The sequence below is a fragment of the Triticum aestivum genome, chromosome 2B (assembly GCF_018294505.1).
Source record: "Triticum aestivum cultivar Chinese Spring chromosome 2B, IWGSC CS RefSeq v2.1, whole genome shotgun sequence".
Classification (NCBI taxonomy): domain Eukaryota; kingdom Viridiplantae; phylum Streptophyta; class Magnoliopsida; order Poales; family Poaceae; genus Triticum; species Triticum aestivum.
Window position 1 is genome coordinate 299789917 of NC_057798.1, and position 144179 is coordinate 299934095.

A 144179-nucleotide genomic window follows, 5' to 3' on the forward strand; every position below is an offset into this window, starting at 1 on the left:
ATCAATTCGCTTCCGACGGCCACTACCCCTCAACACGTGGATGACACGGAGGTGTTGTCCCGAAGGCTCCCAGAGCGGGGGGAGGTGACTCTGGAGACGCCCCGAGGTGGGGTCCTTGACGTCGGACACGGGGCGTTCAAGATCCCCGCGGATCGTGTCGACGAGAGACAAGGCCAACCGGGCTCTCAGGCGAACACAATTCTGGAACCTTCGATGGTTCCAGACTCAGGCGGGCGACCCCTTGTTAGGGAGGGCGAGCTGTCTATGTCACGGAGTTCCGTTGCGCATGAGGCGCCGAACTGTCTGCTGGAAGCGCTTCGCGACGCTTCCATGGATGAAGAGCACCGTACTCTTATGAGTACGGTGATTCGGAAGGTTTCGTCCGCCAAAAGCGGACTAACCGAAGCTTGCACCAGCCTCCTAACAGGCTTTGAGGTAAGTAATAAATATATGCAAAATTACCACCCGGTAGGTAGTAGCCCCTGATACTCTGTTTGGTGTTCAGAAAGAAAAGTCAAACGGAGGGTCAATTATAATCCACAGGAGTCTAATGAGAAGTATTGTTGTGAATAAGCAGGCTATGCTGCTTGCTGCTGCTGCCCGTACTGCCGAGGTTGACGAACTGAAACGGGACCTGGAGCAGGCGCAGGGAGAGCTCGACCTCACGAAGAGGCAGCTCGAAGAGAACAAGGGTAAGTGATTCCCTCTCTTATGCATTTGAGGATACTCAAAATTGGTGAGCCTAACACCTAAGTGTCGTAACTGTGTAACAGTGGCCACCGCCGAAGTGGCATCCCTGAAGAAGGCATTGTCCAAGGCCGAAGACAAGGCGGCCTCAGAATGTAAGGAGCGCGAAAAGCAAAGTGCTAGGGTGGGTGAGGTACAACAAGAGCTCCGGGACCTCGGCAAGAAGTGCGAGTCTGCGGAGCATGAGCTGAAGGTGAAAGAGCCAAGCTTGTGAAGGCCCTTGTAAATTTGAAAGACGCCAAGGCCGAAGCCTGGAAATCACAACAGGAGATCCAAGAGGCCAAAAAGATAGCAGCAGGTAAGAAGTTCTTTATGCAAAGCAAACATGTGGAGGAGGCATTTCTTTTACTTACTAGAATTCGGAGCTCTCCAGGGGCATTTGCAGATCTGCCACGCAGCGTATCAGACGCTGCGGAGTTCTACCGTGCCCAAGAAGGGAGCTCAACGGAGAAGCTGTTCTGGTCCTAGTATGATGGGGCCGAACATCCGATGCCTCTGAGCGAGCAACTGAAGCAGTTGGTCGAACTCCACAGGGCGGCCGAGCTGGCTATGAAGGGCTTCATAGTCCGGATGTGGCCGGGTGAGCTCCTTCCCAGTAGCTACTTTGGCCTGATCAAGCGGATGGTGGATGCCCGTCCGCAGCTTGAGGTGATCAAGCGATCCGTTTGCATCGAAGGTGCCCGCCGGGCCTTTGCCCGCGTCAGGGTGCATTGGGGCAAGCTGGATGCGGAGAAGCTGGTCAAGGTCGGGCTGCCGGAGGGCAAGGTGCATTGCCATCCCGAGATGTACTATGATGGCGTGATGAAGGGTGCTCGTCTCGTCGCCGATGAGTGTACCAAGGACGCCATTTTAGAGTGAATTCACTTCTGTTATGTTTGTAATATAAAGACGAAGTTACTTGCGCTATGTAGCGCTTTTGTTATTTAAAATATTACCTTATGTGCGGCTGTTTATAAAATGCTGAAAGTAGGCCAGTCGTCGGCTTCCTCCCCCACGTAACTAGTACTAGGGTGTTCCTGGAAAACCCGGACACTCTTTATCCAAACTAGCAGAATGGACCGCTTGATGCATGGGCTAGAATTTATAAAATGTAAGAATGAAAACATAATATTTAATTTGTCTAAAGATAAATTTGAATCAAATTTTATGACATTTAGAATTTGCGAGGCCATCATCCTCGGTGTCTTAAAAATGTGATGACATCTTTAACATCAATCAGTATGCTATTACAAATTACGGTAATGAGAAACATATTATTTCGGGGAAAAAATTATCAATAAGATTTTGGTTATCTAAGGGGCCATCTCATATTCCTGCCTCCTTTTGGGCGTGAGTACTTTGTTGAAATTTTGCTTTTGGCCATGACAATGGAAAATCTTCATATGAATGCACCACAAAATTTTATTCCTCTAAATTAAAATGAGATTCTAAACACCTAAGCAACCTGTACAACCTAAATTTTGAACATGTATTATTTTCTTACTTTAATTCAAATTGAAAATGAAAAAAAATTACATATACATGTTCCATGTTTGGCAAAGAAAAGCAACATATCTGATGTGCATGGACTCTCCATGTGCCAAGCATTGCAACATGGTGGCCAATTCTCCCTTGGAGCCAAGTGACATTCGAAGGTTACCCATGGAAGAACGATATTTTTATATGGATGAAAATACGTGCTGACATGAACTATGCCTTTACGGCTTTGATAGATGGAAGCCACTTGGACCCAATGCTCATTTGAAGTTTAAATCTTTGCTCTAGTTTTCAGACCAATGCATCAACAACCTGAAATATATAACATCAAATTTGCTATTCTCAAAGCAGTCATGCAGGAGCATCTTCTATAATATTTATGAACGTAAAATCATAGTAATTTTACCGATCCAGGTTAAGAAAGAAGAGCTGTGTGCCAGGGTACAACATGTGTGTTCAGATAGAACAATTACTCAGAATAACATACCCATAAGAAACATAAAATTAATAAATAGAACACTCTTTATGTGGAACATCATAAATTACTTAGCTAATGTTCTTAAATACTGGATTGTGCATATTATGTTTGACATGGAGACATGGCACAAATCTAAACAAAAAGAAGGCGTGGGAAAAAACAATAATAACTCACCTGGAAAATTCATATTGAAAGGTTAGAGAAATATGTGATTTAGCTACTTTGAACTCGACTAAGCTGGATACGTGGTTTTAGTGGATTTACCTTTTGCCAACTTGGCTGTGAGCTAAACTTATTGATGAAGAACAAAGAAATAATCCATGGTGAGGTAAGAAGAACTCCCTGTGTTGCACTATACAAATTTGGACTTAACAATGGAAACTAAAAGCTTTTCTAATTACAAAAAATTATGTGATCATTAGCAAGTATGAGGCACCTTGATGCCGACAACTCCTAATTACGACTAAACATCAAAGAACACATGACTAACTCTCAAGACATCAAGAGAGGAGGTGAGGTCCGAGTGAAATTCAATCAAAAGGAGCAATTCCCTGAGTTGCGCTAGAAATTTGTAGTGCCACAGCCCAAGTACACCTTATGCAAACCTACATGCAAAATCGAAAACATGCAATCTAGAGAGAATATTGCTAAGCAATAATTCAAACATACTTTGAGCTAAAAAAAACATCAAACTCACCGCACAGATACATATTTATACTATGCGGGTTTCAAATCACTTACCTTTTGCCGACCTATCTTAGCGAAATTCTCCTGTGAGGAACAGAGTTGAGAGTAAATCTAATAAATAGACAAAAAAATAGTCCTTGTAAGACTATCTTGCACACTTGCCTGGTTGTAGTAGTATAATTTGCAAATTTTGTTGATGACTCTTGAAAGGTTACCAATATTTTCACCCAAAGGGGCTGAGACGTCCATAAAAATTGATAAAGAATAAATAATACTTCTAAAAATATCTCACAAAGTTAAACACTTGTAGTTGTATACATCACCCTGTTCTTGATGACCCTTGAAAGCTTACCATTTTTTTTCACCGGAAGAATGTATCCTTATCTTTTCCCAATATTCCCGCTCTGTCATGTTGATGACTTAAGCAATGCAAATATTGGAACACCACTGAATACAGTGTAGTAGAAATTGCACATGTGTTGCTGACCTTGGAATGCTTACCAGTCTTCTAACCCACATGATGTAACCATATTGGTGGCAAAAACCCTTATTTAGGCACATTGGTGACTTAAGTAATATGCAATCATAGGTAAACCAGGGACCCTATAGAAATGAAATTCACGTAATAAAGATGAGGTATTTGTAAGATGATTATTTGGACTTAACAATGGGAACTAAAAATCTTCTGCAATTACAAAAAAGTATGTGATCATTAGCAACTTTGAGGGCAGCTTGATGCCGACCACTCGTAATGACGACTAAGCATCAAAGAACACATTACTAACTCTCAAGACATCAAGAGAGAAGGTGAGGTCCGATTGAAATTCAATCAAAAGGAGCAATTCCCTGAGTTGCGCTAGAAATTTGTAGCGCGACAGCCTAAGTACACCTTATGCAAACCAGCATGCAAAATCAAAAACATGCAATCTGGAGAGAATATTGCTAAGCAATAATTTGAACATAGTTTGAGCTGAAAAAACATCAAACTCACCACACAGATGCATATTTATACCATGCGGGGTTTCAAATCATTTACATTTTGCGAACCTATCTTAGTGAAATTCTCCGGTGATGAAGAACAGAGTTTAGAGTCTAATAAAATAGACAAAAAAGTACTTGTAACAATATCGTGTACACTTACATGGTTGTAGTAGTATAATTTGCAAATTTTGTTGATGACTCTTGAAAGCTTGGCAATATTTCGACCTAGAGGAGCTGAGACACCCATAAAAATCAACAAAGAATAAATAATACTTCTAAGAATATCACACAAAGTTAAACGCTTGTAGTAGTATACATCACACTGTTCTTGATGACACTTGAAAGCTCAGCATTTTTTTCACCCGAGGAATGTATGGTTATCTTTTCCCAATACTCCTGCTCTGTCATGTTGAGGACTTAAGCAATGCTAATATTGAAAAAGGGAAATCACTGAAATAAGATTCAAACAATCCCAAAGATGGACAATCTGTAAGAAGAAGAATTAGCGAACTGAGGGCGAAATGGTGCCGATCAGCCATAATAAATAAGTAATCATCAGAGAACACACAACTAACTACCAAATTGCTAGTACCACCCAGTTTTCTGTGGTACGCAAGCCCACATGCAAACTGTAAAACATCAGTCTGGATAGAGTCATTATGACGGTAGGTGCACATTACACGGTGGATACATGAGTATAAAAATACTTATAATTGTACTTCAGATAAATACTTATAATTATACTTAAGATAATTGTGTATGCATGCAGCTCCATGTAGACGTTTTTGCCTCCTACTCCACTATGATCCTTGACCCTGAACGCAGCGGCCCACATCTAACTATCCCCATATAGCTTCTTATCAGTCGGGGCACCATGAGAAGTATATGAGTAAAAGTAATGAGAATGAGTTCATCAGTTTTCATATCTGTCAAATGTAAGGTTATACACAATACTTTTTCGTAATTTAATTCACTTCACATCCATGCATAACCTGGCAAACAGAGTAGTTGTCTGACTGATTTACAATTCATGTGTAGCGAGTGCACAAAGAAGCAGCAGATTTTATAGAAAGATCTTTAAATCGTCTATCAGCTCTGCATAAAAACCGCAGGTTAGTGGAAAACAAAAAGTTGGAGCTAGATTGCAGATTCTAGCTCCCGTACGTACGGCTCAATGCTATGACAAGAAAAAATTTATATGTGAAATCGCAGCTCAGTACTTGACACCCAGAGAGGCTAAAATCAAGATGGTTGAATTCACTTTCACTGATGTGGTAATTTAGAAGATCTGATTGTCCACTGGTTATCACTGCCTCAACTTCACTTATGAACAAAACATCAGTACTGATAATTACGTAGAAACATGCATGATAATTGGGAAGAGTATACATAATGAAATAAGTTGAAATCCGTGGTTTCAATGAAAACAATGAGATCTGATACATTTGGCTGAGTAATGAGTTCAAAAGTACAGGCCATTAGAAGTACTGCACTGATAATAAATAGTATGATCATTTGAGCAACCAAAGAACATGTAACATTTATTCAGTCCTAGTCGAACCTCATATGTTGCCTGAATATGCAGATGTGCAGCGACCATTCCTCAAGCAGAAGCGGGAACCTAAACATGGAAAAACACTTGGTTGAGAAATGTTGGACTAACCAAGACATGAGCATGAAAAGTTGGGGAACAATGCATTCTTTTATAAAAGAGTTGACACTCGCTAGCTTCCTTACAAAAAAACTAAAATGCGAACAGAACAAAAAGAATAGAAAAACTGTATCAAACGCATGCACTAATCAACATAATTAGGCGGGCCTTAAGAAAATGTAATCAAGTGTAAACTTTGCCAGATCAAAACTAATATAAACCCAGGTACGTCAAGCACCTGTTGATATCCAATCGATTGTCATGCACGTGCATGCGCTGGTTCCATGCAATACGTGTGTGTGATCATCCAGCCTAAGACTAATCGATCTGGCCAGCTATATGTATTAGCACATCTAACCATAATACATCAACATACCTTAGCTTCTTGTCTGCACATTCTCGACACAAAATAAGCGCCGCTATCGAACCTATGGCAACATGTGTGCATTCTCCGTCCGGCGAGAATCCATCGGCTAGCTGTAGCTAGCTAGCCTACATATGATTTGTTCTACCTAGGTAAGCTCCGCAGGAATTGATCTAGCAACCTGCTTAAAACCAATCAATCTAGCAGCCTGGTCTCCATATAATTGATCTAGGAGTCTGCTCTCCATAGAATCGATCTAGCATCCTGCTCCAAAGCAACCGATGTAGCAGCCGGCCTTCTTCCAAAGACCTAGCGAATCTCCATAGGAATCGATGTAGCAGTCTGCCCTAGGGTAGGTGCAGTCAGAGTTAGAAGCTAGGGCGTGGTCAGACCTAGGGTAGGTGAGTCCTGCATGGATCAATTAGATGGACATCATATTGCCATAGGCGTAGTACGGGAGGACTAAAACATAGTTGAGGAATAGACCATGGAACCGGAGGCAAGACTGGCAGCGGCGGTCTACAGAACCATGGGGACGTCGCCGATGTGAGGTCTCGAGGATTGGGGACACGGCGGACATGTATTTTCTTTGAAGGTTTTTTTTGTAGAGACGGTCGCTGTTTTTTTAGGTGGGCACGCACGGGGGGAAGGACACGTACGGGAGGGAAGGAGCGAAGGATAGATGCATGTTTCATTTTTTTCACTTCATTCATGATGAGGAAGGTTTTTATGTAATGGCAATGGTGGGTAATTTTCTTTCACTTAAATCGGATGGCTACTAATCTTTTATGTGTTAAATAGATGGTTGGATGTTTCTAGTTTTTATGGGATTTTCCATCTAAATTCTCTTTTTTTGGTTAACCCGTCAATTGCTTTTTATATATAAATAGATGCTTGGTCCCTTAAGGAGGTGTCCGGTGCAGCGAACAAGGCAATCGGACTATGCGGCTTTGTAACTTTCACTTAGCCATAGAAGTCTACAATTTTAAATTTCGGCGAAGCCCCTAGAATCCGGAAGGCCGAATCAGGGTGCTATACACGCCTAGATCGGACGAAGCCGATTTATCGCCTAAAGCGGAAAATCTTTAAGGATTTTAAGACCTCTCGAACAGCGACCAGCTCTCGCCACATCATGCCGGTCAGTTTTCGGCTTTCTCTACTGAGGTGCTCGTCCGGAAGAACCGGGACACAATCGCAGTAGTTCTCCCTGCGCTACCTTAGCTGATATAACGGAACGTAAGACACCAAAACAAGGGAGCCGGGCTATCCCAACTGTGCACCCAAGACATGATTCGGAGCTGATGCATATAGTGCTATAAGTTCGGGGTGCCGCACTATTGATAGTGTTTGGACTTTATTTGCCATATTAAGGGGCGCCATGAGAAGCCCCTGGCAAACTGGCCGTACCGAGGTGTACGGATGCAATACTCAATAAACATCTATAAGAGAAGAAAATGCTGAAATAAGGATAATAAGCTGACGCTATATATAATCTCCCATTGACGAAAATTACGTTTAAGCGTATGTTTACAATGGATGAATTAAGCAGAGAGAAAAATAGGACTATTTGACATGTCCTATCTAGGGGCAGGCTGTGTACAGATAGATAAAGCAGGTATAATGATCGTGAATAGATTCCACCTGGGTATTTCCTTCTGTGCACACCGTCTGTTGCCTCCTTGGATGTCTTTCCCATATGAGTCCGGCAATTCGGCTCTTTTGAGGATGCCGCACTAACGCGGTGTCCTGAAATGTAAGAGGAAAAGAGTATGAAGGTATTTGGCGGTTACCCGCACTATTGATTGAGTCGTTGATGCGCCTCCGCCTATGCCCATAGTATCTTGAGTGCGTAATTGTGTGCGCGTGGCACGAATGCTGCTTTAAAGGGGCTTGAGCGGAGGCCGGGCTGCTAATCACACTCTTGATGATCCTGTTGCGGGGTGCTCCGGACTCGCTTGACTGTGCTTGAAGTTGTCGCCGGATTGGTTTGTCGGAGTAGGCCGCATTGTACTTCTGCCGCGAGGGCTGCCGTATGCTCTTCTGTTCAAAGGGAGCGGTCCATATTTCCATTGATAGTGATGACCCCGCGCGGTCCTGGCATCTTGAGCTTGAGGTATGCGTAATGTGGTACCGCATTGAATCTAGCGAATGCGGTTCGTCCGAGCAGTGCGTGGTAACCACTACAGAAAGGGACGATATCAAAGATTAACTCTTCGCTCCGGAAGTTATCCGGGGATCCGAAGACCACTTCCAACGTTATAGAGCCCATACAGCGAGCCTCTACTCTGGGAATTACACCTTTAAAGGTAGTTTTGGTGGGCTTGATCCTTGAAGGGTCAATGCCCATCTTGCGCACTATGTCCTGATAAAGCAGGTTCAGGCTACTGCCGCCGTTCATAAGGACACGCGTGAGGTGGAATCCGTCGATGATTGGGTCTAAGACCAATGCGGCTGAGCCGCCATGACGGATGCTAGTAGGATGATCCCTACGATCAAAGGTCATCGGACAAGCTGACCATGGGTTGAATTTGGGGGCGACTGGGTCCATCGCATAGACATCCCGTAGTGCTCGCTTCCGTTCCCGCTTGGGGATGTGAGTGGCGTAGATCATATTGACCGTTTTCACCTGGGGGGGGAATTTCTTTTGTCCCCCTGTATTCGGACACCGGGGCTCCCCATCATTGTCGCTGTGCAGCCCCTTGTCCTTGTTTTCGGCGTTTATCTTGCCGGCCTATTTGAATACCCAGCAGTCTCTACTGGTGTGGTTGGCTGGCTTGTCCGGGGTGCCATGAATTTGGCACGAGCGCTCTAGTATGCGGTTCAGGCTGGACGGTCCCTGATTATTTCTTTTGAACGACTTTTTCCGCTGACTGGACTTAGATCCGCTGAATCCGGCGTTGACTGCCGTGTCTTCAGTGCTGTCGCTGTTGTTCCATCTCTTATGCCTGTTACGCAGTGGCTTTCCATTAGCATCGCGGCCGTCCGAAGTACTGAAATGTGGCGTGGTGCCGCTGCGAGCCAGCCAGCTATCCTCACCCGCACAAAAGCCGGTCATTAGGGTTGTGAGAGCTGCCATAGACTTGGGTTTTTCCTGGCTGAGGTGTCGAGCGAGCCACTCGTCACGGATATTATGCTTGAAAGCCGCCAGGGCTTCGGCGTCCGGACAGTCGACTATTTGGTTCTTTTTAGTAAGGAACCGAGTCTAGAATTTCCGGGCTGACTCTCCGGGCTGTTGAGTAATGTGGCTCAGGTCATCGGCATCTGGCGGTCGCACATATGTGCCCTGGAAGTTATCGAGGAATGCGTCTTCCAGGTTTTCCCAACTACCAATGGAATTTCCTAGCAGGCTGTTTAACCAGTGCCGGGCTGGTCCTTTGAGCTTAAGGGGGAGATACTTAATGGCGTGCAGATCATCTCCGTGGGCCATGGGAATGTGGATAAGGAAATCTTCGATCCATACTGCGGGGTCTGTTGTGCCATCGTATGATTCGATGTTTACGGGTTTGAACCCTTCTGGGAATTCATGATCCATAACTTCGTCAGTGAAGCAGAGGGGGTGTGCGGTGCCTCTGTGCCGGGCTATGTGGCTACGCAGGTCGGATTGGTCTTGGTTGCTGTGTTTGGCCCGGCCGGACTTGTTGATGATGTATCCGGCGCGACGGTCATCATCGCACCCTGGGGCGCGCCCCCGCGATCCGTAGACCGATCTTGGCTATTCTGCTTTGTTTTCCAGAATATCTTGCAGGTCTTGCCTGTTGCCCTGGGCCGTAGTGTATCGGCATGGGGGTGCGGGCTGGTATCCGGGCTGATATCCCGTTTTATCCCGGCCACGGGGTGGTCGGTCAGCCATTTGGCGTTCGAGTCCATATTCCTCGGCTGCCAGGACTTCAGTCCATCTATCTGTGAGCAGATGTTGATCAGCTTGGAGTTGCTGCTGCTTCTTCTTGAGGCTCCGCGCAGTGGCTATAAGCCTACTCTTGAAGCGCTCCTACTCTATGGGATCCTCAGGCACGCCAAATTCATTGTCGCCGAGGCTAATCTCGTCTTCGGAGGGGGCATGTAGTTTTCCTCCTCCGGATAAGCGTCCGTCGCTTGTTCTTCTGGGCTGACCTGCTCATCTTCCTGTTCGACCTGCTCGAAGGCAGGCTGGTCAGGGTCATATTCTTCTTCGGCACCATCCGGCTTATTTTCGTCTCCGGGGCCGGTATTGCTGTGGCGGGGCTTGGAGCGGCGTCGACGACGCCCATGCTTTGCTTTTCTTCCGAGGGGTTATCCTTTGTTGCCTCATCAACATTGGTTTCCTTCGGAGTGTCCACCATATATATATCGTATGAAGAGGTGGCCGTCCACCGCCCTGTGAGCGGTGGCTCCTGTAATTCTCCTACATCATCGTCCATATTGTCGATGTCTTCGGAGTCGAAGTCAAGCACGTCGGTTAGATCATCGATCGTGGCAATGAAGTGGGTGGTGGGTGGGCAATGAATTCCAATGTCGTCTGCTTCCCACTCAAGCCGGAGATAGTTCGGCCCAGAGTCTCCTGACAAAGAGAGAGACTTCAATAAGTTCAGCATGTCGCCAAAGGGAGAGTGCTGAAAGACGTCCGCCGCCGTGAACTCCATCACCGGAGCCCAACCCGGTTCGGCGGGCTCAGGGACGCGCGGATTGGAACCTACAACCGAATATGAATCCGGGGGTACGGAGTCACAGGCTCCCTCAGAAAGTGAGGCCTGTGTTCGGCTCCATCGCCGATGACGGTACGGCCTGCGGGGCGGGGTCTAGCCCTCCGTCCTTAGGCAACGCAACCTGCCCCGATTTTAGATCCAGGGCTTCTGCCGGGGTGATATCCCGAGCATCGTATGACAGCAGGTCTAAGTCGTGCTCATCGTGATTGTTCGGCGATTCTGGTGCTGGCCCGAATCCGTCGAAGATCAAGTCTCCGCGAATATCCGCTGTGTAGTTCAAGTTTCCGAACCTGACCTGGTGGCCGGGGGCATAGCTATCGATCTGCTCCAGGTGGCCAAGCGAATTGGCCCGTAGCATGAAGCCGCCGAACACGAAGATCTGTCCGGGGAGGAAAGTTTCGCCCTGGACAGCATCGTTGGTGATGATTGAAGGAGCCATCAAGCCTGATAGCAATGGCACAGAGGAACTCTCAATGAAAGCACCAATGTCGGTGTCAAAACCGGCAGATCTCGGGTAGGGGGTCCCGATCTGTGTGTCAAGGCTGATGGTAACAGGAAGCAAGGGACACAGATGTTTACCCAGGTTCGGGCCCTATCGATGGAGGTAAACCCTACTTCCTGCTTGATTAATATTGATGATATGGGTAGTACAAGAGTAGATCTACCACGAGATCGTAGAGGCTAAACCCTAAGAGCGAGCCTATGATGGTATAATTGTAAATGTGATCGGCCTTCTAAGGACCAACCTCTCCGGTTTATATAGACACCGGAGAGGGCTAGGGTTTACATGGAGTTGGTTACAAGAAAGGAAACACAATATCCAAATCACCAAGCTTGCCTTCCACGCAAAGGAGAGTACCATCCGGACACGGACCAAAGTCTTGAGTCTTGTATCTTCACGCTTAAATAGTCCAGACGTTGTACACAGTCCGGCTGTCCAGATACCCCCTAACCCAGGACTCCCTCAGCGACGATGCGACTAACGGTGATGCGAGCGGCGACAAGGAGGAACATGGCATCTGGGATGGACGGGACGAGACGGATCCGGTCCCTGGACCATGGATCTGACCGGAGACAGGAGAGGGAGACGCGGTCATGGACCTACAAGCGGCGGTGCCATGGTTCCCTGTGACAGAAACAGGACGATGGGGGGTGGTCTGGGAGAGCTTCAGCAAAGAAGAGAGTGGCGAAGGGAGCATGGGTGGCGAGGACAGCCTGCTGGTGACGCCTGGTCTTGGGTCGCCGGCAGCGGTCTGTCTGACGAGATGGACGGGAGAAGGAGCGCATCAGGCGGCTCAGCAGCGCGGCTGACTTTGGGCGCAGGGAAGGAGCACCTGGACCAGGCTGTGAGGGCCTGCTCCTGTCATCGCACAGACGAAGGTGAGTGCGATCGGCCAGGAGGTGGGGAGGAGGACGAGCATGAGGTGCTCAGGAGCTTGGGCTTGGGAGCGCCGGTCGATGGGCAGCTCGGCTGCGAGTAGATCCAGGGGAGCGGGTCCTACAAGAGCTTGAGGGTGAGGGCGGAGCTCGGGGATTTGGGAACCGCGGAAATCACGAGAGGTGGTCGTAGGCGGGAGAGGATCTAGATCGGGTGCGGGCTCTGGTTGGTGATGCTGAAAACGAGGGAGGGAGAGAAGCTGGCTGCGGGCTTGGATCCCGAGGGAGAGGCATGGTGGCGGCCGAAGGGAATGGTGGATGGGACATACTAGGATCTAGGGTTAGGCGGTATATATAGCAAGGATTTTGGTTAGGGGCTAATTTGGTCCATCCGATCATAATCGGACGACTCAGAAAAAATAGGCTAGGGAGTCCAATGAAGAAACCGAAGATATTTTTGGGATGTTTGGGGATGATCTGGACCCAACGATGTCGACTGAGCTGTCCGGGTTCGGGGAAGTATCGTACACGCATGAGGATGTGAAGGAGGGGGTCCATGACTATGCAGAGAGATAAGGCGGTCAAACAAGAGGGGAACGAGAACCCAGTTGGTCTGAGAAAGGTCAATGGAGACAAACGGTCTGAGAACATGCCACGGAGCCAATAAGAGAAGCGGCAACTACTAATGGCTACGAGTTTTATGAAAACATGAAGATGAAATGCGGATGATGCGATGATGAAATGCAACAAGCTAAAATAAATCACACGGCGAAACTCGAAATAGCTGGAAGTCTTCTGGAGCGTCGGTCTCGGGGCGTCACACTCCCCCAGGATCAAGAGAAAGTGTTGGTTAGCTTCTTGCGTGCCAACAAGGATCTGTTCGTATGGGATCCCAAGGACCTGGTCGGGGTTCCAAGGAGAATAATTGATTATCACCTAAAGGTATGCCCAAACATGCACCCGGTGATGCAGAAGGCCCGTCGAAGGTCCACCGCGAAGCAGGCGTTCATTGTCCAAGAAACCCGCAAGATGCAGGTTGCTAGAGTCAACCGAGAGGTATTGTACCCGGAATGGATGGCTAACCCAGTCGTGGTCCCTAAGAAAGGACGGAAGGAGCGCATGTGTGTCAACTTCACCAACCTCAACATGGCTTGTCCTCAGGATCCCTCCCCGCTGCCATGCATCGACCAGATCGTCGCCTCCACCGCCGAGTGCGACCTGTTGTGCTTTTTGTACACTTTCTCGGGCTACCACCAGATCAAGATGGTCATGCAAGATGTGGAGAAGACGGTGTTCCTGACCCCCTGCAGGGTGTAATGCTACACCTACATGCCTTTTGGGCTGCGCAATGCAGGGGCTAGCTTGCAGCGGCTGATGCACATCGCCCTGGGCCGGCAGCTTGGGACAAATGCTGAGGCCTATTTTGAAGACATAGTGTTGAAGTCTCGGGAGGCGGAGACACTGATTAAGGATTTGTAGGAAGCGTTTGCCATCGTGCGCAAGGTGGACCTGCGGCTCAATCCCGAGAAGTGCATATTCGGGATTACCTCTGGCAAGTTGCTGGGTTTCCTAGTGTCGCACAGAGGAACCGATGCCAATCCGGAGAAGGTTAAGGCAATAGAATACATGAGACCTCCGCAGACGCTCAAGGAGATGCAGAAGCTAGCGGGCTACGTGACCTCACTAGGGCGCTTCATCTCCAAGATGGGGGAACGCGCCCTCCCATTCTTCAAGCTGATGAAAAAGAAGGGGCCGTTCGAGTGGACCCCTGAGGCTGATGTGGCCTTTCAAGACCTCAAGAGATACCTTACTAGCCCGCCGGTGATGGTGGCACTGCGCCCTCTTGATCCCATGGTGCTCTACTTGGCCGCCACCCCTCACCCCGCCAGTGTTGCTCTGGTGGCTCTAAGAGAGGAGCGCAGGATCAAGGACCCTTAACAGGGCGCTCGGCCACCAAGCAAAGCGCAGCAGCCTCAGGACGGTGCTCCTGAGGCCTCAGCTGACTCTACAACCAACATTCCTCCCGAGGCTAAAACCAACCCCTCGGCCAGGGGGGCTCCTGAGGCTGACACTCGCGAGGCCGCACGTGGCGCGGCAGGAGATGGGACCCCCGAAGGCCCGCATCCTCAAGAAACACGAGACCTCACCAACACCTCTTCCCTCGTCGAGCACCCGGTCTACTTCGTCAGCACAGTACTACGGGAGGCACGGGCATGCTACCCCATGCCCCAAAAGCTCTTACTTCTGCTCCTCGCCGCCTCCCGAAAGCCGCGCCACTACTTCCAAGGCCACCCCATCAAGGTCGTCTCGGCCTACCCACTGGAGAGGGTGCTCCGGAGCCCTAATGTCGCCGGGCGGGTTGCAGAGTGGAACATCGAGCTCCAGGTGTTCCAGCTCGAGTTTAGCACCACCAGGGTCATCAAGGGCGCGGCCCTTGTAGATTTCGTGGCAGAATGGACTGACGTCCTTGACCACGGGATAAGCGAGGATCTCTCCCTCTTGCCTGGAGACGAGGCGCTAGACGGGTGGATCATGTACTGCGACAGTGTGTTCTCATGACAAGGCGCAGGGGCTGGGGCCGTCCTCATCTCACCCGGCAAGGACAAACTCTACTATGTTGTACAAGTCTGTTTTCAGTGGGGCAAAAAGATCTCCAACAACATCACAGAGTACAAAGGCTTGCTCACCGGCCTCAGGGCCGCGGCAGTGCTGGGGGTGAAGCGTCTCACAATCAAGGGCGATTCCCCTCTGTTCATCAATTTCTCCAACAAATACTACAGACCCAAGGACGAGCACATGGAGGCATACCTAGAAGAGGTGCGCAAAATGGAGAAACGATTCCTGGGCTTGGAACTACAACACGTGCCGCGAGGAACGAACCTGGAGGTGGAGGACATCGCCAAGAGAGCATCTCGGAGGCTACCTCAGGAGCCAGGGGTGTTTGAGGAACGACTTTTTAAGCCATCGGTAGCTCCCCCCACCACAACACCAGCACCATCTCAGGAGGACCTACCCCAAGCACCAGCAACCAGCGCCCCAGGGTGTGGCCCAACCTCAGGGGCCCACCTGATCCTCGCGCTCGAGCCTCTGGAGGGATGTTGGACCAAGGAGTTCAAGACGTACCTACTTCAAGGGACCCTGTAGGAGAAGGATGAGGATGCCGAGCGCGTGGCTGATCAGGCCACCACGTACTTCATCCCAGACGGTGAGTTGTACCGCAAGAGGCCCAATGACATTTCTTTATGATGCATCCCCAGGGAGCAGGGGCTTGAGCTGCTGGCAGGCATACATGGTGGGGACTGCGGCCACCACTCTTCATCATGCACCCTCGTGGGCAAGGCATTCCGTAGTGGGTTCTATTGGCCCACTATGCTCAACGACGCCACTGAGATGGTACACTCGTATGAAGCATGTCAGTTCCACGCCAAGCAAATCCACCAGCCTGCGCAAGACCTCCAAACTATCCCGCTGACATGGCCGTTCGCGGTCTGGGGGTTGGACATCTTGGGGCCGTTTCCCCGAGCGCCAGGGGGCTACCGCTACCTTTACATCGCTATCGACAAGTTCACCAAGTGGGTGGAGGTAGAACCCATACACACCATCCCGGCTGGATCAGCCATCAAGTTCATCAAAGGCCTCGTAAGCCGGTTTGGGGTCCCTAACTGCATCATCACCGACAACGGATCGTAGTTCCCTAGCAACCTTTTCAAAACATACTGTGCTAACCTTGGAACACAGATATGCTACACCTTAGTGGCACACTCTAGGAGCAACGGCCAAGCCGAGCGGTCATCCCACCTGCTCCTTGTGCTCGAGCCTCAGGAGGGGTGCTGGAGTGAGGAGTTCAAGGCGTACATGCTTCAAGGGACCTTGCTAGAGAAGGAGGAGGATGCCGAGCACGTGGCTCGTCAAACGACCGCGTACTGCATCCAGGACAATGATTTATATCGCAAAAGGCGCAATGACATTTCGTTGCTATGCATCTCTAGGGAGCAGGGACTGGAGCTTCTAGCGGACATACATGGTGGGGACTGCAGGCATCATTCCTCATCACGCACTCTGGTGGGAAAGGCATTCTGCAGCGGCTTCTACTGTTCCACTACGCTCAACGACGCCATAAAGTTGGTGCATTCTTACGAAGCATGTCAGTTCCATGCCAAGCAAATTCTCCAGCCTGCGCAGGGCCGCCAGACAATCCCGCTCACATGGCCGTTCGCGGTCTGGAGGCTGGACATCTTTGGGCCGTTCCCTCGAGCGCCAGGGGGCTACCGATACCTCTATGTTACCATCGACAAATTCACCAAATGGGCGGAGGTAGAAGCTGTTTGTGCCATCCCAGCTAGATTAGCCATAAAGTTCACCAAGGACATCGTGAGCCGGTTTGGGGTTCGTAACCGCATCATCACCGACAACGGCTCACAATTCACTGGCAACCTTTTCAAAACATACTGTGCTAACCTTGGAACGCAGATAAGCTATGCCTTAGTGGCACACTCCAGGAGCAACAGCCAAGCCGAGCGGGCCAATGCCGAAGTCCTGAGGGGCCTCAAGACAAGAACCTTCAAGAATAAGCTCAAGTCCTACGGCTGGGGCTGTCTCGACGAGCTACAGTCCGTGCTCTGGTTCATCCGCACCACCGTGACCAAGCCAATGGGAGAGACGCCATTCTTCCTCGTCTTCAGAGTTGAAGCGGTTCTCCCACATGAGATCAAGCATCGCTCCACGCGGGTCCTGGCTTTCGACGAGGCATGTAAGGATGCCACGCGGGGGATGGATCTCGTGCTAGGGAAGGAATGCCGCCGTCAAGCCTCGCTCCGAGCGAGAAGGTACCAGCAGGCGCTGTGGCGATACCACTGCCGCAACGTCCGCTCCAGGATGTTGGAGGTGGGCAACCTCGTCCTAAGGCGGGTGCTCTCCAGGGAGGGGCTGCACAAGCTCTCTCCCATGTGGGAGGGCTCGTTTAGGATTGCCCGTGTCTCCAGCCCTGGCACCGCGCGCCTGGAGACATAGGACAGGGTCCCCATCTAGAACACCTGGAACATCCAGCACCTCCAGAAGTCCTACCCATGAAGCAAGGATCCAACCTATGAAGGTCTCCTCTCGTGACACTCTCAATTAATAATGAGTGGGGCTGTACATGCCTCGAAGTCTCTTGAGGGTCGCCCTAGGGCTTCATGGGGGCTCCCTCCCATGTCCTAGTGGCAGCACTTAGCTCCGCACTGGTGAGAAGACTAGACTAGGTGCAGGACGCGGCTGTTCATTTGCTTTTCGAAGTTGCTTGCAATCTTTTAGTAGTCTTTAATGGAGTTGGTGCTTTTGGGCTTTGGTTTGCCAAGTAGGATTTTTCTCCTCTCATTTCCTTCGTTCTTAGCCTAGGCCAGGAAGGTGTGGCAGTTACCTGTCGCTCTTCCTCACGCGCCTCACGCGTGGGGGCTAGGCAGGTGTGTGCGCATGGGCCCGCCCTCGCACGAGCACACCTCGCCGAACCCCATTGCCCTAGTGCTTCGGCTTTATCCTTGCGAGGAGCCCTTGATCAAGCTCACGGCCACCAGCACCCCCTCATGTCCGTGCCCTCGGGCAGCATGACGCGGTGCATCAAACCACAGCTAACCTATGACAAGAGGCTCACGCAAAGAGGAACGAGGTGCTAGACAACCTTTCTTTTTCTCTAAACAGCCCTGCAGCGGATCTACAACACCTCCCGAGGCCTCAAGCGCCTCCCGAGCCACCAGGAATGGGGGGCTCACCAGACGCCAAGGGCTTCGCCCTTGTGAGGTGGGAAGCCACCGCAAACACGCCAAGCTAAGTTATCCTACCCTTACCTACCCAGAGTACAGACATCATGGCACAACATTAAGATAATAAGCATTGCATAAAAGGGCATAATTGCCATAGTTCATTACACACCCCTACGGGGCACCCTACTTTTTTTCGAATTGCATAAGGAAGGAAAGGTTAAACAGAAGTGGCCCAAAGGCGTGCGGATCTAGCGCCAACGCTGCATCCTCAACCAGCACCTCAAGGTGCCCCCGGTGCTCCACCAGTTCACCTGCAAGTAGCCCGAGGCCACGACAGGTCTCGAGTCCAAGTTCGGTGGCCCCGAGCTCAGGTCGCGCTTCCCTCCAGCTTCACCGGGGCATGGCGGCGAGATGACCCACTGCCACCCTCGATCTCAGCTCGACAGTGTGGAGGCTGGTCGTAGCCACCGCTGCTCGATCTCTCATCCAAGGAAGAGCTGCTGCTGCGGGAGGAGGAGTGGATGTCGCCAAGGCCAAGTTCACCCTCGTCGCCGGCGCGACCACCGTCAAGGCCGAGCTCGTCGTCGCTGTCGTCTTCTGGGCAGCACCCCACGCGGCGGCCCTCCTCCCTGAACACCCTCACAAAAAGGGTCGCCAGGCCGTCGTACTTGAAGTGGAGGGTGCACCTCCCGCTCAGGCCTCGTGCGCAGGCGAATCTGCCAGCCACGGGTCATGACCATGCTGCCTGTGGCGGCGACCTTAGTCCCCACCCATGAGGCCCTGCTGCAGCAGCCGTCAGCCTGCAGCGAAAGGCCGTCGAGCCCTGAGGATGGCAGTTCGCCGGAGAAGAAGCGCGAAAGCCGGAGTGAGGTGCCGGTAGGCCTCTCTGACCACACCACAAACTTGGGGAGCACGTCCAGTGAGGAGAAGAGCGGTCGAGGAGGGTGCGCAACCACGGTGTGCCTCCCTTCATCATGAGGCTGCCTCGGGACCGGTGGCCCTCGCCATGAGAAGAAGTACCACCACAGGCGCCAAGGAGGACACCGGCCCTTGGAGATGCATGCCCGTGCCCCCTGGAGGCCACCACCGGGGTCGCAGCATGCTTGTGGGGCCAGCCGCGGCCTCGCTTGGGTGGTGGAGAAGCTGGCCCACCATGGGGTCCTTTCCCTTCTCAGCAGTCGAGAACCGCCGCGGCGGTGCCATGGATGCTACAGCAAGATGGAGAAGGAGAAGGGGTGAGCGGCGAGAAGACGAAGGAAGAGATGAGCGAGAGGGGCTCTGCCCCCCCTCATTTATAGCCCAAGGGAGGCCAACCACTAGCCTCCACGACCTCGTGTAATGATGATCTTCTGCATGCAGCATCGACCCGTCAAGTTGAACTGTTGCCGAGGCAGCATGGGGAAGTGGAGACGCCCACGTCCCATCAATCGCCACGCGTCGTTCAAGGCCGCTGGCGGTTATGGCCCGTGGCACTCTGCTCTTGCCCCTTGGCTTCGCCCAGAAGCCAAGTCCGAGCACGCCTTGGGCCCATTGCATGGCTCCATCGATGGCCTGGTATGGCCCAGCTTTGGCATCAACAACTCAAGACCCTTGCGAGGGGCCAAGCCTCACGAGGCGGACGACACCAAGACCTCCAAGGGCATCGGCCTCCCCAGGCTGGCTCCCGAGGAGCGGAGACTTCTGTGCAAGTTGCACCTCACGAGGCTCAGCTGACATGAGCCATGACGACCAAGGCCAGGCGGGCACCAGCGGGCGCAGAGTACCAGTTTCCTCTTTGGTGTAAGGGAAGCAAGCAACGCCGAGTCCCGAGGAATCAGTCAAAGGTTTCCATTCTAGTGCAACAAGATAGGGACCGCCAGGACGGCAGGACGGAGGTCATTGCCGAGCCCACCACAGCGTCACAACCAGAGGCTTTTCAGGCGAAGACCACTCTAGTCAGTATAGGGTGTACTTCTTGCCCCCCTACAAATCTGGTCGTTGTGGGATCCCTTCCTGCCAACATTTGGGAAAAGGACCAAGGCCACTATAAATAGGACTTAGCCACCACTATAGAGGGGGGACGGATCATATCGATTCTCACTCGACCACCTCACCAGCTCTCTCGAGCTCAAGAACACCTCACCTCCTGAGGCTATTCATCCAATGTACTAGTTCATCCTCGGCCCCTCAAGGCAATCCACCACAAGGCTGGAGTGGGGTATTACACCGCAAGGTGGCCCTAACCAGGATAAACTTTTGTGTCTCTCTCTCCCTTCGAGATCGACGCGCTAGGCTGTGAGGATCGCGAGTAGGCAGGCTGGGAAGGTTGAGATCTCTGCACGCACCCCAGAGTTCGAACCCTTCAAGGGTTTGCAGAACCCGAAATCCGACTGCTAGCACGCGGCTAACCAGATGGTCGCGGATGGGCTACGCCCAAGATGGGGCCGCCACCGCTGTGAATACGGTTACTAGTACGAGGGGGTCCTGGTTGGGAGGCGGCGGGTTGGGTCCGTCCGCTCTTGGTGGTGGCGATGAAGTACTTTGGCCGACTGTAGCAGCCCCCGGGCTGCCTGCTGAAGCTTTTGGCCCAGTGCTGGTGCTGCAGCCCCCGGGCAGCCTGGTGAAGTCCCTGCTGTCGGTGTCAAAACTGGCGGATCTCGGGTAGGGGGTCCCGAACTGTGCGTCTAAGGCTAATGGTAACATGAGGTGGGGGACACGATGTTTACCCAGGTTCGGGCCCTCTCTATGGAGGTAATACCCTACTTCTTGCTTGATTGATCTTGATGATATGAGTATTGCAAGAGTTGATCTACCACAAGATCATAGAGGCTAAACCCTAGAAGCTAGCCTATGATTATGATTGTTGTTGTCCTACGGACTAAACCCTCTGGTTTATATAGACACCGGAGGGGGCTAGGGTTACACAGAGTCGGTTATAGAGAAGGGAATCTACATATCTGAATTGCCAAGCTTGCCTTCCACGCAAAGGATAGTCCCACCCTGACACGGGGCGAAGTCTTCAATCTTGTATCTTCATAGTCCATCAGTCTGGCATAAGCATATAGTCTGGCTGTCCGAGGACCCCCTAATCTAGGACTCCCTCAGTAGCCCCTGAACCAGGCTTCAATGACGATGAGTCCGGCGCGCAGATTGTCTTCGGCATTGCAAGGCGGGTTCCTTCTCCAAATACTCCAAAGTACATCTTGAACACAAGAATCGTGTCTGGCTCTGCAAAACAAATTCCGAATACCACCGTAGAGAGTACAATCTTCCACGAGTCTAATCTACTGACAACTTTTCCATAGCGTGACATCACACCGTGGCCTGGTCATTATTCGAACCGTTTTCTCAACCTGCGACTACACATATTGCGAGGCGGTTTTATTGGCACGTCTTGTCGAAGCAAAGATCGTGTCCCATTATCACGGGATTCTCATTAATACGGGTGCGGGTAACCCAACCGCGCCATTAGCACGACGCTTGGGGAATAAGCGAGTTTCTAGGGCAAGTGGGGGAGGCGCATGATTTCTGCTGCCTTTATAAAGAAACAAGGATTCCCCTTTTTCACCCCACGCCTTCTTCTTCTTCCGCCTATTCTGTTTCGCTCGAGCTCCAACGCCCAATCATTCGCCTTCCCCGCCCACAAAGGCATTCCGAAAATGTCCGTATCCGGAGCTGGAGGCAAGTGGATGGCCTCTATCGTCTAGGAGAAGGATATTAAGAAACTTCAGGAGTCCGGGTATCTAGCCAATAAAATCGGCCACCATCTTCCGACGGCGGGACAGATCGTCCCTACTCTAGAACCCCACGAGAGGGTTTTATTCCTCCCTCAATTTGTCCGCGGGCTAGGGTTTCCCCTCCACTCATTCATTTGCGGCCTTATGTATTACTATGGGGTCAATTTTCATGATCTATCCCCCAATTCCTTCCTCAACATGTCGACATTCATCGTCGTGTGCGAGGCCTTCCTCCACATCTATCCACACTTCGGATTATGGCTGATGATTTTCAATGTGAAGCCCAAGGTGGTGAACGGCGAGCATGCCGAGTGCGGAGGAGCCATGATGAGCAAGATTTCCAATGTCACATGGCCGTCAGGTACCTTCAATGATTCCGTCAAAGGGTGGCAACAACAATGGTTCTATGTCACTGAGCCACGCGGCACAAAATGGGACGCGGCTCCCGAATTCCGATCAAGAGCTCCATGGCGGCTTACGTCCTGGCTCAAGAAGGGCCTGAACTGGCCTTCGCCAGACGAGCTGGCGGTGCTCCAGGCACGTATCAAGGGTATGGAAGACAAGAACATCAAACTTGTCGACGTTGTCCAGGTGATGTTAGTTCGCCGGACTCTTCCTTGTCAACGTAGGGCTTGCAATTTATGGGAATTCGACCTGGCCAAGCACTAGACCCTACTAGGGTTCTTCGACTCATCGCACGAAGACATCTGGAAGGTGCTCTTTAAGTTCGACAAATCGTGGCCGGACTCAGCCGAGGACCGCGGGTACCAATTGTCTTTCGATAAGTCTTTGTATGTTGGAAAATCATATGCTTTATCTGCATACTCCAAGGGAAACACTTAATGTATTTTCCAACAACTCTCCTAGGGCTGGACGAAGAAGGTAGAGAAGATCTACTGCCCGGCCCCGCTACGAGAAGAACAAGCTGGCCCGCTTCTGACAAAGATGCTGGTCCCGATGCCTTACAAGGTGTTGAAGAAGAAGGCCAGGAAAGAGGCCAAAGAGACCAAGGGCAGCCTTCATCGCCAGGGTACTTTGGACATAGTGTCCGAAGACCTCGAGGCCCGCTCTTCCTCTAAAAGAGAATGAGGAAGAGGAGGAAAGCCGACCCCCCCCCCCCAGCGAGGGGGAGAAAGAAAAGGACGACCTCCACACACTTGGAGGCCGAATCGCCTAAGAAGGGAAAAACCCCCTTTCTGGATGAATCCACCACCACCACCGACAACAGCCAGTGTGGGATCCCAGGGTCCAGCCCCTGGTTAAATCGTGAGTATATAAAACCCGGACACATTTGTATATCTAGACTCACTATTGTATAGCGTTAACGCATTGAGTCACGCCTTTTTTGCAGTCCGGCAAGGTCCCACGCCGAGCAATCCACTACTAGGAAAACCCTTATCAGTAGCGCTGGTTATTTGGCTATTAGTAGAGCGGGTAGGTGCGCTACTGCTACGACGCTACAACTATTTTTTAGCAGTAGCGCTTGTTTGAACCAGCGCTACTGCTATCTGTATCTAGCAGTAGCGCGCCTCTGCCCATTGCTACTGCTAATGCTAGTAGCATGGCCCAACAAACAAACGCTACTGATAAGCAGCGCTACTACTACTCCAATACCCCACGCTACTGCTAGTATTTTCTTTTTTTATGTTGCTGTATTCATATTTTGACATGTTTTATACAGTTACAACATACACATACACTGGAACTATATGAAAAAGGAATGTTTCATCATCATCATCGAAGTGGTACAACATAGTCTGATCATATCAACATAGTCTCAAGACAAATGATGTCGATCTCAACATCATCTCGAAATAGCGATACAAGTTATAATGATGACCTGTATCTTACATTGTCACCGTAGGCACATGTTTCATCATCTACCTAAACTAAGACATACACAATAAGAGCGATCATGATGATCAAAAGCGATATTATGTAGTAGTTTTTGTAGCGGCGCTGGTTCCGAATCCCCTGGTTTGCTATGAATCTCAAGTAACTAGCTTCGGCTTCCGCTTTGCTATCAAACCCTTTCTGGCTTCCGCCAGAGAAGCCAGAGACTTGGGCCTGACACTATGGCCACTCATCATACACACCCGGAACATGCCCTACATAAACGGCATACCACTTCCTCGCCATCGTTGATCTATATACCTGTCAGAGGTGCGCATATATATACCATGAAGCGAATTCAACAAAATAGTTATGAAATAGAAGCAACATATATAGTAAACATAGTTAACAAATTTTATCGTACCGAAAGTAATTAACTAGAGCGCGGCACCATACATCTAATAGTTTCGTCGTACTGACAGATTCGAAGTTTCGTCGTACAGAAAGTAACAAGTAACTAAACAGACACATAGTTTTTAAGAAGTGCACTCTTCCCATCTGTCCATATCTGGGAGGACAAACCCAAGCTTAGTGAAAGGCGTCATGTCCTGACGCTGTAGGGCAATGCGGGTTTGGACGTCAGCTTGCAATATTGGGCCGGCGTAAAACATCCCATTCTCTTCGAGGACATCTTTGATGATGATGGATGCAGTTTCCTGTTGGATCCGATAGAAATCATTTCGAAGTCGATGATCCGGCACGGCTCCAAAGGCTTCGGCCCATCTCTGGATATGGGTATCGGATGAAGATTTCATGCAAAGTGATTGCGCATCCCTTATGTACTCCATCATTAGATGGATGACGTAGAATCCATAATTCTCACTTCTTGCCGGTTGCTGGATGCAACAGAAGTCAGTCTTGTGGGTGAAACAAAGCCCGGCCTTATTTGTTTTTTTGTGTTGGATGTAGCCACCCCGCATGCTGAAGCCCAGCATAGCTCTGTCCAGAAGATACTTTATGTGTGTGTAATCTTTCTTCTGTATGTTCTTCGATGGGTCCAAATATAGAGTGCAGGAGTAATGCGGGTAAAGAACAATGAGAATGGCACGACACCCCCCGCTGCGCAAAATACACGATCAAGTTTAGCCTCCATGCGTGCAAAGTAACTATTGAAATGCACGAAAGGATGTATGTGTTATAGTGCTATCCGCGGATGCCTTACCTGGGATGATAAGGTAGGAGAATAGTTTATTTGTCATTATTGCTGACAAAGAATTCTTCGATGTACTGACTCGCATATTGACGGTTGGCGTCGTTGACTGACAAGAAGCCCTCATGCATGTAGTATGGGTCCGCGACCGCAAGACCGGTGAATTGCTCTCTCCTGACGATGTAGTTCATGTGCAGCGCATATAGGCAGACGAACGTAAAATCGAGTGTCCTCATTTGAAACATATGGAAGATGTAATCAAAACTCAGGAAGAAGAGGTCCATGGGGCATGTGTGGACATACATCTTGCAACTACTCGGCACATGAACCGTATAAAGTGGGTATCCTGGATCATCCGAGGCGAGGAGGCTTATCTCTGTCGAAAGCACATGGTCATGGAGTCTCTTGAGATCCCCTTCTATGGCAGCTAGTGCATTCGCCAGTACCATTGGCTCTCCTGCGACATGGATTAATGGCGCATGTTTCATCGGTACATGGTCAACCTTGGTCGAAGGCTGCTGGCTGCTAGAACCAACATTGCCAGCTTTATTGGATTTTCTTGCCGCCGGTCTCTTCCTCTGCTTCTTCTTGGTGGGCTGAGGTGCTGGTGGGTCTGTCAGACCCTCCCTGAGCACCACCCCTAGTGTTGCCGGGCTCAGCATTGGACGACTCTGGCTAAGTAGTTGAGCTTGGGTGGAGCCGGCATCTGGAGGCGTGTCCTGCGAGGATTGCATGAACAAAGACTTCTTGCACTCCCGAGGACGTTCCGGCTCTGGTACATGCATCTCATATTCATATGGTTGACTCATTATTACTTCGTTGTCAAAGGAAGTATTGAAATACTGGTTAGGGTCATCGTCGGCATCCTCCATGTCATGATCCCATTCCTCTTCCATGGGGCAAATGGCATCATCTGCCGGCGGAACGGTTGGCCCTCCTTCCTCATGTCTCTCGATCTCAGCAAGCAGCACAGACGATGGTTGTACTTGTTTAGGTGGTGTTGTGGTCATACCTTCATGAGGTCCCGTTGGTGTGCTCCCGGCCACCTCGACACGAAGAAGATTTTTTGGCCATAGGATCGGCCAATTTTTGCATTGGCCAAGCTGCATGGGGGTCTCGTCATCCTCTCCATCGGTTTGTATCGGACAAGGGAGACCCTCGTAGCCCGCTTTTACACTCGCCACTGAGACCCTTAAGGCGTTATCAGGCATCTGCCGGCGGTGAAACAATCGATCCTTAGGCTTCACTATAGTACCCTTCCCCACATCCACTAACCCGCCCTTCGTGTTGTAAAGGAGGGTGCACGGAGTGGAATCGGCCTACAAAGACATATACGTGCGGCGTTAGAGATCCAAAAAGAAAAGCAACTGAATATTAATTAATTAGTTGAGTTGATGAAGGTGCGAGAATGCGTATTCACCGTGAGGGCGTCGAGCTCAGGCAATGTCGACAACCCGACATTCAAGCCAGAGACGGAGCTAGGGCTGCTGTGAGAGCTGGGCGCAGGAGCAGGTGCTGGAGGAGGTGGGGGTGCGGTTGCCATACTAGGTACGGGTATGCGTGCAATGTTCATTGAGTTGCTCCCGGTGAAGCTGGGCATGGGAAATTCACTTAGTGGCGCATTTGGATTTTGTTGCACCCATGTGACCACTGTTGGAATCAAGGTTGTAAAGGCATCCACGAAATCAGATCTACAGGCAGCGATTATCTCATCTTTGGTCTCAACTTTTGCTTTCTCCATCGCCCGCGCCACCTTCTCGTCGATAGTCACTTGACTGAACTTCTTTCTCTGTCTTTTGGCCTCGGGGTCCTCGCTATAATAGTACTTCCAAGTGGCCCCATCCCCGGCGCCATGCACACGTCCATATTGCGGCCACTGGCCGGGCGGGTGTCCCATCATTATGTTCATGGCCCAGCTGAAAGGAGTGTCCCACTTGTACTTTACCGACGACTGAGTTGACTGAGTCGACGAGTCGCTCTCGGCCACGCAAGCTTGTGTTGCTCTCTCTGCAAAATGGACCGTGAATCATTTATGAATGCGACTAGAATGTAGTAGACTTAGTTCATCAGAACCTAATATGTAAGGTGGTAAAAGGATAATTACCAGTATTCTCATGAATTTCCTAGTCGGCCCTTTGATGAAAAAAAAATCTTTTTCTTGGGATCCCACGAGAATCGGGCCCTGATGAAGTCGTGCTCCTGTTGGTCGGTGAACTCAGCCAATGGGTCTGGGATCCCCTGACGTTCATGTTCTGCATCCTCCTTAGCCCACACGGGCCTCTTTCCCGTGTAACCACGAGTTCCAAGGCGGTGGTTCCCCATGTTCTTTGCCTGCAGCTGCTTGCCTCTCTCCGACCTGGCCTTGGCAGCTTCTTCATTGCAAGTCTCCTTGAACTTTTCAAAGTCCTCTATCATAATCTTCGGATTGTCTGCAACAATCTCGGCGTAGGTTTCATGGTCTACTTGAATCGCCTTTTTCACCCTAGTTTTCCAAGCGCTCAATGCATTGCTGAACTTCCCTAGGGCTTCGTTGTTGATTTTTTTCATGGCATGATCATCCCATGGGTCGACTTCGTCATTACGACCGGGGAATAGGAATCTTGCGTGCAACCTAGTTAGAAGCAGCTTCTTCAACTGATCATTCTTCCGTATTTTTGTGGTGTTGATGTTAGCGGTATCCCATAGGATGCATGCTAGTTGGGTGTCGTAACACGCTGCCACTTCTCGCAGCTCTATTGGCTCGAACTCGCCAGGGTGCACCGCCGTGACCACCAGTCTTCCGGTGCCGAGCTCATTTCAGCGTCGTGTCCCCTTTTCCTTCTTTCCCTCACTGGCTTGGGAGGTCCCACCTTCCGTTCTATAGTTAGGAACATCATCAGCGCCAGTCTCAGTGCCGGTGTCGTTGGTGGCATTAGTGTCGGCGCCGGCGCCACCACCATCGTCATCCGTCGGACACCCAGCTTCCTGTCTCTCTTGATCCGCCAAAAAATTGAGGTAGGCGTGTGCTCGACCTAATTGGGAGTGAGAACCTCCGGCCTCATTGGTGTTGGTCATGTTTCCTAGGGTTCAATGTCGTAGTCGTTTAATTATCGAGCTTTATATTATAAAGTGAATAATGACAAAAAAGTGACCTTTGTTTTGCCAGAAATGGCATTTCATTCCCGTCGCGACAAATCTCAAGCACTCGATATGTCCAACTTTCTAGCACAAGTCATGCCAAAATTCACAGAAAATTTCGGCATGACCTTTGCTAGAAAGTGCACATATAGAGCACCTGAAATTTGCCGGAATGGAAATGAATCAACATTTCCGGCAAAACATAGGTACTCGCAATCGGGAAATGAATCCACAACCAAATTTATCACTGTCGTGGTAGCAACAGAGCAGTCATAATCAAAGCAGCATGATCATCCACACTTGTCTTTGGCCAATCTAGGTACCACACAGCCACTAGTTATGTCACTGTCATGGACAATGCAAGTAAACTTCAAGTCATATTCAAACCTAGACTAAGGAGTCAGAGTCACTTGAACTGTACAAATCTACAAATATAACACTAATGTACTTCCTTTGTGGCTTAATGAGCAGACCTAGCAGAGACCTAGCTGGCTACAGTTAGCTTCGACCCATCTGATGAGTGAGTGATTAAGCCCCACACCTAGAGCAGAGCACTAATTAAAATGTGATGATAAGGCAGTCAGTGCAAGAAGTTAACTAGTGATGCTACTATAGAATTTCTTAAGAGGATTTAACAGTAGCATTCCTTAAGAGGATTTAACAATAGCATTTCTTAATTATGAGGAACATAGCAAGTGTAATGAAGCAAGTGTAGAAGATGCAATATGTACGGAAGATGCAATATTGATGATGATGGCATCTAGATTTTGAGGTAGCGGGGGGTGGGAGAGGGATGCACCTTGCTGCCAGAGGAGCCAAGCACATTGCATCCGGCGTCCTTCTCCTCCTTGCCGAGCACCTTGCTTCCGGAGGAGCCAAACCTGCTGCAGAGAACACGTACGACCGGTAAGAGATAGAGGGAGAGAGAGAGAGAGAGAGGGAGGGGCGCCGGCTGGTGGACGGCCTGGTCGGGGGAGGGGTGCCGGCCGGTGGAGGAGAGAACTCGGGGGAGAGGGGCGGCACGGGGGAAGGGGTCGGGCCAGCGGGTGGACCTATGGGGATGGGGCGGCAAGGGGGGAGGGAGTGTCGGGGCGTCGCGCGTCAACGGCGGCGAGGACGGGCGCGGTGTTAGGGTCTGGTGCAGCATCGGCGGCGGGGGAGGGGCGACACAGAGAAAGGGGATCGATCGGATCGAGGGAGAGTGAGACAGAGGAAAGAGATGGGTGCAGTGGCTCTGTATACGCAACTTAGCTATAGCGCGTTTTGGCAAAACGCGCTATAGCTAACTTAGCTATAGCGCTGCTCTAGCAAAAACGCGCTACTGCTAACTTTTTCTTTTTTTTTCTTTTTTTATTTTTTCTTTTTCTTTTTCTTAGCTATAGCGCTGCCCTAGCAACAACGCGCTACTGCTAACTTTTTCTTCTTCTTTTTTATTTTTCTTTTTCTTAGCTATAGCGCTGTCCTAGCGAACACGCGCTACTACTAACTTTTTATTTTTACTTTTTTCTTTTTCTTTTTCTTTTTCATATTCCATGAACTTCCTTCTTTTTTATTTTATTTTTATTTCTCTTTTTACTTTTATTATTCTTTTCCTTTTTCATTATTCTTTTTCTTTTTCTTTTTATTTTTCTTGTCCTTTTTCATATTCCACAAACTCAGGGGTTTAATTTGGTCTGTTGTTTGAGCAATACCACTGTTACCCTCTGGATAATAATTAGTATAATATATATCTTACATCATTTGACCGCTATTGGTGGTATACAAAATAGCTAGACACACACAAACTTTGGGATTAGTTTGTCAGCTTGGGCGACGACGACGCTTCAGACTGATCTTCTTCCCTCTTTTGTTCGTTGTCGAATAATTGAGCCCATGGTCGTGACTTTTCCTTCTCCAGGGATTACGATCTTTCGTAGGTAATGTAGTCTTCATTCTTCTTTTGACATATGTTTCGTCGTCATCAACATCATCTTCCCTCATCGGATCACCGTACTGGTCATAGTCTTCCTCGTTGGTGACTCCATCCATTCCGGCGATGCTCCTTTTGCTTCTCCTCACGACAACACGGCTGGGATTGATCGGATCAGTTATGAAGAAACATTGTGTCACGTGTCTTGCGTGTACCCATGGCTCATTTTTGGCGATGGAATTGACGGTACCGCTATCATCGGAGTTGGGTATACACATGGTAGTGAAATGTCGGTTTTCTCAGTGTACATTTTTAGCCCATCTGACACGGAACATCGTCGCGTTATGCAATCTAGAGTAGTTAAGCTCCCATATATCTTCGACAATTCCGTAATATCTTTCAATTACATTCCCGGTCATGGCTTCCATCGTCACCCCTGAGTTTTGGTCATCACTATTTTTATCTTTCTCCTCCGTGTAGAACGTGTATCCGTTGATATCGTATGCTTGATAAGTCGCGAGGTTGGTCAAGGGGCCATGTGCTAAGGCGTGTATGAGTGTTCCATTCGGACAACCCTTGTCCGGGGGATTAGCCAGAACTCGCTCTTTGAACCAACACAAGAAAGTGGAGTTGTGCTCTCTAATAACTTCAGCGTCCATCCTGTGCACCCCACGGTCACGGTACTTCTTTGCGATGGTCTCTTTGTGCAGTGTCACGGAAACTTCTAGCACATCTAGGTGTTGTAGCACTACTAAGTTTGCCCTGTCAAGGTCGTATTGTCAGCCCGAGCGTAACACATTCACATCCCTATGACCGTTGGTGTGACCTTCGCCTTCGAGCCTTCCACAGTGCTTGTTGACGGGCAAACCAACAACATGGTCTTTGGTCAGATAACTCTCACAGAAAGAGATGCACTCTTGGGTCAGATAACCCTGGGCTATGCTTCCGTCTGGACGGGACATGTTACGAACGAATCCTTTGATTACCCCATTCCTCCTCTCGACCGGCATCATGCTATGCAGGAATGTCGGCCCTAGGTCAATGATGTCGTCCATGATGTGGACACATAGATGCACCATGACATCAAAAACGCGGGTGGGAAGTACATCTCTAGCTCATTCAGTATGGCAACGATCTCTTCCTGTAGCCCATGGAGTTGCTTCACACTGATCGACTTTCGAGAGATAGCATCAAAAAAGTGGCATAGGCCAGTAAGCGTCTCACGCACATGTGTGTACATAATCCCTCTAAGTGCAACCGGGAGTAACTGCGTCATCATCACATGACAGTCGTGAGACTTCATCCCACTGAACCTTTTTTTCTTAGTGTCCAGATATCTGCTTATCTTCCCATAGTATCCGGAACTAACTTTGATTCCGGCAAGGCACTTGAACAATTGATCGACCTCCTTCGGATCTAAGGTGAAGCAAGAGGGGGGCAATATTGTTCTTCCTTCTTGTTTACTTTTTTGCCCCTATCTTCCGTCTCGGTCTCCTCTGATGACCTTTTACCGGGCATTTGAAGATCTTTCCTGATTTTCAAAAATTCCAAGTCTTTTCTTGCCTTCGGCCCATCCTTGGTCCTCTCCGGCATGTTCATCAATGTTGCAAGCAAACTCTCAAGGATATTTTTTGTGATATGCATTTGATCAAGGCTATGAGGCGTGTCGAGTATGGGCCAGCATTCCAAGTCCCAAAAACTAGATCTCGTCTTCCATATCTTCAGCAGGGGCTCCAGTGCCTTTTTCTTTGTCTTTCCTGACGAGGGGCACTCTTCCCAGTTCTTCAATAACTCATATATTTCTGCACCGCTACGCTTACATGGAGGACCTCGATGCTCAGCCTTACCATTCAATAGATCTCCATGCTTTCTCCATGGGTCATCCTTCTCGAGCCATCTTCGATGCCCCATGTGCACGATTTTCAAAGACCCGCCATCTTTCGATAGCTGCAGAGAAGTTGTATCATCCATGCACCTCGTGCATCTGCAATATCCATGGCACACCTGGCCGGAGAGATAGCCGTAACCGAGATAGTCCTGCATCGTCGTGATCAGCGCTGCTCTCATGTAGAAATACTCTCCTTTGCTTGCATCCCATGTCTTGGCCGACGTTGTCCATAAGGTCTGTAACTCCTCTTTCAGTAACCCGAGATACAGATTTATATCATTTCCAGGTTGTCTCGGCCCTTGAATAAGCATAGCCATGTGTATATATTTTTCCTTCATGCACAACCAGGGGGGGGGTTGTACATCCATACAAACACAGGCCATGTGATATGATTGGTGTTATGGTTGCCAAATGGATTCATGCCATCACTACTAGCACCAAGCACGATGTTCCTTGGATCATTTGCGAAAAATTCAAATTCAGCATTTAATGCTCTCCACTAGCTAGCATCTGTGAGGTGTCTCAGCTTCGGTCCATCTCCGTAATCTGGCTTCACCGTCCCCGCGTGCCAGCGCACAAGCTTTGCTTCCGTAGGATCTACGAAATACCGCTGGAGAAGCGGAGTGATCGGAAAGTACCATACAACTTTTTTGGAGCTTTTTTCCGGCCTTTTTATATCGTGAAGCTTTGCACTTTTGACAAATGGTTTTTTCCGCGTGCTCGTTCCGATATATGATGCAATCATTGATGCATGCGTGATATCTAATAGGTGGCAGATCAAGAGGGCACACAATTTTCTTTGCCTCCTTGACACTAGTAGGACACAGGCTTCCCACGGGAAGAACCTTCTTTAGGTACTTCAGAAGCTCATCCAGGTTTGTATCTGTCCATTTGTTTTTTGCCTTCATCTTTAGAAATTCTAGTGTGAAACTCAAGCGGGTCACCTCGGGATTATTGCAACCATCATACAAAGGAGTCATCGAGTGTACCTCTAGTTGCGCCAGTTTGGCCTCCTCTCTAGAAGTAGCTCTGTCGCTAGTCGTCTTCTTGCGAAGCAGGTCTCGAACATGCGGGTCCCGCATGGCTGAACTTAGTGGCGACGAATACGGTGGCGTGTCCGCGTCTTCTCCGCCTTGAACTGCCTCTTCGCCATCGACATTTCCGAGGCCGTCTTCATCTTCGGGCACATAATGGGTCATCTCTTCGTCTAGTGGCCCCATGTCGTTATTTCCTGCCCTGTCGACGTCCTCCTCCTCCTCCTCCTCCTCATCTTCTTCTTCACTTATCCACCGAGTATGGCCATGCATGAAACCATGCATGAGCAGGTGCGCCTTGAATTTACCACCCTCAAAGGGGTCGAGCCTGACTCTTCCTTTGCATTTTCGACACGGACATAAAACATCCCTCAATCTTTTTTCATACATGTCATCCATAGCGGATTGCCAGTATCTTTCCACCATCCTCCATTGACCTTCATGATCACCTGCGGGCGGAGCAAATATTATAACCACGTATATATGCATGCATGGATCAAATTCATACAAAAATTCGGAATGACCTTCCCTAAACATAGGACATATTGAGTTTGCATGCCCGAAATTCGCCGAAACAGAATTGAATCGACATTTCGACAAAACATAGGCAACTAATGTCACCCACATTATTTCATGAAATACACAATGTAGGCAACTCAAATTATGCCACACACAATTCGGTATATATATTCTCATATCACCCATATATATATATATATAGTTTCGGTCCTATCCACACATACACCTTTTTTTGCTCACCTATGTGTCGAGAGGGATATCGGGCACCTTTCTTCTTAATTACCTAGTAGCTCTAGATATATAGATCTAACTAGCTAGCTAGCTAGCTAGGGAGAAAGAGAGAGAAAGAGAGAGAGCTAGCTAGCTAGGGAGATAGTGGGAGAGGAGAGGGAGAGAAGAGGGAAGGCATTAATGGAAGTGGGAGGAGGGAAAATAAGAGGGGGAGGGAGGGCATTAATGGAGGGGGTGGTGGTGGAGGGCACAAAGAAAAGGGGGATGGTGGAGGGTAAAGAAGAGGGGGAGGGAGGGGGCTCTAATGGAGGGGTGGTGGAGGGGCAAAGAAGAGGGGGAGGGAGGGGGCTCTAATGGAGGAGTGGTGGAGGGGGAACGAAGAGGGGGAGGGAGGGCTCTAATGGAGGGGTGGTGGTGGGGGAACATTGAAACGAACAAGCAAGGTGCAAGGAAAGGGGGAGAAAGGAAGGGGGAAGAAGAGAGGGGATGAAGAAGGGGAAAGGTGGTAGGTGGCTGGCGGGCATAGCAGTAGCGCGGGTCACCTATACGCGCTACTGCTATGGAAGCTTGCAAAATATCTACAGCTAGGGTTGCACTACTTATAGCGGTGGCCAGAAACACACGCCACTGGTAAAATGTTATACATAGAAAAATTAGCAGTAGCGCACTTAGTAAAACATGCGCTATAGATACTATACTAGCAGTAGCGCAGGTTAGAGGACAGGCGCTACTGCTATTTTTTGACCAGGGGGTGTGGTGTGTTACACTTAGTAGTAGCGTGGGCCCAGGTAACAAGCGCCGCTGCTAACTTATACCAGTAGCGCTGTTTGTAGCCAGCGCTACTACTAACTACTAGTAGTGTTGGGTTACAAACAAACGCTACTAGTAAACTTCTATCTATAGGCATTTTCCTAGTAGTGATCCTCATCAGAGGATTCACTGGGCTCAGATGCTATGGACAGCGGGACTCCCCCGACGGCCCACTTCCCCAAACACATGGATGACACTGAGGTATCATCCCAAAGGGACCCAGGCCAAGGAGGAGCTGGGGGGACCGTCAAGGCGGGGCCAGAGGGTCGAACCTCGACGACCAGACACATGGGGGAAAAGGCCCCCATGGATACCGACGGCGGGGGCTATCTTAAATTCGGCCCCCATCCTGACACAGTTCCGAAGACCAACACGGCTCCGGAATCAGGCGGGAAACCTCCCTCAACAGAAGGGGGTGCGCCTGTTCCACCGGCAACCTCTGCCCAACCAGAGGTGCCGGATACCTTATCAGCAGCGCTGAAGAGCGCTTCCATCGTTGAAGAACTCCGTGCCCTTATGGGTGCAGTGATTGAGAAGATTCAGTCTGCAGAAACTGGGCTGACTGAAGCCCGCATCAGCCTTATAACGGGCTTTGAGGTATGTTGTGAGGTTTTAAAGAGTGTCATAGTATATATAGTAGCCCCTGATACACTGTTCGGTGTTCAGAAGGAAAAGCCGGACAGAGGATCGAATATATGTTCACAGGAGACTTACCTGGTAGTACCTCTCCCTCTTTTTTCCTAAGCAGGCATCTATAGTGACTTCCACCTCTCATACTGCGGAAGTCTCCGGACTGAAGCAGAGTCTGGAGCGGGCCGAAGAAGAGCTCGGCCAAGTGAAGAAGCAGCTGAAGGATAACCAAGGTATGCAAAAAACCTTGTTTGCATTCCGTACGAATGAATAATTGAGTATGACGAAAAAAATTCATGATGTGCTCTAGGAGCGACGGCCGAAGTCGAGGCTCTTAGGAAGGCAGTGGCCGAGGCCGAGAAGAAGGCGGCCAAAGAGCAGGCCCTTCGTGAAAAGCATGAGGCCAGGATTATTGAAGTTCAGCAAGAGCTCCAAGAGGCCGTGAAGAAGTGCGAGACCTTGGAGTAGAGTTTAACGGAGAAAGAATCCGAACTCACCAAGGCTCGTGAAGCCGCACACGATGCCTGGGGCGAAGCCCAGGGCGCCCTCCAGGAAATCTAGGAGGCCAGAAAGATCGCGGCGGGTAAGGCTTTTTCTATGCAAAGCAAATATATGAAGGAAGAAATTCCTGTTACTAATTCGAATTCGGATTTCTCCAGGGGTGTTTGCGGAACTGCAGCGCAACGTATCTGATGCCGCACAATTCTACCGAGCCGAAGAAGGGAGCTCTACGGAGAAGCTGTTATGGTCGCAATATCTGGCGCCAGAGCATCCAATGCCCTTTGTTGATCAACTGAAACAGCTGATCGAGCTGCATAGGGCAACCGAACTAGCCATGAAGGATTTGGTTATCCGGCTATGGCCCACCGAGGCGATTCCCAGCAGCTACTTCTGGCTCATGAAGCGGCTTGTAAGTGCCTGCCCTCGACTTTAAGTTATCAAGCGGTCGATCTGTATGGAAGGTGCGTGAGTGTCCTTCGCCCGCGCCAAGGTGCACTGGGCGAAGATGGATGCCGTAATGCTGATGACCGAAGGACCGCCTGTGGGGAAGGAGCACCGCAAGCCCGAGTTATATTATGATAGTGTCCTGAAAGGATCCCGCCTTGTAGCGGAGCAATGTGCCAAGGATATTATATTCCCATGAATACATTCATGTTATCCTTTGTAATGTTGAACAAGGTCGTTTATATAATATAATGCTTGTTATTTGGAAAATTTTACCTCCTGTGCGGCCGTTGTATATACTAATCCTGAGAGTTGGCCAGTCGTCGGCTTCTGCCCCCATGTAGGAAGTACGGGGGGTGTTCGGGATAAACTTGAACACTCTTTACCCCAATTTTGGGTCCTTGAAGGAGGTGTTCAGCGGAATGAACCAGGCAATTGGACTATAAGGCTTTATCACCCTCACTTAGCCATAGGAGTTTGACAAAAGAAAGGTAGGCGCAGCCCCTGGTGTTCGGAAGACTGCACTAGGGGCTCTATAAGCACTTGATCGGGGAAAAACGATCCGTCGCATGCTGCATTAGTTATTGCATAATGCGGAAGAAATCCTTAAAGATTTGTAACCTCTCGAACAGCTGACCGACTCTCGCCACATCATAACAGTAAGTTTTCGCTTTCTCTACCGAGGTGCTCGTCCGGAAGAACCGGGCCGGAACCGCAGTAGTTCTCCTTTTACTGCCCTAGCCGATATAGCGGAACATATGGTAGGAAGCACAGGAGCCGGGCAACCCAACTATTGACCCAAGACATGATTCGGAGCCGATGCATATAATGCTATAAGTTCGGGGTGCCGAACGACCGTGAGGGTGTTCGGACTTTGTTGCCGTATTATGGGTACAACAAAGCCCCTGGCATATTAAGGCGTATCATAGTGTACAGCTGCTACTTGAAAAAAAATCAATAAGGAAGAACATCAAGTAAGCGTCACATAAAGCCGCATGTTGTAATTGAATAATACATCTAGGCGTACGAATACAAGTAGTGCGATAAAAAGAAAAATGACTTCGGAACCTGCTGAGACCAGGGGGCTGTGTGCCGATCCGGAGAATAATCAGATGATCATCAAGGGGAATATCCAAGGATTCCCTTACGCGTTCGAGTTGTTTCCCTCCTTGGTATGTCCTTCCCTTCATAGGTCCGGTTGTCAGGTTGCCAGTGATGTCCTAGAGAAAAGTGGACCTAAAAAGAAAATGCAAGAAATGTTTGTGTGCCACAGAGCGGTTAAGTCGCTTTGTGGGGCATAACCGAGCTTTGCCTCCGCCTATCGCCGAAGTGGTTAATTGAGCTCTTGACGAGGTGGGCTATCCTGCCAAGGAGTAGTTCAGGCTCTTTTGACGGTGTCCGGGAGCCTGGCCATCGAATGAATGTTCGATTGAAAAAGGCCGCTCCGCGCTTCTACTACTAAGGCAGTTGTATGCTCTTCGGTACGGAGGGACCGTTCAACCTTGCCATTATCTGTTATGACGTCGTGTGGACCGGGCATCTTGAGCTAAATATAAGCGTAGTGTGGCACCGCGTTAAATCGAGCAAACGCGGTTCGTTCGAGTAGTGCGTGATAGCTGCTGCGAAAAGGGACTATATCAAAGATTAACTCTTTGTTGCGGGAATTGTCCGGAGGTCTGAAGACTACTTCCAGAGTGATGGAGCCCGTACAGCGGGCCTCAACACCTGATATGACACCTTTAAAGGTGGTTTTAGAGGCTTTGATCTTTGAAGGATCGATACCCATCTTGCGCACCGTGTCCTGATAAAGCAGGTTCAGGCTGCTGCCTCCGTCCATAAGGACTCGCGTGAGGTGGAATCTGTCAATTATTGGGTCAAGGACCAGTGTGACTGAACCACGCTGATGGATATTGGTTGGACGATCCTTGCGGTCAAAGGTGATCGAGCCGGACGACCACGGGTTGTATTTTGGGGCGATTAGCTCCATTGCGTAGACGTCCCTAAGTGCGCACCTCCACTCCCGTTTAGGAATATGGGTGGCGTGTATCATATTTACCATTTTAATTTGCGGGGGAAACTTCTTTTGCCATCCTGTGTTCCGTGTCGGTGCTCCTCGTCGTCGTCATTGCTTTCCGACACCTTCTCCTTGCTTTCGGCACTTGACTTGCCGGCCTGTTTGAAGACCCAGCATTCTTTGTTGGTATGATTGGTTAGTGTTCCTGGGGTACCGTGAATTTGACATGGGCGGTCGAGTATACGGTCCAGTCTGGACGTGCCGAACTGTTTCTTTTGAGTTGTTTCTTCCTTTGACCGGTCTTAGGGCCGCTGAATCCGGCATTGACGGCCGTGTCTTCGGTGATGTCACCATTATTTCGACGCCTGTGTTTGCTATGTCGGGGCTTGCCGTTGTCATCTCTGGATGCAGAAGTTCCAGTCTTGCTTGAGGTGTTGTTGCTACGAGCCAACCAGCTATCCTCGCCCGCACAAAAGCGGGTCATAAGTGTCGTAAGGGCTGCCATGGACTTCAACTTTTCTTGGCCGAGGTGTCGGGCAAGCCACTCATCACGGATGTTATGCTTAAAGGCCGCTAGGGCTTTGGCATCCGGACAGCTGACGATTTGGTTCTTTTTAGTTAAGAACTGAGTCCAGAATTTCCTGGCTGACTCTCCGGGCTGTTGAGTTATGTGACTTAAGTCATCAGCGTCCGGTGGTTGCACATAAGTACCCTGAAAGTTGTAAAGGAATGCATCTTCCAGTTTCTCCCTACTGCCAACGGAGTTTTTTGGCAGACTATTCATCCAGTGCGAGCTGGTCCCTTGAGTTTTAGTGGGAGATATTTGATGGCATGGAGATCATCGCCACGGGCCATGTGAATGTGGAGAAGGAAATCTTCAATCCATACCACGCGATCTGTTGTCCCATCATATGGTTCGATGTTTACGGGTTTAAACCCTTCTGGGAATTGATGCTCCATTACTTCGTCAGTGAAGCATAGGGGGTGTGCGGCCCCTCTATGCCGGGCTACATCGCGACGCAGTTCAGATGAATCTGGTCTGCTGTATTCGGCCCGGACGGATTTGTATTTAGTATATCCGGCATGGCGGTCATCGTCACGTGTTGGAGCGCTCCCTCACGATCCGTAGATCAATCTTGACTGTCCTGCTTTGTTTTCCAATTCGTCTCACAGGTCATGTGTGTAGCCTCGGGCCTTCGTGTTTCTATTTGTTCGATGACGGGGTGCGGGCTGGTGTTCGGATTGATACGCTGTTTTGTCTCGGCCACGAGGTTGTCGGTCAGTCACATCATGCGCTGGTAGTATAGGTTCTAGTGCCTCGTCCTTGAATTGAGGTAACAACCTGCGCCTCGGGTAACTTTTGGTTGGGCGATCGAGTCCGTATTCCTCGGCCGCCAGGAGCCCAGTCCATCTATCACTGAGCAGATTTTGATCAGCTTGAAGCTGCTGCTATTTTTTCTTCAGGCTCTTTGAAGTGGCTATAAGCCGACGCTTGAAGCGCTCCTGCTCAACGGGCTCCTCAGGCACGGTAAATTCTTCGTCGTCGAGGCTCACCTCATCTTTGGAGAGGGGCATGTAATTGTCATCCTCCGAGTCTTCATTCGTTGCCTGTTCATCAGGGTTAGCTTGCCCGTCCTCCCGTCCGGCCTTTTCGAAGCTTGGCTGGGCGGGATTGTTTTCATTTTCGGCATCACATGGAGTGCTATTGTCTCTTGTGCCAGTATTGCTGTTTCTACCCTAGCGTGGTTTAGAGCGGCGCCGCTAACGTTGGTGCTTCGGCTGTTTCTCAGGAGGATTATCCTCCGTTGCATCCTTTTGATCCTCGCTATTGGTTTCTTTGGGTGTGTCCACCATATATATGTCATATGATGAGGTGGCTGTCCAGCGCCCTGTGGGCGGTGGTTCTTGTTATTCTCCGGCATCGTCGTCCATACCGTCGATGTCTTCGGAGTCAAAATCAAGCATGTCGGTTAAGTCATCGACAATGGCTATTAAGTGGTTGGTGGGTGGGTAACGAATTCCTTCGTCGTCCGCTTCCCACTCAAGCCGGACATAGTTCAGCCAAGAGTCCCCTAACAAGGAGAGAGATTTTAATGAGTTTAGCACATCACCCAAGGGTGAGTGCTGAAAGATGTCCGCGGAGCTAAACTCCAAGATCGGTGCCCAGTTAGGTCCGATGGGCACGGATACGCGCAGTTTGAAGCCTATTGTCGGAAATGAGTACGAGGGTCCAATGACACAGACCTCATTGGAAGTGAAATCTGTGTTCGGCTCTATCGCCGTTGAGTGTGCAGCTTCCGTGGCGGGGTCCATCCTCCCGTCCTAGGATGGCATGATCTGCACAGGATCTAAAGCCAGAGCAGCTGTAGGTGCGATCTCCTGAACATCGTCTGATGATAGATCTAGGTCATGCTAATCGTGGCTGTAGGGTGTACCTGTCATGGGCTCGAATCCGCCGAAGATCAAGTCTCCTGGATGTCGGTAGTGTACTTCAGGCTTCCGCCCTTGACCCGATGGCCAGGGGCGTAGCTGTCGATCTGCTCCAGATGGCCAAGCGAGTTGGCCCGCAGTGCAAAGCCGCCGAATACGAAGATCTGTCTGGGGGGGGGAAACCTCACCCTGGACCGCGTCGTTGTAGATGATTGAAGGAGCCATCAAGCCTTATGGTGATGACCAAGTGGAACTAAATGAAAGCACCAATGTCAGTGTCAAAACCGGCGGATCTCGGGTAGGGGGTCCCAAACTGTGCGTCTAAGGCTAATGGTAACAAGAGGCGGGGGACATGATGTTTACCCAGGTTTGGGCCCTCTCTATGGAGGTAATACCCTACTTCCTGCTTGATTGATCTTGATGATGTGAGTATTACAAGAGTTGATCTACCACAAGATCATAGAGGCTAAACCCTAGAAGCTAGCCTATGATTATTATTGTTGTTGTCCTATGGACTAAACCCTCCAGTTTATATAGACACCGGAGGGGGCTAGGGTTACACAGAGTCGGTTACAGAGAAGGGAATCTACATATCCGAATTGCCAAGCTTGCCTTCCATGCAAAGGATAGTCCCACCCGGACACGGGACGAAGTCTTCAATCTTGTAACTTCATAGTCCATCAGTCTGGCATAAGCATATAGTCCGGCTGTCTGAGGACCCTCTAATCCAGGACTCCCTCACCCACGCCGACTGCTGAAGTCCCCGGGCCGACTGCTGGAATCCTTGTGCCGACTGCTGAAGTCCCCGAGCCGGATCCGACTGCTCCGGGGTCAGCCAGCACAAAGATGGAGTCGGACTCGGACGAGGGCTTGATATACGGCTTACATAGGCACTCTAGGGAGACGCCGGCTCGTATGGCTTGCCGAGTGGAGCCACTGCGGGCGAGGGCGTCTGCTGCGTCGTTGTCGGCTCGTGGCACGTAGATGAACTCGCAACCATCGAAATGCCTGTTCATTTGTTGGACGAGGAAGTGGTAGCTCGCCATGTTGCCATCCTTGGTGTACTAGTCGTCGGATGACTACTGGACCACCATGTCGGAGTCACTGTAGCAGAGGATGCAGCCGATGCCGATTTCTTTGGCCAGTTGGAGCCCAAAGAAGAGCGCTTCGTATTTGGCTACGTTGTTGGAGGCGGCGAAGTGAATCTGCAAAGTGTACTTGAGCTTGTCGCCTTTGGGAGAGGTGAGGACGATGCCGGCTCCCAAGCCGGTGCACATCTTTGAGCCATCAAAGTGCATCCGCCAATGCGTAGAATCCGCGCTGTCGGCAAGTACTGGGACTCGGCCCAGTCGACGAGGAAGTCGGCCAGCACTTGGACTTGATGGCAGTGCGGGGCTAGTAGAGGATGGTGTAGGGGGCCAACTCAATGGCCCACTTGGCCAGCCGGCCCGAGGCATCTCTGTTGCCCATGATCTCGGCGAGGGGACGGTGCAGACAACCATGATGGAGTGCTCTTGGAAATATTGCTTCTGCTTCTTGGTGGTGAAGTACACGCTGTAGCACATCTTCTGGTAATGGGGGTTTCTGCTTGTAGGCGGATAGGATGTCGCTCAGGTAGTACACCGGCCTCTGGACCAACTGGACCTTGCCGTCTTTTGGAAGCTCGACAATAATCACCATGATGATGACTTGGTTGGTGGCAGCAATGTAGAGGAGCATGGGCTCTTTAGCAGCCGGAGCCGCCAGGATAGGCGGCGTAGACATCATGCGCTTCAGCTGGAGGAAGGCGGCATCCTCCTGGTCGTTCCACTCAAAGCAAGTGGTTTTCTTCATGAGCTGGTACAGAGGGAGTGCCTTCTCGCCTAGCCGACTAATGAAGCGGCTGAGGGATGCTAGGCACCTGTGAATTTTTGGACGTCACGCAGCTTGGTGGGTTTCTCCATCCGCTCGATGGCCTTGATCTTGACAGGGTTGCACTCGATGCCGCATTCTGAGACAAGGAAACCAAGGAGCTGGCCAGCTGGTACACCGGATACATATTTCTCTGGCTGGAGCTTGATGTTGAAACGGCCCAGGATCTCAAAGGTCTCCTTCAGGTCTTACATCAGGGTGCCACGCTTCTCTGTCTTCACCACAATGTCGTCCACATAGACGTGGGCATTGCGTCCGAGTTGCTTCAATAAGCACTTCTGCATACAGCATTGGAAGGTGGCGTCGGCATTTCTCAAGACGAACATCATGGTGATGTAGCAGAAAGCGCCGAATGGTGTGATGAAGGCAGTCTTCAGGCGATTAGCCGGATCCAGCTTGATCTGGTGGTAGCCGGAATAGGCGTCAAGGAAAGATAGTAGCTCGCATCCGACTGTGGAGTCAATCACCTGGTCTATCCGTGGCAGAGAAAACGGATCTTTGGGGCAACCTTTGTTGAGACTGGTGTAATCAATGCACATGCGCCACTTGTTCTTCTTCTTTAAGACTAGGACCGGGTTGGCAAGACAGTCCGGGTGGAACTCTTCCATGATAAATCCGGTTGCTAGGAGCCGGGCGATCTCTTCTCCAACAATCCTTCTCTGCTCTTCTGACAGGCATCGGAGGGGTTGTTTGACCGGCTTGGCATCCGGCCTCACATGCAGTTTGTGCTCGGCAAAATCCGTCAGGACACCCGGCATGTCTTTGGGGCACAATGCGGAGATGTCCCGATTCTCACGGAGGAAATCGACGAGCTCACCTTCCTATTTGCTATCGAGGCCAGTGCCCATGATAGCAAACCTCTCCGGGTGCGCCGGGTCTAGGGGGATCCACTTGGTCTCTTTGGCCGGCTGGAAGGAGGCCCCTGCTTCCGTCTCCTTGGGATCAGTCGGCACTGCCGGCTTCTCGCTGGCCATGGCTATCATCCGGTCAAGGAGACGCTTCTCTTGAGCTATGACGAGGGACTCGGCTAGCCTGCTGCTGGCGGCTGCACAATCTAGCGACTTTTGGTAGTCACTAGCAATGGTGATGATGCCCTTGGTGCCCGGCATATTGGACTTCAGGTATGCATAGTGGGGGATCATCATGAACTTGGCAACATAGGGCGCCCAAGAGCGCGTGGTAGGGGCTATCTAGGTTGACCACCTCGAACCAGATTGGCTCGCAGCGGAAGTGATCCCTGCCGCCGAAGAGGACATCAATCTTGTTCTTGCCGATTGAAGAGCAGGAAAGGTCGGGAACTATGTCATGGAAGATGGTCCGGCTTGGGTAAAGCTGCTTGGCCTTGATGCCCAACTGCTCCATGGTCTCACGGTATAGGATGTTGATGCTACTGCCGCCATCTATCAGAGCTCGGCCGAACCGGCAGGTCCGCCTCTCTGTTGCAAAGGTTGCTTCTAGCACCAGGGCATATGAACCGGGATTGGGCATCACAGCCGGGTGGTCAGCTTGGCTCTAGGTGATCGGCTTCTTGGACCAGTGCATGCGGGTGGCAACCTCTGAGCTGACAATATTGACCTCTCGGTGCTGCTGCCGTTTGTTGTGCTTGTCGACGGCTTCACTCGTGAATACGACGTAGGCGGTGTGTTCGTCAGGGAAATCGTCTTGGATGGCGCCGACAGGTCGAGCGGCCGGCTGCTGAGCGTCAGAGCTGGAGGGTCGGCTAGTGGGGGAGGCGGGAGGGCCTCGCCCTTGGCAATCCAAGCTAGCCAGTTGCACTTCTGAGTGGTGTGGTTGGATGGCTTTGCACCACTATGGAACTTGCAAAGGGCGTCCAGGGATTGCTCGAAGGAGAAGGCGGGCAGCCATGTTCCCTTGCCGCTCCATTGATGCTTGGGGGCAGGTTGTCCAGCTGGCTGCTAATCTTCGACTGCTGCTACCTGCCCACTGTTGGAAGCCGACTGCTAGGCCTTGCGCTTGTTGTCATTCTGCTGGCGCCGGCTGGTGTCACCAGCCGGCGTTTGGGGAGCCGGAGGAGCACCTTCCCGGACGCGTCCACTCGGAGTTCTGACTTCATGGAGGAGTCGGCCATGGCGTACTTGTCTGCTATGATCAGCAGCTCGTCTAGGGTAGCCGGCTCGTCGCAGAGGAGCTTGTGCATGATTAAGGTGTCGTCTCTACACCCGGCGGTGAAGTACTCTATGGCATGCACCTCGTGCACCCCTTCGCAGGAGTTGTGTAGCTCGCCCCAACGCGTTATGTAGTCACGGGTGGACTCAGTCGGGCCTTGGACGCACATGGAGAGTTGGCGAGGCTTGGGCGGCCGCTTGTAGGTGCTGGTGAAGTTGCGGGTGAGGACTTCAGTGAAATTCAACTAGCTGTTGACGTTGTATGGCTTGAGGCTGTTCAGCCATGTACGGGCCATGCCCTGGAGCATGAGCGGAACGTACTTCACGGCAACAAGCTTGTTTCCGTTTGCTATGTTGATAGCTATGGAGTAGTCAACTATCCAATCCTTCGGCTTCACAGAGCCGTTGTACTTGGGAGTGTATCATGGAAGCAAGAGCCCTTTGTATGCGGGGCCGAAACAAGGCGGGCCGACTGCATCTTCTTCTTCTACCACCAGGGATCGAGCGAGTCGGTCGATCCGGTGGCGGGCGTCATTCTCTCTGACTCCTTCACGATGGCCTAGCCGACCTTCGAGAGTCAGGTGGTCGATACGCGCCTCTCCCGGCGTGGAGGAGGCGGGCAGTCGTCCCGCCGTTCCACTGCTCTCGGGTGGCCGTCTTGGTCGTGTTCGATCGTGATGTGTGTGCGCCGACTACGGCTGGTAGCTGGCTCCAGGTTCCTTCAGCCGCGAGTGCCGACTGTTGGGGACCTAGAAGTCGCGCCATGCTCGCGGCAATGGGGGTGGTTCTCGTCTTGTGCGTCGGGCTCTTCCACATGACGGCTGGCTTCCTGCTGCGCGGCGGTCGCGTCGAGGAGCTACTGGAGGCGCTCCATCATGCATCGCTTCTCGTCACCCTCCAGGTGATCTAGCTCGTCTACCGCCGCCTGGGCGGCGTGCAGGTTCTCCACCGGAGTGGTCTAGACCAGGTGATCGGCTCCCAACATGTCCGCGATGGCTTCGCTGCGTTATCGAACTGCGCCCAGTCGTCTAGGCTCACCAGCAGCCGGCGTTCCACCTACAGCACGGTCGATCTCACGCTGGTAGGCATCAGTAAGACGCCTCATGGTGGCCAACTTGTTGGCGCTGTTGAGGATCGAGCCGTGGTATTACTCCAACATTGCGACGTCCGCGCCTTCCTTGATCAGGGCGGACAGGGCTCATAGCACCGCCTGCAGCGGATCCCGGGCCACTCCGGCAGAGGCTCCATCCTGACTGATGACTAGCACCTCTGTGATGGTGTTGGCGCTGGTTATGCTGTCCGCAGAAGGGAGCGGGTCGTCGACGATCTCCACGTGGTCAGGGTAGGCATCAGCATCTGTTGCATCGGAGTTGATGAGCATCTTGATGGGCATATCGGTGGAGCTGACGGACTCCAAGTTGGTGGCGAGCTCATTGGCGAGGTGGAGCTTGCCGAGGAGGTTGATGATGCAGCTCTCGGAGCTGGCCGGTCCCGCGTCGGGCGCTGGTTCATTGGCGAGGTGGATCCCACCAAGGAGATCGGCGAGGGAGCTCGCGGCACAGGCGGCCTCCATGCCGTGCAATGTGTACCCGGACCTCGCCTAGCCTCTCCGTTGAGCTCGAGGATCTCTCCTGCCCTCCCTCTGCCGCCATTTCCCCGTAAGGCCTCGGCCAAATTCTCCCATCCTCGCCTTCGTAGCTCCACCTAGCCACCACCAGAAGATCACCCAAAGTCCGGTGATCCTCCCCATGCCCTCTCCCCCTCGCCGGAGCCACTATGGCCAAGAGCCCCTTCTCCACCCGAAGCCCCCTCCGCCGGAGTGCTTGTTGCTCTCAACCCTGCCTTCCTCGACGTCCGTGACCTACGGGGACGGGTTCGCCTCGGTCCCCTCTGCATGTAGGTGGTCCGGGCGCCCTGAACGGTGGTCGGAGCCAACTGGACGGGCGCCGGCGCCGTGCTCCTCCCTCTGCCTCCATCGGGCGGCATCGAGAAGGAGACGAAGGAGCTGGCTCCTCCCTACCAGCTAGCCGTGGGGCCCGCGGACCCCACCTATCGGCGAGCGGGCGTTGACCCCGCCTACCGACGTGGATAAGTGACGGGCCCCACCGCCCGTGGGACCCGCCCGTCAGCGACCATGCGCCAGGTCCTGCCTCTGCTGACTGGGTAAGTGGAAACGTATTTCCACCTTTGCTTTTTCCTTAAGAGGAAGCGTAAACTCCTGCGATTACGGTTTCCTCTTTTGAGGGCGGATTTTGTGTCCTCTGCATCTGAAGTACGCTTTCCCTTTGTAGAAGACATATTCCTGCAAAAGGCGTTTTCTGTTTTAGCCACCAGGGGCGTGTTTGTAGAGATTCTTTTTATAGTTTGGTCCCTGGACTTCAATTGGCTATAACTTTTTGCTCGAGACTCCGATTGAGGTGAATCCAACGCCCATTTCTTCGTCTCGTCGAGCCCGTTCTATTGGTCACACTTTCACCGTGTGTTAACATTCTGAAAATGACTATTTTGCCCATGCACGCAAACAGCCCCCTCCGGGAGAGAACTGTTTCCGGCAAATCTTTCCGCGATCATTCTGCACTTCTTCCTGGAGCCTTCTTCATCCCCAGGCAAGCCATAGTACCCACTTGCATGATAGTCATGCAGTAGCCATGGTTTTCAACTTGAATATCTAATCAATGTTTACTTGTTTAAAATATGGTTATCGTTGTTCCAGTGATGTCTAAAATTTCATGTTCACTTTCATGCTATGTTGTCCTGCACCCTGTTATCATGTTCTACCTGCTAGTATTCCTTTCATATGCTTATGCTTGCTAGTGGTACATGTTGATGTTAGTGATGGCCTTTGGTGCATGACTGTCATCTGTTCCGAGTGTCGTTGTCATGTATGTTCCATTGCATCCAGTTGGTTAAATGCTTGCATGGTACCATTGTTGATATGTCCTTGCATGATATTTATTGTCGATGCTAGTGTCATGCTATGTTTCTGAGAAGTGTATACTTGTAATGATCATGCTAGTCAGTATGCCATGCTCAGTCATATATATGATTTATTGTTGTTGATATGTTAAGAAGTAATGTTGCACATCCATGCTTATGTTGATATCATGTTCATGTATTGTTGTTGCATCATGTTATTTTCATATGACTCAGCTTATTGCATTCAATTTTAGCCGGACTTAACTGAACTTGAACAACTATTGGCTAAGTCATGGTGCCACCATATCGACCTGACAAGTGCAACAACATTTGCCTTTATGGGAAGGCCCTAATGCGGTTTATTGTCATGCCTCTCGCAGATGCCTCCAACTAGGAAAGGTTATGGGCGCGCTCTCCCTGATCAGGTAGGCGGACATAAATCTTGTGGACCTGTTGTTGTTGTTGCGTACCCGGATTGTCCCCGTTTGGGACCCTTTTGTTTTGCAATGACGGTGGCCGTTTTGCCTTTAGTAGGCTCGGTCATCCAGGATTGAACCCAATAAGGGGTGTTGGTCGGAGTGGCCGGGAGAGTGTCATGGCAGTAGATCGGTTTTATCGGAATGCTGTTGGTCCACCCGAATGGGAGTGCGAGGCCATGGGTTCTGTGGTGTGGGTACATTGTGCTACCTCTGCAGAGTTTGTGTGTTAAATCAATCGATAGCCGCGCCCGCAAATAAGGGCCTGATACATCTCCAACGTATCTACTTTTCCAAACACTTTTGCCCTTGTTTTGGACTCTAACTTGCATGATTTGAATGAAACTAACCCGGACTGACACTGTTTTTAGCAGAACTGCCATGATCTTGTTTTATGTGTAGAAAACAAAAGTTCTCGGAATGACCTGAAAATCCACGGAGATAAGTTTTGGAAAATATGTCACAGCCTGATTTTTGGCCCTTTCTTTTTCTTCTGTTTTTCTGAGGTTTTTGCCTGAGTTTATTTTTCGTGGCTTTGTGGTCTGGAAACCGAAGAAGATGCCATCTTCTTTGCTTCCAGAGTGGCTTGTCATTCCCAAAATCCTTCCCTAGACCTTTCCATTTCCATCCTAGCCCAAATCCCAATATTCTTTTTATTGGGAATATTCCTTTTCTATTAAAGGAATAACTCAATTTGCCCTAGGTTGTGAAGCAACCTATATTTCCTTCGCTCCAAAAAATTCCCAAATAATTCTCATAAATTTTTTGGGTCATATCTTGATCAAATATGGCAAAAAATTTCATTGCCATGTTCAAAAATAATCCTCCAATAATTCATTTCCTATTCTGCCCTGAATGGCACTTTGTGAAGGAAGTGTCTTTTATATTTATCCTATTTAATCCCAACCTTTTTGGGCATGTTTATATCTCCAAATAATTGCCTCATGCACAAGTTAAAATTTATTTGCCTAGCCAATCTTCCTCAGTGAATTTTCAAAGTTTCTGTCTGACAGAAGGCTTTATGAAGGAAGTACTAGCTAGGAGTATCCAAATGAGTTTATATTTTGCACACTCCTTAATGTGCTCATATTAAACCCCTCCACCCATTTGCAGGCCCATCCTATCATCTATGCGAGCACAGGAGCAGATCTTTGTTTCTGGAAAAAATTTCAGGTTGTGAAGCAAGTATATTTAATATTGCTTTAAAAATCCTGATAAATTACCAGATCATTATTCTACCCATAAGACATCTCTCCACCCATTTTGGAATCATTTCATTGAGCCATTTGACCACCATAATTATTCCAAGTTTCTGGTCAGAAAAGATGTTTGTGAAGCAAGTGCTATTTTGGCTTGTCCATTTAGCATGAGATTTGTACATCATCTTCATATGACCAAATGACTTAGCCTTGCCCAGTTTGAGCTCAAGTGGACACTCCATGTGAGTGCATCTTGCTAATCTTCATTTCTGGACCAAGTATGCAGTTGTGAAGTAACTGCAGTAAATCTTGATCCCTTTGCCCTCCGAACCTCCAGTACAGTAGTCCTTCCTATCCTAAACACCCAAGACATCTTGTTTGGCCTCCAGTACTTCTCAGTTGATCTCATTGAGCTGATGAAGTTTACTGCAGTAAACTTCAGAGGGTTATTTCCTTTTGACCAAAGTCTCTTTCACCTAGTTACCACCACAGATCAAACCTACTTTGGGAGGACTATCTGCTAGAAAATGTTTTAGGTTCTATAGATCATTTAATGCGCCATGTCTCGTGTTGACCATGCAGCTGCCATGTTTGTTGGCGTGCTCTGTGCGCTATGGCGTACTGTTTGTGCTTTGGCACCGCTTCCTCTCGTTGTCTTAGAGCTCTCATCGTCGCCGCTCCGATGGACCCCTCTCCTCCTCCGAAAGCTAGCTCATCAATGCTCGCCGCCGCGTGAACACGAGAGCACAGTGGTGTTCTGGATCCATTCATCGCAGTCTTCTTCCTCTGCTTCCCCTTGGCCTCCTCTAACCCGTGAGAAGCTCTCCCCTCTGCCCTCCCTGTCGTTTGCCCCGAGTCCATGCGCGCGGGCACGCATCCGCGGCGACGGACATGCGTCGCCGACGGTGCCAGCTCGACCCTCCTCGCCCCGGCTATATATAGCCATCGCCGGCCTCGTCCAAGCTCTCATCGAGCCTTGCCTCGCCCCTCTAGCCCTCCCCGTCCACTAGCTCGAGCTCCAGAGCCCCTCCCCACCTCTCTCTGCCGCCATGGCCGCCGCCTCGGGCCGGCTAGATTAGCCCGAGTCCGAGCCCCTCCCACGCTCCTTCCACCACCAGTGAGATCCACTCACTCCGACGCCCTTGCCCATGCCCTTTCCCCCTCGTCGGAACCACTGTGGCCGCGAGCTCCATCTCCTCTCGAAGCTTCCTCCGCCGGAGTCCATGCCCTGCCCGACCCCTTACTCTTCAGCGTGCGCTACTGGCTCAGGCCAATGCAGCTCTCCGCGCTGAGCTCGTCAGTAGGAAGAGCATCGCCGGAGGTCCTCTATGGGGATGGAAATCGTCGCCCGATGCCGGCGTCCTCCCTCTGCCTCGCGGGCGAGCGAGAAGAAGACGACGACGACGACCTAGCTGGCCGCGGGCCCCGCCAGTTAGTGGCTGGCCGTTGACCCCGCGGGCTAGCGTGGATCAGTGACAGGCCCCACCCATGGGACCCGCACGCGTCAGCCCCGCCACTGTTCCAACGGATAAGGTGAAAGCATATTCCTCTGTTTATGTTTTCTCTTTTTCTGTTCAGGCCCCTAGTTGAAAAGTTATTCATTATAGATAGGTCCTTGGCAGTAAAACCCTTATAACTTTTTAACCGTAACTCCAAATGAGGTGAAACCAACGCTCACTTCTTCGTTTTGTCGAGGCCGTTCTGTTGGCCATGTTTTCACTTTGGTTTGACACTGTGAAAATGACCTTTATGCCCTTGCTCTTATTCAGCCCCCTTCGAGAGAGAACAATTTCCGGTGAATCTTTTTGCGGCTTCACCGCACTTCTCCCCGGTGCCTTCTTCATCCCCAGGCAAGCCACAATACCCACTTGCATGATAGTCATGCAGTAGCCATGGTTTTCAACTTGAATATTTAATAAATGTTTGCTTGTTGAAAAGATGGTTATCGTTGTTCCCGTGATGTTCATATTTGCATGTTCACTATTATGCTATGTTGTTTTATACTCTGTGATCATGTTATACCTGCTAGTAGTACCTGTCATATGTTTATGCTTGTTAGTAGTACATGTTGATAATGGTGATGGTCATGCCAGTCAGTATGCCATGTTTAGTGGATATGAGTTATTGTTGGTATGGTGGAAAGTTATGTGATACTCTCATGATGATGTTGATATCATGTTCATGTTGGCATCATGTTATTTTATCATGACTGAGCATACTTGCATTCAAGTTAACCGGATTAAATTGAACTTGAACAACTGTTGGCTGAGTCATGGTGCCGCTGAATCGATGCTGACCAGTGCAACCACACTTGCCGGTATGGGACGGTCCTAACTGGGTCTATTGTTGCGCCTCTGGTTGGTACCTCAATTTAGGGAAGGTTATGGGCACGTGCTACCCTAATCAGGTAGGTGGAGCATAACCTTGTGAGCCCGTTGTTAAGTTAATTTTGGTACCGGATCCCAGTGTGGATCGTGGCCACGACGGTGGTCGAGGTGTCTGGAGGTAGACACGGGGCCACCTAGGACTAGCCCGGTGGGGTCTGAGTCGGAAGGGCCGGGAGAGTGTCATGGCAATAGATCAGTTTTGTCGGACCGCCGTTGGTCCACCTGAATGGGAGAGTGAGGCCATGGGTTCCATAGTGTGGGTACAGTGTACTAACCTCTGCAGAGTGTATATTAATCTATCGATAGCCGCGCCCGCGGATAAGGGCCCAGGTTGAAAAGTAAGTCATACCATGAGTCAACAGTAATAAGAATAATGTGCTTAATAACTGTGAGATAAGTTGGCCAAGTGTTGGTCGGGTTGTGATCGCCGTAATGGTCGGGTTGTGATCATCGTAAGGATCACGGTTTGGGACCCAGTGTTGGTTTTGGTTGTGATCGCCGTAAGGATCACGATGGTATCGAGGATACCAAGTCTCTGTATATTCGTGATGTTGTACGATAACCGTGGGTAAAGGTCAAGCTCCTTGTGGTTATTTAATGATCGCTACGGTATTGTTTATACCAAGCTTGATTTGATCCCAAGATGATCATGTGATGTCCGAGGTCGGTATGTGATGCATGTGATGGTTACAAGGTAGCCCGAGCAGATAAGTAGTGCATATGGTGTCATCCTGTTGCATACTAGTATTGTCGGATGAATATGTTCATGTTGTGATAGCTGTATCATGTTTATGTTGGTCATGCCATGTTATTCTGATGATCTCATGATAATTCCTATTTAACCTGTAATTGCCATGTTGTTGTCTGCCTTGAATGCTTCAAGTTTATTGTGAGCTTGCAAGTACATTCAATGTACTGACCTGGCGTGTCATGCCAACTTGCAGGTCATGCCGGATTTGATTGCTTGCCTGTCGTGGTTTCCGTTCGTGCAAGCTAGAATAAGCGTTCCAGCCAGTCCCTGTGGTGTGGAGTTCACCACCGTCGCTGTTGTTCCGCTGCTAGAGTTATTCCGTTGCTTCGAGTTGTTCTGCTGCTTGCATAGAGCAACTGAGTATGGCATAGTGTCGTCGTACCGATGTTATTCATTGTAATATCGGAGATCTTGTATTCATATTCGTGTAATAATAAAGAGCTGGTTTGTTCTATGCTAAGCAGTGTCGTATTACAGAAGACTTCTCCTTGATCTCAGGGCTGGAATACAGGGCTTTCCGGTTTCTCTGAGCTGGGGTGCCACAGGCTTGGTATCAGAGAAGGTCTGGCTGTAGGACGCCCTAGACCACGCGAACGTTAGTAAGCGGTAGTATAGACCCCAGTTGGTTTGTTGCACTTGATTGCAGCATTTTTTTGTTGCATAGCATGCATATAGATTATTATTTAGTCGCTAATGGTTTATCTGGTGAGTGTAGCTGGCATCGGTTCGGATCCACTACAGCTCCACCTTTGCATTTCTCCAGTCCCTTTTTCTTTCGGTGTTTGGTTTCATTTCTGTCCCAGCAGAGTGATGCCAAGTGATCCTGACACTGTTTGCAAAAATGGCGCTTGGGTATCGCACCAACGTCTTTCTTTCACTCTCGTCTATCATTTCGATGATAGACATGCTCCTATCTCGGATCGCTCTTTCATTTTGTCGTGTTGGCAACCCTTAATGATCTTAGTTTTCAAGAAAGGGCAATGTCAGCAGCCTCAACTTTTCCCCGCAATCCTATTTCTTGGACGAGTATGGATCTTTTTTCCGTCCGCTGGATAATAATGTGGTTGCGACCTTTGTGTCCTACTGCATGATTACCGAGTGCATCCTCGCCTCTGAGCTAGTTCAGGATTGCCACCTGGCTAAGCTAGCACTTGGTGTAGCGCTGTTTACACCAATTCTTCCACACATTTATTCATCCTCGTGCACATCGTCACGGCATATTAGACCGCAATACCGGAGTTTCCACGAGATTTGTGTGCTAGGTGTGCATGCATATTATTGTGTGAGTAGCAGTAATATGTGGTGATTGCTTGATTAATTATATTAGTAGAATGCTTGTGTGCTTTTGTTTTAGTCGTTTATGTTGTTCCTTTCTTTGGGCCTTCGGTGTTACAATTTTTTCCCCTATTAAAGATTCTCGTCAGCCGACACCGGACCCGAAGAGTCAGCAAGAAATGCATATATTTGGAAATTCAGCTAAACAAAATGGAATTATCAGCAGACTGCAGTGAAATTGGGAATATCTCGTCTGGATACAAAAAGAAAATCCTGGATGGATCATCAGTATCAAGTTTGCATTAGCGTGCACTCATCACAACAAAATGATTAAATCAGCAAGAAGATAAATTATGTGCAAGGTTGAAAGAATATTATCAAAGGTATGGCTCAGATACAAGTTTAATTTTTTTTGAGGATGATTTTGGAACTCGATGTACCTGGAAGCAAGCAAAAATATGGCATATACTCAAAAAGGAGGATAGTCCTGCAAAACCCTGTTTCATACAAGAAATCAACATAAAAAATATTCAGATGGTTATATTTGTGGAAATCGGTCCGCATATCACAATAAGAAGTTTGTGGTGTAAGCGACCCACTTTTCCCTTGCAAGATACCCCAGAAGCTTCCAAGGCAAGATTCATCTATCTTCCTCAGTATGATACGTGGATGATTTCCCGTGCAAGGTACTCTGCCTTCTTCAGTAAGCAACCGCAAAAGCTTCCAGCATAAGGTACCGAGTCTTTCCCCAGCAAAGTCTTTAAGGGGTTAAGCTTCTGAAGCACGATATTCAGTCTTCTTCAGCAAGCTGTCCGATGAAAGTTTCGAGCACAAGTCAGCCAATCTTTCTCAGTAAGACATTGGTACAAGGTAGTACACTGTGAATTGACAGCATGTGGCAGTGAATCCCAAGAATCAGATCGGCAACATTTTGGTCAGTCAAGAATACACGTCTGTCTCGGAATCAGGTCCTCATATATACATATGCAATGAGCATACCATCAAGATCTTACAAGTCACTCGGATGAGGATCTGAAAACCACGTGAGGATGATTAAGAGAAGAAAGCCAGTATACACCACAGTGTGACTAAGGATTATGAGGATTGACGACATCAATGAGCTCAATACAAGTACCCGTGAACCTGGAAAATGATCCTGATGAGCCCTTGTCCCCTTTTTCTCCAATCACGGCACCACGCCTGTGATCTGAGCTATTTCTAGATATCCGGGGTGGATGCCGACTTTTGTTCTCTCTTCAACAACTATCACGAGTCTGAGCTACTTTTCGGTCGTCTCGTACAACTGTTGAGTTTCTTTTTGTGACAGTAGCCCTATAGCTGCTTTTTGGATATTTTAGGGAGCTGACACCTTCTTCTTATCGACCCGGTCTCATGCTCTGAGCTATTTTTTGGCCGTCCTGAGACGTGGTTGAGTTATTTCAGTAATATCCCAGATCTGAGTTGTAAAGACCGTTCTGGTGGCTACTGATTTATTTGGTGATTTCTTGCAAGGGTTTCGGATGATCATTTCCCAACAATCAGAACTTCAGAGGTGTTGAACCTGCAATTTAATGGGTTACCCTGTCAGAAAAATGAGGATAAGCTACAATTGCCAAAAAAGAAAAATTGCACCGACAATACCTATGGTCATACGAAGAAGCAATATGGCCCAGCTCTTTCAGCCAAGGATCCAGACCAAGAAAACAATAATGAAGGAGCAAGACCAGTGATGCAGCATGAGTGATCGACATGAGGAATAACAGTCTGGAAGCCTGCGTCCTCACTTATATGAATCATCATGGATAGCCTGTCGTGAACAAAATTTTTCCGTCAAGTCTGCAAATATTATCATATAGGCCAAAACCATTATGCTAGCCGCAACAAGACATAATCAAATATTCAGTATGGATCAGATACTCACGACAATGGAATCGGTTAAGATGATTCAGAAACTCCTGCGATGAGTCAGAATCTGTTAGGAAACGGTTATGTTTTAACTGACTGTTTGGAACCCAAAGGACATGCACTTAGTGGTGAAAACCCAATGCAATGAGTCAGAGCTTGAGTTCTTCATCAGAAAATTCTGATCATCAGTACATGAAAGGTTGTCAGTGCCGGGTGGCACACCCAACAGAAATCACATTTGGATTTGTGAGACGGACATATATTTCAGTCGTGATAATTAAATCATACTCAGCTGATCAGCAGATCTAAAAAGAAATTGGAGCCTATATAAGCATGAACAGGCAAGGTAAGATCTTCAGAAAGAGGATACAGTGAATCAAACCACCCCAGGGCCTGCCAGATAAAAATTTAGTGGGAACAACAATAAAGGAAAAAGGATGCCCGAGTTGGAAACGGTTTCCTTAAGATATAATATTCACACTTGTTCCCTGAGCAACCAAACCTTGAGGACGAGATTTCTTTAAGGGGGTAAGGTTTGTCACAGCCTGATTTTTGTCCCTTTCTTTTTCTTTTGTTTTTCCGAGGTTTTTGCCTGAGTTTTTTTTCCATGGCTTTGTGGTCTGGAAACTGAAGAAGATGCCATATTCTTTGCTTCCAGAGTGGCTTGTCATTCCCAAAATCCTTCCCTAGACCTTTCCATTTCCATCCTAGCCCAAATCCCAATACTCTTTTTATTGGGAATATTCCTTTTCTATTAAAGGAATAACTCGATTTGCCCAAGGTTGTGAAGCAACCTATATTTCCTTCACTCCAAAAAATTCCCAAATAATTCTCATAAATTTTTTGGGTCATATCTTGATCAAATATGGCAAAACTTTTCAATGCCATGTCAAAAAATAATCCTCCAATTATTCATTTCCTATTCTGCCCTGAATGGCACTTTGTGAAGGAAGTGTCATTCATATTTATCCTATTGACTCCCAACCTTTTTGGGCATGTTTATATGTCCAAGTAATTGCCTCATGCACAAGTTAAAATTTATTTGCCTAGCCAATCTTCCTCAGTGAAATTTCAAAATTTCTATCTGACAGAAGGCTTTGTGAAGGAAGTACTAGCTAGGAGTATCCAAATGAGTTTAACTTTTGCACACTCCTTAATGTGCTCATATTAAACCCCTCCAACCATTTGCAGCCCCATCCAATCATCTATGTGAGCACAGGAGCAAATCTTTGTTTCTAGCAAAATTTTCAGGTTGTGAAGCAAGTATATTTTATATTGCTTCAAAAATCCTGAGAAATTACAAGATCATTCTTATACCCATAAAACATATATCCACCCATTTTGGCATCATTTCATTGAGCCATTTGACCACCATAATTATTCCAAGTTTCCGGTCACAAAAGATGTTTGTGAAGCAAGTGCTATTTTGGCTTGTGCATTTAGCATGAGCTTTTTACATCATCTTCAGATGACCAAATGACTAAGCCTTGCCCAATTTGAGCTCAAGTGGACACTCCATGTGAGTGCATCTTGCTAATCTTCATTTCTAGACCAAGTACGCAGTTGTGAAGTAACTGCCTTTGCCCTCCCAACCTCCAGTACTGTTGTCCTTCCTATCCTAAACACCCCAGACATCTTGTTTGGACTCCAGTAATTCTCAGTTGATCTCATTGAGATGATGAAGTTTACTTCTGTAAACTTCATAGGGTTATTTCTTTTTGACTAGAGCCTCTTTCACCTAGTTGCCACCACAGATCAAACCTACTTTGGGAGGACTATGTGCTAGACAACGTTTTAGATTTTGTAGATCATTTAATGCGCCATGTCTCCTGGTGACCACGCAGCTGGCATGTCTGTTGGCGTGCTCTGTGTGCTGCGGCGTAATGTTTGTGCTTTGGCACCGCTTCCTCTCGTCGTCTTAGAGCCCATGATGATGTCCAGTAGGTAGCTCTCGTCATCGCCGCTCCGATGGACCCCTCTCCCCCTCCGGAAGCTACCTCATCAATGCTCGCCGCCGCATGAACACGAGAGCATAGTGGCGTTCTGGATCCATTCGTCATTGTCTTCTTCCTCTGCTTCCCCTTGGCCTCCTCTACCCCGTGAGAAGCTCTCCCCTGTGCCCCCCCGTCGTTTTCCCCGAGTCCATGCGCGCGGGCACGCATTCGCGGCGACGGACATGCGTCGCCGGCGGTGCCAGCTCGGCCCTCCTCGCCCCGGCTATATATAGCCATCCCCGGCCTCGTCCGAGCTCGCCTAGAGCCTGGCGTCGCCCCTCTAGCCCTCCACGTCCACTCGCTCGAGCTCCAGAGCCCCTCCCCACCTCTCTCTGCCGCCAAGGCCGCCGCCTCGTCCCGCTAGATTAGCCCGAGTCCGAGCCCCTCCCTCGCTCCTTCCACCACCAGTGAGATCTACTTACTCCGGCGCCCTTGCCCATGCCCTTTCCCCCTCGCCCGAACCACCGTGGTCGTAAGCTCCATCTCCTCCCGAAGCTTCCTCCGCCGGAGTCCATGCCCTGCCCAACCCCTTCCTCTTCGGCGTGCGTTACTGGCTCAGTCCGACGCAGCTCTCCGTGCTGAGCTCGTTGGTAGGCGGAGCGTCGCTGGAGGTTCTCTGTGGCGACGGCTATCACCACCCGACGCCGGTGTCCTCCCTCTGCCTCGCGGGCGAGCGAGAAGAAGACGACGACGACCCAGCTGGCCGCGGGCCCCGCCAGTCAGTGGCTGGCCGTTGACCCCGCGGGCCAGCGTTGATAAGTGACGGGCCCCACCCGTGGGACCCGCACGTGTCAGCCCCCCCACTGTTCCAACGGATAAGGTGAAAGCGTATTCCTCTGTTTACGTTTTCTCTTCTTCTGTTGAGGCCCCTAGTTGAAAAGTTTTTCATTACAAATAGGTCCCTGGCAGTAAAACCCTTATAACTTTTTAACCGTAACTCCAAATGAGGTGAAACCAATTCTCACTTCTTCGTTTCGTCGAGCCCGTTCTTTTGGTCATGTTTTCACTTTGGTTTGACACTGTGAAAATGACCTTTATGCCCTTTCCCTTATTCAGCCCCCTCCGATAGAGAATGATTTTGGCGAATATTTTCGCGGCTTCACCGCACTTCTCCCCGGTGCCTTCTTCATCCCCAGGCAAGCCACAATACCCACTTGCATGATAGTCATGCAGTAGCCATGGTTTTCAACTTGAATATTAAATAAATGTTTGCTTGTTGAAAATATGGTTATCGTTGTTCTGGTGATGTTCAGATTTGCATGTTCACTGTTATGCTATGTTGTTTTATACTCTGTGATCATGTTATACCTGCTAGTATTACCTGTCATATGTTTATGCTTGTTAGTAGTACATGTTGATGATGGTGATTGTCATGCCAGTCAGTATGCCATGTTCAGTGGATATGAGTTATTGTTGGTATGGTGGAAAGTTATGTGATACTCTCATGATGATGTTGATATCATGTTCATGTTGGCATCATGTTATTTTGTCATGACTCAGCATACTTGCATTCAAGTTAACCGGATTAAATTGAACTTGCACAACTGTTGGCTGAGTCATGGTGCCGCTGAATCGATGCTGACCAGTGCAACCACGCTTACCGGTATGGAATGGTCCTAACTGGATCTATTGTCGCGCCTCTGGTCGGTACCTAAATCTAGGGAAGGTTATGGGCGCGTGCTACCCTGATCAGGTAGGCAGAGCATAACCTTGTGAGCCCGTTGTTAAGTTAATTTTGGTACCGGATCCCAGTGTGGATCGTGGCCACGACGGTGGTCGAGGTGTCTGGAGGTAGACACGGGGCCACCTAGGACTAGCCCGGTAGGGTCTGAGTCGGAAGGGCCGGGAGAGTGTCAGTGCAATAGATCGGTTTTGTCAGAATGCCGTTGGTCCACCCGAATGGGAGAGTGAAGCCATGGGTTCCGTAGTGTGGGTAGAGTGTACTAACCTCTGCAGAGTGTATATTAATCTATCGATAGCCGCGCTCGTAGATAAGGGCTGAGGTTGAAAAGTAAGTCACACCATGAGTCAACAGTAATAAGAATAATGTGCTTAATAACTGTGAGATAAGTTGGCCAAGTGTTGGTCGGGTTGTGATCGCCGTAAGGATCACGGGCCATTTAGTGGTCGGGTTTTCATCGCTGTAAGGATCACGGTTTGGGACCCAGTTTTGGTTGTGGTTGTGATCACCGTAAGGATCACGATGGTATCGAGGATACCGAGTCCCTGTATATTCGTGATGTTGTATGAGAATCATGGGTAAAGGTCAAGCTCCTTGTGGTTATTTAATGCTCGCTACGGTATTGTTTATACCAAGCTTGATTTGATCCCGAGATGATCATGTGATGTCCGAGGTCGGTAAGTGATGCATGTGATGGTTACAAGGTAGCCCGAGCAGATAAGTAGTGCATATGGTGTCATCCTGTTGCATACTAGTATTATCGGATGAATATGTTCATGTTGTGACAGTTGTATCATGTTTATGTTGGTCATGCCAGGTTATTCTGATGATCTCATGATAATTCATGTTTAACCTGTAATTGCCATGCTGTTGTCTGCCTTGAATGCTTCTGGATTATTGTGAGCTTGCAAGTACATTCAATGTACTGACCTGGCGTGTCATGCCAGCTTGCAGGTCATGCCGGATTTGATTGCATGCTTGTCATGGTTTCTGTTTGTGCGAGCTAGGATAAGCGTTCTAGCCAGAGTCCCTGTGGAGTGGAGTTCACCACCGTCGCCGTTGTTCCGCTGCTACAGTTATTTCGCTGCTTCGAGTTGTTCTGCTGCTTGCATAGAGCAATTGAGAATGGCGTAGTGTCGCCGTACCGATGTTATTCGTTGTAATATCGGAGACCTTGTATTCATATTCGTGTAATAATAAAGAGCTGGTTTGTTCTATGCTAAGAAGTGCCGTATTCCAGAAGACTTCTCCTCGATCTCTGGGCTGGAATACGGGGCGTTCCTGTTTCTCTGAGCCGGGGTGCCACAAAATATAAAAAATGTTGGCGGAAGAATCAAGACCAGGGGGCCCACACCCTGTCCATGAGGGTGGGGGGTGCGCCCTCCCCCCTGGGCGGCCCCCCTATCTCGTGGGCCCCCTGAGGCTCCACCGACCTCAACTCCAACTCCATATATTCCGTTTCATGGAGAAAAAAATCAGAGAGAAAGTTTCATCGCGTTTTACGATACGGAGCCGCCGCCAAGCCCTAATCTCTCTCAGGAGGGCTGATCTGGAGTCCGTTCGGGGCTCCGAAGAGGGGGATTCGTTGCCGTCGTCATCATCAACCATCCTCCATCACCAATTTCATGATGCTCACCGCCGTGCGTGAGTAATTCCATCGTGGGCTTGCTGGACGGTGATGGGTTGGATGAGATTTACCATGTAATCAAGTTAGTTTTGTTAGAGTTTGATCCCTATTATCCACTATGTTCTAAGATTGTTGTTGCTATGACTTTGCTATGCTTAATGCTTGTCACTAGGGCCCGAGTGCCATGATTTCAGATCTGAACCTATTATGTTTTCATGAATATATGTGTGTTCTTGATCCTATCTTGCAAGTCTATAGTCACCTATTATGTGTTATGATCCGACAACCCCAAAGTGACAATAATCGGGATACTTCTCGGTGATGACTGGAGTTTGAGGAGTTCATGTATTCACTATGTGCTAATGCTTTGTTCCGGTTCTCTATTAAAAGGAGGCCTTAATATCCCTTAGTTTCCACTAGGACCCCGCTGCCACGGGAGGGTAGGACAAAAGATGTCATGCAAGTTCTTTTCCATAAGCATGTATGACTATATTCGGAATACATGCGTACATTACATTGATGTACTGGAGCTAGTTCTGTGTCACCCTATGTTATAGCTATTACATGAGGAATCACATCCGACATAATTATCCACCTCTGATCCAATGCCTTCGAGCTTTTCACATCTTGTGTGTCGCTTATTTACTTTTCATTTGCTACTATTACAATTACTACAAAACTGCTATCTTTACTTTTGCCACTGTTACCATTACTATAATACTACTTTGCTACTAAATACTTTGCTGCAGATACTAAGTTATCCAGGTGTGGTTGAATTGACAACTCAACTGCTAATACTTAAGAATATTCTTTGGCTCCCCTTATGTCAAATCAATAAATTTGATATAGCCCCACAAGAGGGGGATATGGTGTTTCCTCCTGCTTATTTAGATTATGACGCTATGGTCAAATGTCATTTTCTTAGGAGGAATGAACAATTCCTCCAGTATCGACTAATCTTTGACAGACATAGCTCTGTCCATGTTACTCTTAGTGCTCCTTTTTGATTACCAGGCAAAAGGAAGATATGTTGTTACCAGGGAGGAAGCAGTTGAACACGAGGGTAGAGCGGAAGCGGCTCGCCAACAAGCCGCAAATCAAGAGGCATTTGCTGTTGCACCTCAGTACGACCCCAGTTGCAACTACGGATATCAGCCAGGCTACCCATGGCCTTAGACCAACTTAGGCAAAAGCCTAATCTTGGGGGAGTGCGTATTTCTCAGCAACTTTACATTAATGTTCACACACCATTCTAGTCGTCGGTGCTCATACTCTTTAATTGTATTATCCATGCTAGTTTAATTTTCTTTTTCTCGCTTTCTTCTTGTGTCTTTGAAAACCTTAAGAAAAACCAAAAAATTAGTTAGTTTAATTTCCATGCTTGTAGTAGAAATTAAAATGAAAACCAAAAAAGATTTCTCGTTCTTCTTCTTGTTTGTTGGGAGCTTTCCCGTGTAAATAGTTTTATTTTCTTTTCTTTCCTTTGGGGGTCGAGAGTAGAAGACCATACTGAAAATGTTTAGTGGCTCTCATATGCATGATTGTTGATTTAATTTGGAGCCCATATTACTTGTCTTCTCTCTTGAGTTGAATGCTTGTAGATTCCAGCTTAGTCCAATGCACGTGTACTATTATTATTATACACATCGTTCGGTCGTGCAAATGACAGGCAATAATGACGATATATGATGGACTGATTGAGATGAGAAAATCTGGTATGAACTCGACCTCTCTGGTTTTTGTAAATATGATGAGTTCATCGTTCCTGATTCAGCTTATTATGAAGTAAACATATTTGCAATGACATTTAGAGATTATGGTTGCTTGTGCCATGCTTGATTAGCTATGAGTTATAATGGTTTTGCCTTGCGTGCTAACATGCTATTAATATGATTATGATGTGGTATGATGGGAAGGTATCCTCCTTTGAATGAATTGAGTGACTCGACTTGGCACATGTTCACGTATGTAGATGAAACAAATCAACATAGCCTTCACGATATTTATGTTCATGGTGGATTATATCCTACTCATGCTTGTACTCGGTGTGAATTAATTTTAATTCATGTTCATGACTGTTGTCGCTCTCTCAGTTGGTCCCTTCCTAGTCTTTTGCTAGCCTTCACCTGTACTAAGCGGGAATACTGCTTGTGCATCCGAACTCCATAACCCCAAAGTTATTCTATATGAGTCCACCATACCTTCCTATATGCGGTATCTACCTGCCGTTCCAAGTAAATTTGTATGTGCCAAACTCCAAACCTTCAAATGAAATTCTATTTTGTATGCTCGAGTAGCTCATGTTTCAACTAGGGCTGCCTATATCTTCCATGCTAGGTGGGTTATTATCAAGAGGAGTGGACTCCGCTCCTCATTCACGAGAAAGGGCCAGTAACCGGGATGCCTAGTCCCATGATCCAAAAAGATCCAAGCTAATCAATATAATTAAACAAAACTCCCCCAGGGCTGTTGTTAGTTGGAGGCACTCATTGTTTCGAGCAAGCCATGGATTGATGCTTGTTGGTGGTGGGGGAGTATAAACTTTTACATGTGGGAACTGCCTATAATGCATGTAGTATGGAAGATATCGCCATCTCATAGTTGTTGCGTTGACAGTGAAAGTATGCCGCCCAAAATCTTATTCAATCTCTATTTTAAAATCGAGCTCTGGCACCTCTACAAATCCCTGCTTCCCTCTGTGAAGGGCCTATCTATTTACTTTTATGTTGAGTCATCACCTTCTTATTAAAAAGCACCCGCTAGAGAGCACACTGTCATATGCATTCATTACAATTGGTTTATATTGGGTATGACTTGACTGGATCTCTTTTACCATGAATTACAATTTTTAGTCAGTCCTTGATCTTTAAAGGTGCTCTGCATTTATGTTTTGTGGTCTCAGAAAGGACTAGCGAGATACCATTTTGTTATATCATGTTATGATTGTTTTGAGAAAGTGTTGTCATCCGAGTTTTATTATTATTTCTCGCTAGCTGATTATGCCATTGATATGAGTAATTGTGAGACCTAAGTGTTATTGTGAGTATGGTTAGCTCATAATACTTGCTGAAAACTTGAATGTTGGATTTACATATTTACAACAACAAGAGCAAATAGAGTTTGTAAAAGTTTTTCTTTATCACTTTCAGTTTATCAACTGAATTGCTTGACGACAAGCAAATGTTTAAGCTTGGGGGAGTTGATACGTCTCCAATGTATCTACTTATTTAAACACTTTTGCCATTGTTTTGGACTCTAACTTGCATGCTTGGAATGAAACTAACCCGGATTGACGCTGTTTTTAGAAGAACTGCCATGATGTTGTTTTATGTGTAGAAAACAAAAGTTCTCGGAATGACCTGAAAATCCACAGAGATAAGTTTTGGAAAATATAAAAAATACTGGCTAAAGAATCAAGACCCGGGGGCCAACACCCTGTCCACGAGGGTGGGGGGTGCACCCTCCCCCCTGGGTGCGCCCCCTGTCTCGTGGGCCCCCTGAGGCTCCACCGACCTCAACTCCAACTCCATATATTCCGTTTCGTGGAGAAAAAATCAGAGAGAAAGTTTCATCGTGTTTTATGATACGGAGCCGCCACCAAGCCCTAATCTCTCTCGGGAGGGCTGATCTGGAGTCCGTTCGGGGCTCCGAAGAGGGGGATTCATCGCCGTCGTCAACATCAACCATCTTCCACCACCAATTTCATGATGCTCACCGCCGTGTGTGAGTAATTCCATCGCAGGCTTGCTGGCCGGTGATGGGTTGGATGAGATTTACCATGTAATCAAGTTAGTTTGGTTAGGGTTTGATCCCTAGTATCCACTATGTTCTGAGATTGATGTTGCTATGACTTTTCTATGCTTAATGCTTGTCACTAGGGCCCGAGTGCCATGATTTCAGATCTGAACCTATTATGTTTTCATGAAAATATGTGTGTTCTTGATCCTATCTTGCAATTTTATAGTCACCTATTATGTGTTATGATCCGACAACCCCGAAGTGACAATAATCTGGACACTTCTCGGTGATGACCATAGTTTGAGGAGTTCATGTATTCACTATGTGCTAATGCTTTGTTCCGGTTATCTATTAAAAGGAGGCCTTAATATCCCTTAGTTTCCACTAGGACACCTCTGCCACGGGAGGGTAGGACAAAAGATGTCATGCAAGTTCTTTTCCATAAGCACGTATGACTATATTCGGAATACATGCCTACATTACATTGATGAACTAGAGCTAGTTCTGTGTCACCCTATGTTATAGCTATTACATGAGGAATTGCATCCGACATAATTATCCATCACTAATCTAATGCCTACGAGCTTTTCACATCTTGTGTTTCGCTTATTTACTTTTCAGTTGCTACTGTTAGAATTACTACAAAACTGCTATCTTTACTTTTGCCACTGTTACCATTACTATAATACTACTTTGCTACTAAATACTTTGCTCCAGATACTAAGTTATCCAGGTGTGGTTGAATTGACAACTCAACTGCTAATACTTAAGAATATTCTTTGGCTCCCCTTGTGTCGAATCAATAAATTTGGGTTGAACACTCTACCCTCAAAAGCTGTTGCGATCCCCTACACTTGTGGGTTATCAAGACTAATTTCTAGCACCGTTGCCGGGGAGCATAGCTCTATTCTTTGAGTCACTTGGGATTTATATCTGTTGATCACTATGAGGAACTTGAAAGATGAAGGAACCAAGATTTTTCCCACAACTACGAGGGGAGGTAAGAAACTGCCATCTAGCTCTGCACTAGATTCTACTTCTGTTTTGAGTAAGCTTACGACACCTAAACCTGCCACTTCTGCTATGCATGATACTTATGATGAAACTACTTCTGTGCATGATACTACTTTGCCATTAGGTGAATTTCTTGATGAACAACTTGCTAGGGTTAGAGAGAATGAAATTATTGAAGATGCTATTATTGATGATAGTGATGATGAAAGTTCTCCCCCTGATTATGAATTACCTGTTGTTCCTGAGGGATATGTTATGGAGGAGGAAGCTGATAGAGCTATTTTTTCTTGCAAAGATAGATATGATCTTAACAAGTTATTAGCTAAATGGAAGCAGCAATCTCTTAACGCTAGAATGAAACCTGACCCTGCTTTTGCTACTTCACCTATCTGTGTTACTGATAAGGATTATGAGTTCTCTGTTGATCCTGAAATAATTGCTTTGGTTAACTCTGATCCTTTTTATGGCCTTGAATCTCAAACTATTGTGGCACATCTTACCAAGTTTAATGATATAGCCACCCTATTTACTAATAATGAGAAGTCTCGCTATTATTATATCCTTAAGATATTTCCGTTCTCATTAAAGGGTGATGCTAACACTTGGTTTAATTCTCTTGATCCTAGTTGTGTGCGTAGTCCCCAGGATATGATTTATTACTTCTCTGCTAAATATTTCCCCGCTCATAAGAAACAAGCTGCCTTGTAGGAAATATATAATTTTTGTGCAAATCAAAGAAGAGTCTCCCACAAGCTTGGGGGAGGCTTCTCCGATTACTTAATGCTTTGCCTGATCATCCTCTTAAAAAATGAAATACTTGATATCTTTTATAATGGACTAACCGATGCTTCCAAGGACCACTTGGATAGTTGTGCTGGTTGTGTTTTCAGGGAAAGAACAGTCGATGAAGCTGAATTACTATTGAATAATATGTTGACTAATGAAAGTAATTGGACTCTTCCTGAGCCAATTCCTAAGGCAATTCCTGAACCAATTGAGCCAACTCCTAAGCCTATTCCTAAACCCACTCCTAAGAAGAGAGGTGTTCTATTTCTCAGCCCTGAAGATGTGCAAGAGGCAAAGAAATCAATGAAATAAAAAGGTATAAAAGGTGAATATGTTAAGAATTTACCACCTATTGAAGAAATACATGGTCTTAATATACCGCCTGTCGAAGAACCACATTGTCTTGATAACCCGACACAGGTAGTAAAGGTAAATTCTCCCTATAGATATGATAAAGTTGAAATCCCGTCTACTAAATTTCATAGCCCATGCTTAGATGAACTTGATGACTTTATGGCCAGACAAGAAAGTTTTTATTCATATGTTGGTAGAGAATTAAAGAATAATGCTTTTGAGATAGGACGCTTGACTGATTATATGGATAGAGTTAAAGGTGAACTTAAACTCATTAGCAAATATGCTTCTATGGTTGCTACTCAAGCTGAGCAAGTACTTAAAGCTCAAAACGATTTGCTTGATGAATTAAATAATAAACCTGACTTGTTGTTAGAGTGGCTACTAGAACCGGTAGAATGACTCAAGAACCTTTGTATCCTGATGGCCACCCTAAGAGAATCGAGCAAGGTTCTCAGAGAAATAATTTAGAGGCACCTAGTTCTTACAAAAAGAAGAAAAAGAAAAACGATAGGACTTTGCATGTTTCTAGTGAACCTGTCATAGACACACCTGAGAATCCCAATGATATTTCTATTTCTGATGCTGAAACACAATCAGGTGATGAACATGAACTTAGTGATAATGTTAATTATAATGTTCATGTTGATGCTCAATCTAGCAATAATAATGAAGTAGAAATTGAACATGATGTTGATCTTGATAACCCACAATCAAAGAATCAACATTATGATAAGAGAGACTTTGTTGCTAGGAAGCACGGTAGAGAAAGAGAACCATGGGTTCAGAAACCCATGCCCTTTCCTCCTAAACCATCCAAGACAAAGGATGATGAGGATTTTGAGCGCTTTGCTGAAATGATTAGACCTATCTTCTTACGTATGCGCTTAACTGATATGCTTAAATTAAATCCCTATGATAAGTATATGAAGGATATCATTACAAATAAAAGAAAGATACCGGAAGCTGAAATCTCCACCATGCTTGCTAATTACACTTTTAAGGGTGGAATACCAAAGAAACATGGAGATCCAGGGGTACCAACTATACCATGCTCCATTAAAAGAAATTATGTTAAAAACTGCTTTATGTGATCTTGGAGCCGGTGTTAGTGTTATGCCTCTCTCTTTATATCGTAGATTTGAATTGAATAAGTTGACACCTACTGAAATATATTTGCAAATGGCTGATAAATCAACTGCCATACCTATCGGTATTTGTGAGGATGTGCCTGTTGTGGTTGCAAATGTCACTATCTTAACGGACTTTGTTATTCTTGATATTCCCGAGGATGATAGTATGTTGATTATCCTTGGTAGACCCTTTTTGAATACTGCAGGGGCTGTTATTGATTGCAACAAAGGCAATGTCACTTTTCATGTTAATGGTAATGAGCATACGGTACATTTTCCGAGGAAACAATCTCAAGTTCATAGCATCAATTCTATCAGAAAAAGTCCAACTATCATTATTGGAGGTTTTGAATTTCCTCTTCCTACTGTCAAGAAAAAGTATGATATTCTTATTATTGGGGATGTTCATATCCCCATTGAGGTAACTTAGTGTTATTCGAAATTTCTCCGGTTCTGTGTTATTCGGAATGAGTTTGCCAACAAGATTTGATCAACCTTGTTAGTGGATTCATTTTGATGATCATGAGATGGATGAAACTAGAAGGCACAACCTTTTGTACCCTATTTTTACTTTCTGTTAATTAGAATAAATAAAGCAAAAATTGTATTATCTGTCTGTTTTCTAAATATCTGTCCAATAAAAAATTATCTCGAAAATAAAAGTGCTCCAAATGCCCTGCAAATTTAATATGATTTTTATGGAATATTTGAGGATTTTAGGCACTAAAAACACTACAGAGGGGGCAAGCCCCTGGCCACGAGGGTGGAGGGCGCGCCCACACCCCCTAGGCGCGCCCCCTGTCTCGTGGGCCCACGGTGGCCCCCCTCCACTTATTCCTGCGCCCACACACTCCATCTTCTTCCCGAAAAAATCATCATCCAGCTCAAGCACGAGTTCTAGCTCATTTTGCTGCGATTTTCGATCTCCTTGCTCAAAGCTCCATTCACAAAACTGCTTTGGGAGATTGTTGCTTGGTATGTGACTCCTCCATTGGTGCAATTAGTTTTTGTTCTAGTGTTTTATTCATTGCAAATTTTTGCTGCATAGGCGACCATGTTCTTGAGCTTGCATGTTAAATTTATGAGGTCCCAAATAATTCTAATGCATGATATAGGCTCTAGGAACTTGCAGGAGTAGTTGCTATCAATCTTGTTTAGTTTTAGTCACTTTTATTTTGAAGTTACTAAAATTTTAGAATTTTTTCAGAAAAAGAAATATGTCTAGGAGAATGTATCAAGGTGGTTCCTCAATAAAGAAAGGACCCAAGCTTGCTATGCGTGAGTAAGACGATGAACTACCGAGGGACGCAAAAGTGCGAGCTTGTGAGTGGCCATCAAACGATTTTTTGGTCAAGGCAGGCTTTAAGGAGCAATTTGACGCATATGTGGGCAATGCCGATCTTGAGGACTTCTTACAAGATAAGTGTCCTCAGTACTATCTATTGACCGATTCATTTGTGAGAAGGTTTAAATATAAATGTTCACGTAATTCTCAGAGTGTCCTGTTTGATATTTATGATAAATCTTATACCATGAACTTAGAGGATTTTACAACTGCTTGCAAACTTCCGCAGTGGGGCAATGTTAATGATCCCCACAAATCTGAATTTAGAGACTTTCTTGCTAGTATTATTGTGGGAGAATCTAGGGATATAGCACAAGCTACCATAGGGAGCATTCACTTTCCTGCTATACATTATTTTGCTCTCTTCATTGGTAGATGCATTAACAGTAAAGATGAAGCATGTCATATGTGTGTCCCTGATCTTTGTGTCCTCAAGAGTGTCGTGTTAGGTTACAAAGATTATAACTTTGGGGCAATAGTTGCACGTAGGTTGCATAATAATGGTAGGGTTGGAGATTTATTTCGAGGAATTTATGCGACCCGTGTGGCTAATTATCTTGGTATAGCCCCAAGAGAGCGGGATATGGTGTTGCCTCCTGCTTATTTAGATTATGACGCTATGCTCAAACATCATTTTCTTAGGAGGAATGAACAATTCCTCCAGTATCGACTAATCTTTGACAGACATAGCTCTGTCCATGTTACTCTTCCTGCTCCTTTCCTTTTTGATTACCAGGCAAAAGGAAGATATGTTGTTACCAGGGAGGAAGCAACTGAACATGAGGGTAGAGCGGAAGCAGCTCGCCAACATGCCGCAGCTTAGGAGGCATTTGCTGTTGCATCTCAGTACGACCCCAGTTACAACTACGGATATCAGTTAGGCTACCCTTGGCCTTAGACCAACTTTGGAAAAAGCCGAAGCTTGGGGGAGTATGTATTTCTCACCGACTTTACATTCAGGTTCACACACCATTCTAGTCGTCGGTGCTCATACTCTCTCATTGTATTATCCATGCTAGTTTAATTTTCTTTTTCTCGCTTTCTTCTTGTGTGTTTGATAAACCTTAAGAAAAACCAAAAAATTAGTTAGTTTAATTTCCATGCTTGTAGTAGAAATTAAAATGAAAACCCAAAAAGATTTCTCGTTCTTCTTCTTGTTTGTTGGGAGCTTCCTGTGTAAATAGTTTTATTTTCTAGACCATAGTGAAAATGTTTAGTGGCTCTCATATGCATGATTGTTGATGTAATTTGGACCCCATATTACTTGTCTTCTCTCTTGAGTTGAATGTTTGCAGATTCCAGCTTAGTCCAATGCACGTGCACTATTATTATTATACACATCGTTCGGTCGTGCAAGTGAAAGGCAATAATGACGATATATGATGGACTGATCGAGATGAGAAAAGCTGGTATGAACTCGACCTCTCTTGTTTTTGTAAATATGATGAGTTCATCGTTCCTTATTCAACTTATTATGAAGTAAACATATTTGCAATGACATTTAGAGATTAGGGTTGCTTGTGCCATGTTTGATTAGCTATGAGTTGTAATGGTTTTACCTTGCATGCCAACATGCTATTAAAATGATTATGATGTGGTATGATGGGATGGTATCCTCCTTTGAATGAATTGAGTGACTCGACATGGCACATGTTCACGCATGTAGTTGAAACAAATCAACATAGCCTTCACGATATTTATGTTCATGGTGGATTATATCCTACTCATGCTTGTACTCGGTGTGAATTAATTTTAATGCATGTTCATGACTGTTGTCGCTCTCTCAGTTGGTCGCTTCCCAGTCTTTTGCTAGCCTTCACCTGTACTAAGCGGGAATACTGCTTGTGCATCCGGACACCATAAACCCCAAAGTTATCCCATATGAGTCCACCATACCTTCCTATATGCGGTATCTACCTGCTGTTCCAAGTAAATTTGTATGTGCCAAACTCCAAACCTTCAAATGAAATTCTGTTTTGTATGCTCGAGCAGCTCATGTTTCAAATAGGGCTGCCTATATCTTCCATGCTAGGTGGGTTATTCTCAAGAGGAGTGGACTCTACTTCTCATTCACGAGAAAGGGTCGTTAACCGGGATGCCCAGTCCTATGATGCAAAAAGATCAATGCAAATCAATATAATTAAACAAAACTCCCCCAGGGCTGTTGTTAGTTGGAGGCACTCGTTGTTTCGAGCAAACCATGGATTGATGCTTGTTGGTGGTGGGGGAGTATAAACTTTTACCGTTCTGTTTGGGAACTGCCTATAATGCATGTAGTATGGAAGATATCACCATCTCATAGTTGTTGCGTTGACAGTGAAAGTATGCCGCCCAAAATGTTATTCAACCTATATTTGAAAATCGAGCTCTGGCACCTCTACAAATCCCTGCTTCCCTCTGCGAAGGGCCTATCTATTTACTTTTATGTTGAGTCATCACCTTCTTATTAAAAAGCACCCGCTGGAGAGCACACTGTCATTTGCATTCATTACAATTGGTTTATATTGGGTATGACTTGAATGGATCTCTTTTACCATGAATTACAATGTTTAGTCATTCCTTGATCTTTGAAGGTGCTCTGCATTTATGTTTTGCGGTCTCAGAAAGGACTAGCGAGATACCATTTTGTTATATCATGTTATGATTGTTTTGAGAAAGTGTTGTCATCCGAGTTTTATTATTATTGCTCGCTAGCTGATTATGCCATTGATATGAGTAATTGTGAGACCTAAGTGTTACTGTGAGTATGGTTAATTCATAATACTTGCTGAAAACTTGAATGCTGGATTTACATATTTACAACAACAAGAGCAAATAGAGTTTGTAAAAGTTTTCCTTTATCACTTTCAGTTTATCAACTAAATTTCTTGAGGACAAGCAAAGGTTTAAGCTTGGGGGAGTTGATACGTCTCCATTGTATCTACTTTTCCAAACACTTTTGCCCTTGTTTCGGACTCTAACTTGCATGATTTGAATGAAACTAACCTGGATTGACGCTGTTTTTAGCAGAACTGCCATGATGTTGTTTTATGCGTAGAAAACAAAAGTTCTTGGAATGACCTGGAAATCCATAGAGATAAGTTTTGGAAAATATAAAAAATACTGGCGAAAGAATCAAGACCAAGGGGCCTACACCCTGTCCACGAGGGTGGAGGGCGCGCCCCCTGCCTCGTGGGCCCCCTAAGGCTCCACCGACCTCAACTCCAACTCCATATATTCCGTTTCGCGAAGAAAAAAATCAGAGAGAAAGTTTCATTGCGTCTTACGATACGGAGCCGCCGCCAAGCCCTAATCTCTCTCGGGAGGGCTGATCTGGAGTCCGTTCGGGGCTCCGAAGATGGGGATTCATCACCGTCATCATCATCAACCATCCTCCATCACCAATTTCATGATGCTCACCACTGTGCGTGAGTAATTCCATCATAGGCTTGCTGGACGGTGATGGGTTGGATGAGATTTACCATGTAATCAAGTTAGTTTTGTTAGGGTTTGATCCCTAGTATCCACTATGTTCTGAGATTGATGTTGCTATGACTTTGCTATGCTTAATGCTTGTCACTAGGGCCCGAGTGCCATGATTTCAGATCTGAACCTATTATGTTTTCATGAAAATATGTGTGTTCTTCATCTTATCTTGCAAGTCTATAGTCACCTATTATGTGTTACGATCCGACAACCCCGAAGTGACAATAATCGGGATACTTCTCGGTGATAACCGTAGATTGAGGAGTTCATGTATTCACTATGTGCTAATGCTTTGTTCCGGTTCTATATTAAAAGGAGGCCTTAATATCCCTTAGTTTCCACTAGGACCCCGCTGCCACGGGAGGGTAGGACAAAAGATGTCATGCAAGTTCTTTTCCATAAGCACGTATGACTATATTTGGAATACATGCTTACATTACATTGATGAACTGGAGCTAGTTCTGTGTCACCCTATGTTATAGCTATTACATGAGGAATTGCATCCGACATAATTATCCATCACTGATCCAACGCCTACGAGCTTTTCACATCTTGTGTTTCGCTTATTTACTTTTCAGTTGCTACTGTTACAATTACTACAAAACTGCTATCTTTACTTTTGCCACTGTTACCATTACTATAATACTACTTTGCTACTAAATACTTTGCTGCAGATACTAAGTTATCCAGGTGTGGTTGGATTGACAACTCAAATGCTAATACTTAAGAATATTCTTTGGCTCCCCTTGTGTCAAATCAAAAATTTGGGTTGAATACTCTACCCTCGAGAGCTGTTGCGATCCCCTACACTTGTGGGTTATCAGGGCCCAGTTCGTAGTTGGTCACACTATGGGTCAACAGTAATAGTAATAATGACGTGCTTAATAATAACCCCGGTTTGATGATGACATAAGTTGGTTATGTGATCCGTAAATGATCACCGTTTGGTAACAAGGTAACCCGTTGAACCAAGTGTGGTTCTGTTTGTGATCCCTGAATGATCACCGTGGTATCGAGGATACCGAGTTGTTGGATATTTGTGATGTTGTGCGAGAGTCGAGGGTAAAGGTCAAGCTCCTTGGAGTCATGTAATGATTAATGTTGTATTGTTTATACCAAGCTTGGTTTGATCCTGAGATGATCATATGATGTCCGAGGATGGTAAGTGATGCATGCGATGGTTACGAGGTAACCCAAGCAGAGTAATTGGTGCATGATAGTGTCATCGTGTTGCATGCTAGTATCGTCATATTCATATGTTCATGCCATGATTATATTGTTTTAGCTGTACCTTGTTCATGCTTTTCATGCCATGTTGTTATGATGGTCTCATGTTAATTCTTGCTTAACTTGTAATTGCCATGATGTTGTTCGTCTTGAATGCTTCTGGTTATTGTGAGCTCGCAAGTACATTAAATGTACTAACCTGGCGTGTTATGGCAGTTTGCAGGTCATGCCGGATTTGATAGCTTGTTTGCCGTGGATCCCTTGTTTGCGAGCTAGGATAAGCGTTCCAGTCAGAGTTCCTGTGGAGTGGAGTTCACCACGTTGTCATTGTTCCGCTGCTAGAAGTTATTCTGCTCCTAGAAGTCTTTCTGCTGCTAGAGTTATTCCGCTGATTCGAGTTGTTATGCTACTTGCATAGAGCAACAGTGGCAGGCGTAGTGTCACCGTGCCGATGTAACCCCTTGTACCCAAATAGATTGTAATAAAGAGCTGATTGGTTCTATGCTAAGTAGTGTCGTATTCCAGAAGACTTCATCTCGATCTCTGGGCTGGAATATGGGGCGTTCCGGTTTCTCTTAGCTGGGCTACCACAACTGCCACACGCGTCTAAGCCATCAGCATGCTCAGTGCACCCCCAGGAGCACGGTGCACCCACCAGCTTCTCCTCCTTGCACCATAGTGGCAAACCCAACCCCGCCTGAACTCCAGCCACCGCCACAAGCTTGTTTCTAGCGACCTCGGTCCACCCCAGCTGCTCCCACTTGCCACGTTGGATGCGCGCGTTCACCAGCTCCACATAGAGCCTCTCCACCGCTTGTTTGGTCATCAGAGGGCGAAACCCGAGCCCTCCGACGTGCTCGCTGTCGCTGGCAACGAGCCGCCGGCGAATTAGGCCTTGTTTACCAAGGGTTTGACCTCCCCAGGGTCATTGACATGTGGGCCCGGCCACCGACAGCTTTTAGTTTAGGATAAATTAGTGCTAAACACCCTGGTTAACTAAATGAGTCACTGAAATGTGGGCCCAGGCTCTATTTAACCTAGGTTAGTGTTTAACCTCACACTAATTAACTCTGTTAGTTAGATGTTTCACTGACATGTGGGTCCTAGCCGCCAGGTTTGACCTGGGCTGGCGCCTTTGACTTGCTGACGTAGTGATGATGTCACTCTAACGTCACAAAGCCTTTTCTGGAATTTAAATAAATCTAAAGGGTTTATTTATTTTCAGAAAATACCCTAAACTTCAAAAATCATAGAAAATAACATACAACTCCAAATGAAAAGATTTATATATGAACAATTATCAGAAAAATCCAATCTATCCATCTGTGCCATTTTCATGCATGTTAGGACAACCTATGGCTGATGTTTAGGACAAATCATATAAAGGGCATTTAAACCATCACATATGGAGTTTGAATTTGAATGTTTGATTCAAACCAACTTCATTTAAACTATTGCTAGATGCATTAGCCCAAATCACAGCATATTGCCATGTCATTATTGTCAGGACCCCGACTCAATGCCACATAGATCTAGCATGTAACACTTCATATCACTTTGCGGCCTCACGCACGGTATTCCCACGGGTGTCGCCTTACCTTTACCTGGGACCGTTTGCGCCTTTTGGCACACGTATATGACAGTGTCGCTAGCATCCATATGATAAGGAGCCTGGGCTGACATGGCTAGTCGTAAACCCAAAGTGGCACAAACTTACAGGGACAGGCATCCATGACCCAGCATCGAACGTGTCGGTCATCAGCGAGTGAATCCAGGCTGTAGCACTGGGCTAGCAGGACTCCGGTGAACCGGGCTGTAGCGGGCTAACAGGACTCCGGTATTCATCGCGTGACATTTCCCCGAAGGGACAGACACAGGAACGAAGAAGGACACATGCCGGCCAGCCTAAGTGTCCCGGAGCAGTAGCAAGCTACCATGGCTCGGTGGAAGCACTAGGAGACATTTCCCGGTAAGAGAGGCTACCAAGGATAAACAACTAGGTTGTCAGATCCCACACATACCAAGCATTTCAATAGCATACACACAATATGCTCGATATGTGCAAATACAACATGGCATCACAACATGACTCTACAACTCAAGTATTTTATTCAATAGGCTTCGAGGAGCGAGATATTACAAACATAGGTCTCATGACCCAACATTCAGAGTATACAAGTCAAAGCACAAGCGGAAGCTATCATGTCTGGGTACAGACATCTATAAATGAAAAAGGCTGAGAAGCCTGACTATCTATCAGATCCTGCCGAGGGCACAAGATCGTAGCTGAGGTATCAAGCTAAACGTCGAAGTCCACGCGAGACTACTAGTGAGACCGAAATCTCTCTGCAAAACATAAAATAGGCAAACGTGAGTACAAATGTACCCAGCAAGACTTACTTCAGAACTAACTACATATGCATCATTATCAACAAAGGGGATGGTGGGGTTTAACTGCAGCAAGCCAGCTTTGACTCGGTGGCTATCCTAAACTACGACTGCAATGTAACTCTTTTGAGGTGGCGCACACGAGTCCACATATTCACCATATCAATACACCACTATGGAACCGCTCCCGTCTCCCTACGAGAACGCCGTCCATAGCACTCATGCTTATCTTGCGTATTTTAGAGTATCCACTTTCACTTGTCTATGAACTGATATAAGCAACCCAGAAGTCCTTTTCCGCGGACACGGCTATTCGAATAGATGATGTTAACCCTGCAGGGGTGTACTTCTTCACACACGCTCTCACCACTTACCGCCGTTTACACGACATGTACTCGGCAACCTTCAAGCGGAAGCCCAACGTGGGTGTCGGCCACGGCCTACCTAAACACTCAAGTCTCTAGTCCAGGTTTATCGCCTATTCGGGTTCCATCCATGAGGAGATCCGGCCGGAGTTTCGCTCACAGCCCCAAACGATGTGAACAGGGTTCCGTGACACCAAACGGGCGCCCGGTTTACCCGGCCACGTGCCTACCGCATCACAGCCCACCCCTACGATCAGCGTTGCGCACGGCCTCCAGCATACTACAAACACCAGAAACTACTTGCAACTCCTGGACAGAGGACAAGGGTGATCAAGAAGCCGAGAGGGTCCATTGGTTTCGGGCCCAATGCGTGGTAGTAGCTGAATCATGGATCACAAACACAGAACTCAGTTCCTGAGGATGGCTGCAATGAGACAACCCACCATGTACTCCTACATGGCCTCTCACCGCTACCTTTACCAAATCGTGTTCACACACTTAGCTCACACACCGTAGGACATGTTCACACACCTCTGATTCATCCCCGATGATTCAGACCCGACTCAACTCTAAGCAGTAGCAGGCATGACAAACAAGCATGAATGAGTAGGCACAACAGGGCTCAAACAACTCCTACTCATGCTAGTGGGTTTCATCTATTTACTGTGGAATGACAGGTCATGCAGAGGATAAAGGGGTTCAGCTACCGCAGCAAGTAACAGATGAATCGGTGTTGTCCTAATGCAGTAAAAGAGAGCAGGAGCGAGAGAGTCGGATTGTATCGGAATGAACAAGGGGGTTTTGCTTGCCTGGCACTTCTGAAGATAACATTGAGTCTTCATCAGTGTCAACGATCACATCATCGGTATCGCGTCTATCGAGAGGGGACAAATACCGGCAACACAGAAAAACACAATCAATGCAATGCACAAAATGATGCATGCTATGACATGGCAATATGAATGTGTTTTGAGCTAATGCAACTAGAAACAAGTTAAATGGGGTTGGTTTGAATACAAGATTCAAATTCAAACTCCATATGTGATTATTTAAATGCCCTTTATTGGTTTTGTCCAAAACAGAGGACAACCATTGTTCAAACATGCATGAAAATGGTACAGATGGATTCCTTGAATTTTTCTGATAATTTTTCATATATAATTTATTTAATTTGGAGTTACGGTTAATTTTCTATGAATTTTTGAAGTTTTAGCTATTTTCTGGAATTTCCTGAATTATAATAAATCCAGAAAATACTTATTGCGTCAGCATTGCGTCACTATGACGTCAGCGGGTCAACGGGCTGGTCCAGGTCAATCCTGACCTGTGGGTCCCATCCGTCAGTGACTAACCTAACTAATCTAATTTAGTTAGCGGCCTGGGGCCCATTGTCAGTGTCTATTAAACTAACTAATATTTAGTTAATACTAATCCTAGCCTAATTAACAGGCCGGCCCCACATGTCATGGACACAGGGGGGGGGGTCCCGCCGGTCAGTGAGAGAGAGGGGGGGTCAAACCGGGCAGTGGGGTCAACCCACGCCGGTCATCGGGTCAGCGGTCGCCGGCGTTTAGCCGCCGGCGAGTCCAGACGCGGCGGAGGGCTCGGAAACGAGCCACATGGCATCATTTCGGCCGTGGTTTGTTGCATTCGAACGCGCGCAGTGGCGCGCATCTAGTGGTGGCGGTGACAGGTGCTGGGGTGGCCGGAAAAGTGGTCGGCGACGAGGTTTGGCGGCGGCAGCAGCTCGGGCAATCCTGGGGTGGCGCTATAGAGCACTAGAGGAGAGACCGAAGGGTGCTGCGGGCTCCTGGGAGGGCGGCGAACAGGGTGACGCGCTCAGGCGCACGCTGGGATGGCCCTGGCCACGGCAACGACATGGCACGGCGGCGGCAAGCTCGGCCGTGGTCGGAAGATGGAGCTAGGGGACGGAACAGAGGGGGCGAGCAAAGAGGAGGCAGCAGGAGCTCACAGGGAGACCGATGAGGTGGTCAGCGAGCTCGGGGGTGTCTTCGGTGCTGCGAATCGAACGGCGGCGATTGTCGGCCATGGCGATGAAGATGGCGGTGATGGCGTGGCTTCAGGGCACCCGGCGTCGCGTGCGTCGTAGAGCTTCCCGGATCCAAGGCGGAGCTCGTGGCCTAACTGGCTGGGCGTGGGGATGCTGGTGGCTCCGGTGGTGCTCGTCGGCGGTCTCGGTGCGTCCGGGGATGAGCGAGGGAGAGAGACGGAGGAGGGAGAGGGGATGCAGCGAGTGAGGGAAAAGAGAGAGGGGACACGGGGCGTCGTCGTGGCGCGAATTAGGACGAAGGGCGGCCTCCAGCGCGAAGCAGGAGGTGGCCGGGGCTCTCGGGCGCGCGACACGCCTCGCCTCTGCCTACTGGCAGAGGAAGACGACGAGCGGCGAGGTAGATGGGCTGGGCTGGCCGCGGGAGAAGCTGGGCCAGGCAGGTAAGTGGCCCAGGTAAGCCTCTCTCCCCTTTTTTTCTATTTTGTTTCTCTTTTCTATTTCTGTAGTTTTGTTTCTGATTTAGTTTATAGCCCAAATCATTTTAATAAATCCTGCAAATAAGTGTGGCCATTAAATGAATTATTACAGAGGCCCTTAACTATTTTCAGAATTGTTGGAGCATTTAAAAATATTAATAGTATTTAAATGCCCCAATTCAAATACAATATGGATTATTCAAAAATCCATAATGGCCCAAAAATATTGGCATCATTTTTGGTAGAGGTTTTTCACCTTTGTCAAAAATCATGAACATTTTTGAAAGCCATTTGGACTTACTTGAAAGTATTTTAGGTGAACCTAGTGAATTCCTTTAATGCTAGGGTTTGAGCAATCCCCATTTCAAGTTCATTCAAAAGTTAAACATGATGCACACATGAGGTCTAGCCTAGTGCATACCAGAAGCTAGGGACGTGACAACTCACCCCCACTAAACAAGAATCTCGTCTCGAGATTCAAGCGTAGGGTAGGGTGAAGGGGAAACGCAAACTAGCACAATCTTCACAATCCAGGTTGCACTTCAATTGAATGTTGATTCGTTCACCATCGATGTCTCGAAGTCTGGCTCTGAGAAATCCTGCCAACATGACATGGAGAGAAGAAGGAGACTCTAGAAGGGTCGATCTTCTCGAAGATCGAACAACTCAAGATTAACTCACGGAATGAGACATAGCAACCTCTCTCGAGCTGAGAGACGAAGCACACCTCCATAGGAATGGGGTGAAGCAGATGACAAAGGTTCACTAGGTAGACAACAACTCCAGACTTAAGAATGTGGTGATCGGTTGTCAACGTAGCGAGGGGTAGAATTGCCATGATACCATAACGAAACATCCTGGAGAAGGGTGATTCGTAGATTATTATCTTAAGTGGCAAAAAGAATTACCTTTGATATAGAGATCATTGAGACTCTCTATATCAGCCTAAGGCAAATCACAGCAATCGATTGGCGGGGTCGGTAGAATGGCATACTTGGACTTGGATGATGTGGATTACCTTGTTCAAGACAACGTAATGGATGAATTTCCTTATCATCGGAGATGGAAGAGACCCGTGGTAGAATGGCACATTGATGGTGCAAGCTGGGAACAAAATGCAAATGCTGGGAATGATTCTGGTAACTAGGAAGGAACCCAACAATAGAGAGTGAATTCACTGTTTGAGTAGGTCATAGCATTGCCGAGGAAACTGAGAACAAACCCAGTTAGTGCCGATGATAACACCTAGCACTTGTGCGTGCTCTCAAGAACTTGAGCATTTCCATATTCATCAAGGTTTTACCAACATCCGTGTCAAGGATCCTGGCAACACAACATACCACCATGATGAACAACGATGGACGATGCAGATGCATAGTAAGATAACACTTTCTCAGATTTCACCCTTGGCAGGGCCAGGGAAATAAAATCTGGATGATCGACCGAGAGACATTTAGCACTCCGCTTCTAATGTTCTCCTTGATGTGCTAGTGTAACCCATTCATAGATATGGTTGAAATCTAGAACATCAAGTAAAAAGGTCGGACTTCGGAACACAGAAATCCATAGGGGCAACTAGGGAGTAATCCTACGAAATCCCTATGGGGAGGTGGCCAACTTCATCAATCAAGATATTATAATAACAGGTCTTCCGGCTGGGTGTGTTGGCCACGACATCCACTTTACCGGTTATCGAGGGACCAATAATATAGTTCTTGGGAAATATTCCAACCATCATATCTGCCTGAGACTCAGATCTGGTTGGTGTCAGGATATTCCAGACTCATCGAGTCTAGGAAGAAAAATGAAAGTTTGCAACACAAGTCGACGAGATGACGTTGCGAGATTCTCGGGGAATGAACTACGATAGTAAGCTCCAAAACATGAGCTGGTTCTGCTACAAACATGCGGACACGTTGTCCCAGACAAGCATGGCCATGTAGTAGTCTTATAATTAAACACTACCGAGTTCAGGTGGGGAACCATAATCGAGGATATCGAAGTCTTTACGCAAGTCCATGGATTAGATCCCAAGCATAGACTTCTTTTCCTTGAACAAGTCAATCAGTGGCTTAGTGTGCTAGGGACACATATAGAATGAAGGTTGCAAGTCTCCAGACTACAGAATACTTCGCACGTGTGCATGACTGATTTGGGATGATTCCAAAGGAGCAAAAACAAACTTTCTCGAATTCACGACGGCAGCTTACATCAAAATGCACGTGAATCAAAGGAAGTCACTCCTTTCATCAAACAAGTACTTCATAAGCTAGCATGAAGAAAATGCTTTCAAAAGTTTTCCAACACTAGCTTAATGTTCAACAAAATCATGGAGGAGATAAGGATGTTGTCAATGGGCTCAACAACAATTCATCCGGGTTTCCTTTTAAAAGGAATTCCATAGTTAAGTGAACACGGTGATAGCATTGGTCAGACCAAAGATGTAATGGTGTATGCTCGAGGGATCAACCACGAATAAGACAACATTACGAGCATCGTTGGTTCTGACTCGATTTGACGATAGCCCACACTCAAATCAAAGGATTGATAAGACAATAGGTCCAGCAACTGATCACAGGGACCAATCGATGAAGATATCATCTTTCTTCAACACACACTACACAAAAATATCCCTTTGGAACGAACTAAGTCAGGCAAGCTTTTATCTTCCAACCCTCCAAGTTGTCGTTTAGCTTAACCAACTAGCTCAGGGATATCTAACACCGATTCTTGGAGGGAAGGTGGTTCACAAGAAACCAACTTGATCACGAACTCAACATAGCGGTCAGGTGACAACCTGGTAATACTTCTGAGAAGATATTCAGAAAATCACGAACCACCAATATGTTACTAAGCTCGAGAACAATCTTGCTTTTCAGGGCAAGGCGATATGATCAATAGAGCAAGGATTTGAAATAATCCTAACTCATCGATCGAGGAGTGAACCAGGAGAATGGACTAGGTAGCACGATCAATCTTAGAATGATGATTTAATAACCAACACACTAAGAAAGAAATTATTGTCCTTTAACTACCAAGCAACAAGGTTGCTAGGAGTATTGGTTTCACACATCATGATTCACTTGTCGGCACTCCGGCTGCAACAACACGGAACCGAGGAATGAAAAAGGATGGCGAGAAATATCACTATGTCAAGAATTCACAAAAGGTAGTGCAATTCTCATGAAATTCCTGTCATAAAGAAGGTAATACTTCAGGGTAGAGCAGATCAGAAGCTGGATTGTAACTTGATCTGCGGAACACAACTACTTTGACCCAATCCTAAATATGGATGAGGTACTGGAGTTTGTTTCTCCTATTCATTCCGCGATGGAATGGCTTGACGGACCACAAGAGTAATAGGCATCGATAAACAAACGCACGCATACTCTTGACTATCAATTGATAGACGAAGGTCAGAAGACAACTAAAGAGGGACAACTCAAAGGAACATACGATTTTCTGAGTTGTGGATGCATGGTTTAGCATGTCGAACGAATTCCACATATTTCTTCCGGATAACCCATGCAGAAAGGTAGAACTGGCAGAGTCACAATGTAGAATCGAGAACCCATCGAGAGCACTCTGATTGTGATCTTTCGATCAGCGAGGAACATCTGCCATAAGCGGTTCATAGTATTTGGAGGAAAGAAATACCACGAACATCGAGGACTAATGCAAAGGTTACTAATAACCTAAAGGAACGGGCAAAACTATCAACATGAAGCAAGTAGGGTGAATCTCGGGTTCAAAACCCAGGGATAGAATACCTATTACTAAGTAGCATCACGGGATGCTTTCGAGAATGATGGCCAGAATCATCACACTAGGAACACAAATCATGGCTAAATTACTAGATGATCCCCTAAGACACCTAGGGTCACAATAATAACTCCAACATGATGTCAAGGCAATAGAATACCTCAACTCAACAATTAGTGTGATTGGGCTGGCATAAAGGAACATCGAAACCAGAGGGAAAGGATTTTGCAAATGCATCAGACTATTTAGAAACCTGGAATGACTCGGACAGCATAACGGCTGTAAATGCTCAAAAAGGATTTGAGACATTCACAAAAATGGTGGCATAACCACTCAGAAGCGCAATATCAAGGTTCGAGATCAACAATTAACATACGGAAGATAGTGGGAACTGAACTGGGGCTTGAATCAACAATCTTATAAGTCCACTGATTAGTAACACGTGATCCTGATAGAAAGAAGAGATAGCCTAGTTCTTGATCCCCGTAGGAAAGATAAGATGACTCAGATCAGAAGACATAAGGTATAAGGAGTAAAAGAGCCTTACGTTTCATCCCACAATCAATTCCCTTACATAACTAAAGAATATCTAGACTCAACTTCGACCAGTTTGGCTTGGTAATCCTACAGGCAGTCAAGCTCTGATACCAACGCTGTCAGGACCCCGACTCAATGCCACATAGATCTAGCATGTAACACTTCATATCACTTTGCGGCCTCACGCACGGTATTCCCACGGGTGTCGCCTTACCTTTACCCGGGACCGTTTGCGCCTTTTGGCACACGTATATGACAGTGTCGCTAGCATCCATATGATAAGGAGCCCGGGCTGACATGGCTAGTCGTAAACCCAAAGTGGCACAAACTTACAGGGACAGGCATCCATGACCCAGCATCGAACGTGTCGGTCATCAGCGAGTGAATCCAGGCTGTAGCACTGGGCTAGCAGGACTCCGGTGAACCGGGCTGTAGCGGGCTAACAGGACTCCGGTATTCATCGCGTGACATTTCCCCGAAGGGACAGACACAGGAACGAAGAAGGACACATGCCGGCCAGCCTAAGTGTCCCGGAGCAGTAGCAAGCTACCATGGCTCGGTGGAAGCACTAGGAGACATTTCCCGGTAAGAGAGGCTACCAAGGATAAACAACTAGGTTGTCAAATCCCACACATACCAAGCATTTCAATAGCATACACACAATATGCTCGATATGTGCAAATACAACATGGCATCACAACATGACTCTACAACTCAAGTATTTTATTCAATAGGCTCCGAGGAGCGAGATATTACAAACATAGGTCTCATGACCCAACATTCAGAGTATACAAGTCAAAGCACAAGCGGAAGCTATCATGTCTGGGTACAGACATCTATAAATGAAAAAGGCTGAGAAGCCTGACTATCTATCAGATCCTGCCGAGGGCACAAGATCGTAGCTGAGGTATCAAGCTAAACGTCGAAGTCCACGCGAGACTACTAGTGAGACCGAAGTCTCTCTGCAAAACATAAAATAGGCAAACGTGAGTACAAATGTACCCAGCAAGACTTACTTCAGAACTAACTACATATGCATCATTATCAACAAAGGGGATGGTGGGGTTTAACTGCAGCAAGCCAGCTTTGACTCGGTGGCTATCCTAAACTACGACTGCAATGTAACTCTTTTGAGGTGGCGCACACGAGTCCACATATTCACCATATCAATACACCACTATGGAACCGCTCCCGTCTCCCTACGAGAACGCCGTCCATAGCACTCACGCTTATCTTGCGTATTTTAGAGTATCCACTTTCACTTGTCTATGAACTGATATAAGCAACCCAGAAGTCCTTTTCCGCGGACACGGCTATTCGAATAGATGATGTTAACCCTGCAGGGGTGTACTTCTTCACACACGCTCTCACCACTTACCGCCGTTTACACGACATGTACTCGGCAACCTTCAAGCGGAAGCCCAACGTGGGTGTCGGCCACGGCCTACCTAAACACTCAAGTCTCTAGTCCAGGTTTATCGCCTATTCGGGTTCCATCCATGAGGAGATCCGGCCGGAGTTTCGCTCACAGCCCCAAACGATGTGAACAGGGTTCCGTGACACCAAACGGGCGCCCGGTTTACCTGGCCACGTGCCTACCGCATCACAGCCCACCCCTACGGTCAGCGCTGCGCACGGCCTCCAGCATACTACAAACACCAGAAACTACTTGCAACTCCTGGACAGAGGACAAGGGTGATCAAGAAGCCGAGAGGGTCCATTGGTTTCGGGCCCAATGCGTGGTAGTAGCTGAATCATGGATCACAAACACAGAACTCAGTTCCTGAGGACGGCTGCAATGAGACAACCCACCATGTACTCCTACATGGCCTCTCACCGCTACCTTTACCAAATCGTGTTCACACGCTTAGCTCACACACCGTAGGACATGTTCACACACCTCTGATTCATCCCCGATGATTCAGACCCGACTCAACTCTAAGCAGTAGCAGGCATGACAAACAAGCATGAATGAGTAGGCACAACAGGGCTCAAACAACTCCTACTCATGCTAGTGGGTTTCATCTATTTACTGTGGAATGACAGGTCATGCAGAGGATAAAGGGGTTCAGCTACCGCAGCAAGTAACAGATGAATCGGTGTTGTCCTAATGCAGTAAAAGAGAGCAGGAGCGAGAGAGTAGGATTGTATCGGAATGAACAAGGGGTTTTTGCTTGCCTGGCACTTCTGAAGATAACATTGAGTCTTCATCAGTGTCAACGATCACATCATCGGTATCGCGTCTATCGAGAGGGGACAAATACCGGCAACACAGAAAAACACAATCAATGCAATGCACAAAATGATGCATGCTATGACATGGCAATATGAATGTGTTTTGAGCTAATGCAACTAGAAACAAGTTAAATGGGGTTGGTTTGAATACAAGATTCAAATTCAAACTCCATATGTGATTATTTAAATGCCCTTTATTGGTTTTGTCCAAAACAGAGGACAACCATTGTTCAAACATGCATGAAAATGGTACAGATGGATTCCTTGAATTTTTCTGATAATTTTTCATATATAATTTATTTAATTTGGAGTTACGGTTAATTTTCTATGAATTTTTGAAGTTTTAGCTATTTTCTGGAATTTCCTGAATTATAATAAATCCAGAAAATACTTATTGCGTCAGCATTGCGTCACTATGACGTCAGCGGGTCAACGGGCTGGTCCAGGTCAATCCTGACCTGTGGGTCCCATCCGTCAGTGACTAACCTAACTAATCTAATTTAGTTAGCGGCCTGGGGCCCATTGTCAGTGTCTATTAAACTAACTAATATTTAGTTAATACTAATCCTAGCCTAATTAACAGGCCGGCCCCACATGTCATGGACACAGGGGGGGGGGTCCCGCCGGTCAGTGAGAGAGAGGGGGGGTCAAACCGGGCAGTGGGGTCAACCCACGCCGGTCATCGGGTCAGCGGTCGCCGGCGTTTAGCCGCCGGCGAGTCCAGACGCGGCGGAGGGCTCGGAAACGAGCCACATGGCATCGTTTCGGCCGTGGTTTGTTGCATTCGAACGCGCGCAGTGGCGCGCATCTAGTGGTGGCGGTGACAGGTGCTGGGGTGGCCGGAAAAGTGGTCGGCGACGAGGTTTGGCGGCGGCAGCAGCTCGGGCAATCCTGGGGTGGCGCTATAGAGCACTAGAGGAGAGACCGAAGGGTGCTGCGGGCTCCTGGGAGGGCGGCGAACAGGGTGACGCGCTCAGGCGCACGCTGGGATGGCCCTGGCCACGGAAACGACATGGCACGGCGGCGGCAAGCTCGGCCGTGGTCGGAAGATGGAGCTAGGGGACGGAACAGAGGGGGCGAGCAAAGAGGAGGCAGCAGGAGCTCACAGGGAGACCGATGAGGTGGTCAGCGAGCTCGGGGGTGTCTTCGGTGCTGCGAATCGAACGGCGGCGATCGCCGGCCATGGCGATGAAGATGGCGGTGATGGCGTGGCTTCAGGGCACCCGGCGTCGCGTGCGTCGTGGTAGAGCTTCCCGGATCCAAGGCGGAGCTCGTGGCCTAACTGGCTGGGCGTGGGGATGCTGGTGGCTCCGGTGGTGCTCGTCGGCGGTCTCGGTGCGTCCGGGGATGAGCGAGGGAGAGAGACGGAGGAGGGAGAGGGGATGCAGCGAGTGAGGGAAAAGAGAGAGGGGACACGGGGCGTCGTCGTGGCGCGAATTAGGACGAAGGGCGGCCTCCAGCGTGAAGCAGGAGGTGGCCGGGGCTCTCGGGCGCGCGCCACGCCTCGCCTCTGCCTACTGGCAGAGGAAGACGACGAGCGGCGAGGTAGATGGGCTGGGCTGGCCGCGGGAGAAGCTGGGCCAGGCAGGTAAGTGGACCAGGTAAGCCTCTCTCCCCTTTTTTTCTATTTTGTTTCTCTTTTCTATTTCTGTAGTTTTGTTTCTGATTTAGTTTATAGCCCAAATCATTTTAATAAATCCTGCAAATAAGTGTGGCCATTAAATGAATTATTACAGAGGCCCTTAACTATTTTCAGAATTGTTGGAGCATTTAAAAATATTAATAGTATTTAAATGCCCCAATTCAAATACAATATGGATTATTCAAAAATCCATAATGGCCCAAAAATATTGGCATCATTTTTGGTAGAGGTTTTTCACCTTTGTCAAAAATCATGAACATTTTTGAAAGCCATTTGGACTTACTTGAAAGTATTTTAGGTGAACCTAGTGAATTCCTTTAATGCTAGGGTTTGAGCAATCCCCATTTCAAGTTCATTCAAAAGTTAAACATGATGCACACATGAGGTCTAGCCTAGTGCATACCAGAAGCTAGGGATGTGACAATTATCATGCATCATAATTGTTGCATTGCATTGATTGTGTTCTTCTTTGTTTGCCGGTATTTGTCCCCTCTCAGTAGACGTGGTTCCGACCATGAGTTCGATGACACCGATGAAGAGCTATTGCCTTCTTCAGAAGTGCCAGGCAAGCAAAACCCCTTGTCCATTCTGATACAGTCCCACTCTCTCGCTCCTGCTCTCTTTTACTGCATTAGGGCAATAATGATTCATCTGTTACATGTTGCGATAGTTGAACTCCTTTCCTCTGCATGACCTGTCGTTGCCATGGTAAATAGATGAAACCCACTAGCATGAGTAGGATTTGTTTGAGCCCTGATGTGCCTACTCATTCATGTTTGTTTGTCATGCCTGCTATGCTTAGAGTTGTGCCAGGTCTGATTCATCAGGGATGAATTGGAGGTGTGTGAACATGTTCTACTACTGAGAGCTAAGTGTGTGAACAAGATTTGGTAAAGGTATCGATGAGAGGCAAGTAGGAGTACATGGTGGGTTCTTTCATTGGAACCGTCCTTAGGAACTGAGATATGTATGTGTGATTTAAGATCATCTACTACCACACATTGGGATCCTTATTGGCTCTCTCGACTTATTAACCGCCCTTGTCATCTATCCAGGAGTTGCAAGTAGTTTCTCGTGTTTGTAGTATGATGGAGGCCGTGCACAGTGCTGACCCGAGGGGTGGGCTGTGATGCGATAGGCACGTGGCCCGGTGTATCGAGTCGCCCGTTTGGTGACCCGAGAACCCTGCACACATTTTTCAGGGCCGCATGTGGAAACCTCGGCCAGTCTCCCTATGGATGGAACCCGAATAGGCAATAAACCTGGACTAGGGACTTGTGTGGTTAGTTAGGTCGTGGCCGGCACCTTTTCCAGGCTTCCGCTTGAAGGTTGCCAAGATACATGACATGTACATGGAGGTAAGTGGCGAGAGCGTGTGTGAAGAAGTACACCCCTGTAGGGTTAACATCATCTATTCGAATAGTTGCGTCCGCGGTAAAGGACTACTTGGTTTCTTATATAGTTCATAGACAAGTGAAAGTGGATACTCTAAAATTCGCAAGATAAGCATGAGTGCTATGGATGGCATTCTCGTAGGGAGACAGGAGCGGATCCATAGTGGTGTATTGATATGGTGAATATCTCGACTCGCGTACGCCACCTCAAAATAGTTTTCAACAGTCGTAGTACAGAATAGCTACCGAGTCAAAGCTGGCTTCCTGCAGTTAAACTCCACCACCCCCTTTGTTGATACTGATGCATATGTAGCTAGTTCTAATGTAAGTCTTGTTGGGTACATTTGCACTCATGTTTGCTTAATTTATGTTTTTGCAGAGAGACTGCAGTCTCACTAGTAGTTCCGTGTGGACTTCGACGTTTAGCTTGTTACCTCAGCTACGATCTTGTACCCTTGGGAGGATTTTGTAGATAGTCAGACTTCTCAGCCCTTTTCATTTGTAGTCGTCTGTACTCAGACATGTTACGCTTCCGTTGTTTGTATGCTCTGGATGTTGGGTCATGAGACCCATGTTTGTAATATCTAACTCTTTGGAGCCTATTTAATAAATACTTGGAGTTGTAGAGTTTTGTTGTGATGCCATGTTGTATTTGCACATATCGAGCATATTGTGTGTATGATTTCAAATGCTTGGTATGTGTGGGATCCGAAAACCTAGTTGTTTATTCTTGGTAGCCTCTCTTACCAGGAAATGTCTCCTAGTGCTTCCATTGGGCCATGGTAGCTTGCTACTGCTCCGGAACACTTAGGCTGGCTGGCATGTGTCCTTCTTCGTTCCTGTGTCTGTCCCTTTGGGGAAATGTCACGTGTTGTTCCTTTAAGTCCTTATAGCTTGCTACGACTTGGGTTCATACGTTGATGATCAACAGTTCATTGTTGGGTCATGTATGCCTGTCCCTGTAAGTTAGCGCCACCTTGGGTTTACGACTAGTCATGTCGTCTCGGGTTCTTTGTCATATGGATGCTAGCGACACTATCATGTACGTGAGCCAAAAGGCGCAAATGTCCCGGGCCAGGTAAGTTGGCACCCGTGGGAATACTGTGCGTGAGGCCGCAAAGTGATATGATGTGTTACGTGCTAGATCGGTGTGACTTAGGATCGGGGTCCTGACAGCTTTGGTATTAGAGTCTGACTGCCTATAGGATTACCAAGACAAACTGGTCGAAGTTGAGTCTAGAAATTCTTTAGTTATATGAGGAAATTGATTGTGGATGGGAACGTAAGGCTCTTTTTACCCCTTTACCTTATGCCATTCTGGTCCAGACATCCTATCCTTCCTACGGGGTTAAGAACTAGGCTTTCTCTTGTTTTTATCAGGATCACGCATTACTAATCCGTAGACTAATAAGATTGATGGATTCAAGCCTCAGTTCAGTTTCTACTACTTCCGTGTGTTGACAGTTGGTCTCGGATCCTTGATATTGTGATGTTGAGTGGTTATGCCACTATTTTGTAGGATGTCTAAAATATTTTTGAGCATTTACAACCATCATGTTGTCCGAGTCATCCCAGGTTTCTAAACAATCCGATGCATTTGCAAAATCCTTTCCCTCTGGTTTCGGTGTTCTTTTAGGCCAGGTTAACCACACTAAATCAGTGTGTTGAGGTACTCTATTGCCTCAACATATATGTTGGAGCTATTATTATGACCCTAGGTGTATTAGAGTACGACCAAGTAATCTATCCATGTTTTGTATTCCTAGTGTGATGATTCTGGCAGTCATTCTCGAAAGCATCCCGTGATGCCATTTAGTTAGTAGGCATTCTATTCGAGGGTTCCTGAACCCGAGATTCACCCTACTCATTCATGTTGATAGTGTTTGCTAGTTCCTTTAGGTTATCAGTAACCTTTGTGATAGTCCTCAATGTCTGTGGTATACCATTCTTCCAAATACCATGAACCAATCTTGGCAGAAGTTCTTTTGAACCAAAAGAACACAACCAGAGTGCTTTTGATGAGTTCTCTGTCATATTTGTGACTCTGCCAGTTCTACCTTTCTACATGGGTTATCTAGAGGAAATATGTTGAACTCGTTTAACATGCTATTCTATGCATCCACAACTCAGAAAATCGTATGTTCCTTTGAGTTGTCCCCCTAGTTGTTATCTGGCCCTCATCTATCAATTGATAGTCAGGAGTAGTTCTGCATTCGTGTCCATCGGTGCCTATTATTCTTGTGTTTCGTCAAGCCATTCTATCTCGGAATGACTAGGAGAAAAAACTCCAGTACCTTATCCATTTCTAGGATTGGGTCAAAGCATTCATACTCCATAGATCAAAATGCTAATCCAACTTTTGTTCTGTTCTACCTTGGAGTGTTACCCTCTTTACATCAGGATTGTCATGAGAATTGCACCACCTATTATGAATTCTTGATGCAGTGATACTTCTTGCCATCATTGTTCATTCCTTGGTTTCGTTGTTATTGTAACCAGAATGCCGACAAATGAATCGTGGGGTGTGAAATCAATACTCCTAGCAACTGTGTTGCTTGGTAGTTAAATGACAATAATTTCATCCCGTGTTGGTTATTGAATCACCACCCTAGGACTGATGGTGCTACCTAGTCCCTATTTTCGGTGCACTCTTCGATCAATGAGTTAGGATTGTGTCAATCCTTGTTTATTTGATCACATCTTCTTGCCTCGAAAGCAAGATTATTCCTGGGCTTAATAACATATAGGTGGTTCGTGATTCTCCGAATATCTTCTCAGAAGTATTACAGGGTTGTCTCCTGACCGCTATGTTGAGTTCATGATCAAGTTGGTTTCTTGTAATCCACCCTTTCTCCAAGAATCTGTGTTGGATACCCTGAGTTAGTTGGTTAAGCTAAACAACAACTTGGAGAGTTGTAAGATGAAAGCTTGTCCGACTTAGTTCATTTTAAGGGATATCTTGTATGTGTGTTGAAGAAAGATGATATCTTCATTGATTGATCCTCATGATCAATATTCGGTGCTATTATCTTATCCAATCTTTGATTTTAGTCTGGGCTATCGTTAAATCAAATCAGAACATATGATGTTCATAATGTAGTCTTACTCGTGGTCGATCCCTCGAGCATACACCATTATATCTTTTGGTCTGACCAATGCTATCACCTTGTTCACATAAATGTGGAATTCCCTCTATATGGAAATCTCGATGACTTGTGGTTGAGCCCATGAGCAGCATTATGTCTCCATGATTCGTGTCGAACATCCAGCTAGTGTATGAAAGTTTTATAAGCATTATCTTCATGTCCCGTTCATGATGCATATGTTCGGATGAAAGAAGTGACTTCTTCTAATACATGTGCATTTGATGCAAGTTGCCTCTGTGAATTCGGTAAAGTCAATGTTGCTTCCTCTGGAATCATCCCAAGTCAGTCAAGCATGTGCGAAGTATTCTATGGTCTGTTAGATTAATCATTCGTTCCATTTGTATTCCCTAGCACACCAAGCTGCTGACCGATTTGTTCAAGGAGAAGGAATTCCTTCATAAGAGCTAATCCGGACTTATGCAAGGACTTCGATATCCTTGTTGATGGTTCCCAACCGGAACTCGGTAGTGTTTCGTTATAAGACAACTATGTGGTCATGCTTGTCGGGGACAGCGTGTTCACATGTTTGTAGCAGAACCCGCTTATGTTTTGGAGCTTGCTATCATAGTTTATTCCCGAGAATCTTGCAATGTCATCTCGTCGATTTGTGTTGCAAACTTTCATTTTTCTTTCTAGACTTGATGAGTCTGGAATATCCTGACACCAACCAGAGCTGAATCTCAGGCTGATATGATGGCTGGAACGTTTCTCGAGAACTATAATATTGGTCTTTCTGTAACCCGGTAAAGTGGATGTCATGGCCAACACACCCAACCAGAAGACCTATTATTGTAGTGTCTTGATTGAGGAAGTTGGCCACCTCCCCATAAGGATTTCGTAGGATTTACCCCATTAGTTATTCCTTATGGATTCTTGTGCTCCCGAAGTCCGACCTTTTACTTGATGTTCTAGATACCAAACCATATATATAAATGGATTGCGCTAGCACATCAAGGAGAACATTAGAAACGGAGTGCTAAATGTCTCTCGGTCGATCATCTAGATTTTGTTTCCTTGGCCTCGCTAAGGTGAAATCTGAGAAGGTGTTATCTTCCTTTGCATCTGCATCCTCCACCAATACTCACCATGGTGGTACAAGGTGTCACCAAGATTTTGGCACAGATGTTGACAAACCTTGATGAATATGGAAGAGCTCAAGTTCTTGAGAGCACACGCAAGCACTAGGTTTTATCGCTGGCACTAATTGGGATTTGTTCTTAGTTTATCCGAATATGCTATAACCATTCAAACAGTGGAATCACTCTCTACCATTGAACTATTCTGCCAGTTACCAGAATCATTACCAGCATTGCATTTTGTTCCCAGCTTGCACCCGCCATTGTGCCATTCAACTATGGTCTGCACTTTCAGTAGTTGTTATTCGTGATCATCTTCAAAAATGGGCCTACCCTCGGCCCTATCCTTTCTCGATGATAAGCAGAAATCATCCATCACATTGTCTTCAACAAGGTAGTCCACATCATCCATTCTAGTCCGGGTATGCCATTCCCTTGAACTCCGCCAATCGATTGTTGGTGCTTTTTCTTAGGCTGATATAGCGAGTTCCGATGATCTATGTATCAAAAGTAATTATTTTTGCCACTTAAGGGAATAATCCTATGAGTCACCTCCTCGAAGGTGCCCCGTTATGGAATCACGACAATTATTTCCTTGCTACTTTGAAACCCTCGTCAAATTGTTTCTTCCGTCCTTCCCAATGTGTGTTTTTCCTCCATCTCAAGAGATGTTTCTACATCTCATTCTGTGAGTTGATCTTGTGATCATTAAGATGATCTACGCTTGTAGAGTTGTCTCTCTCCTCATGTTGGATGAAGATGCCGAAAGCAAAGACGTCAAGATCAATTTGAGTCAATGAATCAACATCTTCGAGAAGGGTAATTGGATCATGAAGATCGTGTTAGTTTGTGTTCCCATGTCTTCTTACCTCACATCCTGAATCTCGGGACGAGATTCTTGTTCAGTGGGGGTGAGTTGTCACGACCCTAGCTCAGCCCCTGTTGCCTTTTCTTGATCTTCATGTCATCATGTTTAAAATTCAAATGAACTTGAAATGGGGGATGTTCAAACCCTAGCTTTAGAAGGAATTCACTAGGTTCAACTAAAATATTTTCAGTAAATCCAAATGGCCTTCTAAAAATGTTCATCATTTTTGGAAATGCTGGAAACACTAACCAGAGGTGATGCATATTTTTCCCATGACATTTTTTATTTTTGAATCAACACAAAAGTATTTGAATTGGAGTCGTTTAAATGCTATATATATTTTAAATGGTCCAAATATTCTGAAGTTAATTGTGGAGCTCAGGAATAGGTATCCTCCAAAATAATTTTTAGAATTATCTAAAATGATTTAGTTCCTAAACTAAATCAGAACCAAGAAAACAAATTAGAAAAGAGAAATAAAACAGAGAGAAGGATAGAGAAAACCTACCTGGGCCACTTACATATGCGGCACAGGAGCTGACCCAGCCCACCGCGACCGCCACCATCGTCAACCTCCTGCTAGTAGGCAGGAGGGTGTATGCCCGCGCGCGCATGTGCTCGGCCACCTTCACCCTTCCTGGCTGCCCCATCGTCGCCCTGAACCTCCCTCGCATCGCCACGCACCTCCCTGGTCGGTCTCGCACTCTCTCCCGACCACTTCCCCTCCCCTGCTCTCTCCCCGCGGTGCCACTGAACATAACCGTCGCCGCCACTCACTGCCACCGTGCTCACCGGCCACTCCTCGCTCCACCGTCGAGTCCCAGAGCTCCACTATGACTTCCTCTTCGTCCTCGATGAACCACGCATCATTGGACGACCCCGAGCGCTCTCCTCGTCGTCTTCTTCAACCACGGCCGCCGAGATCGCCGGCGTCCTTCCGTCATCTCCAGCCCTTCCCGAGCTCAAAGAGGCCATCACTGCAACCCCCATGAGCTCCTCTATCTTCCCCCCCTAGCCATGCTGCTCGAGTAGCTCTCTAACCCCGGTTGCCATCAAGCCTGAGAGCTCGGCTCCGCTGGCAATGGCACCGCTGCAGCCAAAGCTGCTGGCACCCGCGTCTAAGCCACCAGCATGCTCAGTGCACCCCCAGGAGCATGTTGCACCTGTCGGCCTGGGAACGGGTTTCGGTGTCAAAACCGGTGGATCTCGGGTAGGGGGTCCCGATCTGTGCGCCTAGGCTGATGGTAACAGGAAGCAAGGGACACAATGTTTACCCAGGTTCGGGCCCTCTCGATGGAGGTAAAACCCTACTTCCTGCTTGCTTAATATTGAATATATGAGTAGTACAAGAGTAGATCTACCACGAGATCGTAGAGGCTAAACCCTAAGAGCTAGCCTATGATGGTATGATTGTAATTGTGATCGGCCTTCTAAGGACCAACCTCTCCGGTTTATATAGACCCTGGAGAGGGCTAGGGTTTACATGGAGTCGGTTACAAGGAAGGAAACGCAATATCCGGATCATCAAGCTTGTCTTCCATGCAAAGGACAGTCCCATCCGGACACGGGCCGAAGTCTTGAGTCTTGTATCTTCATGCTTCAATAGTCCGGACGATGTATGCAGTCCGGCTGTCCGGATACCCCCTAATCCAGGACTCCCTCAGTAGCCCCTGAACCAGGCTTCAATGACGATGAGTCCGGCGCGCAGTCTTGTCTTCATCATTGCAAGGCGGGTTCCTTCTCCGAATACTCCAAGGTAATTATCAAACACGTAGACCGTGTCCGGATCTGCAAAATGATCTTCACATACCGCTGTAGAGAGAATGATATTTCACAAATGCAATCTGCTGACAACTTTTTTAGACAATGGGACATGTCATTACGGTTCGGAACATTATTCGAACCGTTTTCCCACAACCAGCCACAACGCATATTGCGAGGCGGTTTCTTTGACACGTCTTGTCGAAGCAGAGATCGTGTCCTGTTATCACGGGATTCTCATCAATACGGGTATGGGTAATCCCACCACGCCATCAATCGTGGCGCTTGGGAAGCAAGCGATTCCCAACGGGTAAGTGGGGAGGCGCACCGCTTTCGTCACCTCAATAAAGGGATAAGATTTCCCCATTTTTACCCATGCCTTCTTCCTCCTTTGCCCACTCTTGCCCCCTCGAGCTCCAGCGCCCAAGCCCAAGTCTTCTCCGCATAGCTAAACATGTCTGGAGCAAGAGGCAAGTGGGTGGCTTCCACCGTGATGGAGAAGCACATCACAAATCTTCAAGCAGCCGGGTACTTGGCCGCGGACATAGCGCACCGGCTACCAGACGTCGGGTAGGTCATTCCGACCCCAGGACCCCACGAGAGGGTCGTGTTTGTCACCCACTTCGTCCGTGGACTAGGATTCCCACTTCATCCCTTCGTTCGCGGTCTCATGTTCTACTACTGGCTAGATTTCCATGATCTAGCCCCGAATTTCGTCCTCAACATCTCGGCGTTCATCGTCATATGCGAGGCCTTCCTCCGCATCAAGCCTCATTTCGGCTTGTGGCTGCAAACCTTCTGCGTGAAGCCGAAGATTGTGAGCGGCCAGCAAGCGGAGTGCGGAGGAGCCATGGTGGGCAAGATGCCTAACGTCACCTGGCTTGACGGCTCCTTTGCGAAAACTGTGAAGGGGTGGCAGTCGGGGTGGTTCTACATCACTGAGCCGCGAGGCGCCAACTTGGCAGCGGCCCCCGAGTTCCGATCCGGAACCCCTATGCGGCTCACCTCCTGGGAAAGGAAGGGCCTGCCCTGGTGCGAATCTACAGAGCTGACCGGACTCCAGACCTGTATCTGGAGCATGAAGGACAAGAACATCAAGCTTGTCAATGTGATCCAGGTCATGCTCGTTCGTCGGATTCTCCCGTGCCAAAGGCAGGCATTTAACCTGTGGGAGTTCGTCCCAGCCGAACACCAGACGCTTCGGAGGCTCTACGACATGACGCATAAAGGCGCATGGAAGGTGTTGTTCAAGGCCTCTGAAGTACCTCCTCCCACATCCGAGGACCGCTGGCTTCACGCCGCGCACCCTCCTAGTCAGGTGAGTTTTCAGACTACCACCAGATTCAGTTCTTCCCAATATATTCATGGGGGAGTCTTAAGTAACTATGCATATTCGCTCAGGATTATGTGGAGATAGTGGAGCGGATTGACTGTCCGGCTTCGCTGCCAGAAGGCCCTACAGATGCTCTCCTGACGGAGATGCTAGTCCCGGCGCCCTACAAGGTGCCGGAGAAGAAGGCCGAAAAGAAGGCCTCGTGGATTCGAAAGGGTCTCCGGCGTAAGGTTGTGTCGGAAGCCTCGTCCAAAGATGACGAGGCACACTCCTCCCACGAAGGGGAGTGTCACGCCCAATATGCGATATTATCCTAAAGAGACTCGAAGGTCCCACCAAGGATAGAACCGCATATTGAAACGCTTTTGCAAGGTGGATATCATTACATCAACATTACATAATAGATGGGTATACATCCAAAAGGCATACAATGCCACACGAATACAACATCATCTTACATAAGAGCACCATCCGACTACGGATGAATCACAAATAGAAACTCAAACACCATCCACCCTGCTAGCCCAGGCTGCCAACCTGGAACCTATCCCCTGATCGAAGAAGAAGCAGAAGAAGAACTCCAAAACAAGCAAACATCGCTCTCGCGTACAGATCATCGCAAAACCTGTACCTGCAACTGTTGTTGTAGTAATCTGTGAGCCACGAGGACTCAACAATCCCATTACCATGGGTATCAAGACTAGCAAAGCTTAATGGGCAAGGAAGAGGTAAAGTGGTGAGGTTGCATCAGCGACTAAGCAAGTATGGTGGCTAACATACGCAAATAAGAGCGAGAAGAGAACAAACGGAACGGTCATGAAGCTAGTAATGATCAAGAGGTGATCCTGAACTCCTACCTACGTCAAACATAACCAAAAACCATGTTCACTTCCTGGACTCACCAAAAAGAGACCATCACGGCTACACACACGGTTGATGCGTTTTAGTTTGAATCTGGTGTCAAGTTATCTAAAACCGGATATTAACAAAATCCCATCTGCCATATAACCGTGGGCACGGCTCTCGAAAGTTTATACCCTACAGGGGTGTCCCAACTTAGCCCATGATAAGCTCTCGCGATCAACGAAGGATATACCTTCTCCCAGGAAGACCCGGTCAGTCTTAGAATCGCGGTTTACAAGACATTTCGACAATGCTAAAACAAGACCAGCAAAGCCGCCCGATGCGCCGACAATCCCGGTAGGAGCTGCACATATCTCGTTCTTAGGGAAACACCAGATAAGTCAAGCTACGAGTAAAACCAGACCTCGAGTTTCCCCGAGGGGGCCCCGCAGGATGCTCGGTTCGGACCAACACTTAGAGAAGCACTGGCCCCGGGGGGGGGGGGCTAAAATAAAGATGACCCCTGGGTTAATTACTCCCAAGGGAAAGGTATAGGTGGTAGGCAAATGGTAAAACCAATGTTGGGCCTTGCTGGAGGAGTTTTATTCAAGGCGAACTGTCAAGGGGGTCCCATAAATCACCCAACCGCGTTAGGGACGCAAAATCCGGGAACATAATACCGATATGATAGAAACTAGGGTGGCAAGACTGGAACAAAACACCGGGCATAAGGTCGAGCCTTCCACCCTTTACCAAATATATAGATGCATTAATAATATAAGAGATATTGTGATATCCCAACATAATCCTGTCCACCATGGAGCAATCTTCAAATTCACCTGCAACTAACAACGCTATGAGAGGGGCTGAGCAAAGCGGTAACATAGCCAAGCAATGGTTTGCTAGGAAGGGTGACAAGGTTAGAGGCTGACATGGCAATTTGGGAGGCTTGATAGAACAAGGGATAGGTAGCGCAGCATAGCAATAGAATGAAGCAACTAGCATAGCAATGATAGTAGTGAGATCCAGGTAGCGGTCATCTTGCCTGAAATCCCGCAAGGAAGAAGAACGAGTCCATGAAGAAGATGAAGCCACGAAGACGAACCAAGCGTAGACGAACGAATCCTCACGATCGCAACGAAACAGGAACTATCGAGAAGAAGCACACAACACGGTAAACACATCACACATGTACATGACATGATGCTCAACCAAGTATGAAGCAAGACAAGACTAGATGAGGCTACTCATGGAAAGAGATGGTGCAAACAAGAACAACACATCAAATCAAGGTTAAATGAGGCCGGAACAACATATAACAATTCTGGTAAGTCCTCATATGCAAATTTAGAAATTGGTCCAGAACTGAATAAACCTTATGTTCAAGTTGTTAAACAGCAAGCTAAGATGCACCAAGATGATCTACACGAGATTCTAGTCAAGTTACATATAAAGTTCATTTAATTCGGAGCTACGACCTAGAAGATATGAGCAAAACAAGTTAAACATGGCATTGATGCAAAATGCATACAAACATCAAGCAAACACCTCAAAACAAGGATGTAACATGATAATATAGAGCACACACAAAACGGAGCAACGGTTCAACGCATACACTCTATACAAGTTTAAAGGACAAGCTGTCCAAAACAGCAACTAGGCATCTAGCAAGCCTCGAACAATATGCTACAGCACCTCAACGTAAGAACAAAAGACATGGGCATGAAGTATAGGTAAAGCATGACAAAACATGAACAGTGAGCTATCTCCAGAAATCAATAGAACATGCTCAAAAGGACATGGCAATATTGCAAATAATAACAGTTTACAGACTTAACAGAAATAACATCAGGTTGCAATGTTTAGAGCTATCAAACAACATGTTACAGGAATCTATCATGGCAAAAAAAGGCATGAAATGCTAATACTAAAGACAAAGAACAAAACTCCCTTACTGAACTAATTTCAAAGATCAACAGAAAAGATGGTAGAATCCATGCAAACAAGGCAAATGATATAACAGATTCATACATGGCAGGAACAGCAATAAGTAGGCATGTTGGTGAGCTTGTACCACTCACCACAGAGCAATACATGGCATGGCAAGGTAACTAACAGTAAGAAGACATATTTATGAAGCTAAGCATGGAAAGATCAAGTTCATAGGGTACATGGATCACTAGAAAAGCTCATGGCAAAACTGAACCTAAAGTTAACAGGCTGACAACAACATTATTTACCAAGTTGAGAGCAAGATTACAACACGCTATAGCAGGCTATAAATACAACCAGGGGCATGGATGGATAGAGCATGACATGTATAACAAATCATCCTTAGTGAACATCTCCAGATTATGCATAGAATGACTTGTAGCAGCAGGTTTACATAGTATCATGATATAGCAGAAACAGTCTAGCAAAACAGCAACAGCAAGTACCCTAATTCACGAGCTCGATGCACTCACTAAAAGACTCACAAAAATACAAGGATTGCACCACTGTAAAGATGTCATGATGTAGCTCAGAACTGATGTAGACATCAAGCTCATAAGATGCACACACAAAATGCAATGAAAAAGACAAAACAACAAGTTATAACAGTTTCAACAGGTTAACATCATATAGCACTCTTGCAACGATGGTTTGGGCATCAAGATGGACTCAAACAAGCATGGCACATTGTAATGAAATGAAGAGCATCTCATGACGAACATTTTGATATAATACACGCACAAAACGGAGCAATAAGCATGGAGTTATGATGCGATGAACGGGACACCAGAATGCAAAAATAGAAGACCTTGAGGAAAATCTGGGGTCAACCTCGTGGATCTGGATCTGGCACGGGAATCGAGGTGGGGGCCCGAGCTCGTCGGAGAGGGTCGCCGGACGAGGGAGGAAGGCCGGAGTGGGGCGGGGATGCGCCGGGGAGGTGGCCCCGGACCGGATCCGGTCGGATCCGGCCGGTGGCGGGCGCGGGGAGGCTCTGGGGAGGCGCTGTAGCACCGGGGGAGCTCGGGCTCGGCGACGGACGGCGGCGTCTGAGGCGGCGGGGAGCAGGATGACTGGGCGATGCGGTGGCGGGACGGAGCTGGCGTGCGGGCGCTGGAGGCGGAGGGGCGCGGGGATCCGGTGGTGGTGAGGTCGGTGGTGGAGCTCGGGGCCCGACGAGGCTCCGGGGCTCGCGGCGGCGGGCGGCGAACCGGCGGCGGGGCGGCGGCGAGATCCGAGGCGGCCGGCAGTGCGCGGGCGGCGCGGGCGCGGAGTCCGGGCCAGGGCGGGCCGGATCTAGGCCCGGCGGGCCTCGGCGGCGCGCGGGTCGACGACGGTGACGTGGCGGCGCGGGCTTGGCTCGGGGCGGCGACGCGATGCGTGTCGGCCCCGGATTGGTCCGGGGGACGTGGCTGCGGGGCGGCGGACGCGTCCTGGCGGCGGCGGACATGTCCTGCGGCGCGAGGGGAAAAGGGATAGGGTTTGGACTGCGCGAAAAATCGGGGGGATGAACATATATATATATAGGTAGAGGGAGCTAGGAGAGTCCAAATTAGGAGCGGTTTTCGCCCACATGATCATGATCGAACGACCGAGAGCATGGAGGGGGTTTAGATGGGTTACTGGGCCACTTTGGAGGGGTGTTAGGCTGCACACAAAAGAAGGTGTTTCGGGCTACGCGGTTAACTGTTGGAGCATCAAACGACCTCCAAATGGAACGAAACTTGACAGGCGGTCTACCGGTGGTGTACCAACGCCACTTGGCAAACCTCGGTCCATTCCGAGAATGTTTAACACCCGCTCACAACAAGAGACAAAAGGGGGACGCCAGAGGACATAGGAGTGCCGGATTGCAAAACGGACAACGGGGAAAATGCTCGGATGCATGAGACGAACACGTATGCAAAAAGAGATGCACATGATGACATGGCAAAGTGCGACACACAAGCAAATGACATGGCAACGACGGCGAGTAACTGGAAGACACTTGGCGCATCGAATCCGGGGCGTTACAACTCTCCTCCACTAACAAGAGATCTCGTCACGAGATCTTAGGATCGAGACGGAAGGGAAAAAAGGATGAGGTGAAACAAGAACTCAAGAGAAGAAGCAAAGAAGAAGAGAGCACTCAAGAAGAAGAGAGGAACGACGAGAATGACGAGAATTGAAAGCTCACGGAATCAGATAGACTATGAAACCACTCCGGTTAGAAAGAGATAAGAAACGAATAAGATTGAAGGGATTTAGGTAGCACTCCGGTTGAAACATGGAGTAATAAAACACGAGCTTCAGAGGATGGAATGATACTTGATGAAGACATGACACAAAACCTCCGGAAAGAATTGAAAGAGTTGAATGAAAAGAACGGAGAAGAAAATGACAACTTGTGCCACAAATGAAATTGAAAGCATCTTTAGAAGGAAGGTTTAAACGGAGTTGTTGAGAAAATCATGAACGAAAAGAATAAGCTTGTTGTGGTCTTATAGGTAACATCTCAAGATCATAAGGTGATAACCGGCCACAAACGGAAATGAATGGATAGCTAAGAAGAACGAAGAAATGCAAAACTCCACTTCAAAAGAATACAGAGAATTAATTACACTTCGAGAGGCGAGAAGAAAGATACTTGAACTCCTCCAACAAGAATCTTGATGAACTCTTGAAGAATGAATCAAATCATGAAGAACCACCATGAAAAACTCCGGTGACAAAAGGGTGGTTAGATAGAATGAAGGATGAAAGAATGAGATTAAAGCCTTGCGATGATTTAGAAAAATCAAAGCCCTTGCCAAGGGAAAAAGTTTTTGAGAGAGAGAGATTTTAGAAAGGATATAAATGGCCTTTTTTTCAAACCAAGCAAGGCTTTTGCTGAAAACAAAAAAAAATTGGAGTGTCACAGGGCATCCAGGGCCGGTGAATACCAAGCCGGCAGCGCGTCGGCCTTGAACTTGCGAGGCAACATTGGTCGCTAAAAGGGAAGGAGTTGAGCGGATCTGGAGATTTTGGAAGCGGGGAAGCAAGAAAGGGGATGTGGAGCAAGGCGAAAGGAGAGCAATGAAGACAAGCCTTGCCCACACCAGCCTTTTGTCAGTCGGGCAGTTGCCGAGGAAGCATGGGGAAGCGGAGACGCCCACGTTCAATCAGTCGCCATGCGTCAACCAAGGCCGCAGGCTGTGAGGGCCCACGACGCTCTGCACTTGCCCTTTGTCTTTGCTGCTAAGCCAAGTCCGAGCGTGCCTTGGGCCCGGGGGCTACTGGCGGCGTTCTGGGAACGGGGATCCCCAGACCTGCCTTCCCGCGACCTGCTGCGTGGCTCAACTAGTGGCCCAGTACAACTTGTCTTCATCAACCAAACACTCAGGACCCTCGCAAGGGGCCAAGCCTCACGGGGCGTATGATGCAAGGCCTCCTCAGGGGCGGCCTCACCAGGCCGGCTCGTGAGGATGCAGAGAGATCAAGGCAAGGGGTACCTTACGAGGTGCCCGTGACGCAAGCCATGACGATCAAGACCAGGCGGGCGCCAGCCTGTGCAGTGTCCTCGTTTCCTCTTTGGTGGAAAGGGGGCAAGCGCAGGCGCGGAGTACCGAGGCATTAGGCAAAGGTTTCCATATCGGTGCAACGAGACCAAGACCAGCAGAGCGGTAGGACGGAGGTCATCGTGGAGCCCAAGATGGTGTCATCACCACCACCTTTGGTGGTCGAAGACCACCTTTAGTCAGGATAGCTTGTACTAGTTGTCCCCTTTCAAAATGGTCGTTGTTTGATCCCTTCCCGCTCAATATTTGGGAAGAGGACCAGGGCCTCTATAAATAGAGATAGCCACCACAGTAGGAGGGGATCGAGTCCTTCCTAAGCAGAGCACCGCACCACCACAAGAACACCTCTCCTCGTGAGGCTGTTCTTCCTCTGTACTATTCATCATCAGCCCAAGAGGCAATCCACCACACCACACACTGGATTAGGGTATTACACCACAACGGTGGCCCGAACCAGCATAAACCTTGTGTCTCTTGTGTTGTTCATCGATCTAGCTTAGAACCATGGCGAGGCTGAGGGCGTGTTTCGGTAGGGAGAAGATCTTCGCATGCACCCTAGTGTTCGAACCTTAAGGGTTTTGAAGGAACCCGATATCCAACAGCACCCACCAGCTTCTCCTCCCGTGCACCATAGCACCAAACCCGACCCCGCCCGAACTCCGGCCGCCGCCACGAGCTCGTTTCTGGCGAGCTCGGTCCACCCAAGCTGCTCCCACTTGCCCTGTTGGATGCTCGCATTCGCGAGCTCCACGTGGAGCCTCTCCGCCGCTTGTTTGGTCGTCGGACGGCGAAACCCGAGCCCTCCATCGTGCTCGCTGTCGCCAGCGACGAGCTTCCAGCATATTACGCCCGATTGACCAGGGGTTTGACCTCCCCAGGGTCAATGACATGTGGGCCCAGCCGCTGACAGCTCTTAGTTTAGGATAAAATAGTGCTAAAAGCCCTGGTTAACTAAATGAGTCACTGACATGTGGGCCCAGATTCTATTTAACCTAGATTAGTGTTTAACCTCACACTAATTAACTCTGTTATTTAGTTATTACACTAACATGTGGGTCCTAGCCGTCAGGTTTAACCTGGGCTGGCACCTTTGACTTGCTGATGTAGTGATGATGTCACTCTCACGCCACAAAGCCTTTTCTGGAATTTAAATAAATCTAAAGGATTTATTTATTTTCAAAAAATACCCTAAACTTCAAAAAATCATAGAAAATAATCTATAACTCCAAATGAATAGATTTATATACGAAAAATTATCAGAAAAATCCAATCTATCCATTTCTACGATTTTCATGCATATTAGAACAACCTATGGTTGTTGTTTATGACAAATCATATAAAGGGCATTTAAACCATCACATATGGAGATTTAATTTGAATCTTTGGTTCAAACAACTTCATAAAAACTATTGCTAGATGCATTAGCCCAAATCATAGCATATTGCCATGTCATTGTCATGCATCATAATTTTTGCATTGGATTAATTGTGTTCTTCTTTGTTTGCCAGTATTTGTCCCCTCTCAGTAGACGTGGTTCTGACAATGAGTTCGATGACACTGATGAAGAGCTATTGCTATCTTCAGAAGTGCTAGGCAAGCAAAACCTCTTGTTCATTCTGATACAATCCCACGCTCTCGCTCCTGCTCTCTTTTACTGCATTAAGACAACAACGATTCATCTGTTACATGATGTGGTAGTTGAACCCCTTTCCTCTGCATGACCTGTCATTGCCACAGTAAATAGGTGAAACCCACTAGCATGAGTAGGATTTGTTTGAGCCCTGATGTGCCTACTGATTCATGTTTGTTTGTCAAGCCTGCTGTGCTTAGAGTTGTGTTAGGTCTGATTCATCGGAGATGAATTGGAGGTGTGTGAGCATGTCCCACTATTGAGAGCTAAGTGTGTGAACACGATTATGCAAAGGTATCGATGAGAGGCCATGTAGGAGTACATGGTGGGTTGTTTCATTGGAACCATTATAGAATCGAAAGTATGTCTAGAGGGGGGTGATTAGACTACTTGACCAAATAAAACATAACCTTTTCCTAGTTTTAGTTCTTGGCTGATTTTAGCAACTTAGCACAAGTCAAGCAACCTCAATACAATTCAAGCAAGCATGCAAAGAGTATATGGGCAGCGGAAAGTAAAGCATGCAACTTGCAAGAAAGTAAATGGGGGAGTTTGAAGGGAGCAAACACAATGTTGACACCGAGATTTTTGGTGTAGTTCCGATAGGTGCTGCTATCGTACATCCACGTTGATGGAGACTTCAACCCACGGAGGGTAACGGCTGCGCGAGTCCTCGGAGGGCTCCACCCATGAAGGGTCTACTAAGAAGCAACCTTGTCTATCCCATCATGGCCATCGCCCACGAAGGACTTGCCTCTGTAGGGTAGATTGCTACCTCTTGAGCACTGCGTTGGATTTCCCCGAAGAGGAGAGGATGATGCAACAAAGTAGCATAAGTATTTCCCTCAGTTTTTGAGAACCAAGGTATCAATCCAGTAGGAGACCACGCACAAGTCCCTCGTACCTACACAAAACGATAGCAACTCGCAACCAACGCTTAGGGGTTGTCAATCCCTTCACGGTCACTTACGACAGTGAGATCAGATAGAGATAATATTTCTGGTATTTTTGATAGATAGATGCAAAGTAAAAGTAAAAGGCAAAGTAAATGCAAAGCAAGTAAATAAAGTGATAGAGATTGATATGATGAGAATAGACCCGGGGGCCATAGGTTTCACTAGTGGCTTCCCTCAAGAGCATAAGTATTCTATGGTGGGTGAACAAATTACTGTTGAGCAATTGACAGAATTGAGCATAGTTATGAGTATATCTAGGCAATGATCATGTATATAGGCATCACGTCTGAGACAAGTAGATCGAAACGATTCTCCATCTACTACTATTACTCCACTCCTCGACCGCTATCCAGCATGCATCTAGAGTATTAAGTTAAAAACAGAGTAACGCCTTAAGCAAGATGACATGATGTAGAGGGATAAATTCATGCAATATGATAAAAACCCCATCTTGTTATCCTCGATGGCAACAATACAATACGTGCCTTGCTGCCCCTTCTGTCATTGGGTAAGGACACCGCAAGATTGAACCCAAAGCTAAGCACTTCTCCCATTGCAAGAACTACCAATCTAGTTGGCCAAACCAAAAAGGATAATTCGAAGAGACTTGCAAAGATAACTCAATCATACATAGAAGAATTCAGAGAAGAATCAAATATTTTCCATAGATAATACTGGATCATAAACCCACAATTCATCGGTCTCAACAAACACACCGCAAAAAGAAGATTACATCAAATAGATCTCCACAAGAGAGGGGGAGAACATTGTATTGAGATCCAAAAAGAGAGAAGAAGCCATCTAGCTACTAGCTATGGACCCGAAGGCCTGAAGTAAACTACTCACACTTCATCGGAGGGGCTATGGTGATGATGTAGAAGCCCTCCGTGGTGGATTCCCCCTCCGGCGGCGCTCCGGAACAGGCCCCAAGATGGTATCTCATGGATAGAGAAGGTTGCGGCGGTGGAATTAGGTTTTTGGCTCCTGTTCTGATTGTTCGGGGATACGTAGGTATATATAGGAGGAAGGAGTATGTCGGTGGAGCATCAGGGGGCCCACGAGGTAGGGGGCGCGCTAAGGCGGGGGGGGGGGGGCGCCCTCCAGCCTCGTGACCTCCTCGGGCACTGCTTGGAGTATGGTACAAGTCTCCTGGATCATGTTCAGTTGGAAAATCACAATCCCGAAGGTTTCATTCCGTTTGGACTCCGTTTGATATTCCATTTGTTCGAAACACTGAAATAGACAAAAAACAGCAATTCTGGGTTGGGCCTCCGGTTAATAGGTTAGTCCCAAAAATAATACAAAAGTGGAAAATAAAGCCCAATACAGTCCAAAACAGTAGATAAAGTAGCATGGAGCAATCAAAAATTATAGATACGTTGGAGACGTATCAGGCATCCCTAAGCTTAATTCCTGCTCGTCCTCGAGTAGGTAAATGATAAAAAAGAATTTTTGATGCGGAGTGATACTTTGGCATAATTTCAATATAAATCTTCTTAATTGTGATAGGAATATTCAGATCCGAAAGATGCAAGACAAAAGTTCATATTGACACAAAAATAATAATACTTCAAGCATACTAGTCAAAGCAATCATGTCTTCTCAAAATAACATGGCAAAAGAAAGTTCATCCGTACAAAATCATATGGTTAGGCTATGCTTCATTTTCGTCACACAAAGATGTTCCCAACTTCTATACCCCCGATGACAAGCCAAGCAATTGTTTCATACTCAAATAATCTCAAACTTTTTCAACTTTCACGCAATACATGAGCGCAAGCCATGGATATAGCACTATGGGTGGAATAGAATATGATGATGGGGATTGTGTGGAGAAGACAAAAAAGGAGAAGGTCTCACATTGACGAGGCTAATCAAACGGGCTATGGAGATGCCCATCAATTGATGTCAACATGAGGAGTAGGGATTGCCATGCAACGGATGCACTAGAGCTATGAATGCTCAACAAAAGAAAACTAGTGGGTGTGCATCCAACTCGCTTGCTCACGAAGACCTAGGGCATTTTGAGGAATCACATCATTGGAATATACAAGCCAAGTTTTATAATGAAAAATTCCCACTAGTATAAAAAGACAACTTATGAGACTCACTATCATGAAGATCTTGGTGCTACTTTGAAGCACAATATATGAGACTCACTACATGAAGAACAAGGTGCTACTTTGAAGCACAAGTGTGGTAAAAGGATAGTAGCATTGTCCCTTCTCTCCTTTTCTCTCATTTTTTTATTTGGGCCTTTCTCTTCCTTTTTTTTATGGCCTCTCTTTTTTTTCGTCCGAGGTCCCATCCCGACTTATGGGGGAACCATAGTCTCCATCATCCTTTCCTCACTTGGGACAATGCTCTAATAATGATGATCATCACACTTTTATTTTTCTTACAACTCGATACTTAGAACAAAGTATGACTCTATATGAATGCCTCCAGCGGTGTACCGGGATGGTGCAATGAATCAAGAGTGATACATATGGAAAATAATGCATGGTGGCTTTGCCACAAATACGATGTCAACTACATGATCATGCAATGGCAATATGACAAAAGTAATGTATGTCATGACGATGATGGTGGAAGTTGCATGGCAATATATCTCGATTGGCTATGGAAATGCCATGAGAGGTAGGTATGGTGGCTGTTTTGAGGAAGATATAAGGAGGTTTATGTGTGATAGAGCGTATCATATCACGGGGTTTGGATGCACCGGTGAAGTTTGCACCAACTCTCAAGGTGAGAAAGGGCAATGCACGGTACCGAAGAGGCTAGCAAAGGTGGAAAGGTGAGAGTGCATATAATCCATGGACTCAACATTACTCAAAAGAACTCATATACTTATTGCAAAAATTTAGAAGCCATCAAAAAATTCAAGTACTACACGCATGCTCCTATGGGGATAGATTGGTCGGAAAAGACCATCGCTCGTCCCTGACCGCCACTCATAAGGATGCACAAGCCAGGTACACTTCATGTTTGAAATTTGTTACACAACTTTACCCATACGTGCATGCTACGGGACTTGCAAACTTCAACACAAGTATTTCTCAAATTCGCAATTATCAACTAGCACGACTTTGATATTATTACCTCCATATCTCAAAACAATTATCAAGCATCAAACTTATCTTCGTATTCAATTTACTCAAAAGAAAGTTTCACATGTCTTGAACACTAAGTATATTAACATTAAGCAAATTACCATGTTATTATTGACTCCCAAAAAAATCTAAGTGAAGCATGGGAGGTCAATAGTTTCTTTAAAACAAATCCACCACCGTGCTCTAAAAGATATAAGTGAAGCACTAGAGCAAAAATTATCATGCTCAAAAGATATAAGTGAAGCACTATGAGCAAAACTATCAAGCTCAAAAGATATAAGTGAAGCACATAGAGTATTCTAACAAATTCCAAATCATATATGGCTCTCTCCAAAGATGTGTACAGCAAGGATGATTGTGGTAAACTAACAAGCAAAGACGCAAATAATACAAGATGCTCCAAGCAAAACACATATCATGTTGGTGAATAAAAATATAGCTCCAGGTAAATTACCGATGGAAGTGGACGAAAGAGGGGATGCCTTCCGGGGTATCCCCAAGCTTTGACTTTTTGGTGTCCTTGGATTATCTTGGGGGTGCCATGGGCATCCCCAAGCTTAGGCTCTTGCCACTCCTTGTTCCATAATCCATCAAACGAATTGACCCAAAACTTGAAAACTTCACAACACAAAACTCAACAGAAATCTCATGAGCTCTGTTAGAGAAAGAAAACAAAAGACTACTTCAAGGTACTGTAATGAACTCATTCTTCATTTATATTGGTATTAAACCTACTGTATTCCAACTTATCTATGGATTATAAACTATTTTACTCACAATAGATTCATCAAAATAAGCAAACAACACAGGAAAAACAGAATCTGTCAAAAACAGAACAGTCTGTAGCAATCTGTAAGTAACGCAAACTTCTGGAACTCTAAAAATTTACCAAAATAGGAAGTCATGGACAATGTGTTTATTGAATAGCAGAAATAGAATCAACACAAAAGCACGTTCCTATGATTTATCATAACTAAATTCGTGCGTGCAAAGTTTCTGTTCTTCAGCAGAATCAAATCAACTATCATCGTAGGTTATCCTATAGGTTCTACTTGGCACAAACACTAATTAAAACATAAAACCACATCCAAACGGAAGGTAGATGGATTATTTATTCCTAAACAGAAGAAAAAACAAAAAACACAAAATAAAATTGGGTTGCCTCCCAACAAGCGCTATCGTTTAACGCCCCTAGCTAGGCATAAAAGCAATGATAGATCTAGGTATTTCCATCTTTGGTAGGCAATCCATAAGTGGCTCTCATGATAGATTCATATGGTAATTTTATTTTATTTCTAGGGAAGTGTTACATACCCTTATTTAAGGGAAATTGGAATCTAATATTTCCTTCCTTCATATCAATAATTGCACCAATCGTTCTAAGGAAAGGTCTACCAAGAATAATAGGACATGAAGGATTGCAATCTATATCAAGAACGATAAAATCTACGGGCACATAATTCCTATTTGCAACAATAAGAACATCATTAATTCTTCCCATAGGGTTTTTAATAGTGGAATCCGCAAGATGCAAGTTTAGAGAGCAATCATCAAAATCACGGAAATCTAGCAAATCACATAAAGCTTTGGGAATAGTAGAGACACTAGCACCCAAATCACACAAAGCATGAAACTCATAATCTTTAATTTTAATTTTTATAGTAGGTTCCCACTCATCATAGAGTTTTCTAGGGATAGAAACTTTCAACTCAAGTTTTTCTTCATAAGATTGCATCAAGGCATCAACAATGTGTTCGGTAAAGGCCTTATTTTGACTATAAGCATAAGGAGAATCTAGCACGGATTGCAACAAGGAAATACAACCAATCAAAGAGAAATTTTCATAATTAAATTCCATGAGATCCAAAATAGAGTGTTTAGCAACATCACGGTTTTTATTTATTTCAATCCCACTTTCATCAATTTCATCATCAAGATCTAGAAACTCTGAATTCTTAGAACGCCTTCTAGGTAAAGGAAGATCATATTCAGTTTCATCAAAATTCATATTGCAAAACAAAGATTTAATGGGGGACACATCAATAACTTTTAGATCTTCATCTTGATTTTCATAGGAATTCGGTTTAGCGGCCATCTTATTGACTAAGGTAGCTTGCATATCCGAAATTTCGGCGGTCATTTTTTCAAGACGAGCAATTTGAGCCCTTATACCACCAAATTCCTTAGACATATCATCGAGTTCTTTATTCGTATAACTCATCAAACTTTTTTGTTCCTTAAGATCGTTTCTAAAGAAATTATTGTGCTCAAATTGCAAAACCATAAATTTTCTGACATTGCTTTCGATCTCCTCTAGCCTTTTAAGGTGAAGGTCACCAAATCTAGGTAGAGCCATCGCGACAAATAAGTAAACTAGCACACGAGCAAATAGGAAGGCAACTGAAAAAAACAAACGAGAAAGAGAGGAGGAGATTGGGAAAGAGAGGGCAAATAAAACGGCAAGGGTGAAGTGGGGGAGAGGAAAATGAGAGGCAAATGGCAAGTAATGTAATGCGACAGATAGGGATTGCGATGGGTACTTGGTATGGTTGACTTGCTTGCGTGAGCCTCCCCGGCAATGGCGCCAGAAATTCTTATTGCTACCTCTTGAGCACTGCGCTGGATTTCCCCGAAGAGGAGAGGATGATGCAGCAAAGTAGCGTAAGTATTTCCTTCAGTTTTTGAGAACCTACACAAAACGATAGCAACTCGCAACCAACACTTAGGGGTTGTCAATCCCTTCACGGTCACTTACGAGAGTGAGATCTGATAGAGATAATATTTTTGGTATTTTTGATAGATAGATGCAAAGTAAAAGTAAAAGGCAAAGTAAAAGCAAAGCAAGTAAATAAAGTGATAGAGATTGATATGACGAGAATAGACCCAAGGGCCATAGGTTTCACTAGTGGCTTCTCTCAAGAGCATAAGTATTCTACGGTTGGTGAACAAATTACTGTTGAGGAATTGACATAATTGAGCATAGTTATGAGTATATGTAGGCAATGATCATGTATATAGGCAGCACGTCCGAGACAAGTAGATCGAAACGATTCTGCATCTACTACTATTACTCCACTCATCGACCGCTATCCAGCATGCATCTAGAGTATTAAGTTAAAAACAGAGTAACGCCTTAAGCAAGATGACATGATGTAGAGGGATAAATTCATGCAATATGATAAATACCCCATCTTGTTATCCTCGATGGCAACAATACAATACGTGCCTTGCTGCCCCTTCTGTCACTGGGTAAGGACACCGCAAGATTCAACCCAAAGCTAAGCACTTCTCCCATTGCAAGAACTACCAATCTAGTTGGCCAAACCAAAAAGGATAATTCGAAGAGACTTGCAAAGATAACTCAATCATACATAGAAGAATTCAGAGAAGAATCAAATAATTTCCATAGATAATACTGGATCATAAACCCACAATTCATCGGTCTCAACAAACACACCGCAAAAAGAAGATTACATCGAATAGATCTCCACAAGAGAGGGGGAGAACATTGTATTGAGATCCAAAAAGAGAGAAGAAGCCATCTAGCTACTAGCTATGGACCCGAAGGTCTGAAGTAAACTACTCACACTTCATCGGAGGGGCTATGGTGATGATGTAGAAGCCCTCCATGGTGGATTCCCCCTTCGGCGGAGCTCCAGAACAGGCCCCAAGATGGGATCTCATGGATACAGAAGGTTGCGGCGGTGGAATTAGGTTTTTGGCTCCTGTTCTGATCGTTCGGTGATACGTAGGTATATATAGGAGGGAGGAGTACGTCGGTGGAGCGTCAGGGGGCCCACGAGGTAGGGGGCGCGCCCTCCACCCTCGTGACCTCCTCGAGCACTACTTGGAGTATGGTCCAAGTCTCCTGGATCACGTTCAGTTGGAAAATAACGATCTCGAAGGTTTCATTCTGTTTGGACTCTGTTTGATATTCCATTTGTTCGAAACACTGAGATAGGCAAAAATCAGCAATTCTGGGTTGGGCCTCCGGTTAATAGGTTAGTCCCAAAAATAATATAAAAGTGGAAAATAAAGCCCAATACAGTCCAAAACAGTAGATAAAGTAGCATGGAGCAATCAGAAATTATAGATACGTTGGAGACGTATCATAGATCTTCATGAAGTAGGCGATCTCCTTGCCCTTACAAACTCCTTGGTTCAACTCCACAATCTTGACGGGGTATCCCAAGTGACACCTAACCAATCTCAAAGACACCACTCTCCAAAAGGTAATAGATGGTGTGTTGTTGACGAACTCCTTGCTCTTGTGCTTCAAATAATAGTCTCCCCAACACTCAGCTCTCTCTCACAGATTTAGCTATGGTCAAAAGATGATTTGAGTGGAAAGCAACTTGGGGAAGGCTAGAGATCAAGATTCATATGGTAGGATTGGAGTATCTTGGTCTCAACACATGAGTAGGTGGTTCTCTCTCAGAAAATGAGTAGTGGAAGTGTACATTTGTTCTGATAGCTCTCCCCACGAATGAAGAGTGGGTGGAGGGGTATATATAGCCTCCACACAAAATCTAACCGTTACACACAGATTCCCAAACTCGGTGGGACCGAATCAACAAACTCGGTTAGACCGATTTAGGTCAAAATATGAATGTTAGGATTTTTGGTGGGACCGATATAGTCATCTCGGTGAGACCGATATGCTAGGGTTAGGGCATAACGTGATATCGGGGTGACCGGTCGCATAAACTCGGTTGGACCGATTTCAGCAATAGGTACAAAGAGGGTTGGTCAGGCAAACTCGGTGGGACCGATTCGCTCACTTCGGTGGGACCGAAGTGTTACGAAAAGGAAACATGAAGTTTGGAATGCAAACTCGGTGGGACCAATTTGCTCATTTCGGTGAGACCGAAATGTTACAAAAGGGAAACAGAGAGTTTGCAACCCCATCTCGGTGAGACCGAGATCCCTATCGTTGAGAACGAAGTAACTAGGGTCTGTGGTAGTGGCTATGTCAAATGAAACTCGGTGGCCCGGATAGATCAAATTTGCGGGGCCGAATTTGACTTTAGGTTTAGGACATATGTGCAAATGAGAAAGTTGTTGAGGGTTTTGGAGCATATCACTAAGCATTTTGAGCAAGTAAGCCATTAAGAAACACCTCATCCCCTTTTAATAGTATTGGCTTTCCTATGGACTCAATGTGATCTTGGATCACTAAAATGAAAAATGTAGAGTCTTAATCTTGTTGCCAATATATGTCCTTTGCATTTTGAGGGGTCCACATCTCTAGTCCATTCCATGCCAATCACTGAACTTTCTGAAATGATCATCTTGAAATAGCATTAGTTCAATGAACTATATGTTGTTAAGAATTACCAAAACCACCCAGGGATTAGTTGCACTTTCAGTCTCCCCCTTTTTGGTAATTGATGACAACATATAGATCAAAGCTTCGACAAATGATAATAAGAATGAAGTACATTGTCGCTTTGAGAAGTATGTGATAAGCAAGAGCTCCCCCTACATTTGTGAATTGTTTACAATTTGCTTTGGACTCCAAATGCACAATCTGTTAGGACCATGGGTTACTATTCCATGTCACATACATCTTGGTGGAGCGCTCAAAATGAAGATAAATAAGAACAAGCACTCATGACCAAGGCAAAGTGAATGATCATGCAAGAGGTAGATAATGTCATCATTCAAGCATAAGCATAAAGTGTGATATGATCAAGCACATGACCATACAAAGTATGTCACACACAGACATAATGTATCCCACAAGCAAACAAATCAAACAAAGTGAATAAGTAGCAAAAAGAGACAAATCTCTCTCTCTCTCTCTCTCTCTCTCTCTGAAGCCTATGATCTATACACTTTCTCCCCCTTTGGCAACAAGTTACCAAAAAGCTCAAAAATGCATAGTGTTACTGTATATCATGTTGGAGCTGGAGGGGTTGCCACTGGAGGGAGGTGTTGAGATGACTCCAAGGATGAATGCATCTGTTGATGATGTTGGAGCTGGAGGGGTTGCCACTGGAGGGGCAACGGGAGTTGTGGGAGCTATGGCTGCAAGTGCTGAAGTTGTAGCTCTAGTGTCTATCACTGGCACTGCTGCAGACCTCTGTTCCCTAGGCACTCTATGGAACACCTGTGTAGTAGCTTTGCCCTTCCTCTCCAGTGCTTCTTCCTGGAGTTCTTCAATAGCTGTCTGTATCTCAGTCACCTTCAAGTCCAGATCATAGAAGTTTGTCTCAATGATCCTCTCCAAGCTCTCCTGGTTTTGAGTCAGGGTATCTAGTCCTTTCTCAATCCTCAGGGTTGCTTGAATCAGAAATCCAAGCTGGTCTTGCTTTGACTTGAGAAAGACTTCTTATGCTTCTGCTGCACTTGGCATCTTTGCTGCTTTTTCTGCTCTGGCTTTCTCCTTCTTCTCATGACCTGCAACTGAAGATGGATCTTCAACATCCATGACAACTGTGTTGTCCTCAAAGTCAGGCAGCAAAGGAAGATGTTCTTTGTCCAAAATATACACTCCTTGCTTCATCTTGGAATTGATTAGCTCTTGGATGTGTGGAGTATATCCACAGGATCTCTTCTGGTCAGCTGCTTTCCTTTTGATTGTCTCAATAATCAAGCTCATGACTTTGAACTTTTGTGGCACAACATCAAACAACTGCAGCAAGTTGATGGAATGGCCTTTGATCATCCTGTGATCTCCAGATTTTGGCAACAGAGTGTGCCTCAAGATGCTGCTTATGGTGGCCAAACCAGACAACAAATAGTAGAGTGACCCAAACTTATGTGTCTCCAAGGCCTTATCTGGAATTTCCTTATACATATTGGCCATGGTGTTATGATCGTTTTTCTTCTTAGCATACACATCTATGTCATTTTCTTCTTCTTCAGGTGCATTTATGAGTCTAGCCCACTCATCAACTGTTGATTGGTTCCTCTGACCTTCTGTCATCCATACAATCCTTCCATCTAGATAGAAGTGAGTTGTTGAGTAGAATTGCATTATTAGCTCATCATTCCACTTTGTGAGATTCTGACCAACAAAGTCATCAACACCATTTGCTTTGAAGCTTTGATGCACTCCTGGGAAATGATCAGCATTTACATCAATGTATTTCCAGTCCACCCATCTCATATCACTAACTATGGGTTTCTTGTCCAACAACACTGTCTCATAAAAATCATGTTGCTCTTTGGTGTGGAACCTATAGTCCACTGCAGTCCTCCTCCTCACAGCATATGGATCTGCTTGTCTCCATTTGCTGAGACCAGCATCCATTCTTTCCTTCATATTTTCAGCAACTGGGTGACTGTCATTATGGTCTGGAATCTTGGGTTTGATCTTCCTAAGCACTTGGGCTTCAACTTCTTCTGCAGCTTCAAGCACTCGGGCCTTGTTCTTCTTTGTTGCAGGTATATTCCTGGTGCTTCTCTATGGAGCTTGAGCTGGATCTTTGGGGGTTGTCTTGGGCTTTGAAGAAGCTGCCCCAGACATGATGGCACCCCCCATCAGCTTATGTGACTTAGCAGGAGGTGCTTCAGCAGCAACCTCTTCTTCCTCTTCCTCCTCGCTTGCAGAATCCTTCCTCATAGATGGATTTCCAATCACTCTAGTTGTAGTTTTTCTGACCCTCTTCTTCCCTTCTTCACCTGCTTTTGGCTCAAGTGTGAAGACCATAGTTTCTTGAGTGGAGGTTCTGGCCTTTGGCATGGGAATTCTCTTGGCATGTGCCTTCTTGTGCATAACAGGTCTGGTTGCAGCAGCAGTTCCATATTCCTTTTTCAGCATTTTCTTCTTGGAGCTTACTTCCTCCTCGGCAGCCATATAGTCCTCGGCCTCTGAGTTTGAGGTTCTCTTCTTCCTTGTCCTTGTAGCTGCCTTGGGCAAATTGCCTGGAATGCTCCTGCTGCCATCATCAGAGCTGCTAGAGGGACTAGTGCCCTCACTCATGTTCACTTGCTCTTCTATTTTGTTCTGGCTATCACACTAGTCAGACATTCTGGCAAAGCAAACTGACAACAGACGCTATGAATAGATATAGATAAGGTAGAGTATATGAGCATCACAAAGTGCAGAGTTTTTGCAAAAAGAATCAGTCAAAAACTCAGTTTTAGTTTTCTACAGGAAGCATTTCGGAGCTACCGATTTGTAAAACTCGGTGACACTGAAGCAACATTGGAGTCTAAACATGTGGAATCGGTCAGACTGAGACACAGTTCGGTGACTCCGAGTTTGCTAGGGTTTCACAAAGTCCTGGTATCGGTCACACTGATTTGCAACTTTCGGTCAGACCAAAAATCACTTGTGCTTTGGCCTAAGCCAAATCGGTGGAACCGATTCCTACAACTCGGTCGGTCTAAGATCTAGTCTAATGGAAGTTCTCTGTGGATGGATCGATCTCATATGTGGTAAAGAACATGACATTGACCTTGTGCTCAGAATTAGAGGTAAAAATAATGCACAAGGCTTCGAACTCATACCCTAGCTCGGTGGTAGGTTCACTACGGCGGCAACGGCGGTGTTGAAATCCGTTGACGGCGGCGGAGTCCAGTGGCGGGAGGTCACTGGTGACAAGGTGACGATCCGGAGACCCAAGAGGCAGAGCAGGACATGCACGGGCGAAGAGGTTTTGAAGTGATTTCCAAAATCTGGCCCATCAGTATATATATCCTGGCACTGTCGGTGGGACCGAGTGGAACAACTTGGTGGCACCGAGACGCGGAAGCGCAAGCGGTTACTGCAACTCGGTGAGACCGAAATGTTCTAATCGGTTGCACCAAGATTAAGAACTTGATCAACCCAGTGAACTTGGTGTGACCGAAATGGAGGAGTCGGTCAGACTGAAATACACAGAGAGGTTTTCGAAGTTTTGAGTCTATGACAAAACGGGACTCCGAGTGCTCCTCACACAGAGGGTTTGAATTTGACTTCAATCAAACTTTTTGATGTAGCATGAATATAATTTGAGAAGATAAAATCATAGATAGCTAGAGGGAATTATTAGGCATTCTTGTCCATCCATTTGGCAAAAAGAAGAAACTCCAAACAATCAAAGCAACAAATGGATGTCCTCGAATGAGAAAAGTATGCAACCAACATGCTCACACAATAAAATAGCGAATGAAATATGTGGCAAAGCATGCACAATCACTCTAGCATATATCAAGCATTTGGCGATGACTACGTCATCTATATATGAGTATATTGACTTAGGAGTCAAATGAGAACATTTGATCATAGGTCATACTCATCGTTTAAGCACAAGTGGGGTTGCCACTTTTACATAAAGCATTGTTGTGTTCACATCATTAGAGTTGCTTTAGCTCAGTTCTTAGAGTAAAGCTCCCCCTAGATGTGATATCCCCCCTTAAGAGGGATCAACTAACCTTGGGTTTTGTCGATGATGACTTCATGTAGATATCGAAGATGTGGATGCTCATTGTTGATGTAGATAATTTGAAGCAATCCATTGGAGTGAGTTGCACTTTCAATACCTACATGGGTTAGTCCCACAAGGAACAAATAAGGATATCCATAGAGATAGAGTGAAGCACACACATGATGCTGTTCATGAAAGCATTAGGTTACCTTGTCCCTTGTCTTACCAAAAAGAGGGTTTGTGACTCCTTGAACTAGTGCGAGATGTGGAAGTTGTTTGCACTTGTCCTTGCCAAAATAAATATGAGTGATGTATGTTGGCAGAGTCACCCTCAAGAACTCTCTAGTTCTTATTCTTTGGGATCCACATCATCTTGATGGGAATCCTTGGAGTTGTAGATGTACTTGATGAAGTAGACCTTCATGTAGTCTTGGGAACCCACTTGACCAAGGCCTTCGGAGCATCTTCAAATGCATCAATCTCTTCTTGAAGCATGTCCTTGCCTTTTAGCTTGTGTTCTTGTGGTGGAAGATCATCTTGAGCTTGTGTCCCCTTGAAGGAAGTAGGGTCCTACTTCTCTTGTTGAGGAACAAACTTCGTCTTTGGGTATTGATCTTCTTCCCACTCAACTCCATTGGCATTGAACTTTCATTCAAAACCATCACCTTGATGTTCAAGAGAACTACTAGAAGCAATAATATTGGATTTAAAATGATTATTGTTACTAGTAGAAGAAGAATCTTTCTTGTTCTTGTTGCTAGATTTTACTTGTGGCATGTAAGTAGACAAGAGTAAATTCTTGGCAATGTAAGAAGAACTTTTCTTCCAAAGATCATCATTGATGGCATTTAAGAACTCATGCTCTTGCTCAAGATTGAGCTTTTTGAAGCGTAACTTCTCATGAGTATTTAAAGTTCTCGATGATCTTCTAAAGTAGTTTCATGAGCTAACTTAAGAGTGCTTAGTTCTTTAGTTAGACGCTCAATCTTCTTCTTATCATTGTCATTCATTTTATCTTGAGTAGCATGATTAATTGACGTTTCAGCATAGTACTCATCACTAGAGTTGTCAACAAGTAAATCATCATCACCTAGCAAGTCATCTTCATCACTATTGAAATCAACATACTCGGGGTGTGTTACCTTGGGGCCTTTAGCCATGAAGCATATCCCAATTCCTTCATTTCGTGAATCAAATATGTCACAGGAGTTGGTTGACACAAGTGCTAGACTGGCAACACCTTCATCTTGAGTATATTCGGAGTCGGAGTGATAAATTCTCTCAGAGTGGTGGTCGGAGTCGGAGCCGGATACCCATGCACCAAAATGAGCTTGATGTCTTCATTTTGTGTAGCTCCTTGATGACTTGTCCTTCCTTTCTGAATCCTTGCTTTTTCAAGAGGTTCTTCGTTCATAGCGATCACCTCTACTCCTTCTCTTGGAGGTGATTCTTCCCTTTTGCTTCTTCTTTTAGGTGAGTCTTCTCTTATTTTTGTAACAGCCTGGATTTTGGCCCTTTTCTTTTGCTTCTAATTTATTTGGTTTTTGCTCTGTTTTTCTTTTTGGAGTGGTTCAATGGCCTTGCCACCTGGGAAATCATCCTCTTTCCTCCTACCAAGTGGCTCATCATTCTCAAAACATTGCCAAAGATCATGTCACTTCACTCCTTGACCAAACCCTAAAATCTTTTTCTAGGGAATATTCCTTTTTCATTAAAGGAATAACCCTATCTGCCCTAGGTTGTGAAGCAACCTATATTTCTGCCCATCCAAAAATCCCCAAATATTTCTCATAATTCCGTTGAGTCATATATATCTCAAATATGCCCAAACATTGCCTTGGCCAGTTCAAAAATAATTCCCCAATATTCCTTTTTCTATTCTGCCCTGAATGGCACTTTGTGAAGGAAGTGTCATTTATATTTTTTCCTAGTGACTCCCAACCTTTTTGGGCGTGATTATATGTCCAAATAATTGGCCCATGCACAAGTTCAAATTTATTTGCCTAGCCAATCTTCCTCAGTGAATTTTCAAAGTTTCTGTCAAACAGAAAGCTTTATGAAGGAAGTATTAGCTAGGATTATCCAAATGAGTAGAACTTTTGCACACTCCTTAATGTGCTCATATTAACCCCCTTCACCCATTTTAAGCCCCATCCAATCACCTATGTGAGCACAGGAGCAAATCTTTGTTGCTGGCAATAATTTCAGGTTGTGAAGCAAGTGCATTTTATATTGCTTCAAAAATCCTGATAAATTACCAGATCATTCGTCTACCCATAAAACATTTCTCCAGCCAATTTGGCATCATTTCATTGAGCCATTCGATCACCATAATTAGTCCAAGTTTTTGGTCAATAGAGATGTTTGTGAAGCAAGTGCTATTTTGTTTTGTCCATTTGACATGAGCTTTTTACAGCATCTCCATATGACCAAATGATCAAGCTTTGCCCAATATGAGCTCAAGTTGACACTCCATGTGAGTGCACCATCCTAATCTTTATTTCTGGACCAAATAAGCAGTTGTGAAGAAACTATGATTTATCTTGGTCCTTTTCTCCTCAAACTCCCCAGGATCATAGTCCCTCCATAGCTAAACTCCCCAGACATAAATTCTACCATTTACCCTCCCTGGTTTTACCTCTACGATGTTGCCAAGTTTGCAACAACAAACTTGTGGAGCACGGTTTACTCCACTCCTTTGTCTCTGCCTGTCTATTTACCGTAGTAATACTCCACGCTGGAAGGACTATGCGGTAGACATGATTTAGCCTCAGTAAAAACTCCAGAGCACACCATGCAAGTGGTGACCACGAGGGCAGCCAGCCAAAATGGTGGTCTAGCCACTATTCTCGTCGGCAGCGCTGCTCCGACCGTCCCTGACCTTGCCATTAATGTCCTACAGCTCCCCCTCGTTGTCTCTGTTCGCATGGACCCCTCTCCTCCTCCGGCAGCTTCCTCGCCGACGCTCGCCGACGAATGCCCACGGGTGCACTATGATCCGTTTGGCTCCGAGCTCATCTCGACTTCTTCCTCTCCTCCCCGGCGTCGCCTACCTCTCCGTGACCCCTGCATCAGTGCTCGTCGCCTTCCCATGCCCTCCCGTGCTCGCTGGCTGTCACCAGAGCTTCGGCCGGACGTGCCCGGCGGCACCCGAGGCCGTGCCCCCTCGCCCCGCCTATAAATTGCCTCCCCCGAGCCCTCTGAGCTCTCCATTGACCTCCCCACCCTCCTTCGGTCCTGCCTAGCCTGTTGCCCGAGCCCCGGAGTGCCTCCTCGCCGCTAACCATCGCCATGGCCGCCGCCTCGGCTCGGCTAAATCCGCCCGGAGTCGAGCTCCTCCCCTCCTTCTACCACCACCAGAGACCCACCTAGTCCCCCGCGAGCCTTCCTGCCCTCTCAGCCCGTCGCTAGAGCCTCTGTTGCCGTCATCCCCGAAGATTGCCGCCGCCGGAGCCGCCTCTGTTCCCCTCTCCTCGCGGTCGTCCCGCCACTCCCCGGTCCTGCCGAGCCCGCCGGTGGCCTCCGTTTGGCCGGAGGTGGCCAGAGTCGCCGGGGCCGACGCCGACCGCGCCACTGCCTTGCCCCTCCCCTGCTCCCATTGTGGAAGAAGAAGGAAAGCGGGAGGAGGGCATTGACCATCTGCTTGGACCCCACGGGCCCCAGGCGTCAGTGACCCAAGCCTCGGCCCCACCCCTGCCAAGTGGATAAGTGGCGGGCCCCAGCCATGGGACCCGCACGACAGCGCTGACCGGTCCACGCCACGTCAAATAAGTGAAGGCACCTTTCCATTTTACGTTCACTGATCGAAAACGTATTACTAACTTTACGCCTCTTCCTTATCCACTCAGGGACCCGACTGTGAATTTTATTTTTGCAGAAAAGTCCCTGAACTTCAACACCTCATAACTTTTTAGCCGTAACTCCAAACGAGGTGATTCCAAAGCCCACTTCTTTGTTTCATCGAGCCTGTTCTGTTGGATTCATTTTCACTATGGTTTAAAACTGTGAAAATGACCATTTTTCCCATGCCCATAATTAGCCCCCTCCGACAAAGAAAGATTTCCGGTGATTCGTTCCGCGAGCTTCTTGCACTTTCTCCCGATGATTTCTTCCACCCAGGCAAGCCACACCCTCCATTTGCATCACTGTAATGCAGTGACATGGTTTCACTTATTTGAACTTTTTTAAAATATTGCTTTAGCAACATGACTGTGTGCATGGCATTTTCTCGGAGTATTGTTTTGATCCTGTTGTTGCCATGCTATTGTCTGGATTACTAGGAGTTATGTTTGTAGTTGATGAGTATCATGTTGCCACTGAAGTATTAGTGGCAGGTATTATGATTGTTTCATGATGATATCTGTTAGTATATTTTTGGAGTATTACTTTGGATATCATGCTACCGTTTGGATTATGAATGGTTAGTATGATTATTTTCATGATGCTAGTTGATGTTCAGTTGCTTGGAGTTTTATTTTTGGTGATGATGGTTACATGTGGATCTTAGCTGGATGGCTGTATTCTTGTTATTGGAGTACTAGTATTCATCATGATAGTAGTGTTATGCTATCCCCGGAGTATTTCGGTATGGTGATATTATGCTGGATTATTGTTGGATATTGCTATGACTTGGATTATAGTTGATGGTTGACATCGGAGTATCAGTTATCATGGTTATAGTTTTGTGGATAAATTTCGTCAGTAAGTTGGTCAGGTGCCGCCGAATCGAACTTTTCCAGTGCAACAACATTTGCCGTTATGGGACGGCCCTAATGCGGTCTATTGTCGTGCCTCTCATCGGTGCCTCCAACGAGGGAAGGTTATGCGCGAGCGCTATCCTGATCAGGTAGGACGGCATAAGGCTTGTGTGCCCGTAGTTGGTTTTGAGCTCGTGTCCCTGTTTGGGACATTTATGGTTTGGCCACGATGGTGGTCGTTGTGTCTGGAGGTAGACACAGGGCCACCCATGACTAGCCCAGTGGGGAGTGAGTCGGAGTGGCCGGGAGAGTGTCATGGTAGTAGATCGGTTTTGTCGGAACACCGTTGGTCCACCCGAATGGGAGTGCGAGGCCATGGGTTCTGTGGTGTGGGTACAGTGTGCTACCTCTACAGAGAGCGTATATTAAATCTATCGATAGCCGCGTCCTCGGTCATGGGCATGGCTTTGTACTAGGGTACACCGTTCGATCAACACTCACCTGACGGAATGATGTATAGTTTATGGATATATGGATATGTGGAGCAGTACATATTGGCCAAGTATTGGTCGGGTTGTGATCGCCGTAAGGATCACGGGCCATTTATTGGTTGGGTTGTGATCGTCGTAAGGATCACGGGCCATGTATTGGTTGGGTTGTGATCGCCATAAGGATCACAGGCCATTTATTGGTTGGGTTGTGATCGCCGTAAGGATCACATTTATAGTTTGGTTTTGATCACGAGGTGATTGAGATGGTATATCGCTTGGCCGGTTAGCCAAGAGAGATATGGTTATGGAGAGTGGAGATGGTGATTTATCAGTATTGTAGTAGTTTCATATTATGCTTAGGAATTTTTGTTATATCATGGTAGCTGTTAATTTAATTAACATGCCTAATGCTATGTTGTTGCCTTGCCTTGATGTTTTTGGTTGTTGTGAGCTTGCAAGTACATTCAATGTACTGACTTGGCGTGTCATGCCAGATTGTAGGTGATGTCGTGATTGCTTGATTGCTTGTCGTGGTTTCCGTTTGTGCGAGCTAGATCGTGTCCCAGCCAGAGTCCCTGCAGAGTGTAGTTCACCACCTTCGTCGTTGTTCCGCTGCTAGAAGATTTCCATTTCTATGAGTTGTTCCGCTACTAGCATAGAGCAAGTGTAGTATCGCAGGCATAGTGTCGCCGTACTGATGTGAACCTTTGTAACGTTAGACCTTTGTATTCATTCTTGTAATAATAGAAAGTAGGTTTGTTCTATGTCAAGCAGTGCCGTATTCCAGAAGAGTTCTCCTCCATCTCTGGGCTGGAATACAGGGCGTTCCGGTTTCTCTGAGCCGGGGTGCCACAGTGCTTGGTATCAGAGCAGGTCTGGCTATAGGACGCCCTAGACCGCACGAACGTTAGAAAGCGGTAGTATAAACCCCAGTTGGTTTGTTGCATTTGGTTGCTGCATTTGTTTGTTGCATACCATGGATATAGCCTTAATATTTCTGATAGCGGTTTATCCGGTGAGGGTAGCTGGCATCGGTTCAGATCCACTACAGCTCAACCTTTGCATTTCTCCAATTCCTTCTTTTCTTTCAGTGTTCCCAGCAGAGTGATGCCAAGTGATCCCGACACTGTTTGCAAAAATGGTGCTCAGGTATCGCGCCGATGTCCTTCTTTCAGTCCCGTCTATTGTTTCGGTGATGGACATGCTTCTATCCCGAATCGTTCTTTTATTTTGTCGTGTTGGTAACCCTTAATGATCTTAGTTATCAAGAAAGGGCAATGTCAGCAGCCTCAGTTTTCCCTGCTATCCTATTTCCTGGACGAGTATGGATCTTTTTCCGTCCGCTTGATAATAATGTGGTTGCGACCTTCGTGTCCCACTGCATGATTACCGAGTGCGTCCTCGCCTCCAAGCTAGTCCAGGTTGCCACCTGGCTAAACCAGCACTTGGTGTAGCGCTGTTTACACGAACTATTCCACACATTTATTCGTCCTCGTGCACATCGTCACAACATGCTAGATCGTAGAACCGGAGATCCCGCGAGATTTGTGTGCTTAAGTAGGCATGCATATTGTGTGACTAGTAGTAATATGTGAGATTGATTGTGTGTGAATTGTTTGTTGTTGTGTGCCTTTGTTTAGTTGAGTTTTCTTTTGCTTCTTTCTTTTTGGGCCCCGGTGTTACATTATTTTTCCCCTATAATGAATTGCTCATCTACCGACACAGGACTCGAAGAAGCCATAATGATTTGAAATATTTGGAAGAAGCTCAGCTAAACATTATTGGCTACCCAATCAACTGCATTATGGGATTAAAATCTGCTCAGAATACCAATGGTGTATTGAATTGATTATCAACATCGAGTCCCCGTCAGTGCAAAATCCTCACAGCAGTTATGGTCCAGCCAGCAGAAAGACAAGTCAGGTACAAAACCAATGATATATTCAGATAGAGGTATGGATCATATACAAAATTTTGGCTCAGCAATGCATGATGCTTGAAATATGTTATCATCCTAAATAAAGTCAGAATATGATATGCTCAAGGAAGACAATCAAACTATTTTTCTCATGCAAATAAACAAACTCAGAATATTATGGGCATGTGTATGAATTTAAGTCTGCATAACAGTATGAAGTTTTGGATATAAGGAACTCAGTATTATTCCACACGCTATGGAAAGAAATTTACGATGCAAGGCTCCTCAATTTTCCTCAGCATGATATGTGAACAATTTCCAGCCCATGATACCCAGTTTTTCTCAGCAAGACACCTCGGTAAAGGCTTCTGACAAACTGAAATGAATTTTTCTCAACAAGCAAACCTGAGGAGAAGCTTTTCTAATACGGAACTCAGGCTTCTCCAGCACAATAATCAGAGCAAGCTTTGTATGTAAGCTATAGAGCCTTCTTTTGCACGATACCTAGAAAAAAGCTTTGAGCAGAAGTTAACAAGTTTTCCTCAGAAAGCTACTCGGATGGCTTCTCTCATAAGCCACTCAGTCCGCGTCAGTACCATAATATTGCACCATCCTCCGAGATTATATGATGAGTTGCGGATGTATGGAGGTACCGCTCAAGGACCAGATTTGCAATGATTTTGTCACATGTACTATTCAGTCAAAACATATGCCTACCGCAAGGATCGAGTGATTGGTGGCATATCCTTCTTATATATGGTGAGCATGTATCCCCAGTCATGTCAGTCACTCATATGAGATGCGACAGTGATCCAACAGATATACCTAAGAAAAGTAAGGATTCAACAACCTCCCCAGTCAGGCAAAGGAAAATAAGCAGGGATACATCTCATGTGATGCAAGGAGCGATAATATTTGGAGATGACATCACAAAATCCACAGTCTTGACAATGGTCATCAAGATCACTATTCCCGCAATTGACAAGGAGATGTTATAAAACCATGTCACCTTCTTGTATGATTGGCCTCAACAATGAGCTCTGTACAGCTACAAACTCCGGGTATATGTTATATGTGTGCGAACCCAGGTCAGAAAACAAGCACAAGGATTAATGTCAAAAATATTGCGCTAATCACATCCATGGTCATACAATGAATCAAGGACATGTGTGGCCAAGATATTTCAATAAGGTATCCTGACAAACAAAATCATGACCGTAAAAAGAATGAGACTGACAGCAAAGCATGATGATTTTTGCACGACCATCAGGGTCCGGATACCCAAGTCAGTTGGAGGCCATAACTCCATACGGATCCACAAATGCATACTCTCAGCGACCTACTCTTTATACAAGGATTTTTCATATCCCACTAACCCGCTTGCCATGGTTAGTGTGGAATATCCATGTTTGTTCAGTCAGATCCAAGATTCTTTGCAACCTCAGCGGCAGTGCTAAAGCATATCACAGACTATTACCACAGATGGGTATACAAACAAAATGAGAAAAATCAAAAGCCAAACAATCAGCTCAGACCCGGTATATTCACCGACGGAATCAAGTACATGGTCAATTTGTCAGGAAAAGCATTTGTTCGTCAGCCCCCTGCCGGGCCAGTTTCAAGATGTAAATAATTGAGGTTTGACACAGCTATAACTCCATACACCGATATATATTGCTCACAACAGAAGGCAGTCAAATCTTTGGTACATATCTCCTGCTCGAGCCAAAGAAATAAATCAATGCCACTTGTGAGCAGTCAGATCCCGTCAGGATATGGCCATGATAATTCTCAGCATTTATTGAACCAGAAGGCCTGCATTTATTTGAAGCAACCACATGACAGAAGCAAAAAGGTTTTCATGACCAAGGAAAATTTTATGCTCAACTCCATTGGATATCACCGCAGATATGAGAAAATTCCCGTCAACAAAAATTTGGTATATGAGCAAAAATCCGTCAGAATTTGTGGAAAGGTGGAGCAAACCACCCAGAGCAAGGTAAGTTGATCATCTGAAATTCTTGGGGGAACAATAAATAAAGGAAAAAGGATACCCAAGTTGGAGATGGTGTCCTCAAGTCATACTTGTTCCCTGAGCAACCAAATCTCGAGGACGTGATTTCTTTAAGGGGGAAGGTTTGTAACACCCTGGATTTTGGCCCTTTTCTTTTTCTTCTGATTTATTTGGTTTTCGCTCAATTTTTCTTTTTGGAGTGGTTCAGTGGCCTTGCCACCAAGGAAATCATCCTCTTTCCTCCTCCCAAGTGGCTCATCATTCTCAAAACCTTGCCAAAGATCATGTCACTTCACTCCTTGACCAAACCCTAAAATCTTTTTCTAGGGAATATTCCCTTTTCATTAAAGGAATAACCCTATCTGCCCTAGGTTGTGAAGCAACCTATATTTCTGTCCATCCAAAAATCCCCAAATAATTCTCATAATTCCTTTGGGTCATATATAGCTCAAATATGCCAAAACATTGCCTTGGCCAGTTCAAAAATAATTCCCCAATATTCCTTTTTCTATTCTGCCCTAAATGGCACTTTGTGAAGGAAGTGTCATTTATATTTTTTCCTAGTGACTCCCAACCTTTTTGGGCATGATTATATGTCCAAATAATTACCCCATGCACAAGTTCAAGTTTATTTGCCTAGCCAATCTTCCTCACTGAATTTTCAAAGTTTCTGTCAAACAGAAAGCTTTGTGAAGGAAGTACTAGCTAGGAGTATCCAAATGAGTTTAACTTTTGCACACTCCTTAATGTGCTCATATTAACCCCCTTCACCCATTTTAAGCCCCATCCAGTCACCTATGTGAGCACAGGAGCAAATATTTGTTTCTGGCAATAATTTCAGGTTGTGAAGCAAGTGCATTCTATATTGCTTCAAAAATCCTGATAAATTACCAGATCATTCTTCTACCCATAATACATCTCTCCAGCCAATTTGACATCATTTCATTGAGCCATTTGATCACCATAATTATTCCAAGTTTCTGGTCAACAGAGATGTTTGTGAAGCAAGTGCTATTTTCGTTTGTCCATTTGACATGAGCTTTTTACAGCATCTCCATATGACCAAATGATCAAGCTTTGCATAATATGAGCTCAAGTTGACACTCCATGTGAGTGCACCACCCAGATCTTCATTTCTGGACCAAATAAGCAGTTGTGAAGCAACTATGATTTATCTTGGTCCTTTTCTCCTGAAACTCCCCAGGATCATAGTCCCTCCATAGCTAAACTCCCCACACATCAGTACTACCATTTACCCTTCCTGGTTTTACCTCTAGGATGTTGCCAAGTTTGTAACAGCAAACTTGTCGAGCTCGGTTTACTCCACTCCCTTTGTCTCTGCCTGTCTATTTACCGTAGTAATACTCCACGCTGGAAGGACAATGTGGTATACATGATTTAGCCTCAGTAAAAACTCCAGAGCAGGCCATGCTAGTGGTGACCACGAGGGTAGCCAGCCTGGTCTAGCCACTATCCTCGTCGGCAGCGCTGCTCCGACCGTCCCTGACCTCGCCATTAATGACCTACAGCTCCCCCTCGTTGTGTTCGTTCGCCTGGACCCATCTCCCCCTCCGGCAGCTTCCTCGCCGATGCTCGCCGATGAACGCCCACAGGTGCACTATGCTCCGTTTGGCTCCGAGCTCGTCTCAGCTTCTTCCTCTGCTCCCCGGCATCGCCTACCTCTCTGTGACCCCTGCATCAATGCTCGTCGCCTTCCCGTGCCCTCTCGTGCTCGCTGGCCGTCGCAAGAGCTTCGACCGGACGTGCTCGGCAGCACCCGAGGTCGTGCCCCCTCGCCCTACCTATAAATGGCCTCCCCAAGTCCTCTGAGCTCTCCATCGACCTCCCCACCCTCCTAAGGTCCTGCCTAGCCTGTTGCCCGAGACCCGGAGTGCCTCCTCGCCGCTAACCATCGCCATGGCCGCCGCCTCGGCTCAGCTAAATCTGCCCGGAGTCGAGCCCCTCCCCTCCTTCTACCACCACCAGCGACCCACCTAGTCTCCTGCGAGCCTCCCTGCCCTCTCAGCCCGTCGCCGGAGCCTCTGGTGCCCTCATCCCCGAAGAATACCACCACCGGAGCCGCCTCTGTTCCCCTCTCCTCGAGGTTGTCCCGCCACTTCCCGGAGCTATCTGACCCTGGGGACGGGTGCGGCCGGTCCTCCCGAGCCCGCCAGTGGCCTCCGTTTGGCCGGAGGTGGCCGGAGTCGCCGGGGCCGGCGCCGGCCGCGCCACTGCCTCGCCCCTCCCCTGCTCCCATCGGGGAAGAAGAAGGAAAGCGGCCGGAGGGTGTTGACCATCTGCGTGGACCCCGCAGGCCCCAGGCGTCAGTGACCCAAGCCTCAGCCCCACCCCTGCCAAGTGGATAAGTGGCAGGCCCCACCCGCGTGGGACCCGCATGACAGCGCTGACCGGTCCACGCCATGTCAGATAAGTGAAGGCGCCTTTCCGTTTTATGTTTTCACTGATCGAAAACGTATTTCTAACTTTACGCCTCTGCCTTATCCACTCAGGATCCGACTGTGAATTTTATTTTTGCAGAAAAGTCCCTGAACTTCAACACCTCATAACCTTTTAAACGTAACTCCAAACAAGGTGATTCCAAAGCCCACTTCTTCGTTTCATCAAGCCCGTTCTATTGGTTTCATTTTCACTATGGTTTGACAGTGTGAAAATGACCATTTTTCCCCTGCCCTTAATCAGCCCCCTCCGAGAGAGAAAGATTTCCGGTGATTCGTTTCGCGAGCTTCTTGCACTTTCTCCTGATGATTTCTTCCACCCCAGGGAAGTCACACCCTCCACTTCATCACTATAATGCTGTGACATGGTTTCATTTATTTGGACTTGTTTAAAATATTGCTTTAGCAACATGACTGTGTGCATGGCATTTTCTCGGAGTATTGTTTTGATCTTGTTGTTGCCATCCTATTGTTTGGATTACTAGGAGTTATGTTTATAGTTGATGAGTATCATGTTGCCATTGAAGTATTAGTGGCTGGTATTATGATTGTTTCATGATGATATTTGTTAGTATATTTTTGGAGTATTACTTTGGATATCATTCTACCGTTTGGATTATGAGTGGTTAGTATGATTATTTTCATGATGCTAGTTGATGTCCTGTTGCTTGGAGTATTATTTTTGGTGATGATGGTTACATGTGGATCTTAGCTGGATAGATGTATTCTTGTTATTGGAGTAGTAGTATTCATCATGATAGTAGTGTTATGCTATCCCCGGAGTATTTTGGTATGCTGATATTATGCTGGATTATTGTTGGATATTGCTATGACTTGGATTATAGTTGATGGTTGACATCGGTCATGGTTATAGTTTTGTGGATAAATTCCGTCAGTAAGTTGGTCAGGTGCCGCCGAATCGAACTTTTCTAGTGCAACCACATTGCCGTTATGGGACGGCCGTAATGCGGTCTGTTGTCGTGCCTCTCGCCGGTGCCTGCAACAAGGGAAGGTTATGCGCGGGCGCTACCCTGATCAGGTAGGACGGCATAAGCCTTGTGTGCCCGTAGTTGGTTTTGAGCTCGTGTCCCTGTTTGGGACGTTTATGGTTTGGCCACGACGGTGGTCATTGGGTCTGGAGGTAGACGAAGGGCCACCCTTGACTAGCCTAGTGGGGAGTGAGTCGGAGTGGCCGGGAGAGTGTCATGGCAGTAGATCGGTTTTGTTGAAACGTCGTTGGTGCACCCGAATGAGAGTGCAAGGCCATGGGTTATATGGTGTGGGTACAGTGCGCTACCTCTGCAGAGAGTGTATATTAAATCTATTGATAGCTGCGTCCTCGGTCATGGGCATGGGTTCGTACTAGGGTACACCGTTCGATCAACACTCACCTGCTTGAATGACGTATAGTTGATGGATATATGGATATCTGGAGCAGTACAGATTGGCCAAGTATTGGTCGGGTTGTGATCGTCGTAAGGATCACATGCCATTTATTGGTCGGGTTGTGATCGCTGTAAGGATCACGGGCCATGTATTGGTCGGGTTGTGATCACCGTAAGGATCACGGGCCATTTATTGGTCGGGTTGTGATCGCCGTAAGGATCACATTTACAGTTTGGTTTTGATCACGAGGTGATCGAGATGGTATATTGCTTGGCCGGTTAGACAAGAGAGATATGGTTATGGAGAGTGTATCAGTATTGTAGTAGTTTCATATTATGCTTAGGAGTTGCTGTTATATCATGGTAGTTGTTAATTTAATTAACCTGCCTAATGCTATGTTGTTGTCTTGCCTTGATGTTTTTGGTTGTTGTGAGCTTGCAAGTACATTCAATGTACTGACCTGGCGTGTCATGCCAGATTGTAGGTGATGCCGTGATTGCTTGATTGATTGTTGTGGTTTCTGTTCGTGCAAGCTAGATTGTGTCCCAGCCAGAGTCCCTGTGGAGTGGAGTTCACCACCTTCATCGTTGTTCCGCTACTAGAAGATTTCCGCTGCTACGAGTTGTTCCGCTGCTAGCATAGAGCAAGTGTAGTATCGCAGGCGTAGTGTCGCCATACTGATGTGAACCTTTGTAACATCACACCTTTGTATTCATTCTTGTAATAATAGAAAGCTGGTTTCTTCTATGTCAAGCAGCGCCGTATTCCAGAAGACTTCTCCTCGATCTCTGGGCTGGAATACGGGGCGTTCTGGTTTCTTTGAGCCGGGGTGCCACAATTTTTTAGGGAGTCGTACACTCATTGGAGTAATGTTCGGGTCTTTTACAATTGTAGTAGTTTCGCTCACGACAAGAAGATCTTTTGTCATTGTAGGACCTTGACTTGGAACTTCTTTCCTTGCTTCTACTCTTGTAGAACTTGTCGAAGTTCTTCACCATTAAGCTCAATTCTTCATTGAAGGCTTGTTTCTCATTTGATGATGTAGGAACATCACACGAGGCTTTGTAAGCACCACTAGAAATGTTATAAAAGGGAAATAGAGAGTTTGCAATCCCCTCTCGGTGATACCAAGATCCCTATCGGTGAGACCAAAGTAACTAGGGTTTGTGGCAGTGGCTATGTCAAATGAAACTCGGTGGCGCCGGAAAGATCAAATCTGTGGGGCTGAATTTGACTTTAGGTTTAAGACATATGTGGAAATGAGAAAGTGGTTGAGGGTATTGGAGCATATCACTAAGCATTTATAGCAAGTAAGCCATTAAGCAACACCTCATCCCCTTTTAATAGTATTGTCTTTCCTATGGACTCAATGTGATCTTGGATCACTAAAATGAAAATGTATAGTCTTAAGCTTGTTGCCAATATATGTCCTTTGCATTTTGAGGGGTCCACATCTCTAGTCCATGCCATGCCAATCATTGAACTTTCTGAAATGATCATCTTGAAATAGCATTAGTTCAATGAACTATATGTTGTTAAGAATTACCAAAACCACCCAGGGATTAGTTGCACTTTCAACCGTCCTTAGGAACTAAGATTTGTACTATTGGTGGGAACGACACCTATGGGATCAACGGGATCCCTACTGTGGTCGGCGGGCACGGGGTTGCGAGAAGAGCAGGTCTAAGAGACAGCACAAAGGTCGTTTATCCAGGTTCGGGCCGCGGAGATCGCGTAATACCCTTGTCCTGCTTTGGTGTGTATATTAGTGTTCTTGAGCTAGCTATCGAGCATGACTTCCTCAAAGAGCCTAATCCCTCTCCAGTACGCCTATGGTCTCCTTTTATAGTCAAAGGAGGTGCCACAGTGGCACACAGTGGTGGAAAGGATACAGTGTAGAAGGTTATCGCTTGCCATTATGGGACAAGACGCATTAAATGCGCCCCTGAGGTGTCACTTCGCTTTATTGCCACCTCGCCCTGCCTCGACACGTGTCCAGGCCAGCGAGGCGGGCGGCACCATGTAGACTAGTAGGCTGCTGAGCTGGCACGGTGGCGGCGTCTTCACGAAGATCTACATGCCACCACGCAGGTGCTTGCTGAGTTGGCCTCGGGACCGCACGTCGCCACGCAGGTGCCCGCCTGGCTGGCTGGGCTGGCAGCTGCATGGGAATGGCGGTGGGGTCTTGGTGCACACGGCCTTGGTCGTGGCCTCGTTGATGTCGTCGGCAAGGGTCTTGCCGGGGGCCCCAGCAAGGGTCTTGTCGCGGCACCGTGGTCATCCCCGGTAAGGGTGTTGCCGGAGGTCTCGTCGTCTGGTCCTTACCTGACCTTGTGTGTTAATGATCTTCATAAAGATCTGCATGCCACCATGGAGGTGCCTCTCGATCCATGATTCCAATGTGGTTGATGGTGTTGGAAACCTTGGGCTCAAGGGTGGCGCGCTCCGCTGGTGTTGGGCAAGTCGCCCCAGCAAGGTCCTTGTCGGGGCCGTGTAGGCCGCCCCGGCAAGGGTCTTGCTAGGGGAGTCCACCTCGCCCTCTTTCTCTTTTTGTTTCTGTCTTGGCGTTGCTTGATCATCTTGTGGCTTCAGCTTACCTCCTCTGCCCTGCTAAGTGTGGCCGCAGGTGCGGCTCTGACTGCCCATGCACAGGTAAAGGGGTGTAAAGTAGAGCCCCTACTTTTGTACACCGATAGGAGCCCCCGGGCCTGGGCCACATATAAGAGCAATGCGTTGTTGGGCTAGGCCTAGAACGGTGCGCGGGCAGGCGGGGCCGATTTTTACTATAGTAACTCCTCCGTCCGCTGCACTTCCCCACGACGTGCGTTGAATGCGTGACGTGGGGATCGTGCATGGGATGACCGAAGCATGCCTGCATCATCATGTGGTGAATATTAAATAGGCGGCTTGCGTGTCTCTTTAAGACGGTAGGACTGCTGCTCATTTACTTTCTTCACCTTGGAATCTCGTCCACGTTTCCCACTACGCTCACCCCTCGCGCCACGTACGCCGCATGCACGGCACCGGGCAGGTTACAGGCGCGTGGAATATGGGAAGACGCGCGCGTGGGTCGATACCCACGCGCCTTCAATTAGGCGAGGAGGGCGGTCGACGGCCTCGCCTACTGCCATCTTAATGAGCTAGATTGGCTGATAGGGGTGGTCGGGCCCCGATCCAGCCCCTTTATAAGGAGGGGAGGGGGAGTGATGGCACCCCTCAATCTTTCGCCATTCGCTTCCTCCCATCTTGGCTTCTTTATCCCTTCTGTTATGGCGAGAGGGCGTGTTGATGCTTCGATGGTGGCGGCGAGGGTCTCCGCTCGACAACGCGCCCCCTCCTCCCCAAGAGCCCGTGGCGGCGGAGCCGACCATGAGGGGAATGGGGAGGGGCGAGGCCGTGGTCGCCGTGGCGCTCGGGGAAGAGGAGGACGGGGAGGCGCATCGGCCTCGCCTCCGCCGGTTGTCCCTCCCCCAATGGAGGGCCACGTCGGGGACCAGCTCCGCGAATTATTCATCAGGCTGCGCCAGTCGGCGCATCGTCCTCTTCGTCTCCCTACTCCATTTGCTCAGGAGATGGAGCTCGACCCGCTACAGGCGCTGAGACTGCATATGAGGGGCTGTGGGAATAGCGGCACATGGGCCGACGTTGATTTCCCAGCTCCTCATGTCATGTATCTCCGTCGCGGATGGAAAACCTTCGCTCGCATCCACAGCCTGACGGCGGGGCTCATTCTCTATTTCAACTAATGGAGAAGGGCCTGCTCTCCGTCAAAGTCTTTGGAGACTTCGGGACTCGCCTCAAGTGCTGCGTGGAGAGCTCCTCCGATAACGAAGACTCTTACTCGAGCGAAAGTGCCGAGGAGGACAGCGGCAGCGATGACAAGGGTAGCAGGCGGGAGGATGACGGGTCCGACTAGGTGTCAGACCCGTCGTCCCCAGGCAGTGCTGGCAGCAGCAACATCTGCACCGGGCCGCTTCTCCCGGTGGAGCCGGCTCCTTGAACTTCTTGGGGTGGCCTCCTTGGGCGGCTGGTGTGGGAAGGTCGGAGAAGGCGAAGAAGGCGGGTGGCGGGCTGTCAAGTCAGAGTACGATGGCACCGACGCCTTCGTAGCGTATTGACGGATCGCTGCATCATCTTCCAGCTCTTCTCCCGGCACCATCATCACCAACCCTCCCCTAGGCGGCCGCCGACATGTTCTCTTGGCGCCTTCTGCTACTCATACCTCGCCTAGGCGCTCCTTCTGCCCCCTTGCCTTCTTGTTCCGTTTCCTGAGGAGAGGGACAAGAAAGGGATTATGGGCACCTTATCTCTTTTTAGTTTGTAAGCCTACGGGCCTAAGTTCAATTTAAACTTGTAATCCCCTTGCTCATGTTTACATTCGGTACAAACTGTACCTGTATGGGGCGTATTAATGAAAAAGGGTGCTTGCCGGGTCCTTTGTGTGTGAGCGAAGCCCATACCAAGGAACGATTCCTTATTATTTTTAACATAAACATCTTCGCCCGGCAATAGGCCTTGCCGCTCCCTTACTTCATTCAACCACACTCACGCTCTCGGCGGAGGCAGGGGAGAAGTAGGGTTAGGCCGTACGCTTGCTTCCTTGCCGCTGCGGCTACAACCAAATTCCGACCCGAGAAATAGCTCTCGGGCAGTAGGAAAAAGGGAGCACAGCAGCCTTGGAATAAAACGAGGTTTCATACGTCCCAATTCCATATGGAAATGCATAACAGGGGATAAGAGACTTATCTGAATCTGCAGCCCCCAGCAACCTTGGCTTGCCGTGGGTGGACCCTTATGTCTTCAGTCCCCGGCAACCTTGGCTTGCCGGGGCCGGAGTGCCGGCTCATTCTCTTTCTTCCATGTAGTTCGGCAGAAACATTCATGTACCCTACGAATCGAAGAGGGTGGAAAGGAACAGAGAGACGCAGACTCGACCTCTATGCTAGGGGTTAGTCACCGCTAAGCACTATCAACCCTAACCGAGGGAAAGACTCAACCTAGCATGCATGCTATGACTTAGGGCGCCAACACTTCGTTTATTTATGTTCAGGGTCTATGCCTGGCTTTGTACAGAGGGTTACATGCCTTGCCCGCAAGGCTTGTACAAAAGGTGGCTTGCCAGGGGGCCCGGCAACCGCACCTTATGGGTAAAACTTGCGAAGATGCTCGATGTTCCAAGAGTTGATCACTGGAATGGCATCTTTGGTCTCCAGGCGGACTGCGCCGGGCCTGGTGACTCGTATTACCCGATTAGGGCCTTCCCACTTCGGCGTCAACTTGTTGCAATTCTTGGCCGACTGAAGGCACCGAAGAACAAGGTCGCCTTCCTCAAAGCTTCGGGCATGAACCTTGAGGCTATGGTAGCGGTGCAAGGCTTGCTGGTAGCATGCTGCTCTCATAGCCGCCCGAAGACGATCTTCCTCGAGGAGCATCGCGTCATCTTGGCGCAATTGCTCTTGCTCAAGCTCATCATAAGCGAGCACTCGGGGTGACCCGTATATGAGTTCCGTGGGGAGAACTGCTTCTGCCCCTTATACCAGGGCAAAGGGTGTCTGGCCGGTGTCTCCATTTGGCATCGTTCTGATTGACCAAAGAACTGCCAGCAACTCATCAATCCAGCGCCTTCCACTCTTGTGCAGCCTGTCAAAAGTGTTTGTCCTCAGGCCCCGTAGTACTTCAGCATTTGCCCTCTCCGCTTGGCCGTTGCTCCGTGGTTGTGCCATGGAAGAAAAACAGACCTTGCTGCCGAGGTCTACAATGTATTGCATGAAGGTGTGGCTTGTGAACTGTGTGCCGTTGTCGGTGATGACTCTGTTTGGCACACCAAAGCGGAAACTAGCCCCTTGAAGAACGGCTGACTGCGCTGTCACCTTCCTCACTGCTTCCACCTCCGGCCACTTTGTAAACTTGTCGATTGCAATGAACAAGTACTCAAAGCCCCTGAGGGCGCGTGGGAAGGTGTTACACCCAAGATGCGACCCTATCCTAAAGGAACTCGAATGTCCCACCAAGGATAGAAGCGCATCTTGAAGACGCTTTTGCAAGGTGGATATCATTACATCAACATTACATGATAGATAGGGATACATACATAAGGCATACAATGCCACACGAATACAACAATACATCATCCATAAGAGCAACATCCGACTACGGATGAAATACAAACAGAAGCTCAAATGACATCCACCCTGCTAGCCCAGGCTGCCGACCTGGAACCATCCCCTGATCAAAGAAGCAGAAGAACAAATCAACGCAACGCAATCATCGCTCTCGCGTCATGATCATCGCATAACCTGTACCTGCAACTGTTGTTGTAGTAATCTGTGAGCCACGAGGACTCGGCAATCCCATTACCATGGGTATCAAGACTAGCAAAGCATAATGGGTAAGGAAGGGGTAAAGTAGTGAGGTTGCAGCAGCGGCTAAGCATGATATGGTGGCTAACATACACAAATGAGAGCGAGAAGAGGAGCAAAGGAACGGTCGTCAACTGGTAATGATCAAGAAGTGATCTTGAGCTCCTACCTATGTCAAACATAACACAGAAACCGTGTTCACTTCCCGGACTCCGCCGAGAAGAGACCATCATGGCTACACACGCGATTGATGCATTTTAATTCGAATCAGGTGTCAAGTTATCTACAACCGGACATTAACAAATTCCCATCTGCAACATAACTGCGGGCACGGCTTTCGAAAGTTTATACCCTGCAGGGGTGTCCCAACTTAGCCCATGATAAGCTCTCGCAATCAACGAAGGATATACCTTCTCCCAGGAAGACCCGATCAGTCTCGGAATCCCGATTTACAAGACATTTCGACAATGGTAAAACAAGACCAGCAAAGCCGCCCGAATGTGCCGACAAATCCTGATAGGAGCTGCACATATCTCATTCTCAGGGCACACCGGATTTGTCCAAACTTCTGGTAGGCCATCCCAGAGTTGCCCCTGGTGGCCACCAGCGACTGACAGGTTGGACCAACACTCACGATGAGCACTAGCCCGGGGGGGGGGGGGTAAATAAAGATGACCCCCGGGCTCTGGAAACCCAAGGGAAAAAGGGCTAGGTAGGAAAATGGTAAAACCAATGTTGGGCCTTGCCGGAGGAGTTTTATTCAAAGCGAACTGTCAAGGGGGTCCCATAAATCACCCAACCGCGTAAGGAACGCAAAATCCGGGAACATAACACCGGTATGACGGAAACTAGGGCGGCAAGAGTGGAACAAAACACCAGGCATAAGGCCGAGTCTTCCACTCTTTACCAAGTATATAGATGCATTATAATTAAATAAGAGATATTGTGATATCCCAACCAAATCCTGTCCACCAAGGAGCAATCTTCAACTTCACCTGCAACTAACAACGCTATAAGAGGGGTTGAGCAAAGCGGTAACATAGCCAAGCAATGATTTGCTAGGAAGGGTGAAAAGGTTAGAGGCTGACATGGCAATTTGGGAGGCTTGAAGAGCAAAAGATAGGTAGCGCAGCATAGCGATAGAATGAAGCAACTAGCATAGCAATGATAGTAATGAGATCCAGGGTAGCGGTCATCTTGCCTGAAATCCCACAAGGAAGAAGAATGAGTCCATGAAGAAGACGAACGGATGAAGCCGAACCAAGCGTAGACGAACGAATCCTCACGATCGCAACGAAACAGGAACTATCGAGAAGAAGCACACAACATGATAAACACACCACATATGAACAAGGCATGATGCTCAACCAAGTATGATGCATGACAAAGCTAGATGAGGCTACTCATGGCAAGAGATGATGCATACAAGAGCCACACATCAAAACAAGTTTAAATGAGGCCGGAAACATGTAACAATTCCGGTAAGTCCTCATATGCAAATTTCAAATTGGTCCAGATCTGAACAAATATTAAGTTGAAGTTGTTAAACAACAAGTTAAGATGCACCAAGATGATCTACACGAAATTCTAGTCAAGTTACATATAAAGTTCAATTTGTTCGGAGCTACGACCTAGAAGATATGAGCAAAAGAAGTTAAACATGGCATTGATGCAAAATGCATTCAAACATCAAGCAAACAGATCAAAACAAGGATGCAACAAGATAATATGAATCTACATGCAAAATCAAGCAAGTTTCATATAGAGCACAATCAAAACGGAGCAACGGTTCAACACATACACTCTATACAAGTTATAGCAACAAACTGTCCATAACAACAACTAGGCATCTTGCAATCATCAAAACACTATTTTACAGCATCTCAAAAGGAAAACAAAAGACATGGACATGAAGTACATGTAAATCATAACAAAACATGCACACTGAGCTATCACCAGAAAACAGTAGAACATGCTCAAAAGACATGGCAAGATTGCAAGTAATAACTGATTACAGGCTTAGCAGAAATAACATCAGGTTGCAATGTTTAGAGCTATCAAACAACATGCTACAGGAACTTATCATAGAAACTAAAAGCATGGCATGATACTACTAAATGCATAGAACAAAAGTCCTTTACTGACAATGAGCCAAAAGGGCACAGAAAATATGATGGCACCCATGTAAACATAGCAAGTGATATGACAGATTCATACATGGCAGGAACAACAATAAGTAGGCAGGTTGGTGAGCTTGAACCACTCACCACAAAGCAATATATGGCATGGGAAGGCAACCAACAGTAAGAATACATGTTTATGAAGCTATACATGGCAAGAGCAAGTTCATAGGGTGCATGGATCACTAATAAAACACATGGCCAAAACTGAACTTAATGTTAACAGGCTGACAACAACATTATTTAGCAAGTTTGGAGCAAGATATAAATGCAACCAGGGGCATGAATGGATAGAACATGACATTTATAACAAAACATCCTTAGTGAGCATCTCCAGATTATGCATAGAATGACTTGTAGTGGCAGGTTTACATAGCGACAAAATATAACAGAATCAGCCTAGCAAAACAGCAACAGCAAGTACCCTACTTAACAAGCTTGATGCACTCACTACAAGACTCAAAAAAATACAAGGATGGCACCTCTATGAAGATGGCATGATGTAGCACAAAACACATGTAGAGCTCATGCTCATAGGATGCACACACAAAATGCAACGAAAAAGACGAAACAGCAAGTATTAACAGTTTCAGCAGATTAACATCATATAGCACTCTTGCAACGATGATTCGGGCATCAAGATGAACTCAAAAAAACATGGCACAATGGAACGAAATATAGAGCATCTCACAACGAACAATTTGACATATTACACGCATGAAACTGAACAGTATGCATGGAGATATGGCATGTTGAACGGGGCATGAAAATGTAAATATTTTAGAGACTTAGGGAAATTTCGGAGGGGGGGAAAGTCAACCTTCGAGATTCGAATCTGGATCTGGATCGCGGCGTCGCCGGAGGCGAGGAAGAAGATGGCGGCCGGCGGGGCTCGGGCCGCGGGGAGGCCGGGGCGGCGTGGCCGATCTCGGGGTCGCTGGGGAAGGCGCGGGATGGCCGGGCCAGGCGCGCGGAGGCGGTCAGCACCGGCGGGAGGTGGTCGGGAGGTGGAGGCGAGGCCTCGGCGGCGGAGGGAGGGGCGCGGCCGGGCGGCAGCCGGCGTCGACGGGCGGCAGCGCGGCACGCGCCGGCGCGGGAGGCGGCGGGGTGCGGCCGGGCGGCGTGGGGCCGGCTCGGGCCGCGGGCGGCGGCGGAGAGGCGGGGCGGCGCGCGGGGCGCGGCTACAGGACGGGCGGCAGTGGGGAGGAGCTCGAGCGCCGGCGGGATCCGGCGGCGGAGGCGGCGGGAGCCATGCGCGGGGCGACATGGGCGTGGCCGGGACCGGCGCGGCCCGGGGCGCGGCCGGCCGTGGGTCGGGCGGGCCGCAGCGGCGGGGGCGGACGAGGGGCGACACGGCGGCCTCCGGTTGGCTACGGGCGGCGGCACGGACACGTCCGGTCTGATCCGGACGTGTCCGGCGGCGCGGAGGGAGGAAGGAGCTAGGGTTAGGGGATTCATCCGCGAAAATTGAGGGGAAGGGCCTATATTTAGGTAGAGTGAGCTAGGAGAGTCCAAAAGAGGAGCGGTTTTCACCCACACGATCGTGATCGAACGACCAAGAGCATGGAGGGGGTTTGGATGGGTTATTGGGCCACTTTGAAGGGGTGTTGGGCTGCAACACGAAGAGGACTTTTAGGTTACCCGGTTAACCGTTGGAGTATCAAACGAACTCCAAATGGCACGAAACTTGACAGGCGGTCTACCGGTGGAGTACCAAGGCCGCTTGGCAAATCATGGCCCATTCCGAGAATGTTTAACACCCGCTCACAACAGGAGACAAAAGGGGGACACCGGAGGACATAGGAGTGCCGGATTGCAAAACGGACAACGGGGAAAATGCTCGGATGCATGAGACGAACACGTATGCAAAATGAGATGCACATGATGACATGACAAAGTGCAACAAGCAAGCAAATGACATGGCAACGACGGTGAATAACTGGCAGACACCTGGCGCATCGAATCCGGGGCGTTACAACACTCCTCTACTAACAAAAGTTCTCGTCCCGAGAACTTAGGACCAAGATGGAAGGGAAAAGGGATGAGGTGAAGCAAGAACTCAAGAGAAGAAGCAAAGAATCGAGAGCACATGAGAATAAGAGAGGAACGACGAGAATGACGAGAATCGAAAGCTCACGGAATCAGATAGGCTATGAAACCACTCCGATTAGACCGAGATAAGAAACTAACAAGACTGAAAGGATTTAGGCAGCACTCCGGCTGAAAATGGGAGGAATAGAACACGAGCTTGAGAGGATGGAATGATACTTGATGAAGACACGACACAAAATCTCCAGAAAGAATTGAAAGAGTTGAATGAAAAGAACTGAGAAGAAAAATGACAACTTGTGCCACGAATGGAATTGAAAGCATCTTTAGAAGGAAGGTTTGAACGGAGTTGTTGAGAAAATCAACAACGAAAAGAATAAGCTTGTTGACCGGCCAGAAACAGAAATGATTGGATGGCTAAGAGGAACGAAGAAATGCAAAACTCCACTTCCAAATAATACGAAGAATTAATTGCACCTCGAGAAGCAAGAAGAAGGATACTTGAGTTCCTTCGATTAGAATCTTTATGAACTCTTGAATAATGAATTAAATCATGAAGAACCACCGTGAAGAACTCCGGTGACAAAAGGATGATGAGATAGAATGAAGGAAGAAAGAATAAGATGAGCCTTGTGGTGATTTAGATGGAGGTTCCGACGAAATGGCTGAGGGAATTTGAACTCCGGAAAAGAAAAGATGAAAACACTTGGAACTAGAATTTATTCCTCACGAACAAACTCCGAAGGAAGGGATTAATCACTTTGAGGAAATAAGAATAAGATTTATTGTATGCTTATCCTTCATCAAATTAATTTGATGACAAGCAACGGATTTGCATCCTACTTATTCTTCTTTGAAAGGATTGAGAAGTGACATATCGCAAACTTGAGAAGGTCTTCATGAACCACTGGTAGGATTGAAAAGAAAGAAGGAATTAAAATGATAATCAAGGAAAAATAATCTTGAACGAACCACCGCAACAATTCGAAAATGATTGATGAAAGAGACTAAATCACCGGGAAGAATTAGAAGAACAAATATGCTAGAGGGGATTTAGATGCAAAAGAACAAAGAGATCATGAGCTGATTAAAGAACACTTGAACAAAGTGCCGGGATAATTGGATAACGGTAGCTGAAATGTGAGGACGAAGAATTCTTATGGAATGATGGCCTGCGGTGAAAAGAAACGGGAAAACATCTTCTGACATACTCCGGATGGGTAAGAAAAACAATATCTGACAAATGGAATAATTCGAGAGGATAACAAGAGACTAGAAGCGCGAATCTTGGAGAGAACAGGCAAAATTTAGAGGAAAACTCTTCTTCAGTCTTCAAATGACGACGAGAAAACACCACCAAAATTATTGAGATGCTCCGGTAGAATGGAAAGCAGAGAGGTTGAGCCAACAATGAAAAATAATTTAAAAGCGATCTTGGAGAAGGCATGTGACTGATGAAATTCATTCTTATGTCAAACTCCGAAAAGAATTTGAGAATAACTCCGAGGGAATTAGAAGAGTCAGGTAAGATCCTAGGAAAAGACCTGTGGGTTAAGGCCCACTAAAGAGAAAACACCGTTGGAAAGAATTGTTGAACAGATAGATGATACATCGAAACAAATGAAGTATTTGAATGAGGTGACAACCTCGAATTAATTGAAACACATATGAATCTCCTGAGATGTCTTTATCACTCCGGAAGGATAAACTGGCGAGAGGTGAACGAGCAGGGAAAACACTTGAGCCGAGGAAAAGAATATAATCACTACCAAAAATTAGAATTGAATCCACCGGAAAAGAAAAGAGATGAATAATGACGAATGAGACGAGAATTCACCGGTTGAGATAATTGAGGGAAGACTGAAGAGGCTCCGAGAAGAAAAGGGTGGGAGGGCGGGAAAACAAAGGCAACTTGGAAGGGGGAACCGACGAATATTTTGAAGAGAAAACACCGGTTGAAATCATTGAGGAAAGAAAGCAAAGATTTTGCACGAGTAGGATGGATACTCGATTACGGGCTCCGGCTCCGAGATGAAAAAGGGGTGGGCGGGTGGGAAAAGAAAACAACTGAGGATTGAACTTGCCAGAAAAGAAGAGGCTCGAGTCAAATTGACGAGAAATGCACCGGATGAAAAGAGCTGAGAACCAACGATCGAAAAACCAACTGCGTGATCCTAAAGAAAAATTTGAAGGGGAAGAGGAGTAATTCAAAACACCTACGTCAAGATTCCTTACCAGAGCGACGAAGGGTCAGAGGAGTAAAAAGAATTCCTACTCTCCGATATAACTACTCCGAAAAAGTTTTCTTCTAGATTAAACAATGGCCAAACTACACGATCAATCAAGGGGGCTCCTAGGGTCGGTCGTGGCTCTGATACCAACTTGTAACGCCCCGAACAAACTGGTCGGTGGTCGTTACTCCTGGCGGG